We start from the raw sequence: 138,773 nt of genomic DNA, 5'->3' as shown, positions 1-138,773 counted from the left end.
TTCATTTGTAGTATAGTGTATCCAAGAAGTTGGCTAGTTACTTTCCAAAGTTTGTGCTCAAGTGTAATTATGGAAAGTGATTGCTTATAGCCACTTCAGACCATGTCCTTCTTAACCACAAAGTCAAAGTAATTTCCAGGAACTTTTAATATTTCCCCCCTGTGGCAGTACAGTAGATCTGTATCTGTGGACAATCTGCGTCACCATCATCTTATCTGCAGACCGCGGTGCAGTGTGCGCCACATGTTTTATCCCTGTCCCCAGCACCACGCGACCCCTCCCAGTTCTCCACTGCTTTCATCGCTCCACGTCCACAGGGGACATGTAAAGCTTTTGGAATAAATCAAGGCCCTTTCCTTCATAAACACCCATGCAATTAAGTTAGCTCGTTGTCCCACTGATTTACAGCGGCCATGTTGAAGGCTGGAGTTCGCCGTGCCCCCCCTGGGTTGCACAAGAGAGGGCAGCTTCACAACTGTGCAGGACCGTCACTCAGAGGCCTTTAGCACATACTCCAAAGTAGATGGACAACTTCTGCCTTATAAAAGCTATAAAAATACTAATATTCCAGTTGTGAATATGTGGTATGTTTACGAGAACGGTCCTGCAGCATAATTCATTCTTTTCTTCTTGTTTACACTCCTTTCCTGTCTTGAAATTTATTTTTACATAGGGCTTCATTTCCTAGTTATCCAGAGTGTTGTTGATTTCTGGAGATATGCATATTTTTTCATTCATGCAGTCCTTATATTTGAAGAGTTTAGTGGTGCCAGGCTAGTGCTAGGCTAGCACATGTCTATGGTAACTAGTAGCCTGCATTAAAAACCTCCTCATATTCATTGTGTAGTCCTCCAAACGTTGCCATATCTGATTTGTAGAAAGCTCCTTTGTGAATTCCACGTGTAGTAATGCCGGCCGCAGGTAAACAAACTACTGTAGATCAAGTAACCTAGCAGGTCACTCCGCCGCTGCGTAGCTTACAACCAGGAGGCTGCTCAAATATAAGTTATTTTATATGCAAAATGGTTATATTTAAAAATGATTCAGTCAACACAGACATTTAAATGGGTAGTCTGGTGTTATGTGATTTGCCTCAGGTGCACTGTGCTTGGGTCAGACTGTTTTTAATACAGGCTTCTAGTTACCATAGACATGCACTAGCCTAGCACTAGCCTAGCACCACTCTTCAAATATAAGGATTGCATGAATTAAAATATATATATCTCCAGAAATCAACAACTAAGAATAATAATAACTAAGAAATGTGGCCCTATGTCAAAAATCCTGAAATATCCCTTGAAAACAGATGCAGGGGGACAAGGTTCAAACCTATTTGAAACAGTTAAAAAAAAAACCCTGAAAACTCCATCTTGTGCCAAAGGTGCTGAAGTAGAATACATCAGAGTTCTGACATGATTAGAACAGGCTGGCTGCATGGATAGGAGATACATGAATTAAAACATGCAATATATACATACAATATACATATAACATGCTCAAATGAAGTTAGACACCACTTCATGTATTATTATTATTATTTTAAGCAGGGTGCAATATTGTGACATAAAGCTCATAAAGTCTTTTAAAATATATTTATATATGGGATTGTTAACTTGAAAAGAGAATATTATGGCAAATATTCAGCTCCTAAGAAGAAAATCAACCATTCCTGGATTAGCTGTTTCATAACATTAAACGAGACATTCATAAAGTTGACTGACCTTTAAAGTACATTTTTGATTTGGAAAAGTGAACGTGTGCGTAATGATGTGTCCTGTTTGGAGAAAAAACAGCCGCACTGCTGTAAGTGGTTTGTACAGTGAGACACATTAGGATTTAATGCTTGACATCGAATTTTCCCACTCGCATTCCCCTGACTTTAACAGAGTTCATTTGTCACATTCTACCACCAACACTGATCGGCTGCAGATAGAACGCGTGGCCGATGGGCACTGTGAACAACTCCCAGCATTTCCAGTAAGTTTTTTTATCTCTACACAGTGAAACGTGCATGTAGCCTATATGCATTAATTCGATTAGATATAGACTGATATCATCATGTACGACAATTTACATATTAGACCAATGAACACGCTTACTTACCAGATCATTTATGCTTTTAGTCTCCAGCATCTCACTATGGCAAGCCGCCTCAGGCCCATCCTGGCTGTAAATGACAGCTAACCACAATTCCTAATAGACAGATGTGATGTAATGATGTAAACATGATCAGGCTGATTTAGTGACCATCTGGGCAAAGATCAAAATGTCCCTCTCTCATACCACGAACCAGAATTATCAATGGGCCACTTCACCCTTCTGAAAACTCTGAACACCGCCAAAAGTGTATATTCATCAGTCTACTTTTTTACATAAGCTTGCTGTGTTTTTGAACTCACTTCTAAAGATGTGCCGCTGACGGTGAGGTGCACAGACAATGACACCTTTTTCTATTTTATATTCACTCACTACTTCTCATTAAAGACCCTCATCTTTTGTGTTCCTCTTTTAGATTGTCTAAATTTAGGTAGGAAACATCCGGCATTTTAATAATTTATTTCCAACCTCAGCCTATACTTTTATCCTCGGAGGCCTTTATAGACGTAACCACACATCCCCATGCTTGTTGCCAATTAAAACATCCCTAAATGTTCCTATTTAAGGCGCTATTTATCTAAATGAATTGCAGATATATATAGGCATTCCATAAGGTCCCTCCCAAAGTCTACCCGCAATCCCACTGTGCCCCCCACACCCCACGGCCCTGCCCTTGTCTGCACACTGCGTTCCTTCTTCCAGGCCACAGAAAGAGCAGCACTGATTTGGGTAATGGCGTGTGTGGCTGCGAGTACATAGAAGTACGAGGTTGCATGTAGTGTGCGCACGTATGGCTTCAAAGCGCATTCTTGAGTGGGTTTCGTGTGTTGGAGAGTGATTATGGTCTTAGCCGCGACACAGGGGTTTAATGCATGTGGGAGGGCAGGGAACATGAGAGGAATTGGCTTTTCCTTTATGTAGTGGGCCGGCGTGACTTGACTGACTCTTCTCATCAGTTGCTATGATGATCCAACAAGACTTAACTTGGTACCAGAAGATGACGCGCTTACTACACACTATCATCGAATCATATATGTGTGAGCGCCTATTGCAACAAATGCACACAGAAATGTGTTTAAAGTTTTCAATAAAAGCATCTGCTGTGACTAACCGTAGTATATTTTAAAGCAACCTAAATGGTTAGTTTATTGTGAGGCCTCTTCTGTTATTTCATCTATAGTGCAAAATATTCACTTGAGTGCACCTTTCCCCCATTATCCTGGACTCATCTGTCAACAGCCAGAGGATTCATTCCACTGCTCTGAATTCTTACCTTTAGTTAAAAGAAGTTTAATAACCTGGAACTTTGCTCCTGTTTCTAATCCACTGATTCCTGACACTTGCATTCGACAGTCAGGGAGAGGAGAAAGTTACAAAGGCAAATTTGGCACAATAGGATTTATATAGGGGCACGTTCAATCCTGGTCCGTCAGCTCCCTGTCTATCTCTCAGTAATTAGGCCGTATACTCTATTGAACCATTGCCAGAGTTCAAGGGTGCCCATAACTATACCATACACTAACTGGAAATATACATTATGTGCAATTAAAACAGTTAAAATTCATTCTGAATAACATATTTTCAATGGGCACTCAGTGCTGCTGTCAATCGATTCAAATATTTAATGACTGTCATAGTTAACTTGCGATTAATCGATTAAGAGCAACTTTGCGTAGCGTCAGGTAAAGGCTGCTCTACTATAGTTCCAATCTTCGTTTTGTTTGACAAAAAGCGTTGTCCATAACATGGTAAAAGTAAAGTGTCTGCTCCTTGTTTCCAGATAAGTCCATTAGTGATTTCAAATGTGTCCTCAGCAGCGCAGTAGCAAAACAAACCAAGTGCTATTTTTCCACTGTAAACTCGTGGTCACGTGACGCGCCCTCCCGTTTGAGTCACGGCAGCTGCAGAGCGGCTCACTCGGCTTATTTTAAATGTGCGTCGGCAAATTGAGGCAAATTTTTTCGAGTCGGGTTGGGGCGGGTCAGAAAAAAAGCTGATCACTAGGTCACAGCTTGTAAAAAATCTACAAGTTCACTGGGTCAAGTTCACTGGGTTAACAATGTTAATCGCACGACAAAAAAAAAAAAGCTTAATATTGATATGTGTTAATAATGTGATATTTTGGACAGCACTAGTACTCAGTACTCACCAAACAATGCCAGTTTACAGCTTTGTCGATTTTATGTTCAATGAGTACAGTAAATGTGGAAAGGCCACAAAAAACACTTTAGGTATGGAAAGGATTTCTTCTTCATGGATTAAGCTCATACACACTCCAACCACACGGCACCAGTAAAGGGAGCATTTAATATCACTGAGCACTACACTATCATTATCAATGCTTCTTGCATCTTCATTAACACATTGACCTGTCATGAGCTTGAACCTAAAACCTACTTTTTTTGATTTTTTCCCCGTTATTTTACACCTTGGCCGGTAATTGCAATGACAGCAACATAACAGGCGCTTACCTTGGTGTCGGCTCCAGGCTGGGGGCTCTGCCTCTCTGTCTACATCTTCTCTTTGTAGCTCCTGCCAAGCTCCGTCTGCCCAAATCTCTCACTGACCTGCCTCCTTATGGCAGCAGCACTTTCACAAGGAGCATCCACACAACAACATCTGCTTTGCCGCTGTAAGGAGTGAACAAAAATGTTTGTTTACTTCTTTATCTCCTATTTGATTTTACCATGTTTATTGTAAGTAACCAGTTTTAGTGGAATCGACATAAATCTGTTGCTTTCATTTCAAATGTATTATTACATCAACTTTGTGTGATATGTAGTATTGTCCTGTCCGTGCTATTTCTGTATCACTAAAATAACCAGATCAATCTATAGGACGAAGAGCCATCCATCTGGAACAAATTAGTTCTGATGGTTGCTATGGCAACCATGGCCAAGTTTATATTTCATACGCGGGCTGGGTTAAAGGGTACACTGAAATGTTTTTGGGGTGGGGAGGCGAGTCTTGGAGGTGTTCGTATCCAGCGTGGCAGCAGAGTGGAGTAATTGCCAGGTCTTTACAAAGGGTAAAAGAGGTAAAAGCTTGTTTACGAGCGGCTGTTCTAGTCCCTGTAAATTCTGTGCAAATAGAGGAGATGGACTCGTTCTGTTTGGGCTTATGGCATCAAATTATTTGCTATTTTTCTTGGCACAACACTGATGGAGGGGTCACTTCAATTTGTGGGGGAGCAAGGAAACACACGACATGGCATCTTTTTTTTATTCATCAATTTTGGTGCTGAAATAAGGTTATAATCACAGCAAGCTAAAGCCGCTGTATCATATGCCACATGTAAACCTGCTATAGCATAATGGTGATCTATTTGGCGACGCTAGCTGTGTGTGGCTCACTCCGGAATGTATATATCTGCTTTCAGCTCCTTATCAGCCGCTCACAGCGCTGCCTGCAAAGCACAAGCGCAAGCTCCACCGCTATAGAGACGTACTCGCAGAGGGGAGAGAGACGGAGAGAGGGAGAGAGGCATGGGACGGGGGGGGGGGGGGAGAAAAACTCCTGACACCTCCGACTCTACTTCACAGTCAGTGGAGGAAGAAAGTGAGCATGCCGCTAAGCCGTGCCTCCATGCAACTGCCTGCAAGCTGGAGATATTAGCCCCCACCATTTGAGCCCATGCAAGGACCCCACTGTGGATGCGGGCAAGGTCTGACACTGACACTGCTATGTACAATTATTTTTGAGGAAAACATGACGGTCTTTATGGAATTGTAAAAGAGACAGACAACAGCAAATAAAAATGGCCAGTTTGGTGCTCCCCTCAATAATACATTTTAAAAGTGATTAGATTCTGTATAACCTCTGACCCTTCGTCGAGTCTTTCAAAGTTACAGGGTTTTATCATCACCCTTTAGTGTGCTGCGATGCGTTCTTATGAATAGACTATCACATCCAACAGAATGTCTCCCTGCTGACTGAGATAGATTTTTTCTGGTAATGTTAGATAAGATATTATCTCCGTCTTATTAGAGCTTCTTGTAAAAATCACTCATCTCCTTTGTAAAATTTTTGCTCTTGAATTGTCGACTGTAAAACTGTTCTCTTGATCGAGTGAAAATAAATTGTATGCCACATGATTTTCAAATCTTTGACTTGCTATCATTCACCCATTACTGTAATCTTCCAGCTATGGTTCTTGGCTGCATAAAACCTTGTTCCTATATGGCATTGACGGATGCTTCAAATGCGAGGGACATTTTTTCCATATCAAATGTATCCTCTTCCCATGTCAGATATATAACCTTTTTGTAATTCATGAATCTTGACACAGAAAGCGAACTTCTCAGCTAGCATGTGCTAATATTTAAATGTATTTATCAATCCATCCAAATCCGAGACTGTGCTTCACTGAAGGCAGGCTTTAAAGTTGTCCATAATAGACCTCTATTGGACACAGAATAACACAGTGGCCCAATTGGGTGTAATGCTGTGTACTTAGAGAACATCCAGACTATAATAGCATAATCAAACATGACATGATCTCATTGCCCTCCAAATGTCAACCGCTGCTAGCAAACATGCCCAACCACACACTCTGAGAGCAAACTGGGCTGTGTACCTCCACCGAGAACGCAAATACCCCGAAATAAAAAAGCGCTACAGTCAGCATATGAACCAACACAAAATGGATAAGCATTTGCAGTGGCTTGTCCAAACCCTTGTCTCATTTCCTATGCACTTTCATGTTGCGTTTTATTTAATTATAGATCAGAGCGGGCAGCCCCTAACAGGGTCTCCTTGCCTCACAGGTACAAACAGTTGAATAATTCAGGATTCGGTTGCGGCAGATAGGATGTGGCACATGTGGGTGCATGCTGCAAAATAGGCCCACTGTTTTGCCAGCCTTAGCCCTGCCTCGCAACCAGACAAAACGGAGATTCATACAAGTTCAAATTGTTTTTTATGAGCTTGTAATATGCAGTTCGAGATACTATCCTGGGTAATCTGGCACATCTTCCAATAACCTAAATTTGTTCTTGTTAATGGCATTACTCTTTTTGTAAACACTTTGGAGCACTTTACTATTTATTACTAAAAATGGTCAATGTTATAATGTTGTTTTCACTGTTTTACAATGTGTCATTGCCTCTACAGTCTGCAGAGGGCACTCCAGGCCAATTTGAAACCTGGCCAGCCCAATCTCTTCTTCCTTCTCCCCTACTCTTTACTGTATCTTCTTTACATTATTTGCATAGCTTTTTAAAGTTATGGAGCGTTGGAAGGGTGTCATATGTGGACCTAATGAGGAGGCTTAGCCAAGAGTGGAATCTTCTCCTCATCCGCGCGGATGGTGACGTTGTCCTTCGTTACACCTTTCCGAAGTGATCATCTTCTGGCCTCGGTTGGCTTCATTTTCATTCTTGCTCAGTTTAGGAGTTCTTCTAACCTCATCAGTTCCCCTAGCGGTTTGCGGGATTGTTGTAGTATCATCCATGTAACTTCCTAGGCATGGGAGGCGTTGGCCTGTATCCATTTTCACCCCACACTATTTACCTTGCACCAATGAGAAAATGGTGAATCTGAGCCTGAACTGAGGGAATCTCTCTCTTTGGGGATGAAGGTGGTTGCGCTGAAGGGGTAGTTTGTGTTTCCTGAGCTAATTTCATCAGCTTCCACAGCATTTTGAGAATCCCGAAGCAGCTCTTGTACACATGAGGTACACCATTAGGTCCAGGTGCTAATGCAGATCTTAACTTGGTGCAATATGGCTGTTCACTATGCTCAGTAGTCACTGGGTATCCAGAGTACCACATCTTAAAGGAACAGGCCACCGTTTTTCCATACTGAGATATGTTCTTACGTTCGGAGCTACAGTATAGGAATAAAATGGGAGAGGCCAAATGCTAACAACATTTTTGGTCTTTTTGTGTGACTGAGGGCACACAGTTCTTCCATGCTGTGATACGTTCTTACCTGAGCTTAGACGAGTTGATACGTACCTCTCCGGTCTTTGCACGTGCCCTTTGACGAGCGTGGTATAGCTTCCAACTTCACCTCCGTTTGCTCGGGAAGCTCAGGAAAGAACATAATCTCAGTATGTAAAAACGGTGGCCTGTTCCTTTAAGCACAGGTGTCCACTGCAGAGCGTTTCCGCCCGACGCACTGCGCCAGTGCCCATGTGCCGGTCACAAGGCCATCAGCTGAGGGCCAACCTTCACCATTCTTTCTCCTCTTTGATCTCATAACATCACTGGGTGGTGGAGCCAGCATTATAGGGAGGTCTCCCCTTTCCCCCCTGTGACCAGCCCTAAGACCTCCTATGGATCCACAGCCTGAAGCCCCCCCTTCTCAGCCTCTCAGCTTTCTCTCTGGTCACTATCTCCGTCATATGCTTATAGAGGAAATTATTAGGTACGTTCAGAAATATAATGACTTTAGGATTATAGTTAGAGAGGATATACACCAAGAAAATAAGTGCAACAGGGCTGACACAGCAAAGCCAGGCAGCCAGTGCAGTCACAGGCCTCAGTAATACAGAATAGTGGGAAAAGTGAAAGATAGACTTGAGGCACAGCAAGAATAAAAAGGCTGCTTGTCGGTGCACTTGAGTGTTCCCAGCTGCTGTCTCTGCTGACTGTGTTGAAGAATTTTCAGGATGAACAGTATGAAGACAATAGAGACAATTTGAATGCTTTGTGGAAGCAAAATAACTCCCAATGTGAAATGCTTGAAATGTCTATAGGTTAAAGGCCCAGTATTCAGTATTATTAATACTCTTAAAATACTTTTAGACACTTGAGCTAATCCCAGTTCTGTTCTTGTTTTCTGCAACCTCTTCACTTCAAAGGAGCTGTTTCCCAAGTCAAAAATATCCACAAGGCCATTGATTTCACTGTTGACATTGATACTTTTGAGTTGAGATGTATTTGTAATTGTAATTGTCTATATCACAAAAGCTATATTTTTCTGTATACATTTTAGATCAAGAGAACCTTTTTTCCCGTCTCCACTGTTTAACACAAGCATTTTGGACTTGGTTTACGAGTTATTTTTGGATGGTGAGAGTGAATCAAAATAGCAAGTCCAAAAGTGGTTTTGTTTGTAAGGATGTAGACCAGGCCACATCATCTGCAACCTGCTGCTCTTTTGCCCTGAGGCTTCTTTTTTTTTAACTACAACTTCGTAATTCCACACAATGAAAACCTCAAAAAAACTAACATTTCACTGTGAGACAAGCCTGGCCTTAGTTGGGGGGCACGGTTCAAACCTCTCTTCAATACACCCGGGTAAATGTTTCACTGCACTGACCACCGATCTTTGGCCCTCCACGCCGTGTACGCTTCAATATGCGGACACCCATGGTTTGAAGCATGGAAGTATTTTTGGAAAGTCTATTTGAATCAAAACGATGATCCTTGACCTATACTGATCTTTGGAGGGGACAAAGGGGAGTGGAACTGTGTAAATAGCAAGGCTAAAACACCAGTTATGAAGCTAACAGGAAATGGTTAGTAGTGGAGGCTGTTTGAACCCTAAAGTGCATGGTCAGAAAGCTAGTAAAAAAGATAAACAAAACAATATATATCAGCTCATGACATCATCTATACTGTATATCGATACTGTTATAGCTTCTTTCAGATTATCATTATTTTTGACCATTTGAGTAAAGCAGTGCAGTGGTGATGTTAAAGGAATAGGCCACCGTTTTTACATACTGAGATATGTTCTTACCTTAGCTTTGATGAGTTCTATAGGACCTGTCTGATCTTCCCCCGTGCCTTCAATCACGTAAACACAGCGCAGACGGCGTTAGCATTTAGCCTCTCCCCCTCTCCACTATAGCTCCAAAACAGGTCAAGATAGAAGCTACCAAGCTCTTCCACGTTTGGTTACGTGAAGTGTTCCACTACAAAGTATAATTACACAAAATTAAACAATGTGGATTTTCTAAGTGGATAAAAGGGGGAACTATATTGTAAGGCGTAATAATACCAGGAGTAGTTTGGCATCCGCACAGTGAAGTGAAGATTACTGCGCAGTAAAGTGAAGATTACTGCACGGATTTCGAACTACTCCTGGTATTATTACACCTTACAATATAGTTCCACCTTTTATCCACTTAGAAAATCCACATTGTTTAATTTTGTGTAATTATACTTTGTAGTGGAACATTTCACGTAACCATATTTAAATAGGGAAAACGTGGAAGAGCTTGGTAGCTTCTATCTTGACCTGTTTTGGAGCTATAGAGGAGAGGGGGAGAGGCTAAATGCTAACGCCGTCTGCGCTGTGTTTACGTGATTGAAGGCACGGGGGAAGATCAGACAGGTCCTAAAGAACTCGTCAAAGCTAAGGTAAGAACATATCTCAGTATGTAAAAAACGGTGGCCTATTCCTTTAAGCTTTCATTCTGTCACTGGAAGGTTTCCATTTAAAATCTCTGCAATTGTGTTCAATTCATGGTCCTTTATTATTATGCAACAGTGATGGCCATTAAAGTGTGTGCGTGTGTTAAGTGTGGCTTAGTGAAGAGCAGCCAGTGATCAGGCAGGATATGGAGATGCGGGGGTGGAGTGACACTTCGGGAAAACGGGAATGAGGGTTAAGAGACGGAGAGTAAAAAAGCAAACGCAGTGAACAGGAAGCATCCGGAATGAATTCCCAGAGACGTCCACGCATGGCTGGGCTGAACTGGCCTGGATCTGCTGCGGAGGTGGAGGCTGGGCTGAGTGGTGATGGTAGGGTGAGGAGGGGGGTGGGGGTGGGGGGGGGGGTGGGGGTTGGTTCAGCTGGACAGAAGGGCAGAGACAGAGAGGAGAAGGGCCCCCGGGCGCTGACAGGTGTATAGGCCCTCTCTCCAGCTGAGGCCTCGCAGCTGACCTGGATATGGCGACTTCTGTGTGGGGCTGTTCATCCACAAACACATGTGCGACATGTTAGGGCCAAACACACGGAAGCTCTGGTTAGTTCCACTATGACTGCTATAGCAATGATTGCATCTGAAGGCATGCTGTTGTGTTGGTATGTGGAGAAATATACACTAAATGAACATCCCACAACAATTTTCAACTGGCCACCGTGCCACAATTACTCCGCATTTTAAAGCTTGTTTCAATATTAAAAGTGTAGGGGAGACCGGGGCTATTTGTCACACTTCTTTTTCTAGAGTTCACTGCTCATGAACAGAAAATTCCACAAGAGAAAATAAAATGTCCCGCCATTTATTCCCATGTGACAAATAACCCCAAGCGTCCACTTGAAAAATGTAAGCTAGCTAGCAAACGGCTTTAGCATGCTAGCTCTAAAACGGCTCAAATCAAAGCTAACATCTCTGTCTTTCAGATCAGTGTCTTTTGTTTATGGCACGAACAAAAGAAAAGCTCTGACTACAAAAAAAAAACAGACATTAAAGTTTGGAAAAAGGCATAAAAACAAATCAAAGTTGTCCTCTCCTCGGGTTATTATTATTATTGGAAGAGAAGAGGAACACCAATACAGCACCCTCTAGTGTGGCTATAAAAAGCAATGTGACAAAACATATGACAAATAGCCCCGATCTCCTCTACTTTGGTCTTGATGTAATAATTTGGAACTTGAATGTTCTTCCTTGCCTTGCCTGCCCCATGTTTGCACTGAGAATAGGCAGTTGCAAGAGTTTATTCAATTATGGATAGCTTATTAAATCAATACACCAAATCAGGGTTTCACTAAATGTAAAAGTGCATCCAAACGTTTATCAAATAAAGATCTTTAACTGACTGTTATTGTTATCCTGTAATTTATTGCACATTATTATTTTACGCAATGAATTGATTCCCCCCGAAGCCTATTTCTATTTCTATCATTATCCAAACCTGATTTCTCCACCGCTGGATTAAAAACAGGCTGGAATTAATTGAATTTGTCTGACTGCCTCATTGCGTGAGGTGACTCTTAACATGATGGGTAAATGAGCTTTCTAATGTGACAAGTGAAACGATAAGGTCAGTGCTGCCGAACAAAGATAGACCATTTTCTGTCATTTAACAATTACCCTCACGCTAAATAAACATTCAATTAAACACAAAGGAAAAGAGCAGACTGATTGGCTGTTAACTGGAGAGTAATTAATTTTACATAGTTCCTATAAAATTCAATGACAAAGGAAATACTCAATGCTGAAGGAAGTATTGTTTCCCGCTTCAAACAGAAAAAGGAAACTGTTGAGCACTTTTTTTTCTAATGATGTTAATTGTATTGATTAATAATCAAATCAATTAATATAGCTTTGAGCTTAGACCTCAGCCTCAGGATCTAACTTTTTCTTGCAACAGCTGTTTCTTTGCTCAGGGATAAAGGGGCTACAATGGCTCATGCGGGTCGTCCAACAATTGAGAAGTTTGCAGATCTGACACAGGTGAAGATTGTCATTGTTTTCTTGGGCAAGACACTTCATGCAGTTGGTTTTGGTCGGAGGGGCCCATGGCAGAGTACAAGAGTACAAGTGTGACAAGTCTAAGACATTATTATTATTATTATTATTATTATTATTATTATTATTATTATTATTATTATTATTATTATTATTATTATTATTATATATTGTGGTTGGACCAGTGCATGTTAATGAACACACATGTGACTTATGCATGTAAACATTCCACACTCGCACTCATAAACCCACTGTCATTCATCCTGGCCTATCGTACGTTTAGCATACGAGCGATCGCGATGTTGTCACATCCGTTGGCAGTGGTAGGCATTTTACATTTTCATATTTGATAAACATTTTATTAAAATCCTATAATCAGCAAAAAAAAAAAAGTTCATAAACAGGGCATTGCTTCTCTTGCGCTGTAACAGATCTATCATTGTATAAAACTGAGTTAGAGGCCTTTATGCATCAGCTGTTGCCGACCCTTCACCAAAACATCCGGCGAAAATTGTGGAAGTAAACAATAACAGCGATCGCTCGTATTGGATAGGCAAATTCTACTCTGAAGGGCCCTGTCGCCCTTGACATTGACCCTAAGACCTTATTGCTGTGAGGCACGAGCACTGCAAAGCCTTCAGAATCGTGTGTTATCCTAAACATCAGTCTCTTCAGTGAGTCTGTGGAGTCTACGGGCCAGGTCCAGAAGACTGAAAAGCTTCATCCGCCTGGCTGTCAGGAAGCTGAACTCTCTCCCTTACCTCCCTTTCCGCCTCACAAACTGTGGTTCACTTCAGTTCCTCAAAGTCACTGAACCCTGTCCTCCCTTCTTCTTCAGTTTGAAAGAATACACAAAAAGCGGTACATTCTAGGCATCATTACATCCAGTGGCACTTTTTTTCTATTTGGTGCACCACCCCATACACATGTACAGCAGCCTCGTGTGTATACTATCAGTGCTGCTCAGTTAAAGCTCCAGGCCAGTCCAGTCCCTTCAGTGTGGCTCCGACCAGGAGAGAGCTTATCTCGTCCCAAGTCCCTCCCAGTGGCCCGCGCCTTGGCCGCCGGAGCTGAGAGGCAGATGCATTGTGGGCCGGCCCCCAGTGGGTTGTGTGTCTGTGGCTAAAGTGTACAGTCTAGTGCTTGAGGGGTGCTCTTTTGAATCAAATATGTGTGCGACTATGCAATCTTCCTGAAGAGTGGGGAAAAGGTCTTGGTAAATATATTTTAACCCCACCTGGACCTAAACGTTTTACGTTCATGGGTTAAGTGGTGCTGTAAAATGCTCATCCTCCTACTTGAAAGTTTTAGTCACACAACCTTTTCTTGGAGTTTGAAAACTTTTGCCCAGTCTAAACATGTCTTATTTGAATACTTAGTTGCTACTACAACGGTCAGACATTTTCACCCCTTGAGACCCATGGATAAAACTGCAGACAGCAATGTTGGGCAAGTTACTTTAAAACTGCAATATATTCTGTGTGTATATATATATATTATATATAGTTATAACTATAAAAATGTATATGTTTGTATTGTATTAGATAACTATTTCAAAAATGTAGCTGAGTTACACTACTTTGAGTTACTTTTGGCAAAATATAATATAAAATAATAAAAATGCCATAGAGAAAAACTGCAGTAACATATTTCTTTTTCCTTTGCTTTCCCACATTCTCCCGTGTTTTCTTTTCTTTTCTTTTTTTATGTCAGATACACGCTTAATAACCAACGTCCATTATTTGGTATAGTTTCAGTTTTCTTTTTCATTTACACATTTAAATGCACTTGTAACTTGAGTTACTTGAATTGTAATGACTAATATATTCCTGTGTTTTATGCAAGTAATATTGAAAAAAGTAGTATAGTTATTGAAAAAATATATTTTTGTAAACTTTGTTTTTCCCAACGGTGAAAGACAGACAGGTCATTTTCAATGGAAGAATTAGTGTCAACATGCTGATGTCTTACAGTTAATGCAGAAGACTTCCACAAATGTCAATATTTGTCACAGATATTGAACAAAAAAAATGTTGGTAATACAGTGCAAACAACATTGGCCAGACAGATTTGTATGTGGAAAACCCGGCATTACAGTATGTCCGTGAGTTCCAAGACAGCAACAACAGTCTTTGTCAGTGTAGTCATTTTGCAGCAGTATCTGTGCTTTTTATTGCAAGTTCTTCTTTGCGTGGAGAGCACCATATCGCCTACTACATTGATGAGATCTGGCGAGTGCTCCTTTAAAGAAACAGGCCACCATTTTTACATACTGAGATATGTTTTTGCCTGAACTTAGATGAATTGATGCGTACCTGTCTGGTCTTTGTGCGTGCGCTCAGTCACGCAAAACAACCAAAGATGTTGTTAGCATTTGGCCTCTCCCAATGTTTTCCTATAGCTCCAAACGGGGGTGAAGTTGGAAACTACCATGCTCTTCCACGGGCACGCACAAAGACCAGACAGGTACGAATCATCTCGTCTAAGCTGTCATATGCAAGATGACAGTATGGAAAAACGGTGGCCTGTTCCTTTAAACTGTATGTAAAACATGGTTGCTGACTCGAGTAAAAGACATGAAAAAAGGTCAAATAAAAATCACACCGAAGACTGAGAAAAGACATTCTCACTCACAAACCTGAATGAAATGCACAGCAAAAGTAACAAACTAAAAGTAATAATGGACTGAAACCTCGGCACATGAGGTAAAGACAGGCCTCGCTGAAATGTCTCATATTTTAGGAGTCTCAGAAATCATCTCCTTCCCTCAGAAATGATGTTAAGTATTCACAAAACACAGTTCTAAATATAGGCTGAAAATCTGCTGGAGATTAGCTGGCACTGCACTGATGGCTCTATAAGGCGGAGGCAGAGCTGTCTTCCATCCTTGACTGGCACCGCTTTGAACCGCGCCACTCCACATCCTGTCTGCACTGGTTAAATATCTCCAAGTGTCTGACTGAATATCAGGCCTTCTTTTGAGCCAACTAAGGCTGAATGACTTTTTTTTTTTATTCAGCCACACAAAATTCTATGCTTTCAAATGTGGAGCTAGCACTAGGTATAGACTACAGAAAGTCTTGACCTAAGGGGGTAAACGCTACATGATAATAAAAAAAAAGACTCCAAACTACAGCAATACAATGAATGTTGCCGGGATCCTATTTTGAGACAAGCATGGTGTAATGTCGGAGTCGGTAGCCTTTGATGTGCGGTCATGAATGCGCATGCCTATACCAGCACAATGCAAGATAAAGACTGCAGTGGATGACCCATTTTTGCAGAGGAACCGATTTGCTTTCAAAATAACATGGCTTAAGAAGGAATTGTAACTCACATGTTAACGCTTCAGCTACAGCGGTGGACAAAAATCATGCCTCTAAGAACCTTTTTTCATATGCGCTCGCTCTGGAAATAACGTTGTGAGGTTATTTAAATAACATTTTACAGGGAAAGGCATGTTATTAGTCTACTTGCTTTAGCTATACAACTTACACAAAACCTCACTGTTGTTCAGCAATCTTTGGATCTCGGAAATTCCTTTTCTATACCGGCAGGGATGTGTGAATAGTACATTTATTAATCAGAATGTGATAAAAATTAATGTCTTCAGTTCCTTGTCATGCTGATATGTGTTATATTATATTATATTTGATGTCAGACAGATTGACAAATCAAGGTAAACTGTACAATTGTTTTGTGTGCCGCTGCAACAAAGCCTGGGACACAAGGACGTGCTCCCAGCAGTTGAAATGGTCATTGTTCCACAGTGTTGGGAAAGCAAAAGAGATAATGTTTTGTGTTGTGATGACACATCATTCTATTACTGCTGCCGCGTCCCGTTAGCACACCAGACGAGTGGAACCAGGGCCTTGGAGACGTTCAAATCAAATGAGGGTGTCGACCATAAGCTGAAGGAAGTGTAGAGAGGATGGAAGGAGGGATTGAGTTCTTTAGTATTAAGCTGTCCAAACATCTTTCATTCATTCTTTCTTTCGTTCTTTACAAATGTGACTATACAAAAACAACAGCTTTTCAGACAGAAAAGCATTGTAGCCTGTTTTTTTTGTTTGTTTTGTTATTATTGTGATACAAAGTTTTACTTACGTTCAGGTTATGGTAAAACAAATAGTCCTGCTGCTCCCTTGGAAGATTAAAACAAAAACAAATCTCAATAATTACTGTATTTCTCTCCTTTTTTTTTTAAATTTAACATACTGGCCTCTTATGAATCAATATAAATATGAGCCGGATATTCAGAGGGCTATTTCATATCAATGTCCTCCCACCCAGTAAAATTGTCTTTCATCAAAGAGCCGTGAATCCCATCCCTCTAAGCCATGAACTGAAGGAAGTGGAGAAGAGGAGAGACAGACGATGGAAGGAGGGGTGCGAGTGCCACAGAAACTGGGGAGCGGCGTGGTCGATCCTAGTGGCGAATCATGGCAGCAGTCAAGTGGATGTGAAAACAAGAGAAAGCTTTGGAGAATATTGATTTAACGCTGCAGCCTGGGCATAAGGGCGAAGATGTGCAGCTCCACATTACACACGCTCTATTTCCCACCTATACGCCGAGCCCTGGGTTCCTCTGCCTCCTCGCTCGCAAGAAGGCTCCCAATGTTCTTTTATGTGCACATTCCGACTGTGTCAATGTGAAAACATGGGCATAAATATGTAATAACCTTCTTTGTCTGCATACATCAAGGGATCTTCAAGAGGAACCTCCCACCTCCGCACCTCTGCCTCCATGTCTCCTTTTTTAATTAGCTCCACTTCTGATAAATAATTGATTAGATGCACCAATTATTGCCATGTATTTGATCTTATTATGTGGGTTGGATGGATTTTCTGAAGATGAAAAATAGGCAGAAATAGATTTGCAGTGCTGGTAACAAATTTAGTGATATCTTAACAATGTAGCATGACGGCACTGTCATGTAACAAGCATGGTTTGAAATGTAGTTACAAAGTGTCATGTCTAAGTGTAATGTGTACTTTTGGCCAAGAAGAGAACTGCAACATGAGGCTAAAAGTATATTCTTTTTACTTTGACTTTTACAACTGTAGTCTATATTGGCACTCAGCTCGTGCTGCTCAAAGCAATTTCTCCACAATAAGAATAAAAAGGTTTTCTCATTGTATGAATACCCATATAGCAATGCAGTGAGACTGTTATGATAAATGGTATGTGCTGAAATGACAGATTAATAACTTCTTTGGCATGAGAACAGTTGTGTTGGAAGAAACGAACGCGGACAGGATCATCTGGACGTTTTCAGTGAAAAGTCAGCAGGGTGTCTGTTAAGAGTCCTTTAGCAGCCAGCTTCCCGAGTTAAGCTGGTGCCTCAGTGACAAAAGCACAGCTCTTTGGAACAATTTGTTACTTACTGCCTCCTCCTTTTTTTTGGCTAAAAATGATGAACAACACACACACGCATTGCTGTGCACAGCCCGGAGTGTGTGAGCGCCTCCTGCGCGCCTCTCCACGCGTCCTGGGCCAATAACGCGCGGAGCAGCCTTCTCATGCCTTTCCTGTATTGGCCAATGGCGCGCCCCGAGCCACGTCACATGACGCCTTTCTGTTCGCCGTTTCTCCACACAGTGCTCAATCCCGGCGAGTGCACGCATCACTACAGACCTGACACTGGACACAGCGGACGTCCACTATCCTCGTGTCTCCTCCGTGATCTTATCTTCTGCGCAAACATGTAAAACTCATCCAGTGAAATGAAGCGTCTTTCCCGCGAGGGTGAAGTCTTCCTGCCGTATCCACATGACCGGAGGATCGCGCTCGCTAGACAATTACGCCATGAAGTTATGAAAACGTAAGTAAGCCGTTATACCACTTAATTTCAGGTTTTTGCCAATAGCATGAACCACATCGGTGGCAACTTTTACGCATTTTGGAGGCGAGAGCTACTTCTCACGCTCGTTCCATCCATTTAATCAAAGTTTAATGTAACTCAATATATTTAAGTGCTCTTTCACACATGCCATTCATTCAACTGTTATGCTTTTAAGCAACTTACATTTTCTGTGAGTGAAACTGTGTGCGGCAGCGTCGGCGATAACATGAAGTAAAGATAAAAACGCACACTTTAAACCTGCTGACCCCAGGCAGACAGGCTGTGCAACCGGTCCCCACTGCTCAATGAGGACAATTATGGCGGGCCAAGGGGGCAAAAATGAGTAGTTTCTGTTGAACAAGCCTGCACTTAACTTCAAGCAACTGAACTCAAGGGTGGATCTCTCATTTTGTCATTTCTGAAAATATAGTCCTACCAATTTATGTTCACATTCAGCAATTTTGACAGTTTGCTTGGAGGTCAAGTCAGTGATCCTTTTTATTGGTCTAAAATTAGGGAGTCATAGTGAGTGCCTGATTTATGTCAAGTTGAAGTGGCTTAAGAAAAGAAAAAAAAGAAGTGTTCACCCCTTGATTTTTGCACAATCAGAGGGGACATGCCCAAAGGGGGGCCAGTGCCATTTGATGTTTGGAACGGCTTCAGATGGCTTTAATTAGGACCTATAAAATCTGTCTGCCCAATTCTCTTAGGCGGTGCTCGGCTCAGCTCTGAGAAAGAAGGGGATTGGCACACGCACACATATACAGTCACTGAAAAAAGAGGAAAGAAACGCAACGCGGAAAGTCACTTCAAAAGGGGTCGTCTAATGACATTTTTATAACCTCTTTTTCCTTTTCCGATGGTATGAAGACGCGCTGGTTGCTTCTTTGTCTGTCTCTCTCGCCCCCTCTTTCTCTTCCATCCTTGCGCCACCCCTTCACCCCATAACTACCACCTACTGTCAGCCTGACCCCAAACACCTGAAGGCTAGACATAATGATCAAGAAAAGTTCCTGTCTGTCTAGAACTCCAGCTCTTTTTTTTTTTCTTTTTTCTTTTTTGTCAGTCTCCTCCCCTCCCTGTCTCCGCTCTATCCCTCTTTCCCGCTTGGCTTGATTCTCGCTAATCTTTCTTATTGTGTCTTAGGATCACAGTAAAAAAAGAAAAAGAAAAAGAAAGATTGTTATGTTGTTTGGGGCTGGTGCTGCGCTCATTTAGATTGGTTTCATTGCACTGCTTGCCACTGTGTTGCCTGTTTAAATGTGGGTGAGTCACAGAGCTGCAATAGACGGCAGCAGCGTTGAAGACAACATCAAAGAGTTCTTCTATGTCTTTGTGTATGAGGGAGAGGATTCAGCTGTTCTCTTGAGTGCTACCAATCTACTTAATTTGGTGCAAGCTGATTTTTGCACGCAAGTTACACCACTTCTTTGGATCTGTTTGCGATGTTCAAAGGCATGCTCGTCACATTTTAGTAGACGGTTATTGAGGGTGGATTGAATATTGTTTTGAAACAATTGTGTGAAATATTCAAAGCTCCTACTATTCATTTTTCATGTGCTGCTCTACTTTGCTGCCTCTTATGGTTGGTGGATAGTCTATGTTTGTGATTGATCTTCATTTAAGATTGGCTAAAGAATTAGTAGGTGCTTCAATAGTATATATTTTGTTTGTGTTGAGCAGCCCATCATTTATTTGCTTTGGAGTCGCCATAATAAGAAATGATTTTGCATGTTTCAAAGATGACTGGGTTTGCGCTCAGGCTTTGTGGGATGCCTTATCTTGAAAGCGGCAAGAAATCTCTGCAAGTCAGTTTTATCCCCATCCCAGACGGGGAACATGTATTAATTTAAATGATTTGTTTGAAGATTAGGTTTTACACCCATTTGGAACTCCAAAATGTCCTAATATCTGCACGGAGCAAACGTTTGAGGATTTGTGCACACTCTGGTCCAAATCCTTCCCCAAACTGTGGCTGTCTGTGTACTGTGTATCATGGCATCAGAGAGGTTGAGGATGTCTCTTCCAGTGCCACCACCATCCTTTGAAGAGGGAAGTCATAAAAACTCAATGGCTGCAACAAGCTGTTCCTCTCTGCTACACTTTGAGGCACTCTACCTGCACATGAATAGGAGGCCCCGCCATAACGCAGGGGAAGAAGAAGATTTTATGGAAGGCGGAGGATGTGGGGGATGCGCCAAGTCTAATATAGTGCAATGGTACCTGCCATAGGAATGTCCCCATACATTGTGCAAAATCAATGTTGATCAACAACAAGAGCCCTAAAGGGGACAAAACATCTCTATGTTTTCTATATTTTCAATCCACAAAGGGGTAGTAGTAGTGAGTGTGCTCTTTGTGGCAGTTCCAAGCCTGTATTTTTTGTTTTGCATGACCTTATATGCTTATTAGGCCCGAGCCGGACGCAGTCCTGGCAAGGGACTATTGTTTTTGGGTGGTTTCTTATTATTATTATTATTTTTTTTCTCCGGAAAGGATCGCGTTTTTGACCCGCTGAACGTGGGTGAAAGCTCCCCAAAATTGGCGGAGGCAATGGGGCAGCGAAAAAATTTATGATATTGGACGAATGGGACACGCCCACAACAAAATGGCTCCACAGCGCCCTCTGGAAGCGGACCCCAATTCAAAAAAATCGGGGCGTTTTTGGGCGTACGCCCGAATCACTCGGCACAGTGAGAGGGGACATCAGGACAAGCCCAAAACTCACTTGGAGCGCCACGCCCACTCGCACAGGGAGGCGGCCATCTTGGCTTCAAACCCGGACATCGTCTAAACTCATTTTACGTTTTAACGAACTAGTCCCTGGTTTTTTGTCGGATTTACATCACATTTGGCACAGTGCATCTAGACATATTGAAATTCAATATTTGCCCAGCGTTTCTCAAAAAAGTTTCACCGTCTCCGCGTAACGCCGCGTCAAAAAACGCGTAGATTTCGCGTTGTTTCCAAGAAAGCTCACGCTCACAGGCATAAGCCCACAGAGCTCATATTCATGTCACTAATGCGCCACCTGAAACTGAACAGAATGAAGCCATTAATGTGTAGCCTGCTCCATGTATAGCGCCCCCTAGCCATACCTTGAAAACTGCACTTTTGAATCTTTTTTATACAATGATGCCAGTATGTTCTAGACACTTTTGCAAACCAAAAAATACATTATAGTCATGTCATATTTTCTAAGATGTGGGCGTGACTTTGACTTTTCATTGGTAATCTGTATGGACCTGTCTTGTTTGTCAACAAACTAGTCCCTAGTTTTTCAGCAGAATGAGCTCATACCTGTTTAAACAGACTCTCCTGACACGGGGCTACAAAAAATACCTGACTTTTTTTTCACTCAGACCCCCCCGTTTCGAATGGCGCCCCCCCCAAAAACACGTTTTGTCATGTAAATTTGACACCACCTCGCAGGCGCGCGCTCTATCCAGTCTGGATCATACTTGGCTGACAGAAGGCCACTTACGGTCTGATTCCATAGAGATCAATTACTTCACGGTGCACATCACTATAGCGCCACCTGCCTATACCCTGAAAAATTTATTTTGTCCGATTTCCACCAAACTTTCCAGATGTCTTCTACTCATCATAACAAACAAAAAAATATATTACACCATGCCTCTATCTTGCTCCGTTCCCCTAATATTTAGGCCCGAGCCGGACGCAGTCCTGGCAAGGGACTATTGTTTTTGGGTGGTTTCTTATTATTATTATTATTTTTTTTCTCCGGAAAGGATCGCGTTTTTGACCCGCTGAACGTGGGTGAAAGCTCCCCAAAATTGGCGGAGGCAATGGGGCAGCGAAAAAATTTATGATATTGGACGAATGGGACACGCCCACAACAAAATGGCTCCACAGCGCCCTCTGGAAGCGGACCCCAATTCAAAAAAATCGGGGCGTTTTTGGGCGTACGCCCGAATCACTCGGCACAGTGAGAGGGGACATCAGGACAAGCCCAAAACTCACTTGGAGCGCCACGCCCACTCGCACAGGGAGGCGGCCATCTTGGCTTCAATTGGCTTTCAAGTGGCTTGTAAGTGGCCCGCCCATCCTCCGTGAAAATAGCCAAAGGTCTTAGCCTGGCAGCATACTGGCCTCTGTCAGAGGCCTCTGTGTCCTGAAATTCGCCAATTTTCAAAATTTCTCCCTTTCTTCACAAAAGCCACACTTTTGGACTCGTAGGTACTTATACTACCCCTCTGTCACAGACAGAAGCTTTAATTTGGACGATTGCCTCCAAATTCACGTTTTTTTCAACTGTACAGTCACAGGAAGTTCAGTTTATCTGTTTCCTGTCCGTCTCTCTGTGTGTTCCTCGTACTATATGGGTCTCACAAAATTATTGCTTCAATATCAAGGGTGCTTTAGGGCTGGAGCACCCTCTCAACGATCCTTTGGGCAGCCAGGAATTTACCCCAATTACAATATGAGAGAATATATTATTATCTAAACTGTTAATCCGTTTCCTGCAAATACACAAGTGCAGGGTCTCTCATGAGATTTATTTCACATCCGCTGCTTGTTTTCTCAGCCTAAGTAGCTCCATTGGTAGAGTGCTGGGTTAATGTGCAGGAGGTTGCTGGATCAAATCCCAACCAAGACTCTTTTTCACTTGTTTTTCTTTTGGACACATCACTTTCTGGGACACTCATTAAAAACAGGGAAATAACCCCTCCAGTGTGTTGCAATGCCATGAGTTCAGGACGTTTCCTAGAAGTTCCTGTGCCTGTGTGGCATCACAGCTTGAGCTTTAGATTCCCATCCATTAGGTTGCTGGATCAATATTGACTCTTTCTGACTTCAACTTTTTTTTTCTTTTAATTACCCGCGCTTATGGTCCCACCCTCATGAAAAACGCTTTCAAAATATGCGTCACTAAAGAGAAAGAAATGGGGGGATAGTGGGGAGACAGTTGAGGAATCACTGGGGGAAAATGTCGAAAACTATCAGGGAAATGTTCCGGGGGGGGGGGGGACATGACCTGAAGAATTCTAAACTGTAAATCTGTTTCCTGCAAACACACAAGTGCGGGGTCCTGTCATGAAATTAATTTCACATCTGCCGTTTAATTTACTCAGTTGAAGTAGCTCCATTGGTAGAGAGCTGAACTAGTGTACAGGAGGTTGCTGGATCAAATCCCAACATTGACTTTTATTTCCTTTTTCTTTTGAACTCAGCACCTTCCAGGAAGAACTCACTAAAAACAGGGAAATAACCTCTCCTCCAATGTGTTGCTGCGACCAAATTTCAGCCTGGGAATGTAGAGAAACCAAGCCATCATCAGGCCCATGTTTCAAGTGAAGGAGGTTGCGAGTCCAAACACAGCCTTGACACTTTTCTGTTGCTTTCAACTTTTACATGGGCTGCTGCACACATTGTCACAGCCTAAAACACATGAGTCCAAGGCATTTCACCAGAGTTGTTGTGCCTGCGTAGTGTCATAGCTTGAGTGTTGGGATTTTAACCATAAGAGTGCTGGTTCAATTCTGACCTTATTTCTTTTTCTTTCTTTATTCTTTTTCTTCACTGCGCCTTTAATCCCACCCTCATGAAAAACGCTTTCTAAATATAAGCCACGAAAGAGACCGAAATGGGGGGATAGGGAAACAATTGAGGCAACACTGCCCGATAATTTACACCAAACTAGCCCAGATCAGGCCATACTAACCAAGGAGCTATAGCTCACGGATAGTGTAATTGTCTTTGGTGTAGGAGGTTGGCAGTTCAAATATGGCTGTGACACTTCTCTAATACTTTCTCTTTTCTTGCCGGCATTTTAATAGGATTTCTGATACAGTGAAGTCTGTCAGTGATTTCAACAGTTTTTACAGTTTCTGCAACAAAATAGGGATTTTTGCAACTACAACACAATTATGCAACTACATAGAGATTTTCACAATAGCACCATAATGCAACTTAATAGGGACTTTCGCATAACATGCAACTTAATTCACCTTATTCCGGACGTTCGCGTGGGCGCCGCCATGAACTGTGCCCGCCCCTTTTCTCCTATGTGTTAACATGGGGCTGGAGGAGTCCACATAAAATCAGTCTCTACACGAAAACAAAGCCGTTTTCAGGCCGCGCAGAGAAACGCTGCAGTGTTTATTTGTCGGTGAAAATGAACATCGGACATTTTACACAAATCAATCGACTAAACATCAGATTTGAGCTGAGAATATTTTCACTCGTTCTCCGTTAAAATGAACGGGCAAAAGTAGGCGGGGCAGAATAAGGTGAATAGGGACTTTCGCATAAAATGCACTGTAATGCAACTTAAAGGGACTTTCGCATAAAATGCACTGTAATGCAACTTTAAGGGACTTTCGCATATAATAAACTGTAATGCAACTTAAAGGGACTTTCGCATATAATGCACTGTAATGCAACTTAAAGGGACTTTCGCATAAAATGCACTATAATGCAACTTAATAGGGACTTTCGCATACAATAAACTGTAATGCAACTTAAAGGGACTTTCACATAAAATACACTGTAATGCAACTTAAAGGGACTTTCACATAAAATACACTGTAATGCAACTTAAAGGGACTTTCGCACATAATAAACTGTAATGCAACTTTAAGGGACTTTCACATATAATAAACTGTAATGCAACTTTAAGGGACTTTCGCATATAATAAACTGTAATGCAACTTAAAGGGACTTTCGCATATAATGCACTGTAATACAACTTAAATCAGTGTGATGAGGATTGGTCGCAAGGGACCACAGCAAACAGAGGTGGTCGTAAGGCGTGAGAGTGAGCAAAAGTGGTAGCAAGGGATAACAACGAGCGGAGGTGGCCGCAAGGGACGAGAGCGAGCGGGGGCGGTTGCAAGGGACGAGTCCCCAAGAGCGAGGGCCTTCATCGCCGCTTGCGGCTTTAATTATATTTATTATTTTATTACTTCTTTATGGTTAAGGCTGCACAAAGCATTAAAAAATGTTTTTAAATGTATCTTCACTGACAATGGCAATAAAGTCTGAATTTCTGAATGTTGTGAACTAGTCTTTATATAAGTGAGACCACTTGATTCAAAATGTTAATCAATATGTTTCAGAGAACCCCCAGTCACCACTATGCAAGACATAGTCCCAACCATAGTATTTTGACTTGCAACCATTTTAGAGTTTGAATATTGAATATTTACTGGCAAATCAACTGCTTACATTAACAGCAACAAAACCTATTGTTATTTTTTGCTGTGGCAAGTCAGAAGTGAATAGCAAAAAGGAATGTAGGACCAAACGTATGTTCAAGTAGTGCACCACCAATGACAATAACCAATCACCATACAACAAATGAGCACTTTTGCTAACCAGATTTCCACACAGAGCAGTGAAGCGAGGGCGGGAATGCAAAATGGAGGAGTCATTAAATTACCCGTGCATGTGCCCTTCCCTGGGAAAAGTCCCCAGCCGCGAAGAGGTTAATTGTTTTTGAATCTCCATCCGAGGGAAGAAGAAAAAAAAAAAAAACGGGCTGGATGGGGAGACATAATTGAGCAGCTGATAGTGAAGTGGGTTATGGATTACTGCGCCTAAAAGAGGAGAAAAATGTGTGGTGAACCGTGGTACTAGGGTGGTGGCAGTGGAGGGGTGATGCCGTAGGGGTTGTCTGGTTTCTTGGGGAGGGGGGACGGAGAACTTCAATCCTGTTTAGTCCTGTGCTGTGACCCCTGAACCCTGCCAGTGCTGCTCCCCGCTCCAGGTGCAAGAGCTCACTGCTAGAGCCTGCACGCCGACACTCAGCAGTGGCTAATTTTTCACACATTCTAGAAGGCGAGGGGCTTAAGAGAGTCTTTGCACCCCCACTGTGGAAAAGCTTTATGTCACTCAGTTAAAAGATGTGTGTGTGTGGAGGGATATATGAGAAACGAAAGGTTTGGACAAAGCACATATTGATCCAAATAACTTTCATACTGAGTGTTAAACCTGGTCAGAAAACCGCTCATTGAGTCCTCTGAAGTAATATGTTATATAAATTCAGCCACGGTCATCATCATCAACCAGTTTACTCTTCCTGCTAGTCCCAAACCTGGATGAATGGAGAGCTGTGAGCTGCTGTTGTCCCACTGCATCTCAATACACATTTTCTATGATTCATTTTAGTGCTTTTATAAGCTCAAATATGCTTTATTATCCTATTAATGATACATTCATTCCTTAGTCACTTTTTGGTATTGTAGAGCTACAGGTCTCTGGTACTGACAGTCACCCTGGGGCAGTCTTATGTGACGCCGGTGACGCAGACACTGTGCCTCACCACATTTAATCTGTGCCAACTTTCAGCTTACAGGTTAACCACTCAACTGCAAGTTATTTTTTTGTCAGCATTAGGAAGGGCTTTAGATACTTCTCACACACGCACGTTTGATTAGCGTTATGCCTCTATTCCCTCAAAGGTTAAAGACCTAAAGCCTGCTTAGTGGGGCAAGGGCACCCTACGATAGCATCTTTTTCTTTTTCTTTTTTTCCGACTCTAAAATATGGATGAGCACAAAGAGGATCTGGCATGGTGCAATAATTTTCCTGGTGTTAATCAGAGGGACGTCATGTATAATTACAAGTGTGTTTGATAACGCTGAAGACAACCACCTCGGGCCATAAGCGGAAAGTTTCCTAATGCTATTAAGGGGCGCTAATAAAATTCAAGAATACCCGAATGGTGCGAACCCGAGTGCACGGCCCGCTGATTAAAGCACTGTAAGGTTAATGAACCAATTTACATACGTTCTGCTGCCATCTGGGCGGAGTGACGCGGCAGATGCTACCCCCACTGCAATACAAAGGAATGTGCGGTTTGCGGAGGATCGGAGCATATTTAACACTTGTGCTGAAGGCAACAGGAATGATCGAAATGGAATTAGAAAGCATCTGTAATTTCAGTTTTCTCCGCCGTTTTGGGAGACAGTGAGATTTTTTTTTTCCCAGGACACAGTTTGCATGTTAATGGCAAAAAGGGATAGAATTAGACCTGCTGTGTGCCCTTGGGTTCAGCCTATAATTCAAAATAAGTTAGAACTTGCTGCTATAGTGCACTAACAGAAGTGATGTTGCCAATTTGCAATCTTAAGCCGGTCCATCCTCACTCACACACTACATTCACGCAGGCACGACTGGTGAAGGACCCCATGGATAGGGCTGTCACGATAATTACTATATCGATTTATCATTTAACAGATTACAATACAATTTTGGGCTCGATATTTATCGTCTGTACATTTAATAGCAGTATCTAGTATCGTTTATCGCGATACTTTCCTGCCTCAGTATATCGAACTTCAAATATGTTGTTGTGACAGGCCTACCCATGGACTAACTGACAATCTGAACCTGCAGGACCTAACATGTAGTAGCTTAGTTAAAGATGGTAACTTTCATGTCACTGTTAGGCCTGTCACGACAACAAATTTGAAGTTCGATATATTGAGGCAGGAAAATATCGCGATAACCGATATTATTGACTCTGACTAGATACTGTCAGCTCTCAGGTATGAAAATGGCTGTAAACCTTTGTTCTAAAAGTGCATAATCATATCCTAAAATACCACACAAGCTGCAATAAACATGAAATATAATGTAACTCAATTTGCTTCAGTAAAAAAAATCTAAGTTTCACCAAGAATAAATACAGGGGAAATGCTAATAAATGTACTGACGATAAATATCGAGCCCAAAAATATATAGTTCATTTACTGAACGATAAGTCGATGTAGTGATTATCGTGACAGCCCTAGTCACTGTCAACAAAAAGTAGAAGCACAGGCACTGTCAAACAGCGTAAAGTTAATTTTGTACTATTCTCAACTTTCTTCAAACCCATTGGATGCGTCCACCCACCTCAGTGCCATCCACATCTGGCCGATCCGCGTTCCAAACTGCGGCGCTCCCTCAGCGCTCCTTCAGCCGGGGAACAAAATGAGGCCTGTCAGGGATCAATAAAGCAGTGTGAGCGCACAGGGATACACTTAGACAAATCAAAGGCTTTCGCTGGCACGGCTATAATCTCCACACGTCTGTTGGAATCAGATAAGGAAGTGTGAGGTCTCGCCCCAAAGCCTGTCAGGCCCCAGGGCAGCGGGACCTGACAGATATCCCTCTTCCGGGCACAGACCGGGGCGCACTTATGGGGGAGAGAAATATGTTTTTTCGGCTCCTGTGGTTGGCTTCTGTTTGTGGGGATGATGCCCAACAGCTGAAGAGATAAATGGGGATTGATATGCATAATCTGTAATCCTTGGAGTGAAAATGGAAAGAAAATATGCATGTTTGTTTTCAGTTTTGTGCTCTTTTTGATTGGCCTCATTTAATGCTTGGGGCGAGTGCGACGTTATACTATGGGGGTGACGCTGACACAGTGGGTTTAGTCGCCCACCAACTGTAGGGTAGCTGGTTCACCCCCTACCCCGAGTGCATTCACAACTCAGGCAATATGGCAACCCGACTGCGGGATAATATAGGGTTTAAAATGCAGTGTTTATGTCATACGGTAATTTAATTCAGTTGAGCATTAGCAGTTTCCCTATTATAAATTGTGGGAATTCATTAAATTGCTGCCTATCGGTGCACGACATTCATAAAAAACAAAAGATCAAGCCGACTTCAATCAGTTCAATAGCTCTGTGCCGCTCTGGGGCAGCACCACGCGGCGTTTTTATGCGGGGAACACACAAATCGGGAGGAGGGCAGAGGATTAACAAGTCAAGGTAGAGAGCACATGAGTTCTACATTTTTATCTGTTCACGCTGTGTTTTCTATCGTTCGGAATAATGGCTGCTCGTTGTTAGCAGTGCGCTGACTGGGGCGTACAGGTTGCTTTGGCTCAGGCTGAATGGACCGCGTCACATCGACACTCTGCGTTTACCGTTCTTCCGTTCCACGTTGCTTTTCTCAAACCCAGTGTCGATATGTATATATAGGCCAAATTCATCCCTCTTTGATGCCATCTTCTCTCCGTTCCTCTTGTGTTTCCCGGAAAAGTTCCTCCAACCATTTTACGTACCAGCCACCACGGAACGTTTGTGCAACCCGAGATACAAGTGATCACCAATATAACACCAATGATGCAAAAAAAACGCTCCCGCCTTTATTGTTATATTTGTTTGTTTTTATGTTTCCTTCAGTTGAATTGCCTGGCCTTTTTGACAAATGAAACGTTCAGAACCGTGACATTTCATTTGCTAATAATGGAATAGGTAGAGTAGCACCATCAAAATATTGCAATAACAAAACATTGAAACATAAACAGTAAAATGCATCATACGTGTTCTTCTTGGATTCCCCATTTATTCCACGTGAAAAGCAGGAAGGCTCGGTGAAGGTCAAGGATGTAGGAACAATGCAGCCGCAATCCAGTCTGAAAGATGATTTTTTTTTTTATGAAAAGTGGTATTTGGTCCGGTTGGATGGTTCTATCAGCGGGGAGCAGCCACAGAGGAGCAAGATTTAAATGACGGGGGTTGGGGCGCAATGATGTGGGGTTAGAGACCCTTCTGAGCTTCGCACGCTTCAGGTAAATGCATTAATGTGCTCTCAGTTTTTACTTTCTCAAGACAACTCCATATTTTTACATTAAGCCCCGCGCTGACGGCGGCTCTGCACAGCTTATGTTCTTAGAGCAGAGCTTGTACAACATTTATGCGCTGAAGATGAAAAGGCATCATGGATATACTTAGAATGCATTAGAGAAGTGATGTCATAGCGATCCAGAGGTTGTGCATTATGACTGCATTGCTACATGAATATCAAGCAAATAAACTTTTTTATTTAACAACACTCTCCAGTTTCTACTTTATGTTGTGCCACATTGACAACATATATCCCAGCATGGCACAGGAACACTGATCTTTGACTCCCTTGGGCTTCAAGTATAGTTAGCATTAAAGCAGAGAGCATTAAACATCCAATAGTTATGGTGAATTGTATGTTTTAACTTCAGGTTGTTGTAAGATTAATTATCCATGTGACACATTTTAACATCAAAAATACCCCGTGTTCTTTCTGCCTCGCAGCAGTTTGTATTTTTACCTGTGTTCCTTCCACTTTCCAAAACTCCCACTCTCCGATCCAATGTTTTGGCAAAACCTTTTCTGCTTTCAACTTGCAGAGGATAAACCAAACATTTTTATTAGCAATGAGGGGACCATTGGGCATAATGAAGTTCTGTTTCTCAGCATGGGTTTGCCAGGCTCATGATTACAAATGCTCCGCTCATTGTGCGCCATCATCTCTTGCCTAATTGAAGGCAATATAACGAGACAATGGGGTCCCGCTCGTCATTCTGCATCAGTGGCTTGTTTTCCGGAACGTGCCAATCTGTTAAAATGGTGGGGGTTGTACGGATCCTCCAATGTGCTCAAGCTTGTTTAATTTGGACCAAGATGATGGACAATTAAACTACATCTCCCAGGGGGTTTTGCACTTTGGTCACCTACTCCAACCCGTAGCCCTCGCTGCCCTTGTAAACGCTTTTGGATGTGTCTGGGTCTGTCGTTTTGGGGCGTAGCGTGGCTGGTAGGCATAATGGGGTGTGGGGGGAGAGTCCCTAGGTGCCTGGCCTCCCCTCACCTCCCTAATATAGTCTGAATAAGTCCCCCTTGTGCAGCGAGGGAGGGGTGGATTATGTCTGGCCATGGTTTAGGAGTGTTTGTCATCTGGCCCCTCGAGGCACCGGCTCCTTTGTGAGAATGTCAGGGGCCCATACAATGTCAAGTGACAAGGTGTGAATATTCAACCTGGGAAAAGCAAGTTACTTCACAGATTGTTTGTAACATGTAATCTTTGTAATTTGAGTGATCATTCCAAATAGAACGACTTCTTTGTGTATGTTTTCTTAGTCATTTATTTGTGGATGATGTGCATAATATATTACCAACTGTGGGCCTTTGTTGAACCACTGGCCTGTATGTCATTGTGCTGCACTCAGCCAGTGCGACTCCTCAAGTGCTTTTTTTGTTTTTTTAGCATTGTGGGCCCTATCATGATAAAAATAGCATTCAGTTTTCACTGGGATGGGTGTATATTGTGCACAATTTGAAGAGGAATATTTTTTGCTATGGGCAAATATCCATATGCATAATTATTACTTCACATTTGAAAAACTACGACAGCATGCACAGCATGACAAAACAACAGGTTGCCCCATGATTCATTTCAATTCCAATCAAGACGCTTGTCATTTTGCGCACAAGCATTTAGCGCCTATGCAAGAGACAGAATCCATCAAAGAGGAAGTGATGTTCATTTGTCTGCAGACGCATCAATAAATCAGGACACAGTGCAGCCACAGCTTGCCTCTTTCCCAATCTATGATTACTAGTGTGAGAAATCCATCAAACACACTAATGTTTCAACAGTGAGACACTGTGGCATTGTTTGTTCCCCAGTCAATTTTAATCCAGAATCTGGGGGAGAAGATGACTAAAAGAAAGACAAAATCCATACACAGTACTGTTGCTAATGTGTTCCTCTCAGTGTGTGAGCCATTAACACAATCTGACATATGCAGAATGTCATTAAACAAATCAGGAAGGTTATGCTAATTTTACTGTTTTGGAATGACTTTTATAAAACAGAAATGATTATGTTAATATTTGTATTAGCATAGCACTTTGTTCATACTTTCAAAGCACACAGCTGAAGCACCAGAAAATATATATTCAAACGGATTTCTAAACCAGAATATGAAAATATGCTGATGCTAATAATTTGATGCTGTATGTTGCTGTTTGCACATGAGATAAACATTGCTACTTGAAGTAATTGTTTATTTTAAGCATATTTTAAACACAACTAACCCATGCTTAGTTATCATGTGGTGCAGCTCAGTGCGGTCTACAGCTAACCTGAATTCTGACTCAAATCTGCATATTCTAATGACTAACAGTAACACGCTCCTCTCATAGCCAGCATGTAATGTGCATTCCACAAGGCCTTTGTACTACACAGTTAAGTAGACACACTTTGCAAGCTAACACCTCTTTTACAACTTGAAGTGCACTTGATATTGCTTGTGTTGTACCTTGAAGTGTTTAATGTCTCTGTATGGATTTATTTCAGTTTCTGATTCATCTTTTAGGGGTGCGCTTCAGAGAGCTTTTCAACTACCACTTTTGGAATATTGTTGCTGTCTAAGAACCACTAAGGATGAACTGGGTTAACCGCAACATGCTAAAGTGCACCAAAAAACAACAACCAACTAACCCAGGAGCAATCAATCGGGCTCAACAGGTTAAGTGTAAATGAAGGACTTAAAGCCGCACCGAGTAACATTACACCCATTACATTTAATATTTTGTATTTGTGAGTTTTTATTGGTGTAAAACACTAATACCAAAATGTGAGCGTGTTTGCCTCTCTTCAGGCCTGACTCGTAACTTGGCAGGGAGTGGGACGTCACCAGCTGGTCTCCATAAAGATGTTGCTGTTTTGCTTTGCAGACAGACAGACAGACAGACAGACAGACAGACAGACAGACAGACAGACAGACAGACATACAGACAGACAGACAGACAGACAGACAGACAGACAGACAGACAGACAGACAGACAGACAGACAGACAGACAGACAGACAGACAGACAGACAGACAGACAGACAGACATTGGATTAGGTTCTTCCAAATTTGTTTACAGCCGAGATAACTTTGTTTTTTAGCTGAGGATTAGGAGCATGTGTGTGTATCTATCTTACTCTCTCCTTATTGTTTTAATGACACAAAAGCAAAACTCACAAAATACTTACTGTAAAAGTTCATGCGCACACGCCAACTCCGGTTTACAGTCTATGCATATCAAAGCGTTACTTCTGGTGTGGAGAAGAAGGCGCTTTGAGAGAGATGCTGATCTTGTGTGGGCAGGGAGGCTTGGAGGTTTGCATCATGTCTGCCACGTTCTCCCCGAGGGTATTCTCCGTATTCGCGCGCATGCAAGCTAGCGTTTTCCCTCGCAGCGCGGCGGGAGTCTGTCTTCATCTGTCCTATTGATTAATGAAGGCTGCGCGGCAGGGGTCCGGGAGAAGGCAGGAGCGCAGATCAAGGCTACATCACATCCATATCACAAACACACACACACACACACACACACACACACACAAGCACACACATGCGCTCCTGCCTTTGTCATATTCTGTGTCGGTTTGTCATGGCACACACTGTGGGCACCAGCAGCCCTGTCACGCCACTGTACAGTCCCACAGACAAAACATCGGACAGTCCGGCTCACCATGAAACCCACTCTGGTTCGGGAAGTAAATTTCACTTTCATTCGTTGCGTAGACTGCTTCTACTTTTTTCTCAAGAATTTAAAGGCGTGACGGAGGGTAATTATGTGATAAACGGCTGATGACAACTCAATTATTTAAGAATTAAAAAAAAAAGAAAGAAAAGGAAATGCTTACAAATGCTTACAAAAAGAAGGGACATTCTTGCATAGCTATTTGGTTCATATACGTTCTTATAGATGTATATAAATCTTTTTGAAATGATTTGTTTTATGAACTTGTCTTATCACACATATTCCATAAGAAAGTAGTATTGAGGTGGAAGGACATTTTAGCTTCATTGACAATGTGGAATGAATAATATGTGGATTTTACAGCGTCATTAGTTTTGGTTCATGTATAATAAATATCAGGTACATAGCCATACTCACTTGTCAACACTGTCCTGAGGCAAAAGCAAAGCTTAAATCAACTCTATGTTGTTTCTATGTAGAGATGCACCGATACTGAATCGATACCAGTTTTGGCTCTCAACTCCTTAAAAACACAACTTATACCACCTAACCCTAAGTAAATTTGGGGGTGTTGTATATCATTTAGATCTCGGAACCAGGGGAATTCAATCACTGTGTACTTGTCCACAAATGTATTTCTGATCGCCGTGCAAAATGCCGTGGTTAGCATCAGTAGGCTAAAGCTAGAGGGAGCATGCTAATGCTAATAAAACTAATCAAGGCTCAAGGCTGGGTCAGAAACTACTACAAATACCTAATGAAATAAAATACAACCACTGCTGAAGCTAAGTGGTTGTATTTTATTTTAAGAAATAACTGATCTAACATATTTGTAATGATCAGATGACTTCATGTGAGTTGTTTATATTAATGTAGCCTAAAGCTGTCATATACCCAAGGATAATTAGTGTAGAAAAGTCCAGTGATTTTATCCAAGAGTTTATCAATAGATATAATTCATAATTGCTCTGTAATATCATGACAATAAAATAGGACTTTATTGATCTTAAAATAGACAAAAGAGTCAATTCAATTGAAAGACACTTTTAGAAAGTCTCTTGATATCGGTAAATATCAGACATCGGCAGATACTCAAACCCCAGTATCGGTATCGGTAGCAAAAATGCTGCATCGGTGCATCTCTATTTCTATGTGCTCTCTTTTTTATGAATAAAGTGAGCCGACCTAGACTATAATTGAACTGTTATTGAAAAACATTTGGTTATTTACATTTCTATTTCGCATAATAATTTCAATCAAGAGGCCACTGTCCAGAGTTTTCCCATAAGCCTATATAGTACATGCTGTGGAAGCTTTGGCCGCATGTGCTGCAAATGGGTGAAAAACCTCACCAAAATGTGGGTCGTGTCAGTTTGCCATGTTTGTAGAGACTGTAAATATCCCACTGCACACATTATGTGCACTCACCAACTGAATTAACATGGCTTAACTGTACGTGCTCCAAGACTGAAAAGGCGTCTCAATAAATATAATGTTTGCAGATTAGTGTGGGTTAATGATCCAGTCTCTTTGGAGCGTGGCGTCTGCGTGTTGTTCCTGTGTGTTTGGCTAAAGGGAAGCGGCACGGCTCTCGTGTGCTGTCTCTCTCTCTCGCTCTCTCTCTTCCCCTTTTTAAAAACGAGACAAGCCCCGCAGGCACCGTTCACAAGAGCACTGTTTATGCTATTAAGACTTGCAAAGGTACCAGAGCTCAAATTATGTCCCTACCAACCTCCGTGGGCAGACCTGGTGTTTTCTTTGCATGATTTTGAAATGACAGGATGTGTTCTTCTTCAAGCCTATTTTCATAACCTTTTCCCGAATCGCAAACTTCCACCATTACTTATGACAAACCAATGGACTCCTTGTGCTTCTCCAAAGCCCAGAGATGTGCAGGGGATTGTTTCAGGGAGAGCTGCTGGGCTTACTGTAGTTATAAATGCCATAGTCGTACACCGTTTAAAATAAATATAGCAAAAAAAAAGACTAAAAACTGCGAGAAAACAATTTTGTCATAACAGAACTGTTAATTTAGTCTTGTCAAGACCGATAATGATAAACAGTGAAAAACAGAAAGTTACATCTCCAGCTAAACTCACTGAGACACCGTTGATTTGCAGGGGAGAAGGTGTTACACAAGCTAAAAAACAGACTTCGCTTTGTTGTTTATAATTAGCCGACAACCAAAAATAGTGCAACTTTGAAGCCGCGCTCAGTGAGGATACAGACTTCACGCCCGTCTCTCTTCCTTCCTTAAACACATCATCACGCCGCCAACATTTCAGAGTGAATCGGCTTCCAAAATGACCCCGTATTTTTTCCAAGTATCCCCCTGACATAGCATGCTCCGTGCCTGTTTTCATTTGTTCCTTTCCTCTCTAGGAACGTTCCTGTCGAGGCATGCCTGTGTCCCAGCCAACCAGCATTCGGCCGGGGCAGGGCAGGGAGGGGTGCAGGGGGGGGGGGACAGACAAAGAGCCCCTGTTGCAGTATGGGATGGAGGGGTGGGCGTTTTGGGGTTACACGCAGACACAGTAGAGAGCTGTGGTTATCATTTGTATCATGACGAACAGCATGGGTAATTTCTTTATGTAATACGGAGGAAGAAAGCTCCATTCATTTTGGTTCCTGTTTGCTATATGGATCATTGTGTGTGTCTGTGTATCAGTTGTATCAGCTTTGTGCGTTGTCAACATAGGTGTAATCCGCAAATGTTGGAAAGGTGGATGTGGTGAAGGTCCATTACAGCTGGTAGCAATTTTATCTCAGCAGATAACCATCCTCAAAAAAAAAAACACAGGCACACACTAGCACATGCAGTCCTTCATGTCGAGGGTTGGTTTGAATCAAAATTGAACCACAGATTCCCCCAGAAATCTAAACCTAATATGCGACAAGTGCATCCTCAAAACTTACATGGCCTTCCAATGTAGCCTGGCCGCAATATAGTACTTCATAAAAATCTATTCAGATGTAGCGATCTTGTCAAGACTGTGATTGTCATTTTGAAAGTTTCCTCAAGTTCGTCACTCACTTCCTCGCCTCTTTGCTTTGTTCCAACGTCAACACGAAGAAATCAGTTTTGAAGTATTTTCCTTTTACTACTCAACCTTGAAAACCTTGCACAAAAAGGACATTTTCAGAGATAAAGACAATACTGCAATGAAGGTTGTAGCATCGAGGTGGATACTGTGACAATATCCTCTCATAAGTTTGGAATATTGTTTTAAACCCACTCGCTCTTTCTCAATGGTATACTTTCTGCTAACCCACAGCTCCCCGGTGCTTAATTTATCCCATTTCTCCTCCCTTACAGGTCGTGGGAGAAGACAGTAGACGCAGGTGACCAGAGACAGGTGCATGAGAAGCTGAGAAGCCCGAGAGCTTAACTTAACAAAGAAGACGACATGGCGATGAGAGAGAGGTACGAGAGTGCTGTCCCAGTGATACACAGAGTCTGTTGTGCTTCCCTGCAGCTGTCTGTGTGAGTCAGACAGTCCTGTACCTGGTGGTTAACTGTTGTTTGCATGTACAGTCTGATGTGTTTTGTTCCCTATTTGTTTTGGGTCCTGGCATATGGCCACAATTGCCAGGTGAACCATAGTGTCTTTTGTATCACCTGCTGGATGTAAACTGCCGTCTTTTGTCTCTTTTCAAATGGACAGAGGTAGATGAGAGATTAATTTATTCATTCATACACTCATTCATATTATCACTTCTATACTGGGCCTTTTGCATCCATGATAAGGCCCAGTCCCCATTAGGCACTTGGCAAGAATGACACTTCTTACTAAACTGTAGTCTACGTTAGGCCTGTCACGATAACCAATTTGAGGTTCGATATATTGGGGCAGGAAATAAACATCGCAATAAACGATGTTATTGACTTGAATGATACTAGATGCTGTCAACTCTCAGGCATAACAATGACAGTAAACCTTTGTTCTAAAAGTGCGTCATCATATCCTAAAATACCACACAAGCTGCAATAAACATGAAATAAGATGTAACTCAATTTGCTTCAGTTAAAATCAAAGTTTTACAAAGAAAAAATAGGGGGGTAATGCTAAGACGTGTGTAGACAATAAATATCGAGCCCAAAAAATATATCGTTATTTATTGAACGATAAGTCGATATAGTAATTATCGTGACAGCCCTAGTCTACGTTTTCCAGAGTTCATCCGCTTCCGCTACTCATCCCCACAACTTGAATATAATGAGTTTATGTTAACTGTATATAATTGTTCTGCTTCCAAGAAAAATCTATGATACATTCCATAACCGTTTGGATTATACTGTTGCCATCAGTACAAAACATTCTCCAATGACCAGCTAGACCAAAAAAATGCTATTCCCTGAGCCGCTCACAGCGAGAGCACATGTTTGTACATTTTTAAAGGTGTTTTTCAACAATGAAAATATCCGTAATGAAATAAACGCTTGTATTTCATTCTATTTATGGGTGAAATGTTATGCGGTGTGGCTTTAAGTGATGATCTTCTAACTAGGGCTGGAAATATGGTAAAAATATATTTAAATGTATATTTTCCACTGCAGGACTATTTATTGACCACCTCTGGACTGAACTGTAGATCTGTAGAAACAATCTTACCAGTTGTTGTAATCAGTCATACATTATCACAAAAGTTCGACTCATTTCTGAGCCTTTATCTATCTGAATGGAGACTATATAGCAATTTACATATATGCAGTGTTATTGGCAGAAAAAAACGAGTGGCAGTGTTTAGGCTCAGTTTTTTTTTTTTTCAGACTAAAAAAAAAAAAGACTGTCAGTTGCATCCAGGCTTCCGCGCCGCAGTAGGCAAAGCAGTTTCCTTTTGGAGCTTTTCATGGGAACAAACGTTACCTTGAAGAAGTTGGGCGCATATGGCTGCAGGGCAGAGCACAGAAGTGAGACTGGGAGAGGAGCCACCTGATTGTTTTAACTGTGTTTTCCAGCCGCACTCCTCAAAGTGAGCAGCCTGTGCACACTATAATCCCCTCCGAGTGTGCGCGCGAGGGAGAGAGGAGGAGTAGCCCATTTCAGCTCACAAACATGATCAAAATGGCTTCCCCCGTGGTTAAAGAGCGGAGGCAATGAGAGGGAAACAATTCAATCTGCCTCCAGCTTTTTCAGTCCATTTTGGGAATTTATGAATCAGAACGACGTATTATTGTAAAAGTTGACATTATGAAGCTTCAAAGAGTGATTTTTGGCGTTGATGAGAGATACCACCGAACTTTAGGGCGGCGCAATTGCAATCAAATCGAAATCACAATTTGAGTAGTTGCAATCAGCAAATTGCAAAGACTGCAATTATTGTTATCCTACACAAACAACTAAATGTGTTTCCGCAAGATCCTATCACGTGAAAACCCTGCCAACCCTGCGGAATTGTCCCCTACCCACATGTTTTAAAATGCATGTAATGTTTGCATAAGTGTAGTAATTCCTATTTCAGTCTTTTCTCAGCTGTTCAGCTCCAAGATGATCAAAATGGAAATTGACAAAAGATACAACGGAACATAACGCAACCATTTTCTTACATCATTGCCCTTTAGCAGAAATCCATCGTTCATGTCATTTTAGTTTCACTGAGCCACCTTTAACCCATTTGAGTCAAACTGATTCTTTCGTTTCACTTCCTGTGTCGAGCAGTCACTTATTCTCACTCTGGGGTCATGCACTTCTCACACTGTCGTCTTGGTCGCGCTTGGTCAATGGCATAACAGTGACATTTCTTTGACTAAGGTTTCAGGGTTTGTAAATTTGGTTGAAAACACACATGTTTTGTCACATGAAATCATTACAGCAAGATATCTTTCAATAGTATTATTATGAATTATTTTGTGTTTTTGTTATTTGTATATTCCTCATGATTCAATGTAGCTTTCTGAATGATCCAAACTTCCATTTCTATGTTTAGCTACTGTTGTACTGGAGCTATAGAGGCACGAGAAGCTGAGTTGAGACGTTTATTACAGCAAAATGTCGCTATCGACGTGAGCTGTAATGATCAGAGTTTCTTTAAAGTGCACATTACATTAAACACATTAGACACAATTTTTGCTAACACATAGTTAACACGATTATATTGAAGATTTTGCTAAAGATTGTACCCAGCTTTCTTTAGTTTGGCCATCTTTGTGATGTTTATAGTTTCACTTCCATATTGGACACCGACAGGAAGTGACATAAAAGAAGGTATATGATTTTTAACTGTTGCCGTGCAACCATGTTAAGTCAATGGAAATGAGTGAAGCAACTGCTATTACCTTCTTCTATGTCACTTCCTGTTAGCCGATTCAAAATTCAAATAAAAATAACTTGATGCAACTGTTGAACTTGCAACTGATGCTATCCTTCTAACCAAGTCATATGTTCAAAAGCATTAAAAGCTTTTATATGCACTTTAAAAGGACTAGATGCAAGACTAGATGCATGACGGCCCTTCAGACCCGAATGAACTCCTTTTTGCTAGTCCCTTTAAGTTAGTGTCATTGTAACAGTTACCTGTGCAATCACGAACATCAGTGTTGATTTTGAGTGACTATTCCCATTTCCCCTTTGCTTTGAGTCCCATTGCTGCTGCGTGAAAGCCACTGGGGTGTATTTTTTCGTGTCCCCATAGTGATGCACCGACCATTGTTTCAGGGGGCAGGACTAACGGTGTGTGTTGTGCGTAAGTGTGTCACTGAGGGGAGGGGGGGCGCGCGCAGATGAAAGGTGCAGGATGTCGTAAGGATGTTCCAGACGTCCACTTCCCCCTTTATTCTTCCATTCTTCCATTCTTTCAGCTGTGTCCCCGTACAAGCAGGAGGTCTCTATAGGAGCAGCCAACTTTGTCTAAGCCCCCCCCCTAGCTGCATAGAGGTGCTATGGTGGACATGGCGATCATTCTTCCCGTTAAACATGTTGGTGGAAGGTTTGGTTCGTATACAATAGTTGACCCATGTTGAGCGAAATGTGCAGGTTCAGTGAAGGTTCTCGTTGGGCAAATAGCTTCAGTATTTAGTGTTAGTGGTGGACACGTGTTAGTAGTGCATTGATTTTATTAACCCAGCTCACAATGGGTCACATGTCAGAATTTGTGCAGGGAAAGGTAGTAGTTGTAATAGTCAGGGGTAGTAATAATTTGTGGAATCTGTAGATTAAGGGAAAACTGCAAAGAAATCTGTAATTACCAAATACAAATTGAAATACAATACTGGATGTCATTCACATAACAGAATTTGGACTACAGTGTGTAAAATGTATGTACCAGCTAACAAAGTTGCTTGTTTCTCTGCTTTTTCGATATTGTTTTAGCTGATGTTAAAGCAGAATTCATGCCCGTAGAAGCCATAAGCGCCACTGCAGGTGTCGTAGCAAATTGCGTTTTTTTTTTTACTCAATTGTCCTTGAGAGTAAATACTACGCTGACAAGAAAAGACAAAGGGATATTGTACATCCATTTACACAATGGAGATAATTTATTTCACTCAAACTTGGCTGTAAACACTGTTTCAGTGGCACTTGCCTGCTGTTAGCTTTGCCCGTTAGCCTGTTAGCTTCTTCGTGATTCTATTAGTGTGTATTGCACCTCTGACTCGGAGGAAGGAAAGTTGCAAGGGTGGTTTTCTGCACAGAGACACCAGGCCGAGATGAAAGACCCCCCAATCATCTATCAACACTATTATCCCCAGAGGGACTATGGAAAGGATTTATTATGGTAAACAAGTTACTTAGTCCCGCTTTAATCTATGATGTGTTACTACCTCATAACACGGCCTATAGTGATTTCATTGTGGACGTTGTTGCCAAATAAGTTAATACCAGTAACTTAAAATTCCACATTTTTACTCCAAATATTTAGCACATTTACTTTTTAATATTTTTTCTGGAGAATATCAACAGATCCACAACACTCCCCCCGCTCTCTGGTGCATTGAGAGGATGAATTCACGCCATGTCACTGTCTCATATTTCACAAAACGCATACAGGGAAATGACAGGCAAATGACTCACTCTGTCAACTTGTATTGATTTCAGGGCTGGACTGGTGGACAGGCCGAGTAATTGTAAGTTTCACGCTTGCACAAAATAACCCTCCAATGATGCGCCGTGATTTACGACGGCGGACATGTTTGTCGCGAACATAAATAAATTAAATATAGGGGGGGGGGTGAGATGGACAAGTGTCAAGATTTGTAATAATGTACCGACTCTCCAGTGCTCCTCCATCAAAGCGTTCCAGCAAAGACACTCTCCCGACCGCCAGAGGATTAAAGATTAGAATGAAAGCCTTTATTGAAGCCAAGACAGTTTCAAAATGGATGGACGGGCACGAGGGGGCAGAGACACACAGAGTTGGAGCGCTTCAAAGTGCGCAAAAAAAAAAAAAAAAAAAGAACTCTTCACAAAAAGGTGGGAGATGAAAGATAAGTGAATAGAGAGGGGCCAATGAGCAGAGGTCTCTAATGTCTTTATAAGGTCATAAAATACTGTTCTTCCTGTCCTCTGTCTAATTGGAACCACAGAATCATGCTTTTAGAAGTCTTTCCCTTTGGGGCGAAGTGGGTTTTCTTTTGAAATTGAATGTGTTTATGTTTGTACTTTTACAAAAATCTTGTATTACTTCAAAAGACCTTATGCTTTTATTGACTTATTAGTTGGTCAGGTTTTAACTTGACCAACGCAATAATTGTTGATTAAGAAAGAAAAAAAAGATGTCGGTGTGGTGATATTTGGATCAAAATCGCTTTATTCATTTCCAAGATAGTGAAGCTACAAAAATATCATTGTATGAGTGTTCTTTTAAAGCAATACTATAGATCCTCATACATGTCGTGACCTACATTTGATTCTTTGTTCCGATGCGAGATGAGACCAATTCAAGTCTCTCTAAAAGTTCAGTGTTGATTTTGAGGAGTTGTTTCTTTTTTTATAACTGCTTATATGGTTAATTCACTTTTATTTGAAGAAAAGCTGTAAAATCGACATGCTGGTGCTGATGTCCAGTTCCCTGCAAAGGTCTGCGGAGAGGGGAGCCCGCTCACTGTAAATGCACGCGCTGTTTGATATATTTTTCGCCAGTGAAAACATGAAGCGAAATACAAGCTTGTGTTTTATTTTAATTATCGGGTGAAACGCTACTCAGCATGACTCTAAAGAAAATGACGCCCTCATTTCTAGCAAGTGCGCAAAAACCTCTTCAAATGCTGTCCAGGTTTGGGGCGCTGTAATTACATCATTGCAAGTCAGAACACACTGGCTTAGCGGAGGTCACATTCCGAGGGATTTTAGTAACCTTTAAAGCCAAACAATGTCCTTGATACATTATAAATTGAGCGCTCGCCTGTTGCGTAAGTGATGTTAACTAGCATCTGCGCGTAACTTGACACAGGCTGGTTTTGTTGCATGGACGCCCCTTGCCATCGTCGCTGAGTGAATCCTCCGGTGATGGGATAGCAGCGGGAGGTCCACTCTTCTGCCTCTTCACCGCGTTCGAGTCAAGCCTGGCTGCCTCTTTTTTCCCCGTCTGCCGCTGAATATATTTATCGGAGACAGAGAGAATGGCTATAACCCTACCGCACTCGGCTGTAAGTGTGTGTTTGTGTGCGCTACCTCCAGTGGCAGACTAATGATAGGTCTTATCGACACCCAACAGTGAATGCAGGCCTTTGTCTCCTCGCGGGACGCATTATGGAAAGCTTAGGGGGGCTGCTTTGACTCCCTGTTCTTTCTCTCACGCGCTGATAAAAAAAAAAAGAAAGAAAGAAAGAAAAAACAAGGGACAAAAAGAGAGAACTGTTACTCAGCTCCGGTAGCGTGGCAAGTTGAGACACACAATGAGCCCCTGTACCCGAGCCATCAAAATATAAAAAGACAGGACCTAATAGGCAAAAGTCAGGCGAGAAACTCAGGGTTTCCCAACTTTAATTCCCTTCTTTTGTTGGTAGGAAAGATGGGGAATTAAAGCTGGGACGTATAATGCAAATACAGCATAACAAAGGCCTAGTATTTACAGGCATTGCTGTAGCTTTGGCATTCAACAGCTTCACAGCAGAACTTTGCAAATATAGTAACCAATAGGCTTTAAAATTAAGACACTGTTTTCATCTCCTATTTCCACATTTATAGGTCTGTAAGGCACCATAGTGCAGCTCGTGTGCTCGCCTCATGTCTAAAACCATCTGAGGTTTCTCTTCTCTCTGCTCTTGGGGAGGTTAGGGACTGGGTCAAGGTCCCCTTAGACAAGCAGCTTAAGAATTCAAAATGTTTTCTTTTCCAAGGATGGCGAGTACGACTTCTCTCAATTTTAAGGCTTCAGTAATGGATCCTTTGGGAAGTATTTCTACGATTCTTATCCAGCGAGTCAAGAAATCTCTATTTTTCTTCTTTTTTTTTCTCTCTCTCTCTCCGGTCTGAGTACATTCATTCATGTCCAAAATGAGCACTATTTCTGTCCTTATTTTCTGTCCACACTGTATCCTATCCTTACCACTTACTGTATTGTAAATGATCCAGTGAAATATTGTAATCATTTTGTTTTCGCAATACTCAAATATCGCAGTTGTGGTCATATTGCACAGCCCTTTGTTTGAGTAACGACAATCAAGTAAAACATGTTGCTCTTCTTCTCGTTACTGTTAGAAGTGGAGCATGACCCGCGCTTATTCCTGCAACTTCGGGTCTCAGACAAACCTTTGACGTCGAGGACTGTGTCCCTGTGGGTGCAGCGGTTAGAGCTCATGCTTCATCACAGCTAGAAGTTCTCGGGTTCGATCCCTGGAGTTTGCATGTTCTCCCAGTGTTTGCGCAGGTATTTTGGGCTTATGTAGCTTGCCAAGTGTGGAGTGAATGAAGTACAAATCCCTTACACTGTGTGATGTGCTTTGGGTCCCTGCTTTCCACCAAACATTTTAAGATTTCTATTGACAAACCCACTGTCCTTCAAACATGGCTTCTTGTCTGTTTTTAATTTGTGTTGTAAAGCATTTACACAGCACAACGTTCCCATTAAGTAAAGCTAAACGCCGTAAAAACCTTGTTAGGATGCATGCTTATACGACATCCTGGAATTAATGCATTATTGATTTATTGACGATGAAAGCCCCACATTTTGCAGCTGAATGGGACAAAGGGAGGTTGGATTTTCTATTTACTCTGTGTTAAGTGTCGAGGATGAGCACTTGGCTGTCTCGCACCCTAAGTAGATGATGGACTGTAGCATCCATACCCACTCCTACTCATTAGCCGGCCCCCTTGGGAGAATACACAGGCTTACTTACCTTCTTTTCGCGCCGAGATCCAGGCCAAATGCAGCGGGTCATTAACTTGGCTGCATGGAACAAATGGCCTTCGATAGCATCGCGGCTACGGCGACGACTGCGGCGGACTGCGGCGGATTAACCCCCTTTGAGCGCGCCGTGTTAGAAAACGTTAGAAGAGGAGGAGATAGTTGGCTTTTGGAAACCTTTTTTCCTTGTTTTTTTGAGGTCTTGAAATCCCATTGCACCAAGACATGGCAGTTGTTGTTGCCAGCAGAACAAAAAGCGAGAAGGAGAGGAGTGGGCAGTAGATCAAAGCCCAGGGAGGATTTGTCTGGCGGATATATTCGCTAGGGTCTCGCCTCTCCACACTCTCTTTATGTCTGTTTATGTCTTTCGGTCGATTCGTGTGCACTGCATGGGAAAAGGGTCATATTTACACGTACAGAGCTTTTCTACTTCTACCTTTACCACCTCCATTGTGCGCCGAACGCGCTTTACACAGCGCCATTCACCCTTTCACACCCACAAGCATATGCACACAGAAACCAACCATGGGACCAGCGATGGCTAAAATGACTTTTTCCTGAGGTTTATTTGTGAACTTTCTCATAGGTCAGGGAATTACAAACCTGTCTATCGTAGGTTGTCATAGTGCGTCCCAAACCATAAAGCAAGAACCTGCCCCGCTCACAGTCACACACCCTGACACATTCACATGGGCTCGGCGATGTGACAACAAAAAAATCGAATTGTAATCTGATCCATGTGCCGACCTCCCAATTTGAAGAGATTGTGATGTCGGGGGTTCAGTTGCAGCCATTTATCCTGGCTTGGAACCAGTACAAAGCACGTTCTTGAACCCCCTGATGGCCGAATACTGTATTTTACAACACACATGACATACACGGGAAAAGAATGGGGGTAAATTCTTCCCTCGAATTTCCAACAATCGCCTGTTCAGAGCCTGCTTGTCTCCGTGACCTCTGAATCAGAAGTGACTCCACACACACAGTAGTTTATTTTCAACTCGGGTCACTGTGTTCACCCTAAACGTTCTTTCCATAAGGTTTTAGAGGTTTGTGGCTGCTGTTGGTGAGGGGAGAGGAGGATGGATATAATTAAGACTTTTTTTTTTTTTCTTCGTCTTGTGTCTTTTTTAAGCAAAGAGGCTGTTTGGGTGAGTGCGCTGGGTGGTCTATGGCTCTACATGCCTGCGCTAGCTTTATTACAAACAGGCACTCTATGGTTAGCAGCGCAGACATACCCCGGCCAAAGCGCAGAGATGGCGAGATGAAGTTCAATGTTCGATGCAACATGAAAAAGACAGAAATGTGCTGTATATCAAAGTGTCCAGACGTATTTCCTTTGGAGCGTTGGACATGGTGTTGGAGATTGTAAAGCAAACAACAAACAATTGATCAAAGGCAATACAAAACAATAGCTGGCATTCACTGAGGGTGCTATATAACATGAATGGCGGTGAGGGAACAGGCTTTGAGGGTACAGCCAAGTTAGTGACGTTTATGCACGTTATGCACGACTATTTAGAAGATAAAATACTGTTAAAATGGCAGACATGTGTGAACATGTTCTCAAATGTTTCTTTGTTTTGGTGTAGGTATTATGTCATAAGCATAACAAATGTGCCATTGATAAGAAGCTAAAGAAACACAGTAAGTAACTCAGTATATTGAATTTAATTTATGAATGAATGAATTTACAGTATAAATCAATTGCGAACATCTGAAAACTATTGTAATTCCTGATTGATTTGGACTACTTCAGCCATGTTTTGCCATTATCCCAACTATGTTGAGCTATGGCACAGCAATTTAGAATTACACCATGCATCACATAGCAAAATATCTCAACCAATCTTTCAATACCTGATACTATTTGTAGCAATTTATGCGCCATTATTTCTATTCATAAAGAAAAATAAATGGTTTATTTTCAAGGCCATTTGCTCTTTGTGTGAAAACAGGCTCTCATAAAATCTTGATCAGCTCCTTAACAACTATCGTGACTAATAGCTTCTTTTTTTTTTTTTTTTTTTTTACACACCACCAACCATGAAAGCGTTCATTAGTTTACTTCCTTTTTTTTTCTATTGACTGCAATTAGCAAATTTAGGTATGCACCATCCGGGGGGAACACAGATCTTTATTGTTGGATTTGCCGTTGCCTGAGCACTTGGGTGGTCCGGGCAGCACTGTTGGGAAGAGTGCACATAGCTGTTAATGAGTGGATGGATTGGTGACTGTGCGCTGCTGAGACCTTATAATGGTGGCGGTGGCTTCCCAGGTCATGCCCGGCCTGTCTACTGAAGCAGCACGAGGGTTTGGGACGGCAAAGACAATATTTTGGGATTAGGAATGGTTTGTATTTTTTATGTTCACTCTCCAGCCTCCCATTGCTGAGCAGGAATGTGTAAAGTTTTTCACTATCTTGGGAGTGACACTAGACCGAAGGCTAAACTACATTGATTATATTCAAGCCACATGTAGTTCTTCAGGTATTCATATTCTACATTTCCTTACTTATGTAAATAGAAACACAGAGAGAGAGACAGAAATGTAATCATACTAATACAGATATGCAACATATTTGGGCAGTATTCATTTTAAAATGCATTTCTAAAGCATAAAAGGAAATCATCTCTATTTGAAATGAATGAGGTCCTCTGGAGGAACGCTATCCGCCATCTCTCAATTTGTGGGGAGTTGGATCCAGGGGCTATTGGGGATTTGAGATAATTTAGTGGTGTTTAAAAGCCGTGTGCCAGTGCCTGTTATGTTTTATTTCCCCCTATCCATCACACCAATCCAGAGGTGTTCCAGAAACTACTGATTTACACATTAGGCACTGACCATGGGTCACCGATGTTAAGAACCACTGACCTAAACCTCATGAAGCGTAACTGTTTGCGAATCCTAGATGTAGGCCATTTTATATATGTACAGTATCTTGTATAACTAGTACAGTTAGTTTCATTATTATTCAGTGGTCGTTCTTTATTTGTAATGGGTTTTGTGTGCGGTGTGTTATCTATAAAAAAGAAAGAAAAAAAAGAAATCACACATTTTTTTTATTCTATTGAAGTGAAGAAATAGTCCAAAAATGGTACACCAGCAGCAGTAAGTGAGGAACACATTTGCTTGCGGAGACAGAAAAGTTAATTACATGTATATTTTGGCAGATGCAGGCAATTGAACAGAGGCAGACTTACGAAATGAGAAGCGAGCGGAGCGCAGTTCTCCGGCGACATAAAAGCTTTAATTTCTCCTTGGGCTGTGACTGGCCTGTTTCACTGTATTTAACATCAAAGTGGAGTATGAACAATCCAGGCAATTTCTCATCTGGCCAAGGTCAATCATTGTTCTCTCTGCGTGAATGCGTCTTGCCTTGAGGGGGGTGGGAGACTATGGAGTTCGCCACCTTTAGTAATCTGGCAACTAAATGAGCAATGCATAGTATCCTGAGCAAAATGCATTCCAAAAGTTGGATCGCTGGGCTTTCGATACCACAGACACGGATACGAATTGTCTTTTTGTAATGAAAATGGGTTGAACCAATAACAATGTAAACCAGATACGGTGTGTATAAAGACAGCCTATTGACAAAGCAGCACTAGTTGCTGACAAAGCCTCTTGAGGTGAGGATGTGAAGAGTCCTCAAAAGCCCAGCACAGATGACAGCTTGAGAAATGTATATACCATAGATTGTTTAGTATTAATTGGGTAAACACATATAACAAATAAGCAGCACAATATATTAATATGGTGTAAATCTAAAGTTTTGGTTGGTTCAGTCAAATTTACTCTTTTCTTTTTGTTTAAGCATTTGCTTTACTGCTAATTAATTTATGCGCAGCACAACGAAAGTCAATAAAAATACCTTGAGGTAATCCTTGCAACATTACGAGCCCCCTGCTGGCTTTCCAGGTTTCACTAGAAAGCCTTTTTCTTCTCTCTCTCTTTCTCTCTCTTCTTCCTTCTCTGCCTTCCATCTGGTCAACTTGAAATGTACCACTTAGAAATTCTTTTTGATAATGGATTCTGTCTCAGTCTCGTCGTGCTGCGAGCGTGTCAGACATGCAGCTGTATATTATACATTACAGTCACTTCTACCATTATCCCCAACTCCTTTATTGTGCTTAGAATACCACATAAAACTGAATGAGTGATACTGTAACTTCATTGAACAAGAGAGACGCGGCAACACCATCATAGACTCTAAGGCTTTTCAACATCTGATTTATACACTCTGCAAAAAGGCTTCAAAGGGCGACTCCACTTGAGAAGCAGCAGACCTCCCCTTTTTTATTTTGACGAACGTGCTATTGAAAATACATCAAGTGTTAATGTACACATGTGATGGATCACTGCTTTGGTGTCTGAAGACCACACAGGCTGTTTACATGAATGGGGCTGAGTGGGTGTTGTGTAGTCTTTCCAAGTGAAGTCAGGACAATGGCGCGTACATGCTTTGTCAGTTCCGCCAATGCAAATACTATATCCTCATAGTGTTGACCCACTGTCATGTACGCTACAGTCTCAGTCAGAGAGCCAAGTACAAGCTAGTTCAATTTAGTATAGCTTTTACGAAACATAACTGACCCTACCTGGAAATCCGTTCAAATTGCGATTCCACATACAGTATTTTTAAGTAAGGACTCTGTGGAGTCAAAACAAAGTAACTCACATAAAATGATCTGATCATTACAACTTGTGGACAACTAATATCTTATATGAGTTATTCTTTAACAGAATTTCATAAACTAAAACACAAATACTCCAGCAGTGGCCGATTTTATTTTATTAGCCTACCTTTAAGGGATCCAGTTATAGCTTCTGTCTCCATCTTGATGTGTTGACGTTAGCATTAGCATGTTGCTGCTAGCTTTAGCATGCTGTTGCAGCTTTTTCTGAGGCAATCAAAATACGTCCAGGTTCTTAGCTTCAAAATGATACAGCAAGTCCGTATTCACTTAGATTTAGTTGTTGAAAGTTGTGTTTTTTAAGCAGGACTAAGTGACGTGTTTACCTTAATAAATCCTTTACCCTCTGGGGGGTAATACAAATCTCAATGGGATTGGGGGGTCTTTCATCTTCCCCTGGTGACTCTGGCCAGAGAACCATGCTTGCAACTTCTCTGCATCGGGTCAGAGTCACCAATACACACTAATGGAATCATGAAGAAGAAGCTAACGGGCAAAGCTAACTGCGGGCTAGCGCCACTTAAACAGTATTTACAGCCAAGTTTGAGTAAAAAAAAAAGATCTCCATTGTGTTATTGGATGTACAATATCCCTCTCTGCCTTTGTCTTTTCTCTCAGCGTAGTATTTACTCTCACGGACAATTAATGAGTAAAAAATTGCAACTTGCTACGACACCTGCAGTGGCGCTTATGGCCTCTAGGGGCATGAGTTACTTAGTACTGCTTTGAGGGGTGAGAGTCAAAACTGGTATCGGTTCAGTATCGGACATTTGTAGCTGATATCCGATTTTATTTTATTTTTTGGTATCGACTCTCAGTCTACTACTAATATTACTATCAACTTTATTTTAGTGGTGCTACTATTGATATTTAAATTGTATAATGGTTGTTGGAGTGAAAGATAAACTGTGCTGGCTAATTTGTGTATTTGACATCACTGCTTTATCACCTTTACTCAACCTTTTAATGGTAACCCAAGCAACCTCTGAACTTAATGTTTTTTCTTTTCTTTATTCTCTTCCAGATCCAGATGTGAGAGATGTGTCCACTCCCACTCGATGGCAGAGTGAAACAAGCCTTCCAAAATTCCCATGTCCTCAATATAAGCAGGTATGTAAGAATTAGCTATATGTTACTGTTGAAAATGGGCGTTTTTCAGTCGGTGACTCTTTGCTACGTGTTTCTTCTTCTATTTCAATCTTGGTCCAAATCCAGGCTCTATAAGTTACCGTACAAGTCATAAACCGCATTCTACAACCCTCCTATAGAAGGTCCGACCCCTAACCCACCCGGAGCCCCTCCCTGCCCGACCAGCATCCTGTCTGAAATTATAGTGTGTGAGGGAGCATTGTGGCCAACTCCTCCTCCCTCCTCTCTCCCCATATTCGCCCATTTTTATATCCGTCCGCCGGTGTTTGCGTTTGAGATTTTCTTCCAGGATCGTCAAACTGTCAATCACACGCTCATTTATTTCCATCTGCTGCTTAAGTGAGTTCAGAAGGAGGTTAACAAAATCATTAGTGCGCTAGATTATTTTAAGGCACACACTAAAAGCCCTTTGAAGATGGTTATCCTTTATACGGAAATAGTGCAATCGGCGATATTCCAAAGTGAGTATGTGGTATGTTGGAAGACGAAAGGAGAACTCACCTAATAGCGGCATCATTTATTGCTTTATTTCAGCTATGGCAGTCCTACTTCACACTTTTAAGACGCCACAACACGTGGGATAAATTAACACTGAAGGAATCCAAATGAACCAGCGATTTAAAATGAAGGATTTTTAGAAACGTCGATAATATAGAATTTTGTTTCCTTAACACCAAAGAGCGCATTCCATACAGTACACACATGTTCAGATGGGATGTGATTCTTCTATTATTTAGCCGGCATGTTTATCTTTTCTCAAAGTTTTAGACGTGTTTCAAATCTGTAGTGTGAATTGACTCTCTTAACAAAATGAATTCCTCTATTTACATCAGAAACATCTCAATGCCATATTTTTTCCCCCCACGAAATTGTTCAGCCCGACCCCCTAATCTAAACAACCAGCGGAAAACAGAACCTCAAGACTTCCCAGCACCCCATTCAAAACCTTCTTCACCCTCATATTCCACTCCTCACCGGCTTAACCGTATTACCGCTCCTAACCAGCCGTAATGGCACACTCCATCACCTCCGCCGGGCCATGGCTCTGGTTAACACTTGGCCGCGGTGCAACATGAAAGGATCGCGAGAGTGTGCACGAGTGTGTGCGTGTGTGTGTGTGTGTGTGTGAGTGTGTGAGTCCCCGCTATTAAAGCACTTGAGAAACACAGAGAGACCGGTCTGCTAATGGACGTGTCTATTGATGTTCCCATTTAGCGGCACGCTGTAAACGATAGGGCAATGATTGTGTTGAAGACAGAAGGGGGGAAAAAAGCGGTTCGGAGAGAGGGGTGTTGGGGGGTGGGGGCGCTCCTTCGATGGTAATGATAAGGAAGGTTATTATTTGGCGCCCCGCGGAGCCTCGTCTTCTGTGTGCGGCGCAGATAGACACCCCGCACATCTCTGCGGTCTGGAAGATATAATTCATTTCATGACACCCCTGCCGCTGGTCTACTACAGAATACTCCTCTCCCCTCCTCTTTGGGGAAAACAAAACGAAAAAAAAAAGCAACAAAAGTGTTACCAGCGATTAATATTTTAGATCGCCCTTGAAATATTGATTTGCTCGCCACTTCATTTTTTTTCTCCCCCCCCCCAGTTGTTTTAGGCTGTGTGTTTGTCTTGTCAGTTCCAATAAGCGCGGCCTATGAGGGATATGAATACAGTCAGTCAGTTGGCACAGACCACCTCCAGCTGGACTCCGACCCCCCCCTACAAGTGTACGGAGCCTGGGTTTGTGTGTGTGGACGGGAGTGAGGGGTGTCGAGGAGGGGCGGGCGCTGTACATGTCATCACGGATTTATCAGCACCTCGACAACCTGAGCAAGAAAGCCCGGACAATGCAATGTGGCGTTTGGGCGTGTGATGGGCAAGGAGCCAGAGTCCTTCCTTTCGATGGACGTCAGACTCGCGTTAAAACGCACACGCTCCAGTTATTTCGATATTCCAGAGTCGGCGAATTGATAACTGAATAAAAAAATCAAATCTCCCTCTTGTGATGTACAAATCCTGCTTAACTCGACGAACATGTTCCGCAAGCCTGTTCGTTTTTTAAGTCTTTTCTGAAATGCTAACGAACCTGAATGTGCAACAAAGTGTGCGCGGTGAACTTAATTTTTATTTCGCGAGTCATAACGGTCGTCACGTAAAAGGTCAGCTGTGGCTTCCACAAAGCGTTTTAGAAGAAGCTCAGGGGCTGCATCGATATCAACCTGCGCCACACAAGTCCCTGGGCCACACAGTTTGGTCATATCAGGCATCTTTTAAAAGCCAATCCAGTTTACTATAATTAAGGCCTAGTCATCCTTATATGAACTTCGTCTCCTACCTCTGAATTTGTTATTGTAAGCTAATCTCCCATTCTGTGTGTGCGTGTGTGTGTGTGTGTGTGTGTGTGTGTGTGTGTGTGTGCGTGTGTGTGTGTGTGTGTGTGTGTGTGTGTATGCTCTTGTAATTGCAGGTCAAAACGGCAGAGGAAGCGAAGGAGAGAGACGCAATTGCAGCGCTTAGGAAATGGGATCACGCTCGCTCATACACACCTGCACACACACACACACACACACCTGCACACACACACACACACAGGCACACGCGCACATGCACACACCTGGAGGGGAAGAGCAGGTGAGTATTAAGTCAGGAAGCTAAACAGATCACGTCGCGGTGTGATATCAGCAGACAGGCAGACAGACTGAGGAGACTGGTCCATACCTGCAGGCGCTCGGCAGAAGCTCACACACACACACACATATGCACCTACACACACACACACACACACACACACACACACAACAAGCCTGGCCAGGAATGTCCTCTCCCCCCTCCGGAGACAGCCGCACCAGGGGAGGGGTGAGCGCCGAGCGGGGGGGATCGAGAAGGGGAACGAGGGGCCTGCTGTCAAAACATGGCCGCAAAACCTCATCGAAATGTGTATGCAGGTTGTTTTATATAGAGAGCGACACAGAATGCATTTGCTTTTCATTTTATTCGGTCGCCACAAATCATCTACCAGTTAGTGTGCCGTGATCTGCCTTTATTTTATTTTTATGCCAGATGAATTTCCCAAGCGCCTTATGGTATCGGTGTAGAGCATAGCGCAGGGTGGGGTTTAAACAGATCGCAAAATCCATGACCAAGTATCTTCACACTAGATTATCTCATGGAAAGAAGAGAACAGAGTGAATTGATCCATTCGCACAATAGCGGCGGCGTTCGTCACCGACGCTCCTTTTCTTTACGCGGTGTCATTTGATCTTCCCTCAAACAATTTGTCTTTCTGCAATATCCTTTGTGGTTTGATAGTAACTGTCAAACTATCCATATCCGTTACGTAAACCTGCTCTTCCACTTGCCACCAGAGCCCTGAGAATGTCTTTTTTTTTTCTTTTTTTTTCAATTGCGTCCTCGTCCTACCTTCCATCTGTCGACCACTTTTCTTTTCTTATTTAGCTCATGATTCATTTATATCATTAGTTAGATTAAATTTCCTAAAATGCAGCCTCTCCTTTGCCCAAACCGCCGGATGCACTTATCTAAAAATGATTCAGTGGTTAAATGTCAGAGCTGTCGGTGCCATTAAGGCCAGCCCGTTTGAAGGCAGGACACCCTCTCGCCTCCTCTCTCTCTGTCTCTTCCTATTTCTTCAGCCCCCCTCCTCATCATCAAATGCCCAACCCCCTCGTCCGCCCGGGCCAGGCTGCTGTGAGGGCTGATGTCGCAGACCTTGTCATTCAGATTTGGGCCACATTGTCAGCTCGCGGTTCTCCTCTCTTCTCCTATAACGGGGCCTTTCTTCAGTCCTGTCATCCAGGTCCCGCGGACAGAGAAGACCTTATGAAGCACAGTACCTTCTCATCCACCTCCGTCAAGTCCAGCACTGCCCGTCAAATCAGATTTCTTTGGGGAGAGGTTAAAGCTCAGAGCAAGGACTGTGCTTTTTTTTTGGTCAAGAGATGTGATTTTAGTAATTTGTTAGCGGCATGTGAATTATATCACAATAACCATATCTATAACTGTATAAATATGTTGAGTTACAAATAGCATTGTGGCCAAAAGGGCAGTTTCAGTGAGCAAAGATATGCAATTGTAAAAGTATGCGTTATCTAGAGCCGCTCAGTGTGAGAAACTATTTTATTGCGATTTGTTTCAACACACTACATTCCCTTAAATTTGAAACCAAAATGTGTTTTTTCATCAAATTACGTCGACTTCATGAGACTTAAAATATGCAAAATCAGGACCAAAACAAAGCAGAAAATGGATCTCCATTATGAAAATCATAAAGTCATAAATGTCAGCTAGAAATGTATAAATCACAGCTAGATGGAAGACCCCAGTGATTTTGTGGTATATTCCGTCACCAATAATGTTGTAAAAATTATATAATATAGTGATATAGTTATCTCATTCATACACCAGCGTACATTGACAATTTCACTTTCAACCCTTGAATTAGTTTTGTTGAACGCGCCATTTTGTGCGATCACTATCTGAACATACAGCACTTCACTGAATCAACATTGTTCTTACACTTTATTCCAATGCTCAGAACTTTTGTTTCACCAACTTAAATGTAGATATTCTTGTAACCCTCAGTAGTTAACGTTCGCTCCACTCACACATCTATCCACTTATGATAAACACCAAACAATGTCCGAAACGCCGTGCATCATCCAACCACATGTTGACTCACAGCCACACGTTTACTGTTTTGCGTCAAAATCTATTGTGGCTTTGTGAAGTTCCTATAAAAGTGTTTTTGTCGCCGCCATGATTCATGCCTGTGTAACACTTCACACATCGCGCTAAATTAGACAGTACGTTAAACCTGCCCTGTTCATAATGATATGGCATGCTTTACCGAGTGTGTGTGAGTCAACCATTTTAAAGCCAGTTTTTTTTTATCTTGTGAGGATTCCCAGAGGCAAACAAGCATTTTAGTGTCGTGTGCTGTTGCCTTGCCCAGGTGCACTGTTTACGAAAAAAACCACAATGAGTCAGGAGTTTCGAGATGACTTCCTCTCTTAAAACAAGAAAAAGCGTTTCCCGTGAATGGTTCAGCCCGTTTTAAAGACAATGTGTCATGGACTAGAGCAGAGCGTAATGCAGATGTTTTAGACTCTTTGCCAGATTACAAATATTGAATCAGAACGCAATAGAGTGAGTAAGATGGTTCTTCAATACTCCACATATTTATAACAGTTTCACATAGCAGTCTAGTTTCTTTGAATGTTGTGGAAAGCCTTTTTTTTTCCAGGGTTATCATTTTTGTGTCCAAAGCTTAATGTGAAGTATTTTGCCTGCTACAACATACAGATTTGTTAACAGAAAAAAATATTTAAGGGACACACATATTACCAGACAAATCAATATTGCTACAACAAAAGCTATTCCCAAGAATTGAAGAAACTTGCCCAGCTTAAATGTCCAAAAGGTTTCTCTGCTTTACGGTAATTAAGGTGAATATAAAGGTCTCATTATAGGATCCCATTTGAGAGCTTGTCAGTGGATCAGAATTTAGTGGCAGCTGAGGAGAAGCCTCTTCCACCACAGCCCATAGGAATGACTCACTCCCTGTGCATCCCTAAGCAGACTGTCATCTCCTGTCACCATCAGGCCCCTGCTCGCCCCGGTGAACATTCAACGCTGTCGGTGAGTTTCAGCTAAATGAAGAAAACCATCGACCGTTGACTGTACCCTGTGGCTGTGTGTTGTCACTGTGAATCTGCGAGGTGGAAGAAAGAAAAAAATAACAAAATAACAAGATTGTACAACAGACACACACACACGAATGAGATCAGTTGTTATACTAATGCATGCACAAAGTTTAGTGGAGCAAAAGGAGATGTTACTTCCAGGCTTTTCACCACAAAGGTCACAATCAACATTCATTGCTGTCGGTGGGTTTAACTGTGTGGAAGAGCTCACTGAACGATGAATGCAACTGTGTCCCAGATTTCGTCCCGAGTCGAGCGTCAGAGGGAATAGCATCATGATATGCTGATGATGGCGTTATTTACCGCCTCACACGTCGACTTGTATCCAGCACACAACACGGGGCTGCGGAACAAACTGACAGCAAGCTCACATTGGATCTTGATCACCGGAGCTGGAGGGGTTTTAACGGGGGATTCAGCATCATCATGCACTGGGGAATGGTAATTATATGTGGAATATGACCTTTTTCGGCAAATTTAAATGTGTCTTATGGCATCGAAACATTGCAACTTTTGGGATAATTTATGAACTCATTGATTTCCAGTTTGTAAATAAAAACATTGAAGAGGTATCCTGAATTATGTTGTCTTTGTTCATCTTCCATACTGCAACTCTTTGACATAGTGAAATCTGCTAACCTTGGCCCTTTCCTCAATAAATATAACATTCCCCAAGTAATTAACACATGGAAGGAAAGCAAACCATAAATAACTTCATGCATAATTTGTGAAATTGCTAGGGAAATTAAATCTTGGGAGCAAAAAGGGACGTAGGAAGGCACAGAAATCAGCACTAGCAAAATTCTATCTATTGCTGACAGAAGGATTTCTAAACTTCAACGTTCAAATAGGCCCTGTCAGGACTAATCTGGAATGATTTCACCACTGAAATGAACATAATCAGGTGCTCCCAAGTTTTTGACAGGACAAAATACAATGATCCGAGTTGTTCTTGTAAATAAATTTTAAAAAAAAGTGGAGGCTTCAGAAAATCATGCATTTATGTTAATTGTTTTTAAATTAAGACTAAATGTTGGGGCGTTATTCTAATCTACTGATTAGAAAAAAATGTGAAAATTGTGTTAAAATTAGTACATCATTATGGCAAAACTGGGATAGGAGACTGAGACAATAGTCTGCACAGTCTAATCAAATGAGGATGACATTGAACTTTCTATTTTGAAGGCCAAACGGCACTGCACACACCGTCAAAAAGACCCATCATGCTCACCGTGACGTTAGGAGGTGGGGACACCATGGTGTGGAGCTTTTCACAGTCAAGGAACTGTAAAATTGGCTTCTGAGAAAGTAAATTAGCGACCTGGATTCAATAGAAGTTTAAATGGACAGAAGGGACACAAGAAACCTTAAGAATTTGAAGAATGGGACAGGTCTTGTGTCTCAATAGGGTTCATGACCAAGAAGCACTATTGGGCAAAGTATTTCATCACTTTCACTGAGCACAATGGGCTACTTTTTTTTTCTAGGTTATTTCGCATTACATCATTTTATGTGTGAATTGCTTGAGTTTTTAAAATTATCTGTAAATAAAAAACAAACAAACCAAAAACAACTAAATTTGTATTTATTTTTTACAAGCAAAACTGTACAACATATACCGTAAATAGTGGTATAGCCACAAATGTGTTATTTTTCTATTTCAGTCGCTATTTATTACAGCACAATATTAAAATTTTTCGGGGGACCACTAGGAGGCGACAAAGGGCAACAGCGAAACATAGTAGGCAAGTGCAAAGAACATGGTAGAAACGGTAAAAAAAAAAACTGGTCTATAAAAATGCTTGCGTAAAATTCTATTAGTGCATCTGTGATTTAATTTCTAATTTTCTAAAAACAAGTTACACATTTACTTAACTATTATCTATAAAACTAGATTTAGTCACCATTACTTACGTTTCTTTTGAAAATACAGTAGCTTTGGCATTGTTTTCTTTTCCTTTAGTTATACCATAATGAACTTCTTTGTCCTCAACACAGAGAAATGTAAATACATATGATCCCACAATTTCTGTGGAATCAGAGGAGCTGCCAGCCAGAAAATATAATGCATATAGTATAAAAAAGAATGATCAAAATTTACCGACTTACACAAAGCCAGGACACTAATGTACCATAACCATAAAAAATCACACACACACAACTTTACCAAAATGATCCCAATATGAACCCAATAATGCTCAGCAAGATATTTACACTATTCGTTTGAAGTAGTCAGTGGTGTCTCCCCTGTTGCATTTTTTCCATTATTGTCTGATATCAGCAGGTCTGAGCTGCCTCTCACCCTCAGCTAGAAAAATCTGCATGGCCCGGTAGAGAAGGTGGATGCCCAGCTCCTTCTTCCTCCTTTGCTGCCAGTTGGACACGATCCCATAATAATCTCCTCTCTTCTGATTGGACAGCATCTTCAGGCCTAAATTAGATAGAACATTTTAATATAGTTTGTCACTCTCTCTATATATAAAGCCTATACCAATAATGAAAGAACAAAGAAACATAGTTTATTCCATATACGGTATAGAGGAATGAGTAAAATATAAAGTAAGTCCCAGGGGCCAATGTAATATCTCTAACTCTGACTGAAGACTAAAGAGTGTTTGATAATACGTCCTCATTTAAAATATTATACACTACCAAATGGTCTTACCAATTGCTTCCACCATGCAGGCCTCTCTGGTGTAAGCCTCTACTGGGATAACGTTTTGGAAACAGTGCAGAGAAATGACTCCCTGGCCTGCATTCCACACCTGAAGGATGTGCTCCACTTTGCGGCAGAGTTTCTGAATCAGGAAACATACATAATAGTTTAGTTACTTGTGTGGTAAAGGAGCTGCAAGTGTGTGTGACTTTACTTTAGAGCTTTTTTCTCCTTTGTAGTACTCCAAAGCCTCATATAGATGACTGTAAGGGCGTGAACGCTTCCCTTTGCCAACGTAAAATATCGCATTTACAAATGTCTTGAAACATTCTTGTGTGGTCATTGTGTGGCTGCGAAACGGAAGGTTTTTGGTGACCCTGGAATAAACAGAAAACATTATTGCACAGTGTGGACGGAGGGTAATGAAAAAACACTTTGAAAGATGACACACCTGGGGTCAAGCAGCAGGTAGTTGAAACTGGATTTTATGACGCCTTCTCTCCATTTTCGGTTCTGATCTGGTTGTTCGAACTGTTGACAGAGAGCCTGCTCATCTTCTTGGGACGGAGGCAGCTGAAATGTCTTAAGGACTCGACATAATTCTATGCTGTAACCTGAATCTACAAATGGAAACAGAAACATGCAAATGTTGCACAATGAAATTGTATTATTGGGATAGGTGCTTTAGCAGTATACTGACCTGACTGAGTATGGTCTGAGTGCTGTTGTCGACTTGAAAATTGTGTCTTTGACTCTTGTAAGAGACGACACAGTCTGCGCATGTAAGTGGGCCTTGTTCTGCTGCTGATTGGTCCAGGGCTCTCACCAAGCTCCAACAGCCTGATTCTGAGCTCTTTGTCCGTCATGCCCTGAGTCTCTGAAAGTGTCTCCACATCACTGTCACTGGAGCTCTTTTGAGGCACTGCCTGAGGTTCCTGGTTCTCTTTGTCTTTGCACTTGATCACGTCTTTGTGCATGGACCACCAGTCATACAAAATGGTTTCCTCGCTGCTTGTGGTGCTGAGGCTGGAGCTGAGAGAGGTGTTTGCTGTGGGAGGGATGTGTGTTTCAACAAACTTGTGTCCTTGTTCTGTGTCAGTGTAGAGGTATTCCACCGGCTCCTCAACATCATCAATGTGAGGGCGTCCTCCAGGAGTGTAGGAGATATTGGCCAGGCTCCGTGGCCTGCTCCAGCCTGATAGTCGGCTCATACTGTACCGCGGGGTGCATCCTGTGCCTGGAGTGCACGGGGGGTCAGAATCTTCCCTGGATCTTCTCGGGGAGAAATAGCTGGAGCTGGATGAAGATGACACTGATTCAGGCTGAGTGTTACAGTCCTCCATTATCCAGGCTTCATCCTCTTTTGCACTGTTCTGCAAAGTTTCAGGATTATCTTTAAGTGCTGCACTTTTACCCTCATCTGTACTGGTCAGATCATCAGTCAGAAAATCCTGGTTGTCTAGGTTTTTGTTTTGTATCGCCTTTACAATCTCAGCAAAATTTCTTTCATAGGAATCCATTATGTCTGATTGTTTATCCAAGATAAAGGTGTCATCTTGTGTTTCAACTAAAGGTACAGTGTCATCGACTGTCTTAGGCAGAATTATAGTATCAGTCTGGCTACCACTAACACTGGAGCTGGCTCTCAACGTGCTGGGCTGTGTGTCCTGGGATTCTGCTTGCACTGGGTCTTCTACACTGTCGGCATTGGTATAATATGCTGTTGGGCTTGCTGTACATATGTCATTATAGTAACTTTCACTGCTTTGAGAGCGGGGTGTCTGCCTTCGAGATCTAACTGGTGTAGGAAGAGTGTCCTCGAAAAGAGTAGAGGTGACCAAGAGGCTCTCTGGCGTTCTGCTATTTCTCATCGAACAGCGGCTCAACCGTGAATGCGTCCTGCCTGTTACAAAAGGACTTGGTGTAAAAGACAAATCCCTGTCAAACTGATCCGCCAGGGGGTTTTCTGTCACTGGCTTCAGTTCATCTGTAACATGACAAAGGCCGGTTGCATCATTGTTTTGGTGTTTTGCGTCAGTCAAGGCCAAGTTATCAAAGCAGTCGGATAATAGTTCTGTGTTTTCACATTTTGATTCATTTTCATGCTTTCCATTTTCTCCTTTTGCTTCAGTGGAGTCTTCGCCAAGGTCTATTTCTGGACATTTTCCTGTTACAGCACAATGTTTGAGGCTTGGACCCTCAAAAGCACTGGTGTAATGGTCACTTTCACAGCTACTGTAATGGCTACTTGTGGTCCCACTGCTACTGCCACTACCCACCCTCTCAGTCTGAACTCCTTTGACATCTGCAGCCTTTTGTTCATCCTCATCATTCTCATGTAAAGCACACTGACTAATCACGGTTTTATCCAGGTCGTCATCTGTGCTCTCACTGCTTTCCCTGCAAAAAACATACACATGATCTGGTGAGGTGACATCGATTCCCTGTGTATGTAAAACAGTCGCCAGGCGCTCTGTGTCGAGAAAGTCAGAATACTCCTTGAGGTCAAAAGACAAACTCCGAGGGGTGCCTTCATCAGAGGGTAGTCCTTGAGGAGATCCAGGACTAAACACAGGAAAGTATTCATCTACATCTCGAAAGCTGACACTCTTTCGACTAGCTCGTCTAGAATGAAGTCCTAGACGGGCATCTCTTTTGGACGGGGAGAATCTGTCGTCATCTGTAAACATATCTTGCCCCTTAACAACCGGTGGAGGAACAACAAACCCGGCTGTAGACATGCGCGTGCTTGATAATATAGAAGGGCCCTCAAAAGCCCAACTGTTCCACTCCTGGCTACATCGCTTTTTATCTTCCATTTCACACAGCCTGCGAGACAGTCCTCTATCATTTGGTCGTTCATTCATATTGCGGTTGAAAAACGAAGAGCGTCTAGTGCTGCTTAGAGGACATTCACCAAAGTCACTGATCCTCGAGGAATAGGAGCTAAAGCTAAATTCCGAGTCAGGGTAGCTGGATACGTCCGTTTGGTCGGAATATACAGCTGTGGAAATAGAAAAATGCATCAGATGAATGGACAAATATTGTAAAACAAATTTTCAGAAATAAAGTCATTCATGTGTAACTAACATTACATAACAAGAATATATTGTGATTCTGAGTTTCTGATTTGTTATGCAACTTAACGATTTGTAAGCATTTTAGAAAATGAGAATCATAAATCTAGCAAACTAACAATAAGAAAAGTGAGGTGGTTCCTCTTCTTCTGTATCTCCTGAATCTGTTTGGTAATTCTGAAGAAGCTGTGCACATTTTCTATTATCTTGTTGCTCCGCAAGCTGCCGTGGGGTATTCCCATCCTGGAAAACACAAAAATAAGGTTTATATACACAAGAATAAGAAGGGCAAATGCATTACAATGATGCAGCTGTATGTTTTAGGTATAATTTAAAAACAAATATTTTTTAAATATAAGTATGGCCAATATGTTCATAACGAAATATAGTGTATGTTACTAGAGCTCAGCAATTTACATTGTCTTTCAGGTGGGGGTTTCCTCCATTGGTCAAAAGTAGTTTCAAATTTTGGTAGCATCCCCAAACTGCAGCAATGTGAAGAGGGGTCAGACCATCAGCGGATCTAGATATAAAAAGAGGATGCATCAAATAAAGTAAATAAATTCTTATGACCAATCATAAGAATTCAACTTTTTCATTGCTTGATTTCATACTTGACATTAGGATCTGCTCCATGTTGAAGCAGTATTTTCAAGCAGCGCAGGTTTTTCTCAGTCTCTTTGCCAACAGCCAGGTGGATAGCTGCCACACCTCCACTGCCCACTACATCAGCCCTCGCCCCTTCGGTCAGGAGAAGCTGCACAAGTCTGTGAAGACAGATGCATTGGTAATCAGCGGTTAATTGTTTTATTAAAGTTACTGTAAGATTTAGTTTACCCATATAAACAAAGCTGTACGTTAGTAATGCAATTATGGGATAAAAAGATGGATCAATCAAAAGCCAATGGTCACATCATATATCAATTATATCAATGTAAACAACAACAAAGGTACAAAGGTCATGTCAGGATGTCACACACTGCAGAAGAGGAACGGTATTACCTAGGGTCTCCATCATTCACTGCTTTACACAGTTGACTTTCAAGCCTCTTCGTCCTTCGGTCCATGGTCAAGATCCAGGTACAGCTCGAGAATAACTACGGAGAGTCATTTATTTCCAACTTCATCAATTTTTCCCGAGTTGTAGCGCGCTAAGGCTAGCTAGCATAGCTTATACAACCTTAGACCATGCCTCAGAAACAAGAGGGTTGCATACGCCTTTAACCTATTCTCGTTCAAATCTGTAAAATACAACCCGCCTTCCGTGTTTAGTGTGTACCTTACGGATAAAGTTTGTAAACAACATGTGTTCGCATTAAATTTCCCTCCTGTGAACAATGGCCATTCCCTTTGCTTGCAAAAACAGGAAGTCCCGCCTGCTCTAAGCTGCGATTGGACACTGCTGGAGCTTCACATAGCATTCGGCCAATCAGAGGCTGATACTGTGTGCGTTCCAGTTTTCAGTTTTCAGTTTCATTTTCAAAGTTTTTTTTAAAATTATTATTATTATTTTTTTTTATCAATAGACAGTACTATTTTATACTATCGACACTAGACCGTTCTCAAAAAGGTAATGTCTTCGTAACAATCTCTTTGATGAAAGGTTATTAGCAGTGTAAGCATTGCCTATGTGAAATTAACGTGCCCGGGCGAGTTGAGAAATGTAAAAAAAAAGGATATATACAACATTAATTTTACTGATAGCTTTTTATTAAGTTACAATACCATTACACTTGCATAAAATAGACCAAAAGTACATCTATGAAAAACTGTGGCAACACTGACTGCACTGTAGGGATTGTGTGGACACTTTTTTCTTTTTTTTTTTCTTTAATTGTTTCTTGTAAAATTTCAATTAGATAATACATAATGTTATTTTGAGGCTCAAAAAGTGCCGAGATAAAACAAAACACCCGTTATTACAAGTACCAGACTGGAGTGAATGGATGTTGCATGGTTCGGTTCTGGCAGTTTGCATTCTTCATAGGGCTCTACACAGGCGGCATAGGCCATGACATGTGCAATGTAATTCTGCTCTTGGACTCCATGAAAAAGATGGGACATAGGGCCTTTAGCATAGATGGCTACGTCGTCAATGCCGTGGGTCTCTGAGTCCAGAGGTACGGTGGCCTGTTGTCGATAGTCGTTATCGCCTGGGGGAAAATAGGGCAAGAAGTTGTCACATTATTTTCTGAAAAGGTTGTACCTTGTCTATACAATACCAGGATTTACCACAAGAGGGGGGTATTGTTTAGCTGTCTTTTTCATTGTCGCATGCACTTACTTGAAACGCTTGCATTTACATCTGGACGAGTTCCATTTATAATTTGATACCCTGGTCCGTTTCCATACACGGCCATAGTGAAGCGCTTGTTGTCCTCTGCTAATGAGCGAGACACTCCTGTTTCATGAAACAAATGTATTTAGTTGTGTGTGTTTACATTTACTAAATGATTTACTATTTTAAAGGTCTACCTAGTACTGGATTCCCTCTGGCAGACCCTCCTCCAAAGGCGAATACATGGGAGTGATCAGCAGTGACTACAGTCAGGGTGTCCAGCTCACTGGTGAGTTCAGCTGCTCGGCCAATAGCTTTGTCAAACTCAATTGTCTCGTAGAGCGATCGTTTGGCCCTTCCTGCATGGTGAGCATGATCAATTCTACCCCTTATAACAACACACATCGTTATTTTATTTAGACACAGTCAGTGTAATCTAATGAAGATCAAGAAACATGTTATAGCACAGGGGTGTCCAAAGTGCGGCCCGGGGGCCAAATGCGGACCTCAGACCAATTTTTGGTGGCCCTCTGCCTTCTTGCTGAATCGGGACACATCATCAGAGATAGTCCTTTTTATCTGAAATGTAATAATTCTACACAATTCTAACCAAACAACTAACCTTGTACTGTGAGACAGAGCTGGCATGAAGGTTTTGAGCAGAAATAAAGGTGTGGGGCGCAATTTAAACCTCTGCTAGTCAAAGGTTTTGCGGCACTAACCACCGATCTATGGCCCTTCACCCTGTGTACGATTCAGTATGCGGCCACCCATGAAAAAAGTTTGGACACCCCTGTTATAGCATGAAGGCGCAAATGATAGTGACACTTATCTTCTACAAAAAGAAAAAATCCTTTGGGGTTCTTGGATAGAATCTTGATAGCCTTGTCCACCATCTCACTAAGTGACGGGTCCAAGGACGGATCGCGATCCAACTCATATCGACAGTCTTTAGGCTCAAACAAACCTATTAGCACACAAATAATGTAGAACACCTTAGGCCAGTGGTTTTCAATGGGACCCACATTCAAGTTATTATGACAAGTCATGACCCAATTATAAATAGAATCTCAACTTTGAAAAACTTATCAGTTTGTCTTACACAGTATATTCGCTCAGATTTCTGTTTATTCAGACATTAATGATAACACTGACTGTCAAAAAATATCATAAATGATTTATTAACAGTTTTGACATTTAGGGTCCAGGACTGACGATGGTCCTGTAATCCACTTTTGACTTCTGAACCACCATTTGAGAACCACTGCTTTAGGTTGTTACTAACCTGTGCTGACTTTTACGTGATGTGTGAATGTACTGAATGTACTCATATTGCGCTTACCTATCAGGAAGTCTGTGTTTTTAGGATTAACATTATCAAACTGTGCTTTGTTCCAAACATATTTAGACCTCTGTAGGGTTGCAAAATGGGCATTAGTCATATTTTATTTCTTTATTGCTCTTATATTGCTCCTTTACCTTTTTATTTTTCATCCACTCGTCAACAAGATTCTGTCCATCATTTCTATTTCCTGTCTCTGACTTATACTCGGGGTCTTGTACATTTCTGGGAAACATATACTGACGTCCTCCACCAAGGATTACCTGCCATAAACAAAATGTATAATTTATATGTATCGTAAGCACATGTGGTTTGTTTTTTATGTATTGACTAAGTACATTTATTTCTGTGTTGTGCACCAACTGGTAGGATATATCTCGACAGCCATTTTCAAGTGCTTCTTCGGTCAGGTCGGAGTCCGAGTACCAGCCTCGATTCGCAGAGTGAGCATAGGATGCTCCTGGAGAAGCGTGCTGGACGCGAGTGGTGGTAACTATTCCCACTGATTTCCCTAAAGCACAAAGCAGTGAGGACATCATTAACAGACTTACCTGTGTCATAGTCTGTAAAAGTGCTGAACTGCAGATAAGATAGACAGTCTAATCTAAATATGTTTTACTATTTGCATGTCGACACTCACAGACTCGGGTTATGATACTTACCAGCTTGCTTGGAGCGATGTAGAATAGATGTTACTTCATTGCCATAGGAAGCACTGCAGTTGTATCTTGGGGTTGCAGCAGTGACACCCAGGGTCCCATAGTTGGCCTTCACACCACACAGGTATGCTGTGGCTGTGCCGGCGCTGTCAGGCATCTGCTGGTCTACATTATATGTCTATCCCAAAGACACCATCACATTTGTTTTAAATCTTTCTTAAATGGATATTTATGCAGTGGTGGGTAAAGTCATCTCTCTAACTTGACATGGTGGCGGGTGATTGTAGCCCACTCAAACATGCTATGCTGCTCTATATCACCTTTTTCTACAACACATTAACTCCCTTGAAGAGTTTAGACTCTCTGCCCGAGCTTAAAGTGTCCCGTTACATCCTCAAACAGGGCTGCAAAATCGCTGTCAGCATTTGTCACGTGTAATTGCATTCTTTCTCTCTCTCCTCTCTGTCACAACACAAGCGCGTGACTTACAAAGCCACGTCACTCTGACTTTCTCTTTTACTCCGGACAAAATGTTTAATTCCCATTAAAAAAAACATGGTATGGGTGTAGAGAGGATGTTAATGATGAATAAAAGTGCAAAGCACGCTGTTTAATAACAACCTCAAAAGGATGAAGAAAAAAATGCACTTATTCCTGGTTCTGGTCATACACTATGAATGGCACACACTATAAATGAACTTGCTATGGCCCAACTACAGTAGGCATTGCAACTTAATCCTAATAAGCCCAAGCTCTATTGTGCCTAGACACTAGACCCAGTGGCTGTTGACCAAAAAGTTTGATTAAGCCCTAAAAACAAGTCATATTCAGACTGTGAGTTCAGTGGATATAGACATAATTACCTTAGACAGGGCAAGGTGAGGGAATGTATCCATGACTAAACTGGTCTCTTCCCCTGAATGCCCAGCCAGCTGTCCTTTGAGAATCCTGGCTGCGGTCACTGTGGGTACACCCATTCCTGCACACAGGTGGACATGCACCTGAATGTTAGATAATATTGAGAACAACAGTGCCGTTATGCTGCAGGGGACCTCACTAAAAAATGAAGAGTGAAAGATGATTGAGTAGTGTATTTTCTATATAATGAGATCAGTTTAAAACCGTTTTTATAAGTAATCATAACACAAGCATTTATCTTCTTGCTACAACAGTAATATTTTATATGGGTTAGGGTTAGGGTTGGGGTTAGGGTTATATTTATACACCTGCACATACTGTCAATGTTTACTTCAAGCACTTCTTATCTCCTCTTGGATTTATGACTACTTATGGCTCCAATTATCTTTTCTGGTGTAGTTCTGATGAGGTGGTTATCTGTTACTGATCAATCCCAAATATAGATAAGTGTGTGAGTTATCAGTAGTTTGTAGGCTATTGGGAGCTCACATTAGCAACCATAAAAGCAAAATGATACTTTGCTTTGAAGGAGTTCTTCCGTCAGCTTTCCCGGATTAAGGTTAATATCATGTTTCTTTTTTTCCTAATGTTCTTTGTCCATAGCCTTTATTAGTCAGGACACTACAGGACACAAATGGCTATTGGGGAGCATGTTTTTAAAATGTTTGTAAGTAAATATGAATAACTCAAGATGTCTGTTATCTGTGATTTAAAATGAGAACGCCTTGTGGAATCATGTAATATAGCCTTGTCTACACCCCTCCTTCTATATACAGCTGATTTGTGTTGTCCGATGTGAGGACAGTCAGACACTCACCATCTCCCAGGAAGAGGATGACATTTTTGGCCTTGTGTAGATTAGGCTGAACGTTGAGAGCGGTGTGGAGGGCCTGTCTCGCCTTATTGTTCCAGTAGCTTGCATGCAGTTCCTCCTCTGTAAGAGAAATATAAAATATACTCTTGGAATTTAATACAAAATACGTTAATTGTGCTTTGTCATGCATTTTGTCCCATTCTTTTTGAGGGACTCTAATCTGTCATCATTGAAAAAGCAGAAATCCCTTTGTAAGAGGAGACTAGATTAATGAATACGCCTGAGTTGTTAGTTGTATAATCATGTACTTTATCTATGTCTTTTGAAATTACACAGAGGTACTTACCTGAATAGCACATGCCCCATTCCACCTGAGTAAATGTCAGTAATCCAATCAAAATGAATGCCGGTTTGTAAGCCATGTTGACGACATGTGATTTAAAACCGTTTGAAACGAATGCCGCTGTTGCCAACACTTTATAGCAGCAGGTTGAGGGTAAAGGGCAGTTGGAACAGTTCCTCAACGTGAGATGGAGAAAGGTTACATACACAACACTTACTAAAGGGTGTGACCGAGGAACCCAAGACTTAAGGTCAGAGCAAGGGTTCACGGTCCTATTGGATTAAGTAACCTGTAAGTGTCAAAAACATAAACTTTTATATAAACGTCAAAATAGAGCAAAAAAGTATTTATACCAGATTTACATTTTATTAAAACAATATACATTTATTTTCCAAAAATACATATTCAAGTAAAAACACCAAATAGGCCAAGAAAGATCGTAACAGATCTGAACAATCTCAAACTATCTGGAGAAATTGAGGTCATTATATCTTTCAAACTTCCAAGCTGCTTGTTTTAACTTCTGAAAACATTGCATGTCCTAGAAAAGTTCTATAAGCGTTCCTTAGGTCTTCAAAGGGAGCACTCAAGCATTGTTATTATTTACAATAAAAAGACTTGGTAGCAATTGCTCCCTGTGAATAAAAATGCTCCACCGATACATAATAAGAACAGGAAATGCATTCAGCACTAGAGGCCGACCGATATGGGTTTTTCTAAGGCCGATGCCAATATTTTGGGATGTTAATTGGCCGATGCCAATATGCCCGGCCGATGTTTTTGGCCGATTTTTCCAAAAGTCTGGTCTATAATCCTGTAAAAACAAACACTTGGACGCTCCAGCACTGGCCAATTTTATTTGATTACTTTAGGTGATCCAATCATAGATTCTGTACCAGCTTTGATTAGTTGTCGTTAGCATTAGCATATTGTAACTTACCGCGGCATTTTGCGCGGTGATCAAAAATACAATAGAGGAGGTTAAAACTAACTCAGTGATTGAATTCTCCAGATTCTGCATATCAAAAATGACATGCAGCATCTCATTTTGACGGAGGTTTAGTGAAACTTGTGTTTAACATACTTGAAGCTAACCGATTTTCATTGCAATGCTTCTCACCTCCCCTGAGGCTTAGGGAGTTGTGGGAGGACTCGTTTTAAAGCCCTGTTCTTTCCAATGCAAAAAACGGGAAGTCTCGATAATTTTCAGTCCCAGAAATATCTGCTTTTTTTGACGCTAGATTGGCCTATAGCCGATATTGTAAAATCCCCAAATATCGGCCCGATGTATCGGCCTCTATTCAGTACAGTTTGCCTAGATCAGCATGTCACTAGCTGTCTATGAAAATGCATAGTGCAAGAGTTTTTAGTCCATCGTGTGTCATCTAAAGAGCCACAGCAGGCTGACAGTGGCTAATAGTCCCCTCAGCTGTGGTTTTGCACTGCTGGCAGAGTTGTGGCCAGGACCGTGTGGAGGACAGTTCCTATAGGGCTCTAGGCAGGCAGCGTAGGCCATGACGTGAGCCACATAGTTCTGCTCCTGCACCCCATGGAACAGGTGAGCCATCGGGCCTTTGGCGTAGATGGCCACGTCCTCACCACCATGAGTCTCTGCATCCAGCGGCACAGCAGCCTGCTGCATATACTCCTCATCATCTGAGGAGAGAAGGAAAAATACACTCACAACAGGCCAGGATTGACTTCAGGTGCAATCCTTAATGATTCAGACTTAGTATTTTTACGTCATCATCTTCACACACTGTTTTCTGACACCTTTCATATGGAGCATTACTCATTTATGATGTAGTACATAGCACATTATTAAATTGGACCAAAGTGCATGTTTCATCAAAATCTTCTTAAGCCATTCTCAAAAAACAACAATGTTTTTGTCGACTGTATATCCCAGCCATAACATATGAGATGAGATGATGAGAAAATAATCTTAACTGTGGTATTTATGTGTGACATGTAAAACTCCATTGGCAAACTAACTGATTGAAGAAGCATTCAAGGAAGCAACCTGCTGCATGGCTAGCACCATACTTTGAAAATAACTGCTTTGTTCATGATGGCGGCTTTGAGGGATTTCTGCTAATGGCAAGGTAAAGCTTTCAAATTGTTTTAAACATAGTGTAGCAGAAGCCGAGTGAAGTTTCTCTTTAATGTTAATGATAAATTGTATGCACAGTCACCTAAAAACTGTACTTAGTAACGCGTCATAATTAGGGTTGCAAAATTCAGGGAATTTTCAAAGTCGGAAATGTTCCATGGGAATTAATGGAGGATAACAATCTGATCTGATAGTTATACACTGAAATATCTTTCACAGAGAGAGGAAAAGTATCTAAGAAAATCATCTTTGCAGTCTGAGCACCAGTGTTTGAAGAGGATCGTGTTACAGAAGTACTTTTGCAAATGGAATAGACTTGGTCCTTGTTTGTAGTCATCGTGCGTATGCTCATGTTTATATATTTGAGCATACAGTACTATATTGTTTTAAGAGTCTTTCCTCTTTAGGTCTGTTCTCTTTACTGCAGATCTGTGCTCAGACACTGTTCCCCAGCCACTCCTTGTACAGTATTGGTCAGTTTCTTTTTTAGTGACAGTGCTTGCTGTGTTTGTCCCTCCGCTTAATAGAAAGAGTATTAAACGGAATCTAGGCTTAGAAAAGTTGTGGCTCATGTTTGACATGACAATATGAGCCTCCTTCTTGTCTGGGGTGCAACATGTGCAAATGCACATTGTTCATTGGGTACTCAATGAAAAAATGAAAAAATATAATGCTTATTGAACTTCCCAAAATTGAATGTGCTTATGTTCCCCTTGAAAATTTTCAGAAGATTTCCAGAAATTTACTGGGAATTTCCCGCCGTTTCCCAACCCTAGTCATCATGATTAACACTTGGAACACTTAATTGGAACACAGTGAATCACAAAGCTCTTCTCGAACTCCCTTTTGCAAGCGCAAATACCATCTATTCCAGTCAAGACAATTAGATCAATTAGATTTTAAGATGAGACAATTTTCTGTAATCTATTCCATGAAAATATTTTGAAAAGAATTTGTTGAACTGACTTACTGAATTAACTCTTTCTCAGCTTCTTGAAAAAGAAAACTATGTTTAATGTATGTGTTCTGTATGCTCTACAGTTTATGGAAAGCCTAATGTTTGAGGTCAAACCATTAAAGTGAATGGAAAGCTCCACCTCACCAGACGACACCGTAACCATGGATACAGTTAAGGTGTGAACAACAAATACCTGACCAGAAATGGCATGTTTCCTTTGCCTGTCCCATTTCTTCCTATTTAACGTTAGTACTTCCCGAAAAGCCTAAACTCTGGGGTTTTAGATGGTAATTTATCCGGCACGGCAGGATTTCCACGTGTAAGCAAACCAGCTCATGCTATGACTAATCCGAATGGTGCAGAACAAGAGGAGGAAGGAGAAGTCCATGTAGAAGCGTCAGGAAATTGTTTTAGTGTAATTTTGGACACAAGTGTTGTAAATGTCTATCAATGGTTGAGAGAATAACATAGACGTGGGTTATACCCACATTCCCACACACATCTGCATCTCATTTCTTTGTACTTACAGTAATCCACCATTGTAATGTTCTCTCTGGTTCCGTTTATATGGACGTAGCCCGGGCCATTGGCGTACAGGATACTGGTGAAAGGCATTTTGTCATCAGCTTTCTTCGGTGCCAGACCTGTTACACAATATTTGAGAGGGAAATAAGAGGAAGTATTTAAAGTCAACAACACTAAAAAATAATGTAAGATGACGAAGAAAAAAAGATTGAATTAAAAGTTGAAGGTATTCAGAGCACTTCTACCCCCAAACCCTTTTAACTATATACTACTCTTTGGCCATTGCACAAATAATAGTGACTGTAGTTATAATCTATGTATTATTGGTTTCACAATGTTTTCTTCCTACTCCAGTTTCCCACAATGATCAAGCTATTACCTAAATGACCTGCCGTATATCACATTGTGACCTGCAAACAACACCTGCTGGTCGTTTTATTAGTTACACTTTGTACCTAATAAAGTCACTCGTACTGTGGTCTTCCACTACTCGAGGCCACCCCCCGCAGTTACTAGATATTTAAGTAACTGTTTTAATGTTATCCCAAAAAAGTCAAGCTAGTTTCCCCCACATAACAAGATGGTTGTGTCGAATTGATATCTAGTTTCTGACCATTTTGTTTCAATCCTGTCTCACTCTTGTTGCCAATTCATGCACTGATCTTTTCATTCTATTTTATATGCAGGTGTGGCTAATACACCAGGCAGTGTGAGTGCCCAGGCATACCGAAGATTGGGTTCCCTCGAGGAGTGTTGCCTCCAAAGGTGAAGACGTGGGAGTGGTCAGCTGTGACGACAGTGAGTGTGTCCGATTCTCTGGTCAGCTCAGCAGCTCTGTTTATGGCTTCATCAAACACCACGGCTTCTGTCAGGGCCAGCTTGGCGATGCCGTCATGGTGCCCGTGGTCAATTCTCCCTCGTGTATAGAAGACAAGGTCATTTAGAAATAACATTTTGGGAACATTGTTGTTTAGAAGATTATGGCACTTATCTTCAACAAATAGGAAGTATCCTTTAGGGTTTTTGCTAAGGATTTGAATGGCTTTCTCGGTCATCTCGACAATGGAAGGGTCACGGGTGTTGTTGCGGAAAACCTCAAATCTCATGTCTTTTGGCTCAAACAGACCTGAGAATGTTGTAAGAAACATGTAAACAATGCTCAAATCGGCACTTTTCCCAATCTATTGAGCTACATAAAATCAGTTTTGAGGCCAACAATATAGTGACCCAGCCATAACCTACAGTATATGGTGGCGTAACTACTTGACAGCTATAAAGATGAAAGTCAACCGTAGTGTAAACAGATTTAAAACAGTGAAGGTTTCGTTATTAAGATAAGATCCTAATCTAACACACTGGGGCAAATCAGCTACAGTGCAATGTTTCTCATCTATTACAGCTAAACGGACTACACACCCATGAGTCGGTCAGTCGTCCTCGTGTCAATTTCATCAAAGTCTTTTCTGTGCCACACGTAGCTTGACCTCTTGTTCTTTACGAGTGAATAAAACAACAGAATAGCATTAGTATTATTTTATGATAAGTGAACATACTGTATCGTACTGAATCGTACTGGTTTAGCGTGTAGCCACTCATCAATAAGGTTCTTCTTGTCTTTGCGATCGCCTTTGCGCGAGTTGGACGTGGGGTACTCAGGGTCTGGTGTGCCTTTGGGTGTCATGTACATCCGGCCTCCACCCAAAATCACCTGCGTTGGAAAACACATGCAGTTTTACTACCCTAACCCTAACCCTAAGCAAATCATGCTCATGATAAGAGTTCAAAATCGATGCACCCTTATCTGCTAAGGCATACATAGTACAAACATCAACCTACGACAAAGTCAGATTGTATCACCAATGCACATATGCACTAGTGCTTTATTGTTATTAAATCTTATGTGCTGAATAATTACGATTTCATATCAACATCTTTCTTTTTCATTAATTATTAAATAAAGCAACCATTATCAATATGGCCCATCTTTTATCGTACATCGGTAGAACATTGTAAACTGTGCAGTATATTTAAATTAGTTGCTTTTCCACATACATCAATGTCCACATTTGTGACCAGTTGAGTGGCGATGTCCACACAGCCCTGTTGGCGTGCGCTGGAGGGAAGGTCAGAGTCACTGTACCAGCTGCGGCTCACAGAGTGGGCGTAGGCGGCTGCAGGGGAGGCATGCTGCACACGAGTGGTGGTCACTATACCCACTGATTTACCTGGACAATAGTGGACATAGTGTTATTTTGTTATTGTACAGATGTTCTTATTTATGGTTACACCATAGACCGTTAAAGGTTACACTTTATTTTACACTACCTTCTTACATTGTACCAAACTAAATTTAGTACTATGTAATCTGCTCCATAACAATTATGTAATAACTTGTACTGATGTAGTACATACACAATTAAATAATTTGGATTTGTACTTTGGAGGTACATAATGTAATAAGACATAAGACCCTCGGGTTAGGGCTTAAGGTTAGGGTAAGTTATTACACATTGTTACATAGAACTTTAAATTGAACTAAATGTGGCAGGTACAATGTATCAAGGGTAGTGTAAAATAAAGTGTTACCTTTCTTTTTTTATAACGCTTACAGGCTTAAAGTTCTTGGCAGTAGATGCAGCATTACCCATCAATTCCTCTTTCACTCTGATTTGTTCAACTACAGTTTGTGCCACACAAATTTCAACGACATCCAGGAGTATTTACCTTCAAGAGTAGACTGAAATATGGATCGCTGTACTGAAATAACTCCTGAACTGGTTCAGAACTGATTCGTAAAGGTTTAGTTTGCAGGTGTAGCAGGCAATGTTCAAAACATTGTACTCACTGAATAACTGCAGTCTGTGCGATGAGCTTATTGGAACCATTCAGATTGAGACTTCAGGGATTAATTTGTGATTAATTGTGCAGCCCTATTGTCAAGAACACATTCGAAATGAATCTTCTTTTACTCAGATCAAGCCATTCTGCCTTTGTCATGCCTGATGCTGTCAGATCTCAGAAGCTGAGGTTGGGACTGGTTAGTACCTGGTTAGTGTGTAAGTGAATGGTTGTGGTCTGGGGGTCCGTTGGCTCAGATGTGTGCAGCCACGTTTCTGTCAGTCTACCTCAAGCCAGCTGTGGCTACATATGTAGCTTACCATTATCATTGACCTGTGAATGAATAAAATCCCCTTACTCTTTGTGAAGCATTTTGAGTGACTTGTGTCATGTGAAATGCGCTGTACAAATAAGATTCCCCTCCCTTCAGCTCCGCAAAGTGTTCTGAAAGTTCTAACTCGGTGGTTCTCAAACTGTGATATCTGTTCCATTGGTGGTACTTGTGGGTTTTTTGTTTTTTAACTACAAATTGTTTCATTTATGCTTTTAATAATGTATTTATTTATACATGCATTTTCTGGTTTACTGGATATAATTTAGTCCAGTTTAGGTCCAAACCCTTTTTAGACGCAGTTTAGTCCTGATTTGATCTTTATTTTGACCTGGTGGTATTTGGACGTACAAATGACTTATGAGATGGTACTTGATGTGAAAGGTTTTAGAACCCTGTTCTATATGAAATCTATTTGTACTTTTTGTGAGAATTATTTTTATGAATACAATAATTATAGATTATTCAATATTATTTTTCCATTTGACAACAATGTAACAATATGTCAGGTGGACAGTAATCAATATGAAATTGTATTCTGGACATTGCCCTGCAATCTCTAAAGTAGCCTATCATCTGATTGTTTTATTTCTCATTTGAAATGCTCATAGAGATTGTACATTTGTGATAAGGTTAAGATAAGTCCAATTTGAACTCGCTGAATCTTTCCATTAAAAGTTCTATTGCAGCAAGAGTGTGTTTTATTCCGGCAGGTGTTACCTTTAGCTTTAGCACGTCTCAGCACGGAGTAGACCTCGTTGCCAAAGGTGGTGTTGCACTCATAGGCCACAGCCATCGCGCTTAGTCCCACAGTCTTAGCGTTGGCCTTGACTCCACAGTGATATGCCGTGGCCGTGCTGGCACTGTCTGCTACCTGTTTGTCCACACTGTAGGTCTAAAATAATCAACAGAACAGAGGATTTTTTTTTAAATGCTGAAAATGTACAGTTTCTGTTGGCATAGGAGTGTGAAAAGCTCCTCTTGTGTTCTCATCTCTCACAGCATTTTAATATGTATATAATGGTATACAGTAATACAGCAACAGCAACCAGGAACAATTTTAGTCTTGTAATACCAGCAATTAAAGGTCAGTAGTAGCAGGTAGTATGTGTAGCATAAAGGTAAGCTTGGTTGTCTTACCATATTTTCAGATTTATCAAATGCTGGTTTTAGTCATAGAATCAGCCAACCCAAAGTGTGGGACTCTGCTGCGAGCTTTCTTACTGGATAAGTGTGTGAGTGAACCAAACTCAAGAACCAAAGAACCAAAACAAAAAAATGTAAAAACAAACTAATTTGTGAATAAATTCATGTTTGTTGGTAAATGCAGCTTATTTACTTGCTGGGGACTTAGACAGAGCATGTTTATAAAATATTTAAACAAGATTCTATATACCCTACCTGTATATCAAGCACCACTAAAAACATGCCATTCCCACTGCAAGTTCACTTTTTGAGATAGTACATGAGTGTCTTCTCTGTGGTGCAGTCAATAAGTCACTGTGTGTGGTATACAAAGCTCCTTTGAGATCCAAAGGTTGTGAGTTTGAACCCTGTTAAGTGCAGCACAAGTGCAGCACTTAGCCGCTGTTCGGGGTACAAACAATGCAAAAGGCTGAGGCAAGATCTCTGTCCTCTCATTGTACATGTCACCATAGAGACACCATTTAAAGTTGCCCTGATTTGTAAATGAACTGCATCAGTCTTTGCTAAATCTAGGATGTGTGTATTTTTGAACAGGATGACTATAGAGTGCAGTATTTAGAGTTTCAGCACTGCATTGTACTGACAGCTGGAAAACAGTAGTTTGCGTTACTGCTTTGTCTCAAAATCAGTATCTGAGTATGAAATGATGACGTAATATTTTGACGTCACATTTATAGCCTGGAGATAATTGCTGGTTTGTAAAGGTCAGCAGTCTGGTGCCATTACCTTGGACAGGGCCACATACGGGAACGTGTCCATAGAGAGAACTGTCTCCTCTCCAGACCTCCCTTCCATCTGTCCTCGCAGGATCCTGGCCGCTGACACAGTGGAAACCCCCATCCCTGTAATGATTGACAGGTTTGGATTAGTGGATTATAGTAAAACAGGGAATGGAAAATAATGACTTGCAAGTTCAGAGGCATTTTTGGCATCTTTCTCAGCTAAGACACCAAAGACAGTGTTTTTCTTTAAATAACCTCTCCTAATGTCTGTCACAGAGAGAAAAAGATCATGTAAATCTCTGTGCAAACAAAGTCAGAGGCCATTAGCTTCAACTGAACCCATAATTGGACGGTTTATGGTTTTGTAAGAAAACACATTTTCATGCAACATTATTACGCGATGTACCCCGGACTACAGGCGACCATTCACAGTATGTGCGTGTCCCAAGATTTATTTTGTTAATTCTTCCTGCGGGTGGATTATTTACATTACATCTATGAGTGGAGTCAGAGTTGGGTATTATTAGATGTGCTAAAGGGCCACCAATCAAGTGTATAATGGCTGTTTAGCTGCACAGTTGCTGAATATAAGTTACATATTTTGCTTTGACTCTCAAGAAGACATCATAGAAACTGATCATTTGGGCGATATGTAAAATCATAGTAATTACAAGTGCGGTAATTGTCACCTCTGTCCCTGTCTACACTTAGTGCTTCAATAACATGATGACAATGACAGCCCTACCGTCTCCCAGGAACAGGATGATGTTTTTGGCTCGGTGGTTCAGTGGGCGGAGTTTCAGCGCTGCATCCAGTGTGTCACGGGCCTGAGCATCCCAGTAACCAGGGTCCTTCTCATATTCATATCCCTCTTTTCCAAGATAAAGAAAACAGTTTTTTTTAGATGGATGCTTGGACAAAAATTATGCAGTGTTTGAGTTAGACATGCTGGAAACCTCCAAGTCAAGAAGGTTGTGTAAATGTTTGTTCAGTTAATTTGTTTATTTGAGCAGCATATTAAAAGGAGCAAATATTTAAAACACGAAAATAATACACACAGTTTTCTCAAAAGGAGTTGATGAAGTTCATTAAACATATCTCGACCTACCCCTGTCCTTCCAATGAACATGCAGTAATGCGTGTATATTTTTTACAAAAATGTAATGAATCATTCAATTCAATGTGATGCGGTAAATCACGAGAGGGCAATATTGACCTTCATGCATAACGAAGCATGAGCCTGTGCTGTCTATCACACAGCTTTGAAACATCATTTTCTCATTCGTTTATGGACGTAGAAAATTAAAATGAGAACAAAAGAAAGAGCAGAGAAGTGCACTGACTTTTAAACATTGTTTAAAGGTCTAAGATCCAAACCTTATATTAACATAGTGGATATAAGAATAAACAGTTGCTCCATCTTAGATTGTTCCATCCTAAGATGTCTCAAATATAATCATATGTCAGTGTTCTAAGATAACTTGTGAGAGTATAATCCCCTTTGTCTCAGGTCAATGTAACAGTCTGTTTCCATTTGATTAGAAATGAATTGCCCCCACTTCAGTTACAGAATGACTCCCATGCCTTTGTCTTCTTTTTATTTGATAAAAGATAAGAGAATAAACTAATCAGATGGTTGAGCAACTAGTTATCGCTTGTCTTTGTTTTGCTCTTATCCATGTAATTGTGGGATTTGACATTTCTCCATGTTTTCCATGGTTTACATCGAGAGGGCTTTTCTTCCTCAGATGATGCAAAGCCCTTTAAACAATCCACCAATTTCAGTCCGGCAAAATCAACTTTGTTTCTAGTGGTAGAGCAGAGCTGTTGAATGAAGTTCATGAAAAGTTTGCCTGCAACAGACCCTACAAACAGATATTATTACTAGTTTTTCTATGCATTGAATTTTCTTTGCCCCTAGTAACCACTCTCTTCTTTTATCCAGGCATTGAATTGACACGAAGTGGACACTAGATTGTAACCACAAACGTTATAAGAAATGAAATGTGCATTACTTTTTTAGAACTAAAGTTGCTGCTCACTACTTATGTTAAAACTTAAGTTAAAACTTCTAGCCACTACTCTGTCAAAGTTTGATCAAATATAGCCCCCCCCCCCATGTCCATTTGTTCTCCTCACAAAGTGCTGTTAATATCCAGCATGCACAATGATAGCCGCGCTGTCCCCTCACCTTGGTCGTGCTCTGTAACCCAATCCTCAGCCCGCACTATGAGGCCCCCAAGGATGAGCCAGAGAATGGGGGCCCTTGGTTCCATTGCTACGTCCCCACCTGTAAGGATGAACTGCTGTGAGCGTTTGTCTGCTGCTGCCTAGACCTTCAGGCCCTGCCTTTTTAAAGCCCCACTGGGTGTGTGTAGTAGTAGTAGTACTCGGAGAGGGAGGGATGGGCTTCCAGTCACAAAATAGGAAAAAGTGGAGAGCGAGGAGAGGGGGAGAGAGAGGGAGACCACACAAGAGCAGCTCGGAGCGCACCATCACTGCCTCCTGGACTTTGATTCTTCTTTTATTGTTTTAAACGATTGCTTTGATTTAGTTTGCCGTGCTTTCCTTCATATGTTAGAGGCAAAACTGAGTGTTTCTTTGATGTGGTATGTGTGAATCACAAAGGTTTCATTGGAAGGGGGGAAAAACTAGAAGCAATTTGTCTTGGCATTCATCACTGTACAAATCATAACCGTTTTCCATTTATCTGAAAAGCAATGGGGACTGCATGAGCCATTCTTGAAAATATCACGTTTGAGTCGACTTGATGGTTTCTGCATTTCACAATCAGCGGTACAATTTCCATTTCCGGCATTTTTAGAACCCTTGCATTTAAAAGACCCCAATATTTCTGTTCCTCTTGGCCGGCGCGTTAGCAGGAAGTGAATCAAGGTTAGCATATTTCTTGCATGAGGTCGTCGAGCTTGCCTGCAGAATAAAAATGTCTTTGCCAATGAAAGAGTAAATGGTGAAATAAAGCGGATTGGGTACAGCATTGTGCGGTGCAGTGAAGAGTCAGGATTTGTGCAACTTGGTGAACCTTGAACGATTGTTTACACTGTGCAATTTTCCAGACTTTGACGAGCAGTCGGTCTAATAAGATTCGTAAAAATCAAAGCAGCAATGTGGCCAAGCAGACCACAGATTGTGAAGTGAAACTACAAGTAGCGGTGTGCCGAGTTTGTACAAGCCTGCCTGTCCCTTTTGTTTTGGGTTGGCCGCTGTGAGTGATTGTTTTGTGGAAGATCTCTGGGAGGTTTCTGCAAATACAAGAATAAAACCCTCATGGGTGTTTATAGACCATGGCTGCAGTTTTAAGGGTGCTTAGCCGCTTCTGTTTTGAACATAAGGTGAGGTCAGGATTTTCTGGGAATGCAAACAAGTCACAATGAAGACGTTACGAGACAAGTTAATAAGTAATGTTGAGCCAAACCTGCCAATAGTAATTATTAGTTTTTGGAAAACAATATTTTGCATTTGCTGACGTGTGAAAAAAAGAGACAAAAAGAAAATAAGTGTAATGACAAAAAGCATCTCACTGTATATCTCTGGCTAGGCAAAGTCATATTCATGGGGTTTGGCTGTGGAAAGTGGCTCCTACGGACTTTCCACTGACATTTTTTTGCCCCTCTTCAGTCATTATTGAACACGGGCTTGTCATTCTTACTCGTGTTTCTCTTAGCACATTGACCTACATTTTTCCTTTTTTATTTTTATTTTCACTCTATTCTAAATAAGGGCGAGCATGAACGAGCTTCAGTTAGTTTACAGTCAAAGGGTTCAAGTCATGGGAACTAAGTTGGTGTCTCTGTGTGTTGAGGTCTTTGTGGAAGTAAATAGTAAATAACTAAGTAGAACTAAGTAACTCGTGCCCCTAGAGGCCATTAGCGCCACTGCAGGTGTCGTAGCATGTTACGTTTTTTTACTCATTAATTGTCCGTGAGAGTAAATACTACGCTGACAAAAAAGACAAAGGGAGAGAGGGATATTGTACATCCAATTACACAATGGAGAGAATTTTTTTCACTCAAACTTGGTTGTAAATACTGCTAAAGTGGCGCTAGCCTGCAGTTAGCTTTGCCCGTTAGCCTGTTAGCTTCTTCTTCATGATTCCATTAGTGTGTATTAAGTTGCAATTGTGGTTTTCTGGCCAGAGACACCAGGGGGGGTTGAAAGACCCCCCATTCATCCCATCAACACTTGTGTTACCCCCAGAGGGACTACGAAAAGGATTTATTAAGGTAAACAAGTTACTTAGTTCTTCTTTAATCTACAAGTTAATATTTCAAACGTTAATGCTACTGTTCTGAAGTTATTTAAAATGTGTTGTTTGAAGTGAATATTTATTTAAAAATGTAAAATTGTAAATCTAATCGCAATTGCTATGCTTGTCAATAATACATATTTTTCAATATCATTCTTTTATTACAATCATTATGTCTTCTTGAGTAACAAATTGTAGTTTTTTGGTTTCTTTTTGAAAGACACTAGGTAAAAACAAACAAAGCTGTTCAAATACCTTACGCGTTTCGACGGACAAGGAACTAGTTCCGTCTTCGTCAGAGGCGTTTCCCGACGTGCATGATGCGTCTCTTATTGGGATGTTGTTCTTCCCAGGCGTGGCCACACTGACATAAGCAATAAACCAGTGTGGTGTCAGTGTGGCCACGCCTTCCACCGAGTGTTGCAGCTTTGTTTGTTTTTACCTAGTGTCTTTCAAAAAGAAACCAAAAAACTAAATCTTTTCAATATCATGCCCTATTGACGAGGCATGTTACACTGTTTTACTATTTTATCTTACGTTTCTGGACAATTTGCTGCGACAGGATATTATAGACTCTAGTACATGTATGTGAACTAATACACAGAGCTTTGTGGAGTGTGGGAGCGCAGCCAAGCTTTTCACTAGAACACGCCTCTGCGCACACTCCTCTGACTCAGATTCCACTAAAAGTAAATTAGGCCGCACTCCCCTCTCCTCGCCTGCCCACCCCCCCCTTTAACGTACAGAGCCCCTTTAACCTATAGATGGTGTAAATTACAGAGCTAAGCCCGGTTTTGTGTCTAGATTACAACTCGTGGAAGGAAATGTTTAGTTTCAAGATGTCAAAGTCAGATATACAGCGCAGAAGTGGGTGGCTCCTGGACCACACAGCCACATGATTGAGGAAATGGGTCCAAGCTTTTTTTTCTTTTTCTTCTTCTTCTTTTTACCTAGATTTAGGTATTTAGATATTGGTTCAGGGATAATGATTGTGAAGGTACAATGCTTGTGACAGGAAAGCCAAGAAAGCGAAACAAATGTATTTCTGCTGGAACAAATCACGCTTTCTGGCTCTGTCATTTGTGCCAAAAGATCCACCAGACAAATGGAAAATGGATCCAAATCATTCCAAACCAATAATATGATGTAACCCTCTTAGCAATATGGGGCACTGAGGATTTGGATTCCCATTTTAATGCTTGGATCGCCAGTCATTAAAAAAAAAAAAAAAAAGAGGTTTATTGTTGCTAGGGAGAGTTGGGTACAATCTCAAGTGGAACACCCGGAACCAAATGTCCTCAACTCCACATGAGATTTCCCCACAACATCAAACACCCTGACAGCTTTGAAAAGGTGGGGGGCCCGTCGCACACTTTAACTGCTCTCGTAAAAGAAATATGAAGTTGATTAGATCTGAGATGGCGAGTTCAAACACGACAAAGACAAGGAACTACGGCTGTGCACGCATGTTACATTTGATCACAGCTTGTTATGTCTATGGCTGGAGACGTACGTGTTGTATACAAAGAGGTCAATTGCCGAGTGAAACATGTCACGGTTGTGTACTAACACTGGAGCTTTACGGCGTGGTTGAAAAATCACATGCCATGCGCTTTGACTGCTACAAAAGAAGAGCCCACATCAAAATCTGGTGTTTTACCCTTGCATTGGTTCTTAAAAGCCCACTTGAAATGATTGTTAAATAAATAGTAAGAGACAAGTTCGGTGACATTCACAATGTAAACCACCAATGATGTTAGTCTGAGTCACAGATCATAACAATCAAGAGAGAATTTTCCTTTTTTTTTTCCAAATTGTGGTCTTTTTCTTACCATGCTTGGGAGCCTCATCAGCATCTCACAAGCTTTACAAGAATTGGGAATTGGTAGAGAGAAAGAGAAAGAAACAATTCACACAACAAACTTTCATTGTTGTGTTGATCCATTGATTTACATGATGCCATGCTAACTGGGATACCTGTCTCCTTCCAAGTGCCCCCGTCGCCCATGTCAAAGACAACCTATGCATACAATTATGTAGCAACAGGGGGGATTGATAATAACTGTCCCGCTGCAAGCAAGAGGCGTCGGCCTGTTATAAAAAGGCATCAAGTGCGATCTCTCTCTCTGAAGCACTGCCCCTGTTTTCCACTTTTGAACTATTACATTGGTCTTAGCTATTTTCACATGGTTTACAAGTTTGGGGGATTTGCAGTGGAGAGGAGCAAATGCTGTCCTGTCTTTGTAATATTTAGAAATGTACGGCCATCCTATGAGGTTGCAGAAAGTAAATGGACTGGGTTTACTGGGACAGTTGACTCTTATTTCTTCCCTGGAATTAATTATCCTATTCCAATGCAATATTATTTTACAGCAACTCTTCCTCAAGTGGAGTTTTTTAGGTCTTCTTATGGATTTTTTGTCCCTAGGCTGTATTGGATAAGGCAGAACAGGGTGAATTGGGGTGACAAGCAGGAAGAGACATTGGCAAATTGTGAGAGCTGGAACCACAATGCTGACACATGTGCAGAAGTCTTACCCACAAGGATATCGGGGTGCTTTACTTGAAGTACAAACCATCTCTGCTGCATTGCCTTCATACCTGACACAGCTAGCACGAAGATGTCAAAAGTAGAAGACAGTAGCTCGGTTTGTAAACTGTGGCCGAATAAGACGAGTTCATTTTCCATTGAGCGTTTCCGTTTCGCTGTGACTTGGCCTTTTCCTGCACGGCCACCCAGGCGTGATGCTTATGCTTATGGAGGAGAACATTGTGTCAAAAGGGGAAGAGAGAGCTTGCAACTGGCGCTTGAGGTCAGACGTGGAGTTTATTTTCTCTTGAAGCCATGCTGAGAAAGGCAGGCCTCTGTCCAAAAACATCCTCCTCTGTGTCCAGGTGCTAACCAGACACATGAGAGGAGGAGAGCGAGGAGACAACCTTTGCACAGCTCTGCCTTTCTAGTTGAATGAATGAATGAATGAATGAATGAATGAATGAATGAATGAATGAAATGTGATATTTTTGCCGCTCACATGCAAAGAATCACCCTCCACACAAGATTCAAATAATTACAACCAAAGAAGGGTTTGACGAGAAACTAAACAACATCATAACTAAACTTTTTGCATTCTATAACAAAATAACTATTATGTGATGCTCAATTTGACAAATTCATTATATATTCATAAACTAGCAAAATGAGCCTTATTATACATAATCACATAATTAATATGAATTAATGATATCCCATTTCACTGTTTTTATTTTATTATTTTTATTTTGACAGTGGATTTATATTAGTTTATCACTAAGGTCATTCCAACAACTGAAGCGCATCTTTGTTTGGCACGAGTTTTCAAACCGAAGCAAACCTCTTAAATTATAACGTCCTCTTCTTAAACTGCAGAAGGATTGATGGCTTGTGGGGAGGCTTCTGTTCATGACACGAAACATAATTTCCAACACCTTTGACTAAATCCATAAATTTTAATTGTTTGGATTTTATAAAAAAGTTGATTTGCCGATTCCCGGAATCCAGCGTGAGTTATTATTCTAATTACAGGTTTTTGCAGCTCGCTTGACTATTGGGTCTAAGTATGTTTTAGTTTTGTTTTGTTCATTCAGACTTAGCCCTGCTTCATTGACAGTGGTCGTTTTAGGTTGTTGCCTCACGCATGAGTGAGCAAAGTATGCATTTGCCGACACATGGACCACCCAGGGGATTGCTGAAAATCATAAATCCTTTGCTTGCAGCAGCAGTAACCTGTTTGCAATTTTCGCCCAATCTTGGCAGCTTTCACCCAACTAGTGATCACTTTAAGAGAATAGGGAGAGTATAAATCAAGTTATTCAAGACTGATGTGAACAATTTAGAGTTAAATTGAGCACAGATTTCCCACTGGCTTTTCACTGTGAGATCAATGTATTTGAAGACTTTTTTTTTTCTTTTGCAGACAAGACATTGCGGTTGGCCACCACTAAACAGAAGAAAACGCATGGCACAGTTATATCCTGTGATGTGTAGTTTGTTTGTTTGATATTCAGCTGCAACTTGCCTGAATAAGAGTGGAGGGTGGTGAACTTTAGAATCTTTACCTCTTTAACTGTTGGCGCGTTGCTTTCAAAGGGGAAAGTAGTTTATTGAATTAGTTTCTCAAACTCTGGATGAATTGTTTAATTGGCTTTGAATCTTCCAGTACTGTTTGTTCAACCTCTCAGGATCATGGAGTCTTTTGTCAGTTCTTGAACGCTGCCAAGAAATATTTTTGGACTTTCCTTTTGCTTTGGCAACACAGATAGCTAACCACGTTGCTATCCCGGAATGAATAATAGAAGTTTGGGGTTGCCATGATGTAATGTACAAGTGCCACAGTGTCTAGGGCTGCATGGTCATTTCAGAGTTGTCTTCTCTATTGTGTGTATACAGGACTTTGTTGGTTTTCTTGTTAGCCTAAAACATGCCCTTTTGATGAACTCACATAAACAATAGTACACCAGACATAAAGTTATGACCCAAATGAGCTAAAGAAAGGGCTTTCAAGTGGAACACATTTATGAAAACACCAGCTATATTAACTCCACAAAGCATCTGGAATAGCAGTTCAGGCTGTATGCAAAATTAATGTAACTCGATATATGATGTAAATTAGCTGGCAGATGGTGGCTGTGGTGGGATTTGCAGACACACTTCAGACACACTTCTATTTAGTTTAAACATCTGAATGTAAGAAAAATAATGTTGATGCTATTATTAGTGCAAAATACGTTTAGTAAAATGCGTCATTTGGCTGTGTGCACCTTGTTATAATGATTATGTGATCAAAATGAGAGATGTCATGTTTATATGAACTTTTGTAAGTACAAATTTAACCTGTCGGGGACTGTGGGTGGAAATTAGCATTTTTGCTATAACCAGGCACACGGCATCTCTTCTGTCTTAGACTAATGTTGTTTGTGCATTGTCCCTGATCAAATAAAGAAAGTTAAAAAAAATATATATAGAGGGCTTAGAAAAAGCAGACACATTGCCTGAAAGTGATGCACTAAGTATGAGAGGTTTAAAGTCCGACGTTGAGGGGACGATCTGTGATGATGGTGTCATTCTCTCTGTTCCATTATGTAATCTGCAGACACAGTAGTCACTCTTCTGATACAAATTTTTAAAAAAAAGCTACTGCAACCAACAGAGCCTAGTTGTAGATTTGACAAGGGCTGTCCTTGGAACATTTGATCATTGAAAAAAAATGTTAAAAAATGCGTAGTGCAAATGGAAAGATATGAAATATGATTTTAATGCATAACAGTCCACATTTACTATGTGGGCTTTTATTGCTTCCATTTTACTATTTTCCTGTATGTCCATGATATTAATAACTGCTGTGCACTGTCCCCATCATAAGCAGTGTGTGTATAGGCACATACACGTGCCACAGACTCAGTCATATTTTGATGACAGCATGTCTGGGGTCTTTACATCAGTCACCATTTTCCATCTGCCTGTCTGACTGTTGCCGTCAATTAACCCTTAGCAAAAACCACAAGTGACTTTTATTGGTGAGGCCACCAGCCACATAGGGAGGCCTATTATTTCAAGTAAAATATATCATTATGAAATTATTAGGAAAAGGTCGATTTTAGGTCATTTGTATTCATTTATTGGTTAATTTGGTTGGGACAGGGCATTTTAATGAACACACCACACCAGATTGTAGCTATGGGCTAATTTGCATCCATTGTCCCACAGTCGCACTCTCAAACACACTCTCATTCTTCCTGGCCTATTGTATATGTTTTTAGTGGTAGGGGAAATTGGAGCACCCTGAGGAAACCTACGCAGGCACAGGGAGAACATGCACTGATGGGGATTGAACCTAAGACTTTCTTGCTGTGAGGCATGAACACTTACTTCAGCCATATTCTAGAAGAATCTTCTTATGGAATTGGAATGAATCAAAAAAAAGAAAAAATGTAACTGGTACAATACAGCAATACAAATGTACAGGTCTATCTCAAAACAAACACCTATCCTATAGGCCTATCAGTTAAAACAAAAAGAAGACATTTTTGTTGACTAGTTTCTCCCATAAAGCAACATTAATAAGATTCGTTCAACAATTTATTACAAATAAATAAGTAAGCTGCTCATTTTAGCCCCAGCTCAGTAGAGGGCGCACTTGTAGTTTTGTTCAGCCCAGGCGGAACCCAGCGGAGAGCTCCGGAGAATGTTTCCCACCGGATCTATTTTGACCACGGACTCGTGCGCCAATTCGCATTCGCCACTATCTAGTTTTTCTTATTTTTCTTGCCAATGGCTGTTCCAGGTAAAGTATTTTTTTTCTCTTCATCGCTACATTTGCGTAAACTTGTGTTGCATCTAGCAAGACATAGCTGGATTGTAGTTTGCTAAAGATGGATGGTTGGATTGGTTATGTTAGTTGTTCTGTTTCCACAATACTAAAGCATGTTATATCGTTCAATCATCACTACAGGACCAAATAAAGATAACATCAGAGCGGGGTGCAAGAAATGTGGATATCGTAAGTTTCATCACGTTTTATAAACGAGTTGTTGCCCCGTCTGTTACACCAACGCATTTGTATGTTTTTCTTTTGTTGTTTTCATAGCGGGGCATTTGACTTTTGAGTGTCGAAACTTTATCAGAGTTGATCCTCAAAAAGACATCGTCTTGGACGTTAGCAGCACCAGCACAGAGGAAAGTGAAGACGATGAGCCAGTCCAGATCAATGAGAAGCTGCGTAAAGGTAAGTAATGGACATTCATTTAAAATACACAATAATGAAAGACCCCCTTATGACTGCTGCATGTATATCTGCTACTATGTAGTTGCTGATGACCGAAAAGCAAGGCACAAGCGCAAGAAGAGCAAGGACCGCAAGTCAAGGAAAAGGTAACACCTCTGCGTGTCAAAGCATTTAAAACATAAAGGCACTACAGCTGACTTTAAAACAAAATGTTTATGTCCATATTAAGTATATTCTGAACTTAGGCATTTGTGGGAAAACATTGTGCATTTAATTATGAAGCATGTGCATACATTTTATGAACTTGCAGGCTAGCTTTCAAGCATTTCAATGAAAGAGACCCTGAAAAGTGACCAAGCAAGTTGTAAAATATGCCTATAAAGTTGTGCCTGTGAAGAAGTTGTATGCTACAAATACTGTATGTTAGGAATGAGTTTGGACACAATTAACATTTTGTTTTAGTTGTTTGTAATCGATCAGGAATAATCCTGAACACTGCCAAAACTAGCAAAAATATTTTTTATTGTATGGACATTAAGTCAACATTTCGGCGCTATGGCCCTTATCAGGCAAGTCTGTGTGAAAGCTGCTTGACAACCAAAAGTTTACAAACATTGGTATGTTTTAGTTATTGTGCTCTGGTTTACTCACCTTTCAGGCAGTCCATCGAGCATTCATCACACTCTGTGACCATGACCTCTCACTTTAGCCTGGTCTCTCTTGTTAGCTCTAGAACACTGAGACCCAATGCTCCCCTACAGTTCTTCTCAAGCTGTGGTGCATCATGAGTTCATCTTGGTCCAGTAATGTACCCAAGCTAGTTATTTATCAGTCCTATATATGGTCTGGATCCATTTTAGGCACGTTATTGTCCCAATTCAGACCTGTTTGACCCTTTACAGACCCTGTTTAGTCTATCCTTCAGTCTATCCTAATCTAGGCGCCTGGTGCCTCGTCAAAGAGGGTCAAACCTTTTATGATTATGGCACAACAACATTTTCTTACCTGCAATATAGTTCCTAAAGGGACTATATCATGCTATTTTAGCCATTCAAGAGTAAACTATGAGCATTTATGTGATATATTGTACCTCTACCACTATGGATGGACTCATTTTTGTGAGAAATATAAGTATTTTCTGGGGATATTTTTCCAACCTGGAAGACAAGACGCTTGGATTCAGTTAACTCCACCCCTCACTCAATCAATCAATCAAAGTTTATTTATATAGCACCTCTCAACAACACAAGGAAGACCAAAGTGCTTCACAGAAAGATAAAACAATATTAAAAAAATCAATCAATCAAATAAGTGCGATCTAAGTCTTAAAAGCTAGTTTGAAAAGATGTGTCTTCAATCTAGACTTAAATAGGGACAGCTCTGTGAGAACACGCAGACTGAGGGGCAGGCTGTTCCACAGTTTTGGCGCTACAACCCTGAAAGAACGATCGCCCCACTGTTTGTACTGGGACCTGGGCACGTGCAGAACCATTTGATCGGCAGACCGGAGAGCTCTGCTGGGGCGATGTACGGTCACCAACTCAGTCAGATATAACGGAGCGAGACCGTGGAGGGCTTTAAAAACAAACATTAACATTTTGAAATCAATCCGAAAACGGATCGGGAGCCAGTGCAGGGAGGAGAGGACGGGAGTCACTCTGAGTTGATGGCACCCATGCAACATTACCAGTAGTACAAATATAAATATCGCAGCAATAAGTGAAGTAATTTGCAGATATATTGAGTTGACATATGCAACACAGCTTCATAAATAGCTAACACGCATTTTGATTTACTTAGTGCTCTGACCTCGCCACTCCATTGGGTGATTTTCTTGTGAGAAACCCACAGGTTATAAGAGTTAATCCACTTTGGTCCTGGCCAAGGTTCGCCAAGCATCCATCAGTGACGTGACAAACATATTCTGACACACTGGGGGTGTTTTTGATATGGAAATAGCATACGTTATTATGTTTAAAAGCTCAAAAATGTTACTTTTGCTTGATATAAGACCTTTAAACAATGTGATTTGGCACTGGCACATGTTAGTTTTTACTTTTGTACAATTAGAAAAGGCCAGTCTTTCTTTGTTTTTATACTACTAAAACAGGCTGTCTCTTTATTCAGATCGCCTTCATCAAGTGAAGAGGAGCCACGAAAGAAGAAAAGGCAGAAACACAGGTCCAGCTCATCCTCTGACAGCGATGAGCAATCCAAGAAGAAGATGAAAAGCCACAAAAAGAAGAGTAGAAAGAACAAAAAGGACCACAGCAAGCACGACAAAAAGAAGCACAAGAAGAGGAAACCTGAATCTTCGTCTTCTTCCAGCCCCAGTGAATCCTCAGACAGTGATTGAGCACATCTTGAGGTTCACTGGCAGCCACTTTATATGGTGTATGTGTTTGTTCTTTTTGTTTTTTTCTTTGTTATTATTATTCATTTTTTAATTCATTTACATGTTTTGGTCAACATTGAACGCAAATTAAACATGCAGTAAAAGACACTGTAGATTAGTGGTTTCTAGAATATTCTTAAAGTCTCTGATTGGGTGCATTGTAGAAACAAGGCAAAATTGCATGTTTTTACTTTTCCTTTTTCTTATCACCCTGTACATTATGTTAGATTGTAATCACAGAAATATTGTCCTTCACCTCAGAGCTGCGCGCCTGACATTGTATCTGACTGCATTTGTAAGGCTTCTGTTTTCATAAACTAATAAACCCTCTTTTTTCCAAACAATGTGTTAACTTGTGCTGCAAACCATTTTTAGCTTTATAATAGTGAATTTTATAACCTGGTACTTGTCTTTGTTCGATTATAAGACCAGTTGAGTGTTAGTTTGTCTTCCAAAAGAGGGCAGCACATCATTTTGAATTGTGAAATTGTGTTGAGGTCTTTGTAGCTCGGGAAGATTTAATGCTATACAGTACATCTTTTCCCCAGCACTAAACATCTTTATTTTATCTGCAATTATTTTTGCTTGAAAATCCATTAACTAGTTAACCAAGCTTATAATGTATTGCAAATTTAAACAAGAACAACCAAAATAGATCAATAGATCCTGGAAACGAAATGAACGATTGTTGCCATCTAGTGGTGATATAAGGAACATTCAGAGATTAAAACCTCCAAGATGCAGTCGTCTCTTTCAAGAATTTGTCAGGGAAACCAACAATGATGAACCAGGACAATACAAAAGCTGTTAATGACTTGACATGAAGATTGGAGGTCTTGTTTGATGTGTGTTGTCCACGATATCAATCTTCTAAAATCCTGAGGGAACAATGTGCTTTTTCTTTTTTATGATTTTCTTGATTAAGCATAAACACACACACACACACACACACACACACACACACAGTATAGAATCTGGTGATGGGTAGATGATACCTCAAAGTGTGTGTCACACACTTTCAAAATTGTGTCACACTGTATCACACAGTGTTGGCAGGCTTCATTGTATAGGTGCCATCTGGTGGTGAAAAGGCTTTGCAGCAGCGCAAAGTGAGAAAAGCGAACTCAACGCTGTTTAACCAGCTGAGAGTGATCATTTAGAAAGAGGAAAACTGCTCCGGATAATGATAAGATGAGATCAGAGATCTTTATTGTCTGTCCCAATAGAGGCAAAAATTCATCTTTGACACGGTTTAAGAGACATTCAATCATTTAAAAAAAAAGCAAACAAACAGAGCAATTTACACACAATGCAAACATACAAATGTAGGCTGCTGTACCAATGTTGATGCTGCTTGTTAATGGTCATTATTGCCGATTTGGATGAATGATTTTTTATGAATGCTTTTGAAGCAGTTGGACTTGGGAATGCAGAGGATGGAATAGAAACAAATGAATGAGAATTACTGAGAAGTATCAGTGGTAACCATCTAAAAATGAAGTCACTGACCAAGATTTAATAAAGGAATAGTACTTGACAATAATAGGGCACCAGGCATTTTGCTAAACCATCACAGACCATCATCTGAATCGAACTCTTGACCCCCTGATTATAAACCGGACCCGGACGCTCTCCTTACAGAGCCTTGCGCTTATTTGGACGTGAAAGAGAAAAAAGAGATGGCTCTTGTGCTTTTTCTATTGAAGCGTTATTTGTTTTCAGGGCAGATTCGCTTGGTGCCCAAAGATTTGGAAGGCCCGGGGCGGGTGCTCAAGCCCAACAGCACACAGGGGATCGACGCCCGGTGCATGAATCCCAAATGACAAAATGAGCCAGGTGTTTCTCTCGTTCAACTGCCGTGCCCTGCTGCCATTGATCTATATAATAATCCAGCTGCTCGCAGCTGCACGTTGTGCACGACTGTACATGACACGAAAGTGTTGGTCACGTGACTTAAAAATAAAAAAACAACATACGCTCGTGACACATCTCGGCCGAGGTGTTGCCTTCTGTGCTTGAAACTTGTGTCGATACCTTGGCTCATTTAGCCTATCACTAATAGAAACTAAGAAAATGGTCTTATTTGACCTGTTTCTTAGTAAGGTCATGTAGCTGGTTTTGCAGTTTGGTCTTGAATGTTGTTCTGGAATTTAGAAACTTAGTTTGAAAAGTAAAAGGTTTTCGAGTCCAACCATATTGTCAGTAGATGACCCACCCCTATGTCCAATAATTATCAGTAAACACTTTGAGAGAAGACTCTTGTCAAGATCTCAGTGGTTTAGGTCCACTGCTCCCAGAGAAACTTTAGGACAGCGTAACTTCATAATTATCCAGATGGTGTAAGGACAAGTCCATTTGAAGGAGAGATTGTGCAGCCACATTGAGAAAGCCATATGCTGACTGTATAAGAAACAAGCTCTTCTCTTCTAACCAGATCATTGGCTTTTATTGAGCCTGTTGGGCCGTATACAAATGCACGGCTAATGGGACTCTGCTGAGCCATTTAAATGAAAATGAGATATTCAAAGTCATCTTTTCAGCGTTTGTCTGCAGAAGAACACTCATTTCAGTGTCTTCGAGGCATTGCTTCCAAACTTTTTAGAAACGTGTTTGCAAAATGGCAGTGGAGATTGTTGCGTTATTGCCCTAAATGGGCTCACATTAAAACTAAAGTAGTAGTTTAGGACATGAGTGGCCTTTAAAGTACTTAGCCTCAATTAAGACTGTGATGATGTTGACACAGTGCAAATGTGATCAGCTCAATGGCAGTTCAGAGGAACACACTTCATTTGACCCTGAGAACCTGCAACCATCTATGCCTGCTTCACATAACCTTACAGCCGCCATCACCACTACTACTACCATACCACTACTACTTCACACTAAGGCATATTATCTTCCCAGAAATAAAATGAAAATCCCTTATGCAGCTCTTTGGTGGGATAAGCCCAAGCTGAGAGATGGCGCCGGTTTTGCGTCTGTAACCACTGTTGAAATATTATTTCAGAGGAAAGCCGTCCCCGCATCTTAGAGCGCACTAAGCAGAGCACTTGAAAAACACATTAGGGCCAAGGGGCAAGTGGCTATACATTTGCTACCAATTTAGTTTGGTGCATCTTAGATTCCGTCCTCCTCTTCCTCTCCTGGCCCTGACGCTGTCAATGACCTCAAGGATAAATAGACAGCAGGCTGCCTGACCCCGGCCATCAGAAAGGCAGGCTGTAATAAATACGACATAGCTGAAGAGGAAGTGTGTTCGATCTTCACCCAAATCCTGCAGGGAAAGAAAACGCGGGGGCGAATGGGGTGAGTGTGTGCGCTCTTTGGTCAGGACTTTTCCCAGCGACTGTTATTACCGGCCCCGTTCCTGGGTTCCCTTCAGAGTTGGGCTTGTTCATATAAACGTTGAGGTTTTGAGGCAGTGCTGCTCTGACTGGGTGGCTTCCACAGGGAATTAGCGCCAGGTCGCCTTGGCCCAGGATCAGTGGGCCCTCAGCACTAACCTGTGTGGGACGGAGGGCCAAGTGGAGCTGGTGGTGGTGAAGACAGAATTCTTGGCTGTATAATGTGGGCCAGACACTGATGCTCTAAATCACACAGGATTTTGATGCTTCAACCTAATGTTTCGCCTCAATAATTCTGACCTCAAAGTGATTTCATTTAACAACTACTTTCCATGTTCCTCAAATGGGTTTATTCCACTGTTGACAGCTTTGCACACTCTGAAGACAGATGTAGGGATGTTGAGGTCAAAGAGGATAGCAGTCATTTTAGAATTAAGTCAATTTATGAAATTGTTTTAACCATGTGTTTGCTAAAATACACATACAGTTGAATGACTCATCACACGTCCTCCAAAAGTGGCAACGCCTCAGTAATACTCTGATCCAGTTCAATTACTGGACAGTGATTACTCTTTGTCTTATTATTGTCATATAGAATAAATACAATAGACAATCAAATAGTGTTCTGTTCATAAAATAAATAGCATCATTCACAATACTTGCCATATTTTGTTCAGTTCTATTTTTTGTCATAAATGATGATCCACATGCTCACAATTTATGTTCATAAATGCTTATGTATTTATTCAAATGATGCTTAAGTGCAACCAGAAAACGTTTTTTACAAAATACTATTCCATTGGATGCAATGTTTATTCTGTGTAATTTTGTGAGAGTTGCTTAAGTCCAAGAAGTAAAATGAATAAATAAATAGGTTCTCAGGCCAATGTAATTGATAACTGGATAAGAGCTGTTGGCAGTTTGAATCCAGTTCCAACGGAAGCACTTCACCCGATTGTGGCGTGTGAATGAGGGATTGGTGGTGATTACAGAAGCAAATTATTGCCATAATGTCATGTCTCGTATCTGTCACATTCCTCAGTGTCATACATGGATCCAGAAGGTGGCGGCCTTCCATGCAAAACCACAACCAAGGCCAGACTCATCTTCAGCGCTACTCCAGTGGTACGTAGATGTTTTGCATGTCCCCAGCAGAAGCAGCAGACACATGTGGCCTCTTTGAAAAAAGACGTGGTGTCATCTGCTCACTCTTACCAACTTTTAGTGCTGTTTCCATTCCACATTTATTTGGAAAGAGTCGTGTGCCTTTGTTCTGTGGGGGGTGAGCAGTCCCTTTGTCTGAAGAGGACATCAAACAGACTGGCACTAGGGATATATGATGGCTTCAACATCATCGAGACAGCTATTTTTTGTCCTCAACTCACCAGCAATTGGAAAAGTTGTGATGCGCTTATAAACGCGCAGATGCATCCTGTTTTAACAGAAGCTGACAAATGTTTTAGTGCCTGTAGGTGGATTCTTTATTCATAGCATTGAAAATAAAATAAAAAATCATGAAGTGCTGCTTCATTCAGGAGTGTTGACCTCACCAGCCAATGGTTTAGTGGCATGCTCAGGGGCACCTCAGTGTGGTTTGAAGTCAGCTGACTGTGTTACTAATTTTCTCCAGAGAGTTTCCAATCCTTTTTAAGGGGCATAAACCACAAACAGTCCTGTCAGAATTCTGTTTTATACGTGCAGAAAAAGATTTATGTTATATTAAGCTATCTGAGACAGTGTGATTTGCATAAACACTTTGTTATTTCTACAATGATGTCAACTTTGTGTTGAAAAAAGAAACTGGAGACAGTGGACACAGTGCCATACTCTTTGTAGGTGTGAGTCTGCACTCACCTTGAAAGATGGCATTGACCTTATTGTACTTATATATGACACACTTTTCATTCTTTTGACAGAACCCGGTTCTTTATGCCACAAAAACGCTTACCATAGTCTGTTTGCAAACTGATATTAGGAGATGTCTTTTGGAGCACTATCTGCAGCACAAGGACAGATAAACAAGTAATTTCCATTTTACCGTGTGGAACAAATGCAGACTTCAGTGTTTGGTAGGCCATCAGTCCATGCAAGAACAAACACGATTGAGGGTTCAGATTTGGTCTTGTTGATGTACAGACCTTCTGGTATGAATTGGTAAAACAAAAGAGAAGTGTTCAGTTTAGTGTGTAAAGGTGTTGAGAATAGGTCGAGGCAGAGTTTGTTCTGTGTGGGTGTGTTTTGTGTTAAAAGACCTAATTATTCCTTAATGCCTGTGAGGAGCTTAGTGTTCAGCATTGAACATCAATGAGGCTTAAAACTGACATTTAGTAGGAATGGTCTTGGCTAGCTATCTGCATGCTCCCTGCTCCACAGAACTGCCCCCGAGGTGGAAATAAAGTGCAGCTTATCTGCCATAGAGGAACTGAAGTCTTCTGTATTACACATTAACTAAAGGGATATTCCAAACATCATAATAACTAGTAATTATTTATGAAGCATCCTTTCAAATCCCCAAGCAACTAGTTAATTGTGACACCAAAGCAAATGCTCTCAAAGCCTGTGCTTACATCCTTAATTGAGTCTTTAGATTGAATAATAAACAGTAGAGGCCTGCCCTTGCGTACAGTATGTGTGAGGTTTCTCACTGCCATTAAATTGCCCTCACATATACGTTTTGAGGTGAAGGCTAGCATATTGTCATTTTTCATTCACGACTTCAAACGGACCAGTGGTGAAGAAGAAAGCACAAAAGAGCGCAGCCACAGAGAAGGTGGTAACCAGAGATGTTTTCACAGCAATTCCCTGTTGCATTTGGTTGTAACCACACCTGCAGTGCATGGGAACTACACACAGTAAAAGAGAATTGGGAAGACATGGATTTATATATCCTCCTTTAGGGGGCGCTGGGGCCTACAGCCAATCTCTACTACAACTATGGGTCTTAGGTGGGCTTTGTAAATAAACAGAATGGCCATTTACTCAGGGTGATTCAAACATGTGTTTAAAAATCTGTCTATGATCTGTCTATGATAAAAATCATAAACAGATTAACTGATTTGCAAAAATAATTGTATATTTCTGCTTAAATGTACTTAATTGTATGCGACTTGCGGATCACAACCTGCTTTAAGGCAGTTCAGAGTTAAACTCAAGGAGGATGAAGCTTTGGTGAAAGGAAGGTAAAATAAAGGAGTGACATTTTCATTGTCACCATTGTCCAATCATAACTTAAACTATGCAAGTTTTTCATCAGCCACAAGATGGTGCCAGTGATAATGCTCAGCCTGATTATGTGTTACATTATATCATCATTTAGGCCCACTTTTTGAATGCTTATTTAGTGTAGATATTTACAGACTATTGTTGCATTTGGACAACTGATACCAACTGCATTTACATTTATCTGTGCTCACGATTATTTTCAGTTCAGTCATGCATATCACTTTGTTGAGATGGGTGGGCACACATTTGTTATGCAGGTCATAATGTTGACTAGATATGATCATTTTCCATCAGTTTGTTGTTGGGAGCATGTTGTAGGAGTTTGGGGTGTGCACTGTTGAAAGAGCTTCTGCTGAATCGCTGTGATGGATCTGCAGGAGACTGGTCATGGCCTACAGAATGCCTTGTTGATCTGTGCTTCAACTAAACCTGATCATTCGACAGGGTAAGGCCGGCGTTCATAGCACTCGTCTTTTCTGAATAAATATCCGATGTTTGTGCTGCCTCGATTTTTCCAACGTTAAATTTCAAGTGATAAGGAATGTCTTGTCATCACATAGGCTGCTTAGGTTTCCTCCAGGAGCTCCAGTAAAAAAAAAAAAAGATGCTCACATTTATGAACCACAAATTTAAAAACACACATTTCACAGAAGCTTTAAGATCTGCACTGCAAGAGATCCGCTCGGTTTGGGGACAAATACGTCCGTAGATTTTATTTTTTGATATCGTGACTATAACATCCAAAATTTGCATTAAAATGTGTTACCTGAACTGTAAGCATCTCTAAAGAACTGCTTTTATTGCTGAATCATCTTAAGAAATGTCTGAGAAAGGACACTGTCACTGGAACCCTCACCGTCGACCTTGACGTTCCTTTGTACCCTTCCAAAATCAATTCAAACTCATTTAAATAGCTGATGTCACTATTTTGCCCGGCTTGATCTGCAAAAGTCAAGCTGCCGACTTCAGACAAAGAGCACTTACATTTGAAGACTAAAGTTACTCTCCTTTGAGCTCGTGTTCTGATTGATGAAAGTGGATTTCAAAGTGGGTTCATCGGAGTTTGTGTTCCTTTGTCATATTGATGCTTTGAAAACACATACGGGTCAAGCGGAAGGTGTCCTCATATAATTGGCTCACAGCGTTTTGGATTTTGATGTCATCATTTCAGATGGAGAGCAAGGGCCAATTACTCTGTTTTGTTTGGGATTGTGTTCACAAATTTGCCATATTGGATGAAATACTTTCAACTGACAACAACTGACACCTGTGTGTGTGCACAGTTATCGTTATGTTCATATAGGTCTGGAAGTTAAAGGAACAGACCATTTTTACGCACTGAGATATGTTCTTGCCTGAGCTTAGATGAGTTGATGCGTACCTATCTAGACTTTGTGCGTGCCCTCAGTCCCGCAAAACGACCAAAGATGTTGTTAGCATTTGGCCATTCCCAATGACCAGACAGGTACGCATCAGCTCGTCTAAGCTCAGGTAAGAACATATCCCAGTATGGAAAAACGATGACCTGTTCCTTTAAAGAGTAATCTGCAGTGTAAAGGAAATACTCATCTATAAGCTCTTTTACTTACCACATTGCACTTAGCGTATTGGGCAGCAGCAAATAATTCCGTGTAAACCCTTTATCTGTAAGTTGATTGCTTACATTGTCAGAGACAGGAAGGCAGCTCCTCTTATGTGTTGCCTCCAGACAGTGACGTGTGCTGGGCGTGTGCGGGCAGTGCAGTAGCGGAGGTGACTGGGCTTTGGCAAACTGACAATAACACCGTTTTTGATGTTCCCCGTTTGAGTTAGCCAGCTGAGTCATATTTAAGGAAACAAACTGGGAAGATAAGGCAAGCGGGAGGATGCAGAGGCAAAGCACAATTACTCTTTCTAATGGTGGTACAGCCCAATTATTACGTGACCTTCGGCGCTTTTGGCTCTTTGAAGCGAGCGGTTGGAATCAGATCACCTTTTTTGGATCTTGTTCTGTCTGTTATGATACGATTTTGCGCAAATTCATAAATGAACGAATCCCAAATGTTCAGCTCCAATTAAAGAGTCACAAATCCCAATGCAACAACATACAACTGAAGGTAGTTGAGTACTGTACCCATGGTTTGTAGCAAATAAAAATGGCGGTAACGCTTTAGAATACAGCCCGCATTCCAGGTGTAAGTATTGGTAACAAGAAAGTAATTACACATGTAAGTACAGGTACTCTTACAAGTGTAACAAGGGGAACAATGTGTAACAAGGCAGTACAGCGTGTAAGGTGTAGTATTATTCAAAGAGCAATTTATTAAGAGCAATTAATTAATTTGTTGTGAAAGTGAAGACATGACTCCAGGCATTTTTATTGATTGTTTTATAGTGAGACACCGTTGCCTGTAACAAGCAGAAATAAAAAAAATAAAAAAAATAAAAAGCAGAACAAGACTCTTATCACGCTATGAAAGTGCATGTACACCATAAGTACATGTGATATGATGATGCAGTGGTTAGCGCTTTTGCTTCACAGCTAGAATGTCCCGGGTTCAATTCCTAAGTCAGACGCAGCCTTTCTGTGCAGATGTGCATGTTTTTCCCGTGCTAACATAGGTTTCCTCCTGTTTCCCCGACAACTACAAACAATAGGTTGCTCATCAGCACAGAAAGGCTCCGTCTGACTTAGAAATTATAATTATGCGTGATCATTTTTGGACACTTGTTCTTATTTTTCTCTGTTCACTCTTGCTTCTGCTTGTTACAGTCACATGTAATAGTACTTACAATGAATACGTTTTACCTTGACACGTAGTTACACATTGTTACATGTTGTACTTCCTTGTTGCACATTGTTCCCCCTTGTGACACATTGTACTGCCTTGTTACACATTGCTCTACCTTGTTACACATGTAAGAGTACCTGTACTTACATGTGTAATTACTTTCTTGTTACCCGTACTTACACCTGGAACATGGGCTGTATTCTAAAGCGTTACCAAAATGGCAATTATTATTTATCTCACCTCATTTAAAAGCAATTGAACCCCCTTGATTGTTTATTACATCTTTTAGTTATGTGGAGCAGCTTTACTTGACATAGATCACGGTGACTGCTTCTGTGCTGTAGGCCAAGTTAAAGTTGTGAGTACTTCTTGTGATGTTCTGTGCAACAAAAACGTCTCGAAATGAATATTGTTTTCTCCTTTTAAAGAAGAGTGAATATCCTGGACCTGGTGCTGAAGAACAGCTCCCAAACTCAGCTGGACCCCTGGGTCAACTAGAACAGCATGTCAGGTTAGTGTCATTTGTCTTGGATGCGATTTTAAGCTTAAAGCCGGGGTGATCGAATTATTTTCTTGTAGTAGAGGAAACTTCATTTGGCAGCGTAGATCTACATTGTAAACATGACATTTGTGGAAGACAAACAGACCCCGTACGCTGTTGTGTGTGTGTAAATATAGTGCATTTTCCTCCAGTACGAACCAGGAAAGCTAAATTAGTGTTAGCATTGGCCGTCCGCCTTGTTAACGTTTCAACTCTGTCTTGCTATGAACTCCAGCTGAGACAAGCTTCTAAAAAACTCAAGTACACAATCGGGATGTAAAGGAGAGTGTAAGGGATTTTACTCAACGGTTTGACTCAGGTAGTACAGCTTTAATTGACAGGAATGATTGTCAGCCTCTTGTTATTTCGGGCTTGTTGTAAAAAAAAAAAAAAAAGGTGAAAGGAGTTTGCCGCTCATTCCAGTCTTTACGAACTGTAATTGTGTCCTTATTTGCCTATAACAAACAACACTCTGTGATTCGACAAATAACTTTAAAAATAAATCTCCACCTCTCATAAATCTATTTCTGTTGGAGATTTGCAAAGGTGTTTCTCACAGTCCGATTAATGAGGATGTGTACACATACAAACAGAATACCGCGTCACAACCTGCGTTCACCCTGACCTCCACCCGTATGTGTAAACCCTCTCTTCTCATTAACATGGGGCCTCTCTTTATGATCAAGTACACTTCTGTCCAGTTTTCCGACATTTCTGCCAAAGAACAAAGGCTTTTCCATTACCCGCCTGCATGGGAAAGTGCACAATTACTCAGGCACAAGCAGCATGGTTTTGATATCTGTCAGATATACTTGGACCCCTGACAACTGTATGTTGTACTCTATAGATTCCTCTGTTATAAAAAATAAAATACATTATCCCCTGGTGAATGTATGTTTTTAGTGAATGCTATTTGGGATTTCTTTTTTTTGTGACATTACTAAATAACTAGTTTACCTAGCTTACCTTCCTTTTCGTAGTCCCTCTGGGGGTAATACAAGTGTTAATGGGATGATTGGGGGGGGAGGGTTCATCTCCCCCTGGTGTCTCTGGCCAGAAAACCACAATTGCAACTTCGCTGCCACTGGGTCGTAGGCCCCAATACACAATAGAATCACGAGAAGAAGAATAAGCTAACAGGCTAACAGGCAAAGCTAACTGCGGGCTAGCGCCACTTAAACAGTATTTACAGCCAGGTTTGAGTGCCATTGTGTAATTGGATGTACAATTTCCCCCTCTCCCTTTGTCTTTTCTGTCAGTGTAGAATTTACTCTCACGGACAATTAATGAGTAAAAAAATGTAACATGCTACGACACCTGCAGTGGCGCTTATGGCCTCTAGGGGCATGAGTTAGTTAGTACTGCTTTAAAGTACTGTATATTTGCGGCATACCCGAGGCTGGAGGGTTCCTTCACTGATGGAGGAGATGCCCTTGTGAAATCCCCTTATTGAAGTGACATCACTGCTTCTGTTATGACTGTGGAGTCTGACGGCTTCAGTTAAATGTATGACACTCATCAAGGGTTCATTGTCTAATTATAGCCCAGTATTACCTCACCGTCACTCAGGAAGCGATACGGTGTTCCCCAACGACTCTCCTACATGCAGTAAATCACAGACTTTTTTTTTTTATTCAGAATGAAAAGGAAATCCTCTCTTGAAGATTTTGTCGACAGAATGCATGTGTGTGCAGATTGAGCACGGTTCTTAATTTCCTTCCCCAGCTCACCAAGGATTTCTTGTAAATGACCACACATACTGCTATGACTAAACAAATAATGAAGCCTGAAGCATGAATGTTGTCAGTTGAACTTGTTGACTGGGAAGTTTGGGTTACTGGTGGAGCCTGGGAGGGCAGGGAGATATACGCAGACACGGTGCGTCAGCTTCCTCACTTCCTCAACTGTGGGAAAGCCTCCCCCCCAGCGGGACGTCCTAGGATTCCCTGTAAGCATTTACCTGCCCAGCATTTTGTTTGCTTGAGGGACTAGTTTATTGTTAAGATACCTTGTAAAAGGTTTCTATTTTTGGAGGGAGGGGGGGCAACATACTGGGCTGAGAATCACAATTTGACCACCAAAATAACTCCATAAACTTTTAGTGGGAAAGTTTAATACTAACAGGGCACTTGTGTGGTCTTCTTTTCATGATAAAGGCCTCATTTTCCACTCAAAGTCTGGAAAGTCAAGCGCTCTCTCAGGCACTGTTGTAGTAGCTTTTGTAAAGATCTTGTTCACTGGATAAACTGGGCCAGAACCTGCAAATAAAAACTTAATAATCCTCTGATTCAGTCTGTTATTGTGGCACAGATGAGTACGCACATTATGCAAACTCACATTTCTCATGCACTTTATGTTACTAATAGGAGCTCTACTTGGGTCGATTTCACAAGCCAAATGTTTACAACAAAAGATAAGAAAAAAGTATTGTTGTGCTTGACATGACTTGGCCTGACAATTCTTCTACAATTCTTCTAGTGTGGCGAGTTCAGGTTTTGGTTGTAGATCGTGTGAGGCCTTTATCTGCCGCATGCATGGGTTGTAGGATGGGTCAAATGCAGAGGTCAAGTTTCCTGCAGGGGTAAGAAAGCATAGAAACTGATTTTCATCTTGGCCCTGACCAGGTTTGTAGATGTGTGTGTTAGTGACTGGCGCTCGCAAGTTGACAACTCAATATTACATCACGTTCAGAGCTTTCTACCTCTGATTCTGACTGATTTCAAGCAATTGTGATGAGATGATCCCTTTTTGTTTAGGATCTTTGGCCTCATTGTTTGACTGGATAGTACAGAGTGAGAGGGCATGGAGAAAACATTGTCTTTCGTCATGTGTACGGCAGCTTTAACCACTCCAGACTATCACCTGCATAATCCTTTCATACTCTTTATTAACTGTATAATTGTGTTAGCACTCATACAATCCTTTTTGCGTGATCTGCTTTATACAGTTACTTAGATAATGTTGCAAGCGCTGTTTATTCAGAGAAAGAATGAGCCAGACCTGTCTTTACCTGTAACCCGTCAGTATTCGGAGAGTAAAAAAGAAGAATGGTAGCTTTATCTCACACCACATATTTCTGCTCTATTCCTGACAGGTATAATTGTGTTAGTTTTTTGTTGTTTTTTTATCACAAACTAAATGAGACATGCAAAGATGAAAGTTTATTCCCGAGAGGTCTCAGTATGAAATATGTCCGGGAAACTGGCTTCATGCCCAAATGGCATTGACTTGGCATCGTAGCTGGAGTCCATTACAAAGATTTATATTAAACGGAACGGCAATAAAACATCAAAAGACAATGGCAGCGGCTGCATCTGCCCACACGTTTTGTCAATGTCATAACCAGCTCTTTAAGCACTGAGAAGAACGGAATTTTATAGTAAATGATTTGTGTACAGTTGGTTCATTTGTCAGACAATAGTTAAAGCATTTCACTAATACCTATTATCATCATTGTTGTCCTTTTCCTGTTGCAAAGCTCATTTTTTTCCCATAAACTTGATTTAAAAAAAACAAAAACAGTATACAGTAAATAGTGGATAGACAGGCCCAGAAAATTACCTTTCTTACATTTCTTATTTATTTATTTTTTTCCTTTTTTTTTTTTTCCTATTGAATCCTCCAGCTTTTTTTTTTACTTTCTGTGGCACATGTTGAAGGTAATGATTGGCTTTCATATACACAAATATTTCCTCTTTAAAGACTGTCAAAGCTGCCCTAATCTAATTGGCTGCTTGTCAGGGTTAACGAAATCAGTGCTATTCTCTCTTTTTTTCTTTTATTTATTCATCTGCAAGGGACAATGTACAATTTTAACATCAGTGTTGCCATTTGAAACATTGTACCAGAATTAGTCTTTGACTTATTTACATCTGTCGTCCCTGGCCTGGGTTGTGGATGACCCACAACAGAACACAAGACAACGTTCACAAGACAAAGAGTTGACCACCAACACATATACAACATCACAGATTGAACAAAAAACCCTAATCCCTCTCCTACATAAAACCAGACAAGACACATCAACAAAACCAGTACAAACACCAAAGTCAGTACCATGGGGAGTGTGAACTAACACTTAGTGTGTGCAATGCTGGATACTTTTTAGATGTTATTGTTTTTTGTAGTTCTTAAAGCCTTGATGGTATAGCCAGAAGTAGAGTGACGACAAGGCATAGTGCAGTCATGGAGAGCTCAAGAAATTGGATTTCTTTGTTACAGTAACTGTGCTTGATTGTACCCTAAAGGTCTGATTGCAGTTTCTTCAGCCTGTCACCAATAGGACAAGTGAGAAAATAACAGCCTGCATAATATCATGGCTGCCTCCAAAGAGAGACTAAAAAAGATTTAGGTTTCATCACCAAAGATAATGCTGCTTTTCCTACTTTTATTGATAGAACTAATCTTGTGCTGCCAATAACCATGAATTGAAATACTGAAAGATACGAGAGATCTTTTAAACAGGTCTTCTTCAGATTCACAAATATAGTTATTGAGACTAGTAGTAGTTTTAGCAGAAGTGTGGTGTCACTATTCCACGCAAACAAGACATAAAAGTGACTCATTCTTTTAAAAGTTCAATCATTTGACTTCCAAGTACAGCTACTGCATCCAACACTTCTGTGTAATTTCACTGGTAGAAGAACCTTAACCAAAGCCAGGGGTGTGGTCGCCTACAGGATGTTTACCAATGAAATAGAGCTACTCACACATTCATTCTCATATGACTTATCGGGCTTAAAGACCAGTGCTTCCCCTTAAAAACCTACCAGTATGCTGTACGTTATTGTTGCAATCCCTGTATTTCCACGAAACACAAAAATTGTCATAGCTGACGTGTAACCATTGAGTGGGAATTACAGGGTGTATTGTTGGAAACTGCCTGTCAATATTGACTCTGACACACAGACTCATTAGTAATGAGAGTGTCTTCATAAAGACTCCCTTTGTTAAAAGGCGTGTAGGTGGAAGCCACTCTATCACCTTCTTTCTCATGCCCATATAGAGGCACTGCGGCACTTTCAACTTGGTTAGCTTGTGTGATCACGTTAGCTCCTGCATGATTGAGTCTCAATGTCCCACATCAGTCAACTTTAAACAATGCAAATGCCAAAAACACTCTCTTCTTAAAGTGGGGTTTACATGACCTCTGATATGAGTAGCCATAGAAATTCCCAGCACGAACCGCCTCACAAAAGGGAAGGGGGAAAAATCCCAGTCCCTGTAGCCTGTGACCACCAGGCTTTGGGTACACTACAAGGCAACCAATAAAAAAACAGAAGCAAAAAGGAAGGAAAATGTAGAGAATGGGGCAAAAGCCATTGACTTATTGCGTTCGACTGAGAAACATTGTTCGTATCTTTGTGTATGCATCAGCGGGGGTTACCCGGCCAGCGTGGGCCGAGAAACCCCACGTGATTCTCTTGAGCCACTAAAAGAGCAAAGACATGGCCAGAGCTGGGCCTAAACAGCTTTGAAGTCAAAGAAAGCCACCTCATCGATCACCAATTCAAAACCCCTTTCCCACTTTCTTTTTCTCCTCCGCTTTCCTTTCACTCTGAGAACTTTTGTCTATTGTACAAATGAACCTGTTTGCAATGCTCCATCATTTGCTCTGAAAGACCAAAGCTAATTCTTAAAAAGACATTCAATAACAGGGTTTTCTTCGGTAAATGGGCAGCTACCCATCTCTAAATGCTTTATATTATAACTCTCTTGGAATAATTATTCATTCACGACAGAGGAAATATTCAATAACTATTATGTACGAACTAACCGTCTGTAGGAGGAGCAGAGGAACATGAACAGCCCAATGGATTATTACACAGGCTATTTTTGTTTTGGGCAAAACAATGACATTGGACAAACCAGATGTGTGTTTTTAGAGTAGTACTTTTGCATTAACTAGAATCCGATCGCTATTGTTTCATTTTTTTTTTGTTGACAGGGTTGGGGTGCCCTCTTTTCTTTGTTGAGCCCCTGCCCCTCAAAATGCTGCGCTGATTGAAAAGTATTGACTGCTCAAAGAGGACACATTTTTTGTCAAACCAACAACATTCGATGTGAGTTTCGGATGGGAAGGATGTTAAGTAGTGAGGGAACGCCATGAATGTCAGTGTGTCAAATTTTTATAGTGACTGTTTTAATGATGTGTTAAACTCACTCATCCAATGAAAATGAAGCCCAGATGCAGTGCTCCCAGAGAATGATAGCCTGCTGGCATCGCACGGAGATTCACAAATAAAACGGGTTGTTCTAGACGTGTCTGCAGAAAATCAACAGTAGAATTATTAAGTTTAACACCCATTTAACGAGCGCCTATTATGCTTTTTACTTTTCCCTTTACTTTAATGGCCAAGGTTGCTCCCGGGTCATATAAAGGTCTTTAAAGTATTATTAAGTTCTAGACTGCTGTCATCCGGTGTATTGTCACAGCATTTTTTTGACCTTTACATTTGTGGAAGGTGGCATAGGTGAGTGAGGAAAGGGGCACAAATATTTCTGCATTTTTTTAAGTCTCCACATTGTATACTAACAGAAGGATTTGCCACTTTAAAGTGAGAATTTCATTATAAGTAATTAATTGTACTGTGCATGTTAATTATGGTAAGTATATACAGAGTACTTTTAGCTCAATGATGTGATCTAACCTGCTGGCTTTAAAGGATTAAAGTAACCCCTGTTGCCATTCGAGAAAAGTCATTGAGCTATGATCTAATACTTTCCCAAAGCGACTTCCTCTTTCTGAATAATCTCACAGACCAGTTTTTCGGAGGCAACGGTGGCACCCCAAAACGTACAACAAAGCAATCGGACGTTGTGGCTTAAACTCATTTGTGGCGGCTTTGCTTTCAGGAACCAGCCTTTAGCCCTGTGCCCATGACCTGCACTGGGCTGTTCGCAGATAATTGTTTAAGTCATGTTTTGGTAAATCTGAACCCGTAATCGCTCCTATACTCTCCGTCTCAGTCTGTCTTTCCACAGCTTTTCCCTTTGGCTTCTTTCACTTGCTTAGAACATTTAGAGGTTTTTTTTTTTTTTTTTTTTTTTTTAAGTGCACCTCCTCCCTCCCTCCCTCCCCCCGTCTCCCATTTCCGCTGGTTCAAGTTGTGGCTACGGAGCTCAGCCAAGGGTCACTGGCGTGCGTTTGGTATAGCTGCCCCTGCCTTTCTCTCCGTCTGAAATTGTTGACAGTGATCTGAGGATTTCACAGTCATTATTCAGCGGCTTGATCTGTATAGTTGCAAATGCAAATGGGTCTTAAGCCATTTTCACCCGCGTTTAGAATATAGATCTATGGTGGCAAAAACAAAATGACTCTACTTCGAGAATATGAATGGACTGCACCAGAATATTACTTCTTTTGAGCCTTGGGTTGATGCTGATGGCTATCTGACCAGTGATTCTTAACGGCATGTGTACAATGACAATGCCTTGACTTTTATCAGTGTAGGGCACAGTGACCCCATTGGTATCTAGTGATTAGTCAGGACGAACACTGCGTCTGCCGTGACTTTACAGGCACTGGCAGGGAATCAAACAGCAACTGTAATTGTTGCTTTAACACAGCAATAGAGATTAAGGCATTCAGATGTTGTTTTTGATAAGATTACTCTACGTGCTCTATCCCACATGTCTTTTGGCTGAGTTGGCCGACACCGGTTTGATTGGGAATGATGAAGACAAAAATCTGTTATGGATTATAACCACACACAGAGCTGGACAAAATCAAAACAACCATGCAAGGAATCACGTAGCACATGTGCTATTGTGTGCATGTGCAAACAGTAACGTAGTGTAAAACTGTCACATATTATTAGGGCCTTTGATTCAAAATAAAATGAACAATAATGCTTTGTATCAAAAAGTACATTACCCAAGATGAGCTCTGCATCCTATCTAAAACCCGCAACATACAACCTGTCACGTAATCCACCAAGTTGTTGTAAGCCACAGCTCCCCTGGGGTAGACTGATTGAAGCGAGGCTGCCAATCATCAGCACCTCTGACCACCACAACTCACTCACTCACTCACACATCACATACACACAGAGGAGAGGTGGGTCGGAGTCTTGCCCAAGGACAACACTGTCTGATGTTGGAACTCAATTTGAATTGCCAACTTTTGAGTCCATGAATGAAGACTACTCCGTAAGTACAAGTAATAACATAAATATTACAAATACAACTGTCACTGAGTGAGGACGGCTTTCTGTTGGTGGCAATGTCATCGCTTATTCAACCACATTCTCCTTTTGCCGTGAGGAAATGATGCAGGTGGCAGCAGCTGATTTGGAGGTGGGAGGTTCAGACCATCAAGAACAATGACTGCAACTGCACTGACCCTTATCATCTCCAAGCAGCTGAGCAGCCCTCAGACGTCACTGTGACGCTTTCCGAGGTACCCTACTGTAATTGATGTCCCAGGGGGGTCACCCTTTTTTGGACCTTAAACCTCATCAAGGGAAGAAATTCATAAAGTCCTCGATGCGAAAGAGTGAGTGAGCATTATTTTCTACACCTGACTCACCAGGCTCTCCAGGAGTGCCCTTGTAGCAATTTACCCCTCAGTCTCTAGGGAGGATCTGCGGAACGCAATGCTTGGGATTTATACTTGGGGCTTGACTATTATTCATCTACTCCCATTTCAGATAGGCAGCCTTATAAAGGTTAATTGCAGTAGCTAATTGCTATCTGTCCCTTTTGCTAACGGGCGCACTCCCGATGATGTAATTGCATGTCTGAACCCAAATACGTCTCCAACTACTTTGGTAATAACATCTCACTTCAGAAGGGCAGAGTCATGCCTAATCTTTCTGCAGTGCAAAACACCTCCTTTATGGACTATGCTGAAATATGTGTTTTGCTTCATGAGCCAAAACAAGCACCCTTTTGATTACACCTTTGCTAATTAACTTTATTTTATATAAGAAGGGAGCACCATCGTTTTAACTAAAATAGCATAATTTACTATAGTACATATTTTTGTACAGTATATTATTCAGTATGTCACTGTTACTGTACATACAGAATAATGTGCGTAGTGAGCCAGTTGATTTTCGCTATACACTCATTACAGTAGCCATTAAATTATTGGTTGCACAGGGCTATAAATTTAGCGATTACATTTATTTCTGTGTGAATTATTTGAACCTCTTAAAAATGCACCGGCATGACCAACATTTAATTAGAAAAATGTTTTGGCACATTCATCATTTGAGTGTAGCTTCTATGTTGCTAATATAGCAATATTATAAAAAATATTTCAATGCAATATAAAGGGTCATAAATGGTAGACCTTGTGATGTCTTTGCTGATCAGATGTAACTAATGTTATGTTGTGATAATCAAACTGGCGGTTTCGAGGTCATGACCTTCATTCTCTGAAAGTTTAGAGCAACATTGTAGAAGCGCAACTCCCAGCCAGCAGGGGGCAGGAGTTCAGACAGAGTTGATGTTTTGGGGCTAACGGCAATGTCCTACAGATCTTTAACTATAGCATACACCCATGGTCTACGCCAGGGTCTCCCCTATGCAAATCCACCTAAAACTATTGAATAGTGGCCGAATAGCGCTCGTGACTAGTGGCTAACGTTGATGCTATGCTACACTAGGCCGCAGCTCTTTGTTGATGAGAAGTGTGTCAGAAATTATTAACTTAACAAGCACAACACCATTTTAACGGCCGCTGTATGTGTAGTAGATGGTTTTCGTGTCTGTATTGGTGCTTATTTCTTGTTTTCATATGATCGATCAGCGCTAATGTTAGCTGTAGCTCCTATAGGAGTCTTCTGTCTCATGGCCCAAGACGCGTTCTCGAGGTTTGGGCAATCCTGTTCTAGTCTGACTAGGCGAGAGATCCAACTCTTCCTTGGATCACAACACCGCAGTGAGTGTGTTATGTTTTCGGAAGACGAATAACTTTGAGCAGCAAGTTGTGAGTTTGTGTTAAATAACCATGCAGCTATGTGGAAAAGAGTGGAAGCAAAGTATTGCAAAGCAAATTGTTAATGAATTGTTTGATAAAAGTTTAGTTTCAAATAAAATGTGTTTATGGTCACTCATCAGTGATTATAGGCAGAGAGTCTTCTGCAAAAAAAATATGATCTGTAACTTTATTTATCTATTTCATATGTGACATCTTACAATCACAACTTTGGGTCCAACAGTCCACATCATATTTTGCTAGTATTGCTGTGGAGTATGCAAGAGCTCTTTCGCAAACCAAAGTTGAATCGTTTGAGCGGAACACATAATGTCATGCGTGGAGGAAAAACGGACACACCAACTTCAAAGCCCTATCCCCACTGTGAAGTATGGTACAGGGAGAATCATGGTGTGGGGTTGTTTTGTTGCCTCAGGGCCTGGACAACGTGATATCATCAATAGAAAAATTCATTCACAAGTTTATCAAGGTATTTTGCAGAAAGACTTGAGACATTCACAACAGCATGGAATAAGTAAGTGAACCCCTGTTTGTTTGTTTTGTATACTTTATTGTCCCCGTAGGGAAATTTGTCCTCTGCATTTAACCCATCCTTCGATGCCGCTGGGGCAACCCGTAAGGAGCAGTGGTCGACGGCAGTGCCGCGCCCGGGGACCCATCTCCATGATGTAGAGCCAGGCTGATGGTCAGAATCACCTGGCTGGAGGATTCACCTATTGCACATGTTTTTAGTGGTAGGGGAAACCGGAGTACCCGGAGGAAACCTACGCAGACACGGGGAGAACATGCAAACTCCACACAGAAAGGCCCCGTCCTGGTGGGAATCGAACCCGGGACCTTCTAGCTGTGAAGCGGAGGCGCTAACCGCTGCGCTACCGTGCCGCCCCCCTGTATTGAGATTTCTGGGGGTCACTTACTTTTTCCACGCTGTATTGTGAATGCTTACATGTTATTGCCAATAAAAATATGATCAAATGTAAATGTATGGGTGGTATTAGTTAAAGCAGACACTGTTTATTCATTCTTATGATTTTGATGAAGATCAGACCACATTTCTGACCAATTTAGGCAGAAATGTGAGAAATTACAAACCGTTCACATACATTTTCTGTATGTATTATTATTTTACAGTGTTTTGAGGAAGTGACAGGCAACAGTGTTGGGTCTTCTCTCATTGTGCCGCAAACAGCTTTGTCTATTTAAACAAAGGGCATTTTGTGTTGCTCTCAATTTGATCGTAGCCTCATAAATATTCGTCATGCATTACTAAACTTATCAGCCAATTTGTACAGTGCTGTTGTTGGGATGTGCAGTTACTGTACAATTGCTGTTTTAGTGCATTCAAAAACAAATATGTTACTGCAGTAAGTTGCAGTATGCAGGATATGAATCTGGTATAATGTAACTGGACTAGTATCCAGTGTGTTTCAGAATCTTAAATAGTGTCTGATGCAATGGTTGGCCATTTGACAGTCAAGCAGTAGTTTAAACAGCTGTCGTTGCCCCACTGGTCTCTGTCAACTTTTGTTGTCTTGAACAAAATTTGCAATTGACGTCTGAAATTACAAGCAATATACAACTGCGTTTACAAAGACGCAAGCAAATGTATGTCATAGACTGGGAATATGCGTCACCAAAAACAAACATTAAAATATTTTCACCCAACTTTAGTGTAAATACGTATATTGCTTTGATTATCAGAGTCTCTCAAGTTCAAACAGAGAACTATTTATCATTGTAAATTTGTGAATGATCTGGATTTCATTTGAGGTAAGCATTTGACCAAGTGCTCTGTGCAAAAGCGTGCAACATGAGCCGTGGCCTGGAGATGCTCTCATTGCATAAAGGCAAAACTTGCACTTTTGTGATACATGATGCCCTTTGCTACTCGATACACATCTCAACCAATTCACACTTCTAAATGACACTCGAATTAAAGATTTCTATTAGATGTGGCAGTGGCCATATTATTGTACAAGCGCTCTCCGTGTTTAACCAGCGGACCCTCCCTGCAAAACCAACATCAAACAGTAGAAGGCGGTCATGTGGACATGTTCCAAAACATTGTTATGCACCGGCCTGCTGCTGTTTCAAAGGTCCCTGAGATTAGATTGGGCAGGTAGCTCCATGGAAACATATGGTTAGCTCTGGGCCTGGGAGGTTAAGCAAAGGTAAGGTTGGAACTGAAAACCTGATGTGACCAAAAGTTAAGACCTGTGAAGTTATTTCCCAGGGACCGCACTGAAGGAACAGGATGGGAATGGCAGAGATGGCCTATTATTGCTATAAATCCCCCAAAACACGCGTAGGAAATGATTTATGTGCATAAATGTGCTGAGCTGGGGAAAAAGACAGTGTCTCACGTTACCATTTCGGTGCCTGTGTATGTGGGGTTCACGGGTGGTGCGAAACGGATCTCTGCGTACACACCTATTGCATGGATTGGTAAAGACAACTTTCACATCATCAGATCATTTGTCCTGCATATGCAATCAGCAATGACAGAGAGAATGACGCAATATGTGATGTATCCTTTTGGACTTATTACAACAGGGCCTGAACTACAGCCAGATAGTTATGAATGAAGTGATCTTTGAGATTACAAAGATGAAGGACATGAATAGAAATTTGTCATTCGATTTGCACTGCCTTCCCAATGTGCATCAGTAGATATTACAAAACCTCTTTATGTATACTCGATATTTTAACAAGGTCAAATATAAACAAAAGAAGAAAATCAGTTTGATATCAATTCAAATTAGGGCTGTCAAAATTAATTACAATTAATCGCATTAATTTAAAACATAATAAATAAATAATAAATTAATCACGATTAATGGCATCATATGTTTTGACCTAATACACTTCTGCATCTGAGCCACACATGACCTGAGAGACAAAACACTGGCATTAACTACATATTGTAAACCAGGAGTCTCCAATCTTTTCACACAATGAGGTACTTTTATTAAACAAAAGCGACAAAGAGCTACTTATGCATCAAAAAGGCTCGTCTAATTATCCTATTTCAACAACAAAAAATACCAATTTTGTCCTTGCACTCATCTTTAGGAACCTAAAAGTTTGCAGATTCTATCCAAAATGATCCCAGTTATAAACTATTAGGCTTTTCCCATAATTATCAAACTGTGAATGAAGTGTTTTATGTTGGACAAGCATTAAAAATGTCTATAATTATTACAGATAAATGAACCGCGATCAATCGAATTTCACAAGTGCAATTAATCGCAATTAAAAAATTTATAAAAATATCGATTGACAGCCCAAAAAATCTAAAATGTAACACTCATTTACCTGGAGGCATTATCTTCTATATCTCTAGTCACCCTGGGTATAACTCATTTTCACCATATCTGGGATCATTTGAAAGTTTATATGGCCATTGAGTGCCTTCTATCTCAGCTCTGACACAAAAAAACAGTTGAATACTTCACTGGTGATGCTGCACCGATATGCCTGTCCATCCATCCCTCACTCATGAAAGATACGTAATCTCCTCCACTCGATGCAGGGACCTTCCACTGATCTGGAGAGGGCAAGCCACCTTTTCCACCACAGAGAACAATGACCTTGATTTCAGTGTTTCTGATCCTCATCCCAGCCCCACAGTCGGCTACGAACCATGCCACGGCACGACTTTACCACAAGATTTTAACATATGAAAGATGTGTGTGCTTTCTGTAACCTTTTATAAACTTTAGATCTCGACATCGCTTAATTGCACGGATGAAAGTCCACCTAAGTGCTTTCTGCAACACAAGATCAGTGTTTACACATTCGAGCCTCAAATCATACAGGGAGCTAATTGATAAGAAAAAACAGTGGCAGGACTTGTGATGTTATGTCTTTGGAGAGTTTCTTTGATTTAGATATCCTTGATCCATATCTTCTCATGATCTTTCACAGGTCCGCTTTGAAGGTGCTGTCACTTAACTACAGCTCTTTACAACACAGAAGTCAAGTGAAATTATCAGACTATAAAGTTGTTCTTATCTGATGTTCGGCTATACAATCTCTCAGAATTTAGCCCTGACTATATCCAGTATATCGTTTTGGATACACTCTAATGTTGAATATTGTCAATATAAAGATGGGGGCACAGTGGTTAGTGATATACACAGAACTTAGTGCAGCAGTGGATCGTGGAATTGCTGTTGGCCACAGTGTTTCAGAAATTTGGAACCTTGGCAATGCCATAAATTAGTGCTGAATGAACCAATGTCTATCGATAATGGGATCAGAATGCACCCCTTTGGCTGCGATTCGCTCTTATATCCAAATTTATCCTACTGCTCTACTTTATCAGTGCAGTTCTGTGTGTCGAGAAATTGATAAACAGTGACAGGCTGATAAACCCACAGTCACAATAAATCAACTACAGTAGACAAACGTAATGGAGAAAACATAGCAAAAACATAAACAGAGCCACTGTAACATGGATACAGCACATCCAGGAATAGGAAGTGGTAATGCTGGGTCTCAGTACTCAGGTATGTTAAAGAAATTCATATCAAAAACTATTATAACTTCAGAGCTGACATTACTATTACCCTGATCTGTTAAAGTGCTCTTTTCCCTCTGTAAATCAGTGTATTGGGTCAGGTCAACCCCAGTTTAATGTCTAAAACAAATGCCCTGTCATTTATATCCAGCCACTACCAAAGATATGATGTGAAGCAACCTTTTGTTTTTTATCCAAGCATGTGGTGGTAATGCGTCTTCTTGAACTAATTGTGGAGCAGAAATACAACTTGGTCACAATGGGTTGTGTTCAGGTGACATCAGAACAGTCTGAGGAGCAGAACGATGCAGAAGTTTAATGATGAGGCGGAGGACAGGCCAGAATTCGGTAGCACTTTATTTTACAGTACCGTGATACATTGTACCTAACTTAATTTAGTACAATGTAATCTGCTCTGTAACAATGTGTAATAACCTGTACCTATGGGTTACATACACAATGGAATAACTTGTATTAGTACTTTGTAGGTACATAATGTAATAGGACACGAGACCCTTAGGGTTAGGGCTTAAGGTTAGGTTTAGGGTTAGAGTGAAGTCGTATTACATTTTGTACCTACAAACTACAAATACATGTTTTTCCATTGTGTATCTAAACCATAGGTACAAGTTATTACACACTTTTACAGAGCACATTACATTGTGCTAAATTTAGTTAGTGGTACAATGTATGAAGTAGTGTAATGTAGTGTAAAATAAAGTGTTACCCAGAGTTCTATGGTACAATTAGCTATTTCTGGACTTATCCATGTAAAACAAAAACTGACAAAAAGTTCAAAACCTTCTCTGACAACACAATTGAGCTAAGGTGGTGGTTATGTCTGCACAATTGTCGTAATTGAATCAGAAACACAATTTGATTCGATTGCAATCACAAGACCGCCAGGACAATATCCTTCACAACAACAAAATATCCTGTCTTCATGTGGTTTAGACCAGCACATTTTTGTTGCAGTACTACAAAATCCTTAAAAATCATAATAATGATGGTCTTAATTACTCCCAATTCCTAATGTATAGGAAGATTTATGTAAGAATAAGCATCCATATTGGTTTGATTAATTCTTAACTTGTTAACAAGTAGAAGCTACTAAAGTAACAGAATCCTTACATTGCAGATGATGTACTTATGTTTATTGCACACAATTAAATAATACTGAAATCATCGTTGGTATAAACTTACCATTATGTGAAAAATATCTGACAAGAACAAAAATGAAAAAAGGGGGCTTTATATTAAAATAAATATGATCTGATACAATACAAACCTTATTTTCCTCTGGCTTCAGAATGACTGTCTTCAGCACTAGACACAAACTTCAAAGTTTCGCCAAGTGTGAGAGGAAGGAAAAGAGGAAATGAAGAGGTTTTCAGGGCTACTTTCCCTCATCTCATGTTACATGTACAAGAGCCCTGGGATATTGCAATATAGGTCCTTGTGCATGCAATGATAACTGTCTCACCCCGCAGTAGCAGCCGCCCTAATCAAGTGTCTCTCCATGATGTAGGTATGTGACTGACTTATAGAGCTTGTTTGACATAGAAAGACAAGAGAGGTATCTGACTTACTTGTTTAAACAGGTAAATCCCTTTACAAGTAGGAGCAACAGTGGCTCATGGGAAGGTTGCACTCTTATTTGGATTACATTGCTCGACAAGAGAGTGCTCCAGCACAACCTAACAATGTTTGGAATGATCCTGTAAGGTAGATCTAAAATGTATACACTTAACCTACTTACAGACGTCAAATCTATCAACTGCAGGTCTTCATCATTTTAAAATGGACGCAACAGAATGCAGATTGCAACAAAAAAAGACCCCGATTTCTATTTGTATAGAAATAGCTGTCCATCTATGTTGGTCACTCTCTGTGTCAACTGGTGACACTTATCAGAAAAAAGAACCTGTAATAAGAACGATTTTGAAGGTTATCCAAGGCCAAGCTTGAAAAAATATACTATGAATAAATAGAATCTGTCATTGAATAACATATTTCTTCACACACCGTGTTTGCTTTGCTTGTGTATCCATATACTGTTAAACAGGAGCCCAGGTCCAGTCACTTTCACACAACAGCGGCTGGCGGCTCTTTGATGTCTCATTAAGGCAACTGCGAGAGAAAACAAGTGGAGGAGTGCAGGAGCTCGAGGAGAGAAGAATAACACAGAGCTGTACACCAGTGTCGGAGGAAGAGGAGGAAAAAAGTTCAACACTGTACAGACCCTGAGAGCCCTCCGGTGCTTGACTTTCCGCTGGACCACCTAAAAAGCTCCGCAAACCAGCGCACACTGAGCAAACTCTGGCTTTCCTCGAATGGACAACGCCCTTGCCATTCGCTCATCAGCATCAAATCTCAAGCATCTTGTTTATTGCTGGTTCAGGTGCCTGTTGTGTCCAGTCATCTTGCTCTTAACTGAACAACATCATGTGTAAGGCTCCCAGCATCACATCATCCATGCACCTTTTTCTTTAGCAGAGCCATTGTATGTTTACACTGTGCAGATGGCTAATCTAATGCGGCTCTGCTCTCTCACCGACTCCTGTCCAAAACTAACATTATGAAATGAGCAGCACAAATTACTATAAAAATATGGGGCTGCTTTAAAATAAACTCAGCTGATTTTGCATTTACTGAAATATTAGTCCGTCCAAGCGCCGTCTTTCACTTTCATAAACCGCAATCTCTCGTTTTCTTTTCTTCACCTTTTCGGTGAGAAATCAAATGTAAACAAGCCAGAGGAGTCTGTATTTTTCTCTGTTCAATGGCTGAGGTAATGTTTCCTTTTCTCACAAGATCAAACAGCATCGTGGGTACATGGCTTTTTGGGTCATCTGCACAGTCAAAAACTTCCTTTCTTTCTGTCTTTCTATATTTCAGTGCTCACAACCATATCCATAGTGCTAAGAAAGATCTCACTTACTTTTCAACTGTTTGTAACTTTTGTATTCTGCATGTTTAATGCAATTCTTCAAAGATGCTTTCTTTGCAGTAAATTACAGTGTAAGGACGTATCTGAATACAACTTTGCAAGGTTGTTTCTTGGGCTGCAAAAATGGCTGTTTGAGCAACAGTACAGTTACAATTAGTTACATTTAGGAACTTTGTGACAGGTGGATGGATATAAGTGAATTTATAAATGGGACAAAAATGAAACATGTGAAGCAGGGGTTGGCAAGTTTGCATCGTGGAGGGACGATTTTCATCATTGCCAAAACACCAAGGGCCGAACCTCTCCATTGTAGCCCAAAGTAGAGAGGAGAGAGAGTGAAGAACCATTTTCTGCAAATGCCAATATTTTACATTATATATGCCCAAGTAGGATGTTCTACCAGGAAATTTAAAAAAATACTGACAGTATTTCCCGCATTTTTAACAGTGCTTTAACAGACATTTGAGGGCTGGATTTGGTCCCCAAGCCTGACATTACTTACCCCTGATATAAAGAAAGACAATATAGACTATAATATTTTAATTATAGGGTTGATGGATGATTTGTATATACATACATGCATACATACATACAGTATGCATGTATGTAAAATGTATGTATAAATCAGCCCTATATTGTGTATTGCAAGCTAATCTTTGGTAATGGCATTATCATATGTACAAAATTACAGAGCTGCAGCAAACTGTGCCTTATAAGTTATTTTTGGTTATAGAAGAGTTGAAGAAGACAATAAATTGAATTCATACTTTCCATTCTTGCCCCATTGCCATGTACCATATAAGAAAACCAGGAAAACCAGACCATGACTAAAATGGAAGAGTATCGAATAACCAATCTGTCTGCTGTACAAATGAAGCCTTGTGTGTTTGCTGTTGCTGAGCTACAGAAAAATCACGGGGAGTTCTGTGAAAGCAGACGGATATGGCCACTTTTTTGTGCCACATTTTGCAAAGTGCAGACCCCCTCGGCCTATGGAAAAGGTGCTGTAATTGCCATCACTTTCTAAAAATACATTTATGTGAATCTCCTTGCGTATTACTCCAGGACATATCCGGATTTTCTGATAGATGAAAACGATGGCGCCAGAGAAAATGAAAAGAGGAAGTGGTTTATGTTTGGTTCATTTAATCCGGCCACGGACACACAATTAGGTTTTTGGTGTTGATCTATTTTTGACATCATTATGTTGGAATTTTTAATTATGTAAAAGACCAGAGCAAAACCATGAGGATATTTGATTGAATTTCCAGCATTAAGGTCGACTGGTATTACTCTGAGGAAGTCAATTATTCTGGCTGGGAGTTTTATATACATAAAAAAGGGGAGGGCAAAACAAAACAAAAAAAGAAAAAGAAATCATCAACAAGAAGACTGACAATGATACCTCCCAAAAGTAAGGTAGGTGAATGTACTTTAAATATGAGATCAGAATGGTTAAGGCTTATCTCTAAGTAAATGCAATAATGTAGTTCAGGCGACTAATTAACATTTAACAGACTGCTGAATGACCAGCAATAGATGTTGCGTTGACTTTGAAGCTATACCGTAATGTTTGATTCTCTTCGACTGACTGGGCTTTCCTCGTGTTGTTTCCCCTCACATGCTCCTCTTGTTTAGCCATTTCCTCCTTTATTTACGCTGCTTTGGGCCGGTCTCTAAAGTAATTGCCGCCTGTATAGATCCAGACTGCGCCATGGTAACAGCCGGAATAAAGCCCGGTGTTAAAATCATTACAGTAGCTAGTCCTCGGAGGCATTCCAGGTGTGCTGCCACTCCCCACAAATGTTTAATTATAGCTGCATCACAATCCGTAATTGCATTTCCTCCTGTGTTGCACTTCCCCGAAACGTCTCACCGTCTCATTTCGTCATTGTTACCAGCGCATCGGACGCACGTGGTTAAAGGAGCTGTTTTATCTCAACTTGCAGTGGCTTCGTAAACAAGCTAATATGGGGGTGACTCATGGATACAGAAAGTATACAATTTGACTCAAAGTATGTCATTCTTTTATGGACTAATGCACATGACTACAATGAGGAGAACCACATTAGTGTCCATGCAAGTCTGTTTCAAGTTACAATTTAATGTTTGATGGCATTGTTCTGTATTTTTGATGTGACTATTAATGGGCAAATGCAGATTGAAGCAGAAGTAAGTAACTCATGCCCCTAGAGGCCACAAGCGCCACTGCAGGTGTCGTAGCATGTTGCGTTTTTTTACTCATTTTACTCAGTAAATACTACGCTGACAGAAAAGACGAAGGGAGAGAGAGATATTGTACATCCAATTACACAATGGAGATCATTTTTGTCACTCAAACTTGGCTGTAAGTACTGCTAAAGTGGTGCTAGTCCGCAGTTAGCTTTGCCCGTTAGCCTGTTAGCTTCTTTGTGTGTAGTGGTGCCCTGTGGCTGTGGCTAATGTACCGCTCCCGGTGCAGAGTTTTGGTTGATTGATTGATTGATTGATTGATTGATTGATTGATTGATTGATTGATTGATTGATTGATTGATTGATTGATTGATTGATTGATTGATTGATTGATTGATTGATTGATTGATTGATTGATTGATTGATTGATTGATTGATTGATTGTGGGTCTCTGAGTCGGAGCAGGGAAAGTTGCAAGAGTGGTTTTCTGGCCAGAGATACCAGGGCGAGATTAAAGACCCCCCAATCATCCCATCAACACTTGTATTACCCCCCGAGAGGGACTACGAAAAGGATTTATTAAGGTGAAGAAGTTACTTAGCACTGCTTTAATCTAAGAAATACAGCAACATAACTAGCCATCTCGCCTTGCTAAGCTCTAAATAAAGGATGAGATTTGAACCAGCAACCCTTTAGTTAGAAGAAGGACGATTCCAGTCATAATTGCCATTGGCGTCCAGAATATAAATATGGCAACAAGCTATTTCCAAAAGCAAGTTCGTAGTATGGGAACGTACATCCTAAGCTACTTTCGGACCTACTGGGAGTGTTGAGTTAGGTAATAGACGACATCCTTTTGGTGCAGGGCAGCTTCTGGTGGCGCCCGTCTGCTGTGGTCCAGCTCAGCCTGTGACCCTCTCATTGTGGTTGTACGGACGAAGAGAGAGTCAGATCTCCTTTACCTCATCTGATTAGAACAGGATTGTCAAAACCCATGGAAACCCGTGCGATCTGACTTTCCCCTGAGCTGATCAGCGTTTCCACTTCATAAAGGATCACCGTTGTTGGGGGCGGCGCTTCTACAAATGCGCACGCTAGAATACACATTGCTGAATAAAAAGCAGAACAGTGATGAAAGCTTTTGTGAGTCGTGATGAGATCATGTAGATGTGAGAACATGCCGAAATCAAACGGATCTGTGCAATCAGATTTGTTTATTTACCGTCACGTGTTGTTTGCAAGCAGCGTCACTCTTGACACGCGGAAGTCCCTTCAGTAGCAATCTGCGGACAGCATATGGGAGAGACGAGAGCTTTTTTTTCCAATCGGCAATGACCAAAAACACATGGACAGTATAGGTGACTTGTGATTCATAAACCTATTTGAATATTCGCGCAGAACCGCTAATAACAACACTAAACAACACAAGCCACAGTGAACCCCAAAACAGCAGTTCGGTCTGAACGCACCTCGAGCTAATCGGGGCTAACTGAGCTAACTATTTGACGACAATTAACAGGCAATCAAAGGTCAATTTGACGCAACCAGAAATGATGCACATATGGTGTCGGTCATGTAACAGAGACGAGACTGGTTTCACTGGTTCTTTTGGAAAAGAGGAACATAGACGAATCATTAGCCCAGTTGGACTAGACTTCACATGTAAAGGTAGTGAAAGTGACCGACCACCGTCTCTGCCGCAGGATTTGGGGGAGAGGTTACATCAGCGTGGCCCCCGGCACCTCTGTGGAGACGTTCACTGTGTCAGGCTGACATCACACCAGCCTTTCATCCCTCAGAGCCAGCCTCCCCCTACACTGACCCCCCACACTCCCAGCCTCCCTTATACCACCTGATTGCTCTCTCCTTTGACTTTAAGGCTACCATATGTCAGCAATCATCTGCCCTTCAAACCCGGACTGGCCCATTGTTAACCAATTGGACCCACATGCCAGTAATCAGGAGGTGAATGTGGTTTGCTATTTGTTTCCCGTCTGATGCTAATCACCTGTTTGTTGTGAAAGTCCCTTGTCCCACTGTACGTGTGTAACGTCAGGACTGGTAAAGGTCAGCGTCACACTGAATAGCTTCCCAAGATAAAGACAAAACCTTTTACACAGAAACTTAACTTAACTGTAGCCAGCATTTTGGAAGTTATACTTATGAATAAATAAATACATTTAATGTATCATGATTATACCCTGTAACTACCTGTAGAGGAGTCAATAGTCAGATTTTCTTTTAAACATATGAGAAGAGATACCCTGCTTTACCAGTGTTTGAAACACTCACCTGTACCTGTAGCTTTTTCAAAAAGGTCTTTTTGAGGATGATTTCCCTGCGACTCAATTTAACGCACTGAATCTCCAGAATAAACCCCAATAACCAAACCCAGTGCTTATTCCCACAGTTTTTCCACACGGGAAATCTATTTTAGGCAAATTACTGCAGTGTGTTTCATACATGCAGAAAAACACTTCTGTTTCTGCCCTCAAACCCACAGGTATTGGGCTCAAATATATCCCACTTGGCTGCCAACAAACCAACCTCAATGGTTACGTCATTAATGAGCTGGAGCGGCTGCCTGCGGTCCATGGAGCAAAAAGACAAGGGTCAGATCAATTATTATTGCTAAAAGTATTAGAATAAAATAATTTGTTTTTTCAAAATTGTGCTAAGGTTGTGTTGACGATTGCACAGTGTTCAGGCCTCAACAATGAAAAGACAATAGAGAGCTTTGTCTATTACAGCAACACCTATTTATGACATTTCGATGTGAATCATAGCACATTGTCAAACCAAAGGCTCCTTACCCATTTTTGAAGGTTATGATTTTCCCACATTTCATAACAAGAGCCTGCTTAATTCTGCTGTTCAGTAATCACAGCGAGCTTTGTGCCAAATGGGTAAGGCCGCAAATAATGAGGAAAGACTATTTGTAAACGTGGGCAAGCATCTGGGAGTTGTTGTGCAGGACGAGGCATCATCAAGGGGTCCCTGGCAGCGCTTGCCATGCAGTGTTGGAAACATGTTCTTTCCAATATGCCGAGCAAAAACAAAACAAGGAGTTCCACCGGCTCACTGGGAAACACCATCATAAACAGTCACCTCAAAGAAATCACATGGAAACTTGCACTGTTACGACTTGACAAGCTGCCCAGGACTCCCCCGTTATGAGCTTTGTGCACGTAATAGTGGTCTATTCTTACTCGTCACACTATGACCATGACAATAGCAAGAAGTCTCATTGTGCAATTTTGTATCACATTATATATTTCACTATATATTTTATGATAATTTGTTTCATATTTCATAAATTGTTTTTAGCCAAACAGAATTATCTTTACAATTACATTTGTTTTCCTTAAACTGGGCAGGGCAGGTTGATATGGCCTAAAATCTCTATCATGATATAAAAATGAAATATCCCGATAACAATATATTTGACGATGTAATTGACAACGGACAAATTTGGAAGATTAATGCAAGGATATTTAATTATTTCGTAACCTCCCCGCAGACTATAATTTCCTCGCTCATTTACTCAAGCAGTTTGCATCCTTCATTTCATTTTACTTTTTAAACACCTGCTCTTGTGTCCTACACAGTCAGTGTTTATGCTGCTCTGATGGAGCTGAGCAAAACATGAATTATATTGTGTCCACAGCGATATAAAAAATTACAACAATCATCAAAAAAATGATATCGTGATTACGATATGGCCCAACCCTAACTGAGTGTACGCGTTCAGGCTAAATTTGACATGATTTAAGCTCATACAACAAGAAGCTAACTTTCATTTTTGCTAAAATTAGGTTTGTTTGGGATACTCTCACTTTATATTATATATATTATTATACAGTTGTTCGCTCTTGAACCTGCTGTGTAACTTTTGGATTTATTTAATTTCTCTTTTTTTTTTTTTCATAAATGCTCTCCTCTGAAAATCTGTCCTGTCACCTCAGCGCGACAAGTCTGACTCTCAATCATCAACACGTCCCTCCCCTCATGTCAGGTGCTGCAGCTGAAAGCCACCTAACAAAGGTTAACATGAGTCCAGGGAAAGTGGGACCAGCAGATAACACACATGTGGCTAAAAGGCTTTGTCCTATTCTCTAGCCAGTTCACACCCACAGCCTTGTTCTATGTGTGTTTCACACAAACGTGGAGGGGCCTGTATTATTTATTTAGTTATTTGTGTTTTGGATCTTTATCGAAACCTTCCACAGCCAACGTTGCAGATTGGCACTGGTACCTTGTCCGTTAGTCAGCCCCAGGAAAGCAATAATATATATGGTAATATAGCATAGGGAAAATGTCTTCTTTATTGGTACACAAATCACTTGGATTTTTTTGGATGACATTGCTAATGAGCAGCATACTGCAATTTGATTGAATTTGTACCAGTGTTGTGATCCTGGGTGATATAAATGTAAAATTAATGTGGTTATATGTTATATTAAACATTTAGCCAATAGGACTCTGTGAAGCTGCCACAGCTAATAAACATGACATTCAGATTATTCACTGCTGACAAGGACGTGAAGGAAATTCAATCCTGTTCCTGCACGGCCAACTCCGTCTTGTGTCGTAAAGCAGGATGGGGGGTGAGGTGAATGGCAGGGCACTCATCACTCTGTTGTAAATGTGCATAAAGAAAACCTGACATCATAAAAAGTAGATGACAAAAATCTAAGGTAGAAAGATCATTACAAACAATGGGCCTCATTCACGACACGCACTTGCGCACAAATCTGTTCTTAACGTCTTCATAGGAAGGATTTTAGCCTTCACTAAATTGTTCTTAGCTGAAAACGCTCCTCTGTAAGAACAAATTCTAAGAACAGTCACGCGAACTCTTACACACACACATCTCCAGTTCTGTATGCTCCTGATGCTCATCTCAAAATTCTGAGTCATATATTTTTGTACATATTAAATCTCACAATAAACGATCCAAAATCATTTGATAGATAAAGTGCACCATCTTGATTAATTCTAGGAAACATGTAAATATGACTATGATATTTAAGTTGGTAACATCACTTCGCACTTCTTTAGTGTAAGGGGCTGACCCGTGAGAAAAGAAGGAACACGCTTTTGTGATTTACAGGTTCTATCACTTGAACCATTTTGTAATGAGGGTAAATTCACGTTGGTGCCCAAAGATTTGAGTGGGTGCTTGAGCCCCGCTGCACCACCGGGATCAGCGCCTACTTGACTTAAAGGAACAGGCCACCGTTTTTACATACTGAAATATGTTCTTACCTGACGAGTTGATGCGTACCTGTCTGATCTTTTTGCATGCACTCAGTCACGCAAAAAGGACCAAAGATGTTGCTAGCCTTTGGCCTCTCCCAGTATATTCCTATAGCTCCAAGCAGGGGGTGAAGTTGGAAGCTACCACACTCTTCCACGGGGACACACAAAGACCAGACAGGTACGTAGCAACTCGTCTAAGCTCAGGTAAGAACATATCTCAGTATGGAAAAACGGTGGCCTATTTCTTTAAAATTATTTTTTTCTTTTGGGGTTTTGTTGGTGCCCCGTTTTGGATTTTTTTCAGTAGATTTTCCTGAATGAGGCCCAAAGGATCCTAGATTGTAGATCCTAGAACATCCAACAGTACTGTATTTGGAGTCCAGTTATAAAATGAATTATCTGCAAAGTTAGAATTATTATTGCTAGAGATTGTTTTAGGTTTTCAATTGTTTAGGTTCTTGGGGCATCTGCCGTAATCAGAAAGAATGGAATACATTGGTTTATTGGGGAAAAATGCAAAATGCTGACCCTGTAATAAACTAATCAAAGAGCTAAACATTGGCTCTTGGAAACAATGTTGACATTTAGCAATTCACATTCAGCCAATGGCTAAGGATGTCAAAATGCACTATTGGGACATGTAAACATGGGAAGCTTCTCAAATGTCACCAGCTCTGGAGAGTGTTTCACATTTCCCCATTCATTCAATTATTTGCTCCATAGGTCTGTTTTATTTTATTTTATTTATTTAACTTCCAGAAATGGAAAAAACAACATGGAGGCCCTTGTGGTGGTCCAGATACAAACGGTTTGGTCTTTCAGCAAACATGAACGCTATCTTTCTGGAATGGCAACTTTTCTTTCTTTGTAATCTTTAAAGTATCCGTGTATTTTATTATTCACGATCCAAAGATGTTGATAACTTGCCTGCAGTATAGTCTGCAAGCACAGAGGCTCTATATTGTATCCACCAGAACCTGACATCAGACACTACCTTAGACATGTCATCACCTGTGGACTCATGTAAAGTCATGCTTTCTACATCATGAATGAGGTAATACTGTTTTTAAGATAAAAAGACAGGTACAGCCTGGATAAAATTATACGTCCTAAAATAAACTGAAGAAATGCTTACACATACAGTACAGTGTGTGCCATGAGCAATACGATGTGAGGCATTTGATTTAATTCATGGAACAGTTTAGTAAAACTGTCATTACTGAATTTATGCATTTCAATTGTTATGTTATCTGGTGAACACAAATAATGAATTAATGTAAATAACCTGACTAAATCTGCATATGGGTCATCACTGCCACATGTAAATGATCCAAAACTGATTTGAAGGCAGACGTGGCTCAGAGTAAATTGTGTTATACATGAAATATACAGCTAATGAGTGGTGCCTGGCAGATGCCTCCGACATTCTGGATCTTGTTTGGTGTAATTAGGATTCTGGAGCAAACCTACGACAAACTGACCATTCCACACATATGTACTGCTACTGGGATGACGAAGCACAAACTATTTACAGTCTCTTAGGTTAGTCATCATTGGCCTCTTTGCAGGTAATGAGAGAAATCTCAGTGAATTTTCCTTTCAGCAGCAATAATGCTCCCACCTCTTACATACGACTCTGCCTGAACTTCCCTGGTGCTAAGTGGCTCAACATGCCCACATGTTTGGCTGTCTGAGGTCATATCCTCTAAGGAATTAAAAGCAGGCTCATGCCCTTACCCCAAACTAAACGCATTGATCTCACTTGGCCAAAGGCAACTGTCCGAGCTCGTGACAGAAAATGGCACACATTTTCACAGTTTGCTCCAACAGTAATCACAAAAGTGTTTAGACGTGTGTAAGCTTGTGCTAATAGAATGCATATGCCCTGTCACGAGTGTCAGTAAAAACACTATAAAAGTCTTCCTTCTGCTTTGTACTAACTGTTCTTGAGCATGCATGTGGGAGGTTTAATTGGAACACGTCTTTCCTTGTTTTCCCAAATTTCCTCTTCTCATATCAGCGTTAGACAGTCACTAATTTGTGTGAACTGCTTTGTAATTTGGCCTATCTCTTCTAAGCCATGGTAATGGCTGCCTCTGCCTCCAAAGCTACAGAATGTCCCTTTAAGACATTGTCATCCTGTCAGCTGATTAGACCTATTGGCCGCATTGAACCAAAGTGCACATGCCCTTTTAACATTACTTACAAACACTCTGTGAGGTACCTTCAATACTTTACTTAAGTAGAGGTTAAAATTAGCAATCCAAACAATAAAGGAAATAAGAAGAGTAGCAACATGTTTGGTGAATACTACTTACAGTAATTAAGTACTGAGTAACTGGCATGCATAAAAGTCTGAGAAATAGAATAAGAAAATGTGTAACCTTTAACCTTTTTTTCCAACATGAAGGTTTCTCACAGGCTTACTCACTGTTCTATGCAAATGTTTTATTCAGGTAAGAGTATTAGACACACACGGAAAAAACATAATAATTTCTTCTTTTTTTTCACTATTTTTGTGGCCCGTGAGCTTTATTTGATGATTTATCGGAGCAGGGACTAGAAATCAGGACACTAACAGACTCACCTTTATGCCTCAACGCCCTGCTCAAAGTACCCCTATTTAGCTAAATGCCGATATATTACTGAACCAGCCATTACTTTCATCCATCCATCCATTTTCTTCCGCTTTATCCGGGGCCAGGTCGCGGGGGCAGCAGTCTTAGCAGAGATGCCCAAACTTCCCGATCCACGCACACACCTCCTCCAGCTGTTCTGGGGGGACCCCGAGGCGACACCAGGCCAGCTCGGAGACATAGTCCCACCAGCGTGTCCTGGGCCTTCCACGAGGCCTTGTCCCACTAGGACATGCCTGGAACACCTCCCGCGGGAGGCGACCAGGAGGCATCCGAAACAGATGCCCTAGCCACCTCAGCTGGCTCCTTTCGACGTGAAGGAGCAGAGACTCTACTCCGAGCTCCTCCCGGGTAACTGAGCTCCTCACCCGATCTCGAAGGGTGCGCCCAGCCACCCCTTTCCCGCTTGTATACGCGATCTTGTCCTTTCGGTCATTACCCAAATCTCATGACCATAGGTGAGGGTGGGAACGTAGATCGATCGGTAAATCGAGAGCTTTGCCCTCCGACTCAGCTCCCTCTTCACCACGACAGACCGATACAGCGACCGCATCACTGCTGACGCCGGACCGATCCGTCTGTCGATCTCACGCTCCATCCGTCCCTCACTCGTGAACAAGACCCCGAGATACTTGAACTCCTCCACTTGAGGCAAGGACTCCCCACCGACCTGTAGAGGGGAAACCACCTTTTTCCGGTGGAGAACCATGGCCTCAGATTTGGAGGTGCTGATCCTCATCCCGGCCGCTACACACTCGGCTGCAAACCGCCCCAGAGCGTGCTGAAGGTCCTGGTTTGTTGAAGCCAACAGAACAACATCGTACGCAAACAGCAGAGATGAGATCCTGAGGCTCCCAAACCGAACACCCTCCGGCCCCTGGCTGCGCCTAGAAATTCTGTCCATAAAAGTAATGAACAGAACCGGTGACAAAGGAAAGCCCTGGCGGAGACCAACACGCACCGGGAACAGGTCTGACTTACTGCCGGCAATGCGAACCAAGCTCCTGCTGCGGTCATACAGGGAACGGACAGCCCTTAGCAGAGGGCCCCGGACCCCATACTCCCGGAGCACCCCCCACAGGGCACCACGAGGGACGCGGTTGAACGCCTTCTCCAGATCCACAAAACACATGTGGGGCCCGATCTTGTGCATCAAAACGGAGACGATAGCGCGACATTTTGCGCTCAGTAGGAGCACACTTTGTGATCTTGCCACTCCAGACTTAGCACATTTAAGTGGGTGGAGACACAAATTTTCCTCCAACCAGATCGACTCCGCGTCCAGGAGAGTGGTTGTGTGGGGTGAACATGTGCTTTTTTTTTGCTTCGCGTTCACGCCAAGCGTGGGCCGATTCGCGCCACAGCGGACGCTGTAGCTCTTTTTCTCTCGAGACGTGAACATCGTTTAGCTCACGATGGGGTAAATAAAGTTTTTAGTTTGACCTGTGAGAGCCTAAGGCTTAAGAAAGAACACAAGACAGCGCAATGTAAACGAGGGAGTGAATGTCAGCCGTGTTTCCATCAGTGCAGTCACCTCCTCCTGTGACGCTCCCTCACAGTTGGCGGAGGCGAATGGCACATATAGCGCCGCCACTCGGAAAATAATTCGCCAAGAGCCTGCGCCGCCCCGTGCGCCGCCACAAGATCTGGCCCGTGGACTGGTTGGGCGAACTCCCATGAACCCTCGAGCAACCGACGGAGGGTATAGAGCTGGTCCAGTGTGCCACGACCAGGACGAAAACCGCATTGTTCCTCCTGGATCCAAGGTTCGACTATCGGCCGGATCCTCCTCTCCAGCACCCTGGAGTAGACCTTACCGGGGAGGCTGAGGAGTGTGATCCCTCTGTAATTGGAGCACACCCTCCGATCCCCCTTTTTAAAGAGAGGGACCACCACCCCGGTCTGCCAATCCAGTTGCACTGTCCCCGACCGCCACGCAATGTTGCAGAGACGTGTCAGCCACGACAGTCCTACAACATCCAGAGACTTAAGGTACTCAGGGCGAATCTCATCCACCCCCGGAGCCTTGCCACCAAGGAGCTTTCTCACCACCTCGGTGACTTCAGCCCGGGTGATGGACGAGCCCACCACTGAGTCCCCAGCCTCTGCTTCCTCATTGGAAGACGTGACGATGGAATTGAGGAGATCCTCGAAGTAATCCTTCCACCGCCCAACGACATCCCCAGTCGAGGTCAGCAGCTCCCCACCCGCACTGTAAACAGTGTTGGTGAAGCACTGCTTCCCCCTCCTGAGGCGCTGGATGGTTTGCCAGAATCTCTTTGAGGCCGACCAATAGTCCTCCTCCATGGCTTCTCCAAACTCCTCCCAGACCCGAGTTTTTGCCTCTGCGATCGCACGAGCTGCAGCACGCTTGGCCTGCCAACAAGGCCAGGTAGGACTCCTTCTTCAGCTTGACGGCATCCCTTGCTTCCGGGCCTTACGGCCACAACTGCGAGCAGCCGCATCGACAATGGAGGAGGAGAACATGGTCCACTCGGACTCCATGTCTCCAGCCTCCCTCGGAATCTGGGTGAAGCTCTTCCGGAGATGGGAGTTGAAGACCCCACTGACAGAGGAATCCGCCAGACGTTCCCAACAGACTCACAACACACTTGGGCCTGCCAGGTCTGACCGGCTTCCTCCCCTGCCAGCGGATCCAGCTCACCACCAGGTGGTGATCGGTTGACAGCTCAGCCCCTCTCTTCACCCGAGTGTCCGAGACACGCGGCCGGAGATCAGACGACACAACTACAAAGTTGATCATCGACCTCCTGCCTAGGGTGCCACGTGCACTTATGGACACCCTTGTGCTCGAACATGGTGTTCGTTATGGACAAACCGTGACTAGCACAGAAGTCCAACAACAGAACACCACTCGGATTCAGATCGGGGAGGCCGTTCTTCCCAATCACTCCCGTCCAGGTCTCACTGTCGTTTCCCAGGTGGGCGTTGAAGTCCCCCAGTAGAACAATGGAGTCCCCAGTCGGAGCACCATCTAGTACCCCTCCCAGGGACTCCAAGAAGGCCGGGTACTCTGCACCGATGTTAGGCCTGTAGGCCGGGACCACGGTGAGAGACCTGTCCCCAACCCGAAGGCGTAGGGACGCGACCCTCTCGTTCACCGGGGTGAACTCCAACACGTGACAGCTGAGCTGGGGGGATATGAGCAAACCCACCCCAGCCCGACGTCTCTCCCCGCGGGCAACTCCAGAAAAATGGAGAGTCCAGCCTCTCTCCAGGAGTTGGGATCCGGAACCCAAGCTGTGCGTGGAGGTGAGTCCGACTATATCTAGTCGGTATCTCTCAACCTCCCGCACAAGCTCAGGCTCCTTCCCCCCCAGCGAAGTGACGTTCCAAGTCCCGAACGCCAGAAGCTGTGCACATGGACCAGGTCGTCGAGGCACCCGGCCTCGACTGCCACCCAGTCCTCTTGGCACCGACCCCTATGGATCCCTCTGCGGGTGGTGAGTCCACAGGAGGGCGGGCCCACGCCGTCTCTTCGGGCCGTGCCCGGCCGGGCCCCGTGGGCAGAGGCCCGACCACCAGGCGCTCGAGTTCGAGCCCCAACCCCAGGCCTGGCTCCAGGGTGGGGCCCCGGCTGCGCCATGCCGGGCGACGTCACGGTCCTTGATCTTTCACTGTCCACAGCCATTACTTACCATGTGCAAATTGACTCGGTGATTAATCCAATACTGCATTGTTCTTTTCATAACACAAAATAAATGTTACATTTGATATGGGAGATGCAAGACTGAAACCGAAATTAATATTCACATTACCGTCAGTCGACTCTAACCTTGAACAAACATTCTCATTTATCTGTTCAAATATTTAAAACCATCACTACATCTTGTCATAAATTATCTGGTTTTCCTCGAGTCATTGCCAACTAAAATGCAGCTTTGATATTGTCGGAAATTTTGAGCACATCTTTTGGAATCACTATGACATGCCATCAATAGCTTTTTGGAAAATAACAATGGAAAGTTGAATGAGGAGGATGCTACGTTCTGGGTCTTGATGTGATAAATATTGTGAGTAAAGGATATCCAATACATTACGATAGAGAGAGCTTTAGATCAACATGGCAACATACACATTCAGTACATAAGTAACAGCACCTTCCTTTCTGTGGATTGAAGCTGAGTTGCAGCTTTAAGGCCTATTCCCATCGTTATGCATCACACCACAAGCACAAAATAACCTTTACATTTTGAACTGATCTTTAAGATCCGGGAGTCACTGAATCAGAGGGCGCACTTTATTGAATTTACGAAGTGTCTCTCAGGAAAAGTGAGTGTGTTTTTTACTGACCATTCTTAAAAGAATTCATTAGAGAGTGGATTTTCTCAATGGATCGTAGTTCATCACAAACCACAAAAATTGAGAATGAGATCAGCCTGACCTGAAGTTGATGATCCTAAGTTGCAGGTTTGTCATGTGATTTACTGAGATATTTGTGGCACTGGGTTAGATGCGGTCAATCTTTGCCGACACATCTGTCTTCCCCTGCCTTTTGGTGGCTGTTGCATCGTAAGTCACAGATTGTTTTGGCTGAGGTCTGTGCACTGTGTGGTCAATAAGGCCAAAGAATACTGCCTACTTAAGCTTTCAGGCAAGTGAAAAATGCAAAGCAAATAAAGGCTGGAAGCATAGTAGTCACACACTGATCTCACTAATTTGATTGCGTTTTAAATAAATACTTGACTAGTAACATAGCAGGTGCTTATACTGTACCATGGCCAACAGTTTAGATGGCTTCACTGTGAGACTGTGGCTGTTTTACTGGCACATTTTTAAAGACTTGTGAGGTCACGTCATCAAATATCGAGTGGTCTGATGGTCATCTTCTCACCGCTGGATATTCTCCGATAAGGTATTCCTCAACCACACTCTCTCTCACACACACTCCATTTGTAATGACAGTGTGCCACTGACAGATGTGGCTCGCTCTGTGTAAACCCGTGAAGCAAAAATAACTCTTAAAGCCCTTTTCCAGTTTGTGGGAAGAGGAAACAGTCATCTAACGGTCACATTGTTGTCATGGCTTGCCATGAACTGAGCTAGTGGCTCTTATAACAACATATTATATTATTGGACCATTGCAGAAACAAGGTGTCACCTTAATTGTTGTTCAGTGAGGTCAGTCCAATTTTTTTGTAAATAGCAGAGCAGTTCATACACAAGTCAATGCGCCAGTAATACCCATCAAATATTAAAGTAAGTACAAACATGTGTTCATAAAATAGTACATGATCGGGATGTGGTAAAACACAGTAAGTACAATTTTATTAACAGAAATGGGTGTTATCCAAATATTGATGCCTCTTCGAGGTTGAATGGATGCTAAACGACTGTCACCATTCTGTCGATGTTTTCACTAATGCCCTGAGAAACCACACAGTAGCGTGAAGCTCATAAAGCACATTCCGAGAACTGCAGAGAATAATAAGTGTGTTATATTTAATCGTTGTGCATATGATTGAAGCACTATAAAGCATAGGCTACTCTACAACTGTTATTAGGTCTAGCTTCACTTGTGATACCATAGTTATAACACATTTTCAATGTAAGCTAATCAATATAACAGTTGCATTGGCAAAATTATTGATCATGATATGAGAAGCAATTTCTAATTTTCTTATTTGTTCTCTAAGAGATCTATGTGGAAGCTAAAAGAGGCATTCAGTCAAGTGGTCTTGAGGTCTAACTGCATCAGAGAAGTAGATAGTTGATTAAAGCTACTATAAGCGTCCCCATTTTGGTGTGGTCCCACATTGCATCGCTCGATTCGCCACTGTCGCAAACAGCGAGGTAACTTTGCACCACAGAAGGAGACTGGCGCCGCAGCTCCCTCACCTCGCAGCACATCCCCTACCTCACCCCTCACCTGCCCCTCACCATGTAAACACAAACACATGCAGAGATCACAGATGTTTGAAGCCGCAGACGCTGCAACAGTTAGCGACTAACACAGAAGTTTAGAAAAAGATCATGACAAACATCTGACCAACCTGCTCTGAGGCAGCTGAAATCCTCATGAAATGTCCGCTTGTTTAATAATCCAATATCAACAGGAGCTGTCAGATCTTTTTATCCTCCTTAGGATTATAAAGCAAAGCAGGGAAATCGACTTTTTCAATTACATCATGTTATTATGTCATTCCCTCATTAAAAACATGCCTGAAGTGTTGCCTTGGCACATTCACGCATTTTTGAGTAATCTGTAAAAACTCTGGTGGCGGCCATTTTAGGGATAGGTTTGCCTGAGTCCTCCTAGGAACGCCCCCACCTCCTGGAGACGCCTCCGAGCTTTCGTCACCAGCCGAGTAACCAACCACTGCTCCTCAGCAGAACCCCCTCCTCACTGATGCCACAGACAGCATGTGGAGGGGGCGTGTCAGAAAGGGTCAGAGGTTCTTAAAGAGACAGAGGCCTATTTCAAGACATTCGCTACAGCCATTTTGAGAGAGCAATTTTATACAAGGCAGTTATTCTAATTTACTGCATTTACAGACCAACAGAAGGTTTGGTTATCATTGTAGTGTGATATAGACTGGTGCTATGTGATTGAAAACAGCATAATACACCCTCTTTAAACAATTAAAAGCATGTCCCCTTGAGTTATGAAAGTAGAGCATAACTGAACAAAACCTTGAGCCAAAGTAGTGTAGTGTAAAAGCGGTACTGTTTTCACATGTAAAGTTGTCATTGGGCAAAGGTTCCTTTAGCCCAAGTTTAACACTTGGCACACTCTCAATGGAGCACATTACATCAACGCACAGCATCGATCTGGATTCTGAGTGACCCGGGTGAAGCCAATTAACTTCCCCGATGTTGAACCTGAACCTGGACTTCATATTTCATGAGCAATGTTCATAAGTCATGTGTCTTAACCGTGACATCCTTAAATATTTTTGTCTCAAGGAAATAGTAAAACCGTGGGTTGGACCGGGGTAAGCATCTGACATAAAACCTTCACAAAATCATTATGTGAATCCGGTTTATTCTTGCCCTATAATAAAAATGATAATAACATTAGAAAAGTTATAATGTTAAATATTCCCAAGGAACATAATCAGAGACAAAGTCAAGACCACAAGGAAAGCGAGGATTTAAGATAGGCTTAAGTGGCTGGTGACTATTGCCCAGTGCGGTCTGCCGCATGTGTTTTAATACGGAGCTCTGAGGTCGAGAACAGCACACCTGGGACACAGTGCACACTGCAGGAGGAAGTGGTACTCCGCCAAAGAAAGCAATAGAAATTTCCAGCTAATTCCGTCAGACCCCCCTCCAATGACTCCTGTTAAGTCACTTTGACTGTGAAACAATGTTACTAATTAGACAGCTCAATTCTGCAGAGAAAAATAAAAACGCATGTGGTCTGTATAGTATATGGACCACATATGGCAGTTAATAAGGCAGTTAATATGGCAGTTAAATATTTGCACTTTGTGCTTAATGTTATACTGCAATTAGCCAGAAAAGGCTGTTTAAAAGCATATCACGTACTTTCAAAATGTTCAAGAAAAAACACACAACGTGTTAATTTAGGACTGTGTACTGACTTGATAAACTTCAGTTATGTAAGGATCTTTATGTGATATCACTCAGATTCATTGCTTTTCCAACATAGTGGCCAAGTAGATAGACAGAGAAAATGACTTTAGTGGCAATTGCGCTGCTGTATTAAGTGGTGAAAAAAAAAACATAACAACCACCGCAGGCAGGTTACTTAGTGCTGAAACCAGATTGTGTTAAATGGAGCATTTCTACAAAATGCTTTCAGAGATGGGTAATAGATTTGATGTAAAGCTGAGTCGAACTCGGTACATATTTTGTATATTTTATTATCCACAGAGTATTGTGCATCTGCACAGACCATTGGTTTTAATGTCAGTGGCCTTCCTCATATATGCAGCCTTTTGATGTGAGCTGTTTTGGCCTCACAGTTTACTCTGAATAGAGAAATTAGATTTTTGTACCTTTATTTAACCAGATAAGTCCCACCGAGATAAAGACTTTTTTTTTCGTCCTGGCAGAGGGGAACCTATTGTACATGTCTTAATGATAGGGGAAACCGTAGTATCCAGAGGAAACCTACGGAGACACGTGGAGAACATGCAAACTCAGAACACAGAAAGGCCTCATCCAGGTGGGAATCAAACTATGGACCTTCTTGCGCCAACATAGATTTCTCAAAGTGTTTTGTGTCATTTGTTACATATGACACATAATCGGAAAATGACAAAAGCATAATTGGAAGACTGACAACAGCATTTGTCATTTGTTGGGAAAAGAGGTTATCTAAAGGGTCTATAGGTCCCCACCTGTCAGTGTGACTTTGGTGGAGCATTTTACTAATTGTATGTATGGACAACGCAGACAGTTTTCCAGGCAAGTATTTTTGTGCCACTCCCAAGTCAGCAATCAAAGAAGGTATCGGTCAACTGTAGTTTATTGCTGTTGCCTATGGACAGTGGTCTGCTAGAAGTGCCGACAATGCCCGGACAAAAAGAAATATATACTACAAATATATACTACAACCAAAAATTAATCTTACAATGGATAATTTAGAGTTATTGTTGTTTGTCTCAAAAATGGCCAAAATACCCCAACAGATAATACTGTATATGTTGCATGTGTTGAATGTGATGCCAATATAGTTTATTGCTTTTATACAGGAAGCACAAAAGAGTGACTGGAAATATCTTTTAAAACATGACCTTATGAGATAAGAGTGTGTTTTGGGGGTTTCCATCAAAAACACAGCTGGTTCCCTTAAAGCCACCGCATCATCCTTGAACTGGATGACTGTATATTACGTTGTGAGTGAGTATCGCTGTACAGGAAGCTGCTTGCTGTGACCCTTCCCTCCTGAGAGCTGACAGGAACACAGCTTAAGTCCACCGGGTCTCCTCCCAGCGACAAAGACCTACTTATCTGAGAGTTCAGTGTTTACCGGCGCACTTTTCCTGAAGGTTTGGGTGGGAAGACTGCATCATAAACGCACTGATTAGGAGGAGGACAATAGTATTAGGGCTGTAGAGCTTAACAAACTGTGTATATTGTAACAGAACAAAAGGTTTAGAGGAAAAATCAGGCAAAACGAAAACTATTAGGAAAATTCAGTCATCCAGGTCTGTTCCACAGTGTAGTTACTTGGACTATTTTCTTTCTTCTTCTTTGTTGTTTGTGTTTTAAGAGAATCATTTTTGGACAGAAATCCTCAGCCCCAGACCACAACAGACCTACAACCAAGCCGGTCAGGAGATACTTGAGCCGCAGGTGACCTAACAACTCTTGATTTGAATCCTAGCCTGCTGGCTCGGATACAGTTTGTTTGAGGTGTTGTGAATGCACAGACAAATTCTGAACCGGATTAAAGAAGCAAATCCTGGTCTGATTTGAATTGTAGAGTGATGTTCTTAAGTCAGCATCTGTACTTAAACTACTTAAATTAATAAATCAACGCTGTTCTGTTGGGAATTAACACCCCACAATATTAGTCCAGCCCGAACAATGGCTATTCTAATTAGTGAAGCTTCAAGCAAGTGCAGTAGGTGGGATTATGGCAGTTAGGACGGACAATAAACAAATGATGCCTTCATTTCATCACATGCTGATTGACACCAGCTCATGCAGGGCCCAGTGTAAAGAGGGGTGGATATAACCTTAACTAGTGCTGCATATTAGCACAGAACACACAGTGTACAAGTGCAGAAATCCCAGAGAATCCCATATGGAAAAGTGAGCTGATACTAAACAGAGACCACTAGGAGGGGTTACATGAATGGTGTCCCGACTCATAAGAGCTGATGGGACCACCTTGAGTTGAAGGGAGAGGATAGAGTGGGTAATAGGGTGGCTTAGGGAATGTAATGTTTATTTCTGTAGACATCTGAAAACAGACACCTTAATCGTGTGGAAAAAATTATGACACTGAATTGTTTTCTTTTCAAAATGGACAAACAACTGGGGATCCCCATTTTTCGTGTTATGTAAGGAAACCAAATCACTTTAAATGGCTTTAATTTTAAATTTTCAATCTGATGCTTAAATCGAAAGAAATATCGCACGGGCTCACTGCAGGATCATATCAGCAATTATGATTAATTCATTTGCAACAGCCAAAGTGTAGGCGCAGAGCAGCGCAAGTAGCTTTAGCAATAATACTGGGGCTGTGTCAGTACTGCGGGTCACAGGTCTAACACTAATAACATTACTGTAGGCACACCTACTTTGGCACAGTAGATCAGCGCACACGTGTGACGCCAAAACAGCTTTTTCTAAACTTTTTTGTCATCAGCCGTTCTATTTATATCGTCTTTGTAAGTTTGTGGCTACGGCATTGTGCAGATGTTTGATGCGTTTTGGAGCAGTGGCAGATCAGGTCAGAACTACAGGTGGGGTATGGGATACGAGGGACGTCAGCATTGTCTCTGGACTTGGTGTTGCTTACCAGTGTTAGATGGGTCACATGAGCATGAGCTCAGATTTTATTTTATGTTTTTAACTCACTGGGGCTCTTTGGAATGGGCATATGCCTACAAAGGCTAACCCAGGGACAGTTAGTCTAAGGGCAGGGGTACCGTGAAGGCATTTTCAGTCTGGCATTCTGCAGAAGTCATACTCATGCACCTACTTGGTTTAACAAAATAGTGTCCATAATGCACCATGTGGAGATGGGTTTGGTTTCTACATGACTGCTACTACAGTACCGGACCCTTTCATAATGTACTTTTTTCCTTTCAGTTTTTTTGTTTTCAGTAATGATTCATGTATTGTATTCTCTT

At 41.4% G+C, this 138,773-nt stretch overlaps 4 protein-coding genes and 1 long non-coding RNA gene across 7 annotated transcripts; 2 read left to right on the top strand and 3 right to left on the bottom strand.

Moving 5' to 3' along the window:
- The first annotated feature begins 18,080 nt into the window (after positions 1-18,080).
- LOC306977295 lies at positions 18,081-53,712 on the top strand. The gene is made up of 4 exons (XR_013793825.1): positions 18,081-18,291; positions 36,885-36,992; positions 50,576-50,655; positions 53,153-53,712. It is a non-coding gene; the product is annotated as an uncharacterized lncRNA (long non-coding RNA).
- A 4,615-nt stretch (positions 53,713-58,327) lies between these two features.
- LOC306977156 (uncharacterized protein) lies at positions 58,328-63,355 on the bottom strand. 2 transcript variants are annotated; one of them, XM_079575344.1, is made up of 9 exons: positions 63,144-63,355; positions 62,756-62,908; positions 62,559-62,664; positions 62,261-62,384; positions 59,765-62,068; positions 59,516-59,684; positions 59,279-59,441; positions 59,074-59,206; positions 58,328-58,839 (listed from the first exon to the last, which is right to left on the bottom strand). In XM_079575344.1, the coding sequence occupies exons 1-9, from the start codon at positions 63,206-63,208 to the stop codon at positions 58,673-58,675; spliced, it is 3,384 nt and encodes a 1,127-aa protein (XP_079431470.1). In that variant the 5' UTR covers positions 63,209-63,355; the 3' UTR covers positions 58,328-58,672. The 2 variants fall into 2 exon arrangements, with proteins under 2 accessions (XP_079431470.1, XP_079431471.1); XM_079575345.1 differs by having other exon boundaries at positions 59,279-59,414.
- A 670-nt stretch (positions 63,356-64,025) lies between these two features.
- Positions 64,026-68,574, bottom strand: LOC306976450 (alkaline phosphatase-like; the record flags this gene model as incomplete). Its single annotated transcript, XM_079574379.1, has 11 exons — positions 64,026-64,294; positions 64,426-64,542; positions 64,617-64,807; positions 65,248-65,386; positions 65,762-65,831; positions 65,899-66,024; positions 66,100-66,272; positions 66,424-66,598; positions 67,284-67,399; positions 68,156-68,272; positions 68,499-68,574. 11 exons carry the CDS (start codon positions 68,572-68,574, stop codon positions 64,026-64,028), a joined length of 1,569 nt encoding a protein of 522 aa, XP_079430505.1.
- Positions 68,575-69,761: 1,187 nt separating this feature from the next.
- alpi.1 (alkaline phosphatase, intestinal, tandem duplicate 1) lies at positions 69,762-79,526 on the bottom strand. 2 transcript variants are annotated; one of them, XM_079575290.1, is made up of 11 exons: positions 79,380-79,526; positions 77,934-78,059; positions 77,193-77,308; positions 75,981-76,155; positions 74,144-74,316; positions 73,665-73,799; positions 73,508-73,583; positions 73,083-73,217; positions 72,819-73,010; positions 72,094-72,210; positions 69,762-70,151 (listed from the first exon to the last, which is right to left on the bottom strand). In XM_079575290.1, the coding sequence occupies exons 1-11, from the start codon at positions 79,462-79,464 to the stop codon at positions 69,877-69,879; spliced, it is 1,605 nt and encodes a 534-aa protein (XP_079431416.1). In that variant the 5' UTR covers positions 79,465-79,526; the 3' UTR covers positions 69,762-69,876. The 2 variants fall into 2 exon arrangements, with proteins under 2 accessions (XP_079431416.1, XP_079431417.1); XM_079575291.1 differs by lacking the exon at positions 77,934-78,059.
- An 8,131-nt stretch (positions 79,527-87,657) lies between these two features.
- Positions 87,658-90,638, top strand: srek1ip1 (SREK1-interacting protein 1). Its single transcript, XM_079575173.1, has 5 exons — positions 87,658-87,775; positions 87,944-87,991; positions 88,079-88,216; positions 88,299-88,362; positions 90,344-90,638. The coding sequence occupies exons 1-5, from the start codon at positions 87,763-87,765 to the stop codon at positions 90,570-90,572; spliced, it is 492 nt and encodes a 163-aa protein (XP_079431299.1). The 5' UTR covers positions 87,658-87,762; the 3' UTR covers positions 90,573-90,638.
- The last annotated feature ends 48,135 nt before the right edge of the window (positions 90,639-138,773 follow it).

This window comes from Gobius niger (assembly GCF_951799975.1).
Source record: "Gobius niger genome assembly, chromosome: 17".
Taxonomy (NCBI): Eukaryota; Metazoa; Chordata; class Actinopteri; order Gobiiformes; family Gobiidae; genus Gobius; species Gobius niger.
This window is presented reverse-complemented; position numbering and strand designations above follow the sequence as displayed.

Bases quoted from the DNA above. Each gene is read 5' to 3' on its own strand.
- alpi.1 (XM_079575290.1), bottom strand. From the start codon at position 79,464: ATGGAACCAAGGGCCCCCATTCTCTGGCTCATCCTTGGGGGCCTCATA. The intron at 78,060-79,379 runs GTGAGGGGACAG...ATCTTGGAAAAG, and splicing joins GGTTACAGAGCACGACCAAG to AGGGATATGAATATGAGAAG. The intron at 73,800-74,143 runs GTATGTGGAAAA...TTTCCAACGCAG, and splicing joins TCACAAATGTGGACATTGAT to GTGATTTTGGGTGGAGGCCG.
- srek1ip1 (XM_079575173.1), top strand. The intron at 87,992-88,078 runs GTAAGTTTCATC...TTGTTTTCATAG, and splicing joins GTGCAAGAAATGTGGATATC to CGGGGCATTTGACTTTTGAG. The intron at 88,363-90,343 runs GTAACACCTCTG...CTCTTTATTCAG, and splicing joins GACCGCAAGTCAAGGAAAAG to ATCGCCTTCATCAAGTGAAG.
- LOC306977156 (XM_079575344.1), bottom strand. From the start codon at position 63,208: ATGGACCGAAGGACGAAGAGGCTTGAAAGTCAACTGTGTAAAGCAGTG. The intron at 62,909-63,143 runs GTAATACCGTTC...CTGTCTTCACAG, and splicing joins GTGAATGATGGAGACCCTAG to ACTTGTGCAGCTTCTCCTGA. The intron at 62,665-62,755 runs GTATGAAATCAA...TTTTATATCTAG, and splicing joins GGAGCAGATCCTAATGTCAA to ATCCGCTGATGGTCTGACCC.